General features: G+C 42.3%; 5 protein-coding genes across 12 annotated transcripts; 3 read left to right on the forward strand and 2 right to left on the reverse strand.

Moving 5' to 3' along the window:
* Positions 1–6,632: 6,632 nt before the first annotated feature.
* On the forward strand, positions 6,633–12,709 carry esd (esterase D/formylglutathione hydrolase). 2 transcript variants are annotated; one of them, XM_068572689.1, is made up of 9 exons: positions 6,633–6,737; positions 7,816–7,890; positions 8,008–8,096; positions 8,563–8,661; positions 9,150–9,274; positions 9,361–9,480; positions 10,395–10,493; positions 11,281–11,448; positions 12,300–12,709. In XM_068572689.1, exons 2-9 carry the CDS (start codon positions 7,823–7,825, stop codon positions 12,378–12,380), a joined length of 849 nt encoding a protein of 282 aa, XP_068428790.1. In that variant the 5' UTR covers positions 6,633–6,737; positions 7,816–7,822; the 3' UTR covers positions 12,381–12,709. The 2 variants fall into 2 exon arrangements, with proteins under 2 accessions (XP_068428790.1, XP_068428789.1); XM_068572688.1 differs by having other exon boundaries at positions 6,643–6,737; positions 7,762–7,890.
* Positions 12,710–15,534: 2,825 nt separating this feature from the next.
* Positions 15,535–74,985, reverse strand: lrch1 (leucine-rich repeats and calponin homology (CH) domain containing 1). Of its 7 annotated transcripts, none has more exons than XM_068572043.1 (20): positions 74,569–74,985; positions 53,822–53,966; positions 49,306–49,432; positions 48,827–48,932; positions 44,116–44,252; positions 43,337–43,467; positions 39,450–39,537; positions 38,600–38,705; positions 37,678–37,793; positions 36,434–36,504; positions 36,131–36,217; positions 35,736–35,813; positions 35,544–35,580; positions 34,752–34,868; positions 32,600–32,672; positions 31,352–31,474; positions 25,751–25,860; positions 24,927–25,064; positions 24,705–24,782; positions 15,535–17,828 (listed from the first exon to the last, which is right to left on the reverse strand). In XM_068572043.1, exons 1-20 carry the CDS (start codon positions 74,792–74,794, stop codon positions 17,715–17,717), a joined length of 2,208 nt encoding a protein of 735 aa, XP_068428144.1. In that variant the 5' UTR covers positions 74,795–74,985; the 3' UTR covers positions 15,535–17,714. The 7 variants fall into 7 exon arrangements, with proteins under 7 accessions (XP_068428144.1, XP_068428146.1, XP_068428141.1 ...); XM_068572040.1 differs by lacking the exon at positions 15,535–17,828 and adding an exon at positions 20,402–21,776 and having other exon boundaries at positions 37,678–37,790; XM_068572038.1 differs by lacking the exon at positions 15,535–17,828 and adding an exon at positions 20,402–21,776.
* A 4,452-nt stretch (positions 74,986–79,437) lies between these two features.
* rubcnl (rubicon like autophagy enhancer) lies at positions 79,438–88,922 on the forward strand. Its single transcript, XM_068573055.1, has 16 exons — positions 79,438–79,546; positions 79,853–80,264; positions 80,846–81,123; positions 81,704–81,801; positions 82,107–82,482; positions 83,390–83,435; positions 83,537–83,642; positions 83,831–83,967; positions 84,091–84,155; positions 84,773–84,812; positions 84,965–85,042; positions 85,700–85,820; positions 86,606–86,667; positions 87,703–87,856; positions 88,248–88,338; positions 88,700–88,922. The coding sequence occupies exons 1-16, from the start codon at positions 79,438–79,440 to the stop codon at positions 88,825–88,827; spliced, it is 2,301 nt and encodes a 766-aa protein (XP_068429156.1). The 3' UTR covers positions 88,828–88,922.
* A 3,102-nt stretch (positions 88,923–92,024) lies between these two features.
* LOC137783257 (trace amine-associated receptor 13c-like) lies at positions 92,025–93,337 on the forward strand. Its single transcript, XM_068573057.1, has 2 exons — positions 92,025–92,194; positions 92,548–93,337. Exons 1-2 carry the CDS (start codon positions 92,025–92,027, stop codon positions 93,335–93,337), a joined length of 960 nt encoding a protein of 319 aa, XP_068429158.1.
* Positions 93,338–139,897: 46,560 nt separating this feature from the next.
* LOC137783258 (ADP-ribosylation factor-like protein 4C) lies at positions 139,898–141,959 on the reverse strand. The gene has a single exon (XM_068573058.1). It carries the CDS (start codon positions 141,321–141,323, stop codon positions 140,745–140,747), a length of 579 nt encoding a protein of 192 aa, XP_068429159.1. The 5' UTR covers positions 141,324–141,959; the 3' UTR covers positions 139,898–140,744.
* Positions 141,960–144,179: the final 2,220 nt, after the last annotated feature.

Consider the following 144,179-nt stretch of genomic DNA (forward strand, 5'->3'; position numbering starts at 1 on the left):
ATACTGTTTTCATCTCTGCTGGAACAAAAAGAAAGAAGGAAGACGTCCATATAACAGCTGATTGGATCCATTTGCACGATATCCGTCAACCTTATTCCTTCTTTATCTATTATCTCCTCTTAATTGAAAAGTGTTCAGAGTTTAAAAAAAAAAGAGAATTAAATTAGTGAACTGCCTGATAATAGTAATGTAGAAACCTGCAGGTTTCCTAATAGATGAGACAGGTGAACATCTATCATCTGTGTCACACTCCTGAAGCCAGATAAGAGGGCAAATTACCCGGCGAATGTAAAACCCTGATGCGTCTCCCTCCGGCTCCTGCTGGTAAAGTGATAGCATGTTATTTGATTAACATGAGGGGGGGGGGGGGAGCATGTAATTAACAGCTCTGCGCTCAGAAAGGAGCGTCTATCCGTTTACCATTCGCTCCGATCCGATTAGCCGCGTGCACGCCGCATCAAAAGGCCTCGTGACTTTGATGAGTCGGCGACGTCCTTCTCCAGGACAGTAACTCACGCTGCGCGTTCTCTCGCTCCAGTTATGGGTCCATCAAAGCGTTCTCCTGGGTCCCCTTTCAGTTTGTTTTTAATCCTCTCTCACTTTGACTCGGATCAGTGGTGGAACGACGCCAGAAGCTGCCGGTTCAGGTGTGAAACACGCAAACGTGGGCTCATGCAAGTCCAGGAGTCCAGCGCTCGGCTGCTCTGCTGTCAGCAGTCTGCGCACACGACTCAGTTATTAATAACTGCCTTTTTAGTCTGGAGCGTGCCACCGGAATAATGACAATGTTAATTACTCTAATCAATTAATAAATTGACGTTTATTTAAAAAAAAAACCCAATTATGAATTGAATAATTAAAGTAACTAATTTTTAGTTACTTTTGTAAATAGTTACTTTTTTAGTTACTTTTAAAAAAAGTTACTTTTGTAATTAGTTACTTTTTGAAAAAGTTACTTTTGTAATTAGTTACTTTTGTAATTAGTTACTAACTTTTGTAATTAGTTACTTTTTGAAAGAGTTTTTGAGTTTTGAAAAAGTTACTTTTGTAATTAGTTACTTTTGTAATTAGTTACTTTTTGAAAAAGTTACTTTTGTAATTAGTTACTTTTGTAATTACTTTTGTAAATAGTTACATTTTTTAGTTACTTTTTGTAAAAGTTACTTTTGTAATTAGTTACTTTTTGAAAAAGTTACTTTTGTAATTAGTTACTTTTTGAAAAAGTTACTTTTGTAACTAGTTACTTTTTGAAAAAGTTACTTTTGTAATTAGTTACTTTTGTAATTAGTTACTTTTTGAAAAAGTTACTTTTGTAACTAGTTACTTTTTGAAAAAGTTACTTTTGTAATTAGTTACTTTTTTAATTACTTGCTTTTATATATATATATATATATATATATATATATATATACATATATATATATATATATATATATATATATATATATATATATATATATATATATATATATAATTATTGATGTACTTGGAGTATCCTGGTGAAACACACACAGGGAAGAGCACTGGAACAGAAGTCAGTCGGTGTATTCAGCAACAACACAACAGCTGAATAAAGCATCACTGACAATCTAAACACAACAGCAGTGCAGCCGATGACGTCGTTACTGTGCTGATTGTCACTTTAATGCTTAGAAACGCAGCGTATGAATAAACACATCGCTCTCTCTTCTCCAAACACTCGGTGATGAATTATTTGTGGAAGTCGTGAATCAAGTGATGTCAAACCGCTTCTCAACTTTGAGGATTTACTCTGATTTATTATCGCTGTACATCTTGAGGATTAGTGGTCAAAACTATTCATTTGCAGATGTCCCCTGCGGAACTGAATATTAATTCAAATTAAAAAAGATAACAAAGTCATTTATTTCGCAAAAATCATTTTGTATAAATGTCAGTGATGGCGTCACTATTGTACAGATTTTTGTGTGTGTTATTCTGGCCATGCAGTACATACACACAATGTATAGTAACAAAAGAAGCATACGTAGGACACACACACACGCACACACACACACACACACACACACACACACACACACACACACACACACACACATCATACTTTATCATTGATGGACTCCCGCCTCATTCGCCCCGTCCCTCATTAGCAGCTTATTGGATTCTGCTTCATTCTGATTAAACTCACAACATCATGAGATGCATTGACGACTTGACTGGCCTCGCCCAGCCATCCGTGTGTGTGTGTGCGTGTGTGTGTGTGTGTGTGTGTGTGTGTGTGCGTGTGTGTGTGAGACCACCGTTTGTTCCACTGTTGAGCCGGTCAGAATCAAACATGTTCGTGGTATATATCGGGGGAATCTTGACCTTTAACACCGTAACTGTTTCTGTTGCACTTTATCGTCGTTCAGCAGGACTATCCAGACATATAGACCCTTTATTTATCCTCGGGGGAAGAAATTCTCGGACAACACAGCGCAAAAACAAATGTCACACGAGCACCAACACATTTAAAATGTCCTTTACAGCCTTTTAAGACAATACACACAATAGGTGCGAGATGCACTCTGGGATACGTCACTAAATGTGACCGGTTATGTTGATGTGAACTACATGCATTGTCCGTTAATGACGCATCTCCATTCCAGTACGCATGTTTGCGTACTTTATTATTACAAAAACAGTACATACATCGTTTACAGACCATGTATGTACTGTTTGTAAATGTGATTATATTGAAATGCTGTGTTTCTCACACAAGTTGCATAAAAAAATCAAATATGACACTGGAATAAAGAGATCTGATGATGATATTTTGATATTGTTTATAACAGAATAACACAGTCGTGGCTAAAGAGTGGGTCTGGACCCAGAGGAGGGACGCAGGAGCTCTCTTTCGGGTCGCCAAACACATTTGAAGAATCTCTTTTGAGTCTTTTATCTCACATTTATTTCATCGTTTCACCTTTGAGCCTCACGAGGAGGAAAGTTGGTCTATTAATTCTGCCTAAATGCATTTGTTTGGTGTTTTAGGATGTGTATATGTTTTAAATAACACACACATGCGCGTATATATCTCTTCAAAATGGCTGCTTGACCTGTTCAAGATAATATAAGGTGAAACAGAAATGGTTGGAATAATAAAAATGATGAGGAACATTAATTTACTCACAGGTTTATGGATACAACCTCATATAATTTGGGTCACAATAGTTTGTATTTTCTTTTTTAATGGTTCCCCAGAAAAATTGAACAATAACAGCGTATGAATAATGTGTCTCCCGATGTCCAATTATGTTTTTTTCTCTTCAGTGTAGAAACAAAGTCGCTCCAGCTTCTGCTTTGTTAATCAGGAGATGTCCATTTATTATTAATATGCTCATTAGACACCTGTGGCCACAGTTCAGTGATGAGCCGCTGACTCCAGATGGCCTGAAGAAACCCACAGACCAACAAGTCAAAAACAAGCAAAACTACATCTTTATTCATCATAAAATCATTAACTGGAACTTTTAAAATACGCAGAAGGTCGAATTGGAAAAGTCTTCACACTGAAACATGTTTTCAGGGAGACTTCTGGATTATGTATTACTGTTAAAACATATTTAAAGTATTACAGTGACTAATAACTGGTTGTCAGCTCCTCATTGATTATTAATGCGCAAATTATCCCGAAATACTTCTCCTGGCCTTGTCTCTGTCCTCACATATAAATGATGCATAAATATTTAAACAGGACGTATGACCCTCGCAGGGATCGATCATGATGTCATATATTTGTCCAGCAAATGAATTGACTGAAAGGTCTTTTAGTGGCTCGTGAGGCATCAGGATGTCGTACATTAATGCTGATTATTTTACATAAAGATGAAGCAACAAGTGTTCTGCACGAGGAAAAATCATGTTATTATCTGCATATCAATTTTAGGACATCTGGTCATGGTCAGATTTTACTCTAATCCTGCTAAACTGAACACAAGGTTCATAAAGAATCACTTATTTCAACGTAAAGTGGAGGTCGACTGGGATGGATTTGACGAATCTGACTCTTTTTCAGTTTTTTAGCTCAGTTCAGACATAAAAATATGAAACACACATGTCATGTCATGTGTGTGTTTGTGTATGTGCATGTGTGTGTGTGTCTTTATCCAGTGCCAACGCACTGAGGCGACTCAGGTCATCAACTCCCATGAGCATCGGTGGTCGGCAGCTCCACTTGCTCGGATGAATAAATCTGCATAAACACTCACAAGAAACAGCGATGTTAAATAACTGTGAAATCTCCCTTCGAAACGGGGAAAATCCTCAAATCCCCAGAATGAACTGCAAGAAACGACGAGCCAAAAGAAAAAGAGGGATTATGTGATGTCGAACAAAGCATGATATCACAATAAATTCAAATTATTACCAGAAAAGATTTAGTTTTAGACTTTATAGTTCACATATTATTATTTTATTCAAAAAATTGTGACTTTATTATCAAATAGTTGCTAGTTAGTTGCTCGCTTCTAAGCAGCCCATTGCTCCTGAATTGCTACAGATGGCTTAAATGCAGAGAGCAAATTGCATGTATTTATGTAAAATATGACAAACGTACTAAAGTTTAAGTTTGAATTATTCCAATTTTAATCATGAAATATTAGGATTTTACTCTCAGAAATATTCTGGCTCTGTTATCAAACAACTTCAAGTCTATTTAAAAAAAATATGAAATTATATCATTTAAATATTGATGAACCATTAATGAATGCAGAGGTCATTGGTCAGCAGCTCAGCCCCACAGTGAGAGGTCAGAGGTCAGAGGTCAGGTGCAGTCCAACGATAGTAAATGCTGTTTAAAGGTGCAGTGTGTAGCATTTAGGGTGATTTATCTCTAGAAAAGGAATATAATATTGTTATGTATGTTTTATGTTACTGTAGATGAAGCAGACGCTGCCTCTAGAGGCGTCCATCTTCATGTTTGCTGCACAGGAAGTTTTAGTTTGTTGAATTCTGCAACCTCATCGCTCGATGCCGCCGACACACTGCACCTTCAAGGACACTTCAGGGTTGTTGATTTAAACCAGTACAGGAATACACACACACACACACACACACACACACACACACACACACACACACATAAGACACACATGACACATAAACAACACGTGCATACACACATATGACACACACAAACATACACACACATGGAACACACACGACCGACACACAAATATGACAGACACAAATGACACACATGCACACAAACAACACATATGACACACACATACACACACATGACACACAAACAACACACAAAAACACACCACACGCAAACATCCGAATGATACACACAAACACACATATGACACACACACGACCGACACACACACACACACACACACACACACACACACACACACACACACACACACACACACCAGTTTGAGGACAGTGGCTCCAAACTCTCAGGGCCTTCCACTGAGAGATATAAATGATGAGCAGGAAAACAGAAACGTGTGACAAATTAATTTCTAAATGGAATCGTCCCAGCACACATTGGTGCATGGCTGCAGGCGTGAGCATAATCATGTTGGGAGCAGGGGGAGTATTGAGGATGCTGAGTGAATTTAATCTGCTCTTTTTTTGGGTGGGAGGGGGCTGGTGGGGGTGGTGGATGATTTGAAACGGTCTAATTTAGGAAGCAGTCAAGACCGACAGGACACGAGTCTCGGTGAGCTGTGTTTGTGTTGATAAATAATTTAAGATCTAGGTTGTGTGTACGCGGTGAGAGGGATGAAGACTGCTGAGGAAGCTGATAATATGGGGACCAACACACAAACACACACAGATCTACAAAGACACACTTTATTTCAGGGAAATTAGGGTTTTCACAGAATATAAACATACAGGAGGACAGTCATTACATTTTTATTCACATTTTACTTGCTTTACTTCACACAAAGCAGGTTAGAAGTGGTCGCCAATGGTTAAAGCTTTTAAAAATTCAGTGGTGAAGCTTTATAGCTGTTATGTATTTTGCAGAGACTCTAATGTCTGATGGAGTTCCCCGATGGAGAATGTTTCTGGCCAGCCCGCCTTTAACAGGGAACTTACATTTGAAGGCTCCTGGATTTCCCATCTCTACGTTTCTGCATGCCGGCCATGTCTGCCCTCATCTGCTTGGCTTCTTGTCATATCGTGTCTTGTCTTCATCATACGTTCATGCTCACGCTGATTGTTTGCATATCGTGTTTTTGTTCTTCAGTGATAAATGTTCACGTCACGGTAATAGACACAACATATCTATTTATTTTTATATATCAACAAATATACAGACCGACAGACTTACACACAGACGTAGAGACATGCATATATTTTTTTAAATCTCTAAATATGATTAAAATATTGAGAAAGAACCATTTTTTCACGTACATATATATCACACAATTAGCCACACATTTACCCTATTCTAAAACAGATACATTTACGTAAATCTAATAAATAATAGTAATTTATCACACAATATAATTCATTATTATAATGTACCTAATAATCAATTGCATCTTTCTGCTGAACACTATCGCCATCTAGCGTCCGAACGTCCACATTACTTCCGAAACGTAACGTGTGGAGCGGCGGCCCCCGTGACGTCATTACGTTCAGCCAGACGTTGTTGGACTCTGTACCGTCTAGTGACGCCGCTTCTGCACCGGCTGGGAAGTTAGCTAAGCAATCTGAGCACACTTTTCAGCCTAATACTGTGGTTTAATAAGGTATGCACTGGATAAGTATGCTTCTAGTTCGAGTATTTGCTTTTCTAAAGGTTATAAAAAGCTTTAACGTCTCGCAGACACTCGTAAATGAGCGCTAACAGCACACGAGCTAACTTAAATTGCTAATCCATGCACGCCCCCTCCAGTGTGGGACAGCACGCCAAACTCCCCTTAAGATTTATGTTAACTATTTGAAAATATCTCTGCTAATGAATAAAGCACAAGAGTGGTTATGCGTTTTTAAAATGTGTTATAAAAACGTGTTTTGGTCTATTCCTGGTGTTACGGTATGGTGGTCTACGGTGGCTTAGATAGCACAAAAAGTAATTTCCCAAGATCCCAATATTCTAACAGCTATATAAACAGATCCTTAAATGTGTAAAGTAAAATCACAACGCAGTCTTGTTCAGGGGGACCTCTACTATGCACATGTACATGGCTATGAGATTTTACTGTAGAGTTTTGAAGAAAAGTGACTTCAAAGTCAGCTTCAATGACAATGATATTCATAATTTCACAATTTCCAATTTTCAAACTGCTATAAAAACAGATCGTTAAATTTGTAAAGTAATATCACAACGCAGTCTTGTTCAGACTGACACCAGCTCTGACCATGTGTATGGCCATGAGATTTTACTGTACAGTTTTGGAGAAAAGTGACTTCAAAGTCAGCACCTTGAATAAAGGTGCATTCAGAATTGCAATTGAGGCTCACTCGGCGGATGTGGACTCACTTGACTGCAGTCTGTTACTGCATGTAGCTGTAATACAGCTGCTACGTGTCCATATGCATGATGTTATACAGCAGAAAATAAGCCAGTTTACTCACACAAGTACTGTTGATTAAGTTCCCTTTTATTTAAGATGATTATTTTGAAAGTAAAATGCAGTTTTGACATTTCTCAAAGTGAGTGGTTGAAAGGGATGTGTCTTGCAGTTAAGCTGTATTGTGAAATAAGATGTAATCCACATTAAATCAGTTGAACAGCAGTAGTAAAATATTGGTATTTGTTCGTTATTCTAGGTGACAATATATGCACTGTGTCAAAAGACTATTGTCATTCGGCGTTTTCTACAGATCCAATATGGCTCACACACAAGTGTCCTCCAACAAGTGCGCTGGTGGCTTCCAGAAGGTTTTCGAACATGAAAGGTGAGATTTGTGTGCTAAACATGTACAAATTTACAATCAGACCTTGCGACACACACGCACTCCTACACTTACATATGAAGGTACTAATTCACGTGTGTCTGTGGTTCCTCCACGCAGCTCTGAGCTCAAGTGTAAGATGAAGTTCGCCGTCTTCCTGCCTCCCAAGGCCGAGACCCAAAAATGTCCCGTCATGTACTGGCTCTCTGGTGAGTGTGACGCTGACACAAAGTAACTCACTTTCAGCCGCAATCCCTCAGTTTCATGGTTAAAAAAAACAGTTTAGTAGTTTCCTAAAACAGATGGTCACTGTAGTTTTATTTAATCTGAAAAGAGGAGGCAGATTAATCCACATTTGGTGCTTTATAGTCAGTGAGTAGTTGTGGCAACATGACTGTGTTCAGAATACACTACAGTGTGTGTGTGTGTGTGTGTGTGTGTTTGTGGTCACTTGTCACCTCGTGCAACATTTGTAATCATTGATATGTTTTAATAGTTTTTTCACAACAACAGATACATTACTTGTTAGTAAATACTCTAATTGTCCTTTTTATGAGATTTATCGTCAATAGGAGATGATAGAAAATCACCACTCTGTGTATTTTAGCTCTGTGTTGACTCCAGGTCATCATCATCATCATCATCATCATCAGTTTTCATTCTGTGTTTTTGCAGGTCTCACGTGTACGGAGCAGAACTTCATCACTAAAGCAGGCAGTCAGGTCCCTGCTGCAGAGCACGGCATCATCATCGTCGCACCGGACACCAGTCCACGTATGAACACACACACACTGGCAGTAAAACAAACACACACACACACACACACACACACACACACACACACCTGCTTTCCTTTACCGGAACACAGGTGCTGTTCAATTTGACCCAAATAGGATATTTTAAAGGCCTGATTCTGCTTAAAGTATCAATATTCACCCCATTAGTGATGGAATACAGAAAGTATTCAGACCCCTAACCCTTTTTTTTACTTTGACATTTTGTTATTCTGCAGCTTTATGCTACTTTTTAAAAAAAAATGTACGCTTACCAATCTGCATTTTTACAATATATATCATATCATAATATCTTAGTCGCATTCTTCTCCCTTCTCCAAAGCGTGTGCCTACATTACCAACAATGCAACGGGACTGCTGAAAGCTCTGTGATCGTAGTAGCTCATGTAGCTCGTAGCCTTTAGCCTGCAGGTTTTCTGACTCGGATGGTTTCCTGTCGACGCGTCATTGTTTCCCATCATGCACCAGGTGGCTGCAACATCGAGGGAGAGGATGAGAACTGGGATTTCGGCACCGGAGCTGGTTTCTACGTCGACGCCACGCAGGACCCCTGGAAGACCAACTACCGCATGTACTCCTACATCACTGAGGAGGTGCGTTGGATTCGTGTCACCCGAAACGCCGACTTTTCAATTTTACACTCAGCTAATTAGTTTTTTTTCTTGATGATCTCTCTCAGCTCCCCAAATTAATCAACGCCAACTTCCCCACCGACCCAGACAAGATGTCCATCAGCGGCCACTCCATGGGCGGCCACGGGGCGCTCATCTGCGCCCTGAAGAACCCTGGGAAATACAAGGTATTGCGTAACATTCAGGGAGATGTATGCATGTGTAGAACATTGACGTCTTTATTATCATCAACACCTTTATTTCCAGTAAATGTAACAGGAAAAAATATTCAGTCAATGTTGTTATTCAGTGAATTATTTAAATGCACTTTATACACACAAACTGAACATTAATTCACTGCTACAATACACTCATTTCTAATCCTGAGGAAAACAGCTGTTTAATAAACAAAACAACAAACACAACGCACTGTTTTCTTTTGTTGAAGTCCAATGAGACCATGAGCGTTTTCTGCAGTTTGGAGCATTTTTTTAAATTTAATTTAATTTAATTTAATTTAATTGTTATTGTTACAGAACCACAGAATGAACGTTAGCTTCACATAAACCATGAACTTTAATAGTTAAAATATAACTTACCTAAAATTTCAAGCAATAAAGCAATTATTATTTCATAAGAAATATTGCAAAATAATAATGTATAATGTAAAAAAAAAAAAGTAAAAAAAATAAATAAAGCAATTAATCTAAATATTTATTTGAAAATATTACATAGCAATACAAATAAAACAAGAGAAAGACGAGTTATCTGTAAAATATATATTTTAAAAGTTATTAAAAATAAAGCAAGTATTATGATTATTTTTTGAGAAATATAACATAATATAATATTTTTTTTTTAAATGAGAGAGACTAGATGCAGTTCAGTTATTTGTGAAATGAGTAATGCAAAAAAAAAAGAGCAATGGTCTATTTTTGTCTTCTAAAAAAGTCTATTTAGAGCGATTCAAACAGCACTGTGTGTGTGTGTGTGTGTGTGTGTGTGTGTGTGTGTGTGTGTGTGTGTGTGTGTGTGTGTGTGTGTGTGTGTGTGTGTGCACGTGTTTACTTGACCACTGCGTGTCCTGGTGTGTGTCCTGCAGGCCGTGTCCGCCTTCGCTCCCATCTGTAACCCGGTGCAGTGTCCCTGGGGTCAGAAGGCCTTCTCGGGCTACCTCGGGCCCGACCGGGCCGCCTGGGAGGTGAGAGCTCTGCAGACGAATAATTAATACTTCTTATGATCATTGTTCTGTCTTATCAAGGTGAGGACCGTGCGATTCCATTCAAAACCTCACTTCGGTGAAGGACTGAAGTATTAGTATCTTCAGATTGTTCAGATTCATATGTTGTTTTATTGGATTATAATCATTGATACATTAATGTGTTAATTACATTAATGTTGCTAGAATTTACTACATAGATACTGCATACATTTCACAAAGGGATCCATAATAGTACATTAGAATTAGTTTTATTATTAATCTGAAAAGGAACCAAGGATGTTAAATAAATATAAAGTACACTGTCTCCCTCTGAAACCCAGAGTAGTGGAGTAAAAGTACAAAGTATGATACAATGGAAATACTCAAGTACAACGTTGAGGTTCTTGTACTTCTTCTCAGGTACTTTCCACCACTACTCATTGATCTCTCCATGTCAACACTAAACAAGTGATCATGGGCCAGAAAGTAAAGTTAACGACCACTAACACTCCTCAATAATAATCCCACTCATTCATATGGGATTAACGGTCCTGAAGTCGTCAGTAATGTTATTACATTAGTTTACTGTTAAATGTTTTATTTAGTCTAAATGAAAGTAGAGTAGTAGTTAACTTTGTAGAACGACATCTTTCATCAGATGCAGATCTACAACCAACCAACTCCCGAAATTAGAATTACATTTTTCTGAATTTTTTCGCATTAGTTTCATCTGTTTTGACGAATTCTCCAGCTTCCTGTTCTCAGTTCTCCTCTTTCTCTCCCGAAGGCGTACGACGCGACCGTGCTGGCGGCGTCGTACTCCGGCCCTCAGCTCGACGTCCTCATCGATCAGGGCCGCGACGACCAGTTCTTGTCGGCCAGCCAGCTGCTGCCCGACAACCTCATCGCCGTCTGCTCGGAGAAGAAAATCCCCGTCGTCTTCAGACTGCAGCCGGTCGGTTCCTTCAGTCTTCCACTCTGACGCCTCATGGGGTCATTTAAACACATCATGGGGTCATTTAAATGCCTCATGGGGTCATTTAAACACCTCATGGGGTCATTTAAATACATCATGGGGTCATTTAAATGCTTCATGGGGTCATTTGAACACCTCATGGGGTCATTTAAACGCCTCATGGGGTCATTTGAACACATCATGGGGTCATTTGAACACCTCATGGGGTCATTTGAATACATCATGGGGTCATTTGAACACACGTCAGTTGCATGCTGGGTAAAGCAGGTAATCAAGTAGGGCTGTCGCATTATTTTCCTTATTAATCAAAGTTTTAGTTTAAACGTTAAGGTGAATAATTTTGTTTAATGTAACAAATGACAAGTTTGGACAAAGTCATGTTTAAATCCTCAGTCTGGAAAATGAAGTATATTAATCATTAGAAACATATATAACTAAACATAAAATGAAAGTCTCGAAGCTTAAGAAAAACTATGAGTTGAATTGGTAATAAATAATAAATAACTAAGTATACATATCTGAACATCTAAAAGAAGACAATCTAAAAGACACACAAGGTAATGAGGCTGCAGGAGATCAATAAAACATTTATAGTAACAATGCAGATGAACTATTGATTGTGTTTTTTGGGGCGTTAAACCAAACAATATGCAATTAACCATGAAATAAAAGCAACAACTACTCACAGTATACCAGCTGCAAACCAAAAAAATAATAAATTATCCAATGACGATGTTTTTAAGTTAAATCCCAAACTTGTAGAAGTTCAGACTTGAACAATCCGTTTGGTTTGACCTTCGTGACCTTGAAGTCGTGCTTTCCTCCCGCAGGGCTACGACCACAGCTACTTCTTCATCTACTCCTTCATGAGCGACCACATCAAGCACCACGCCAAGTTCCTCAACGCCTGATCGCTCGCCGGCGGAGGCGAGCGTCCGGCCCGGCGCCTTTCAGACCCGGCGCTCACGCTGAGCTCGCCGCTCTGACCGCGAGGCGCTTTCTCTCTCCCGGCAGGATGACATCATCCGTTCTCTGGAAACCAAACTCTAAAATGAAGATGAGTCTTCGTTCCTTCTGTTTAGACAGACAGCGCTTTCCTAAAGTCTCAAACAAGGACACAAACTTTATTGTGTCATGTGGTTTTTGATAATGGAACCGGTGGAAATGACGAAAATGTTTTTTTTGCTCAGTTTCTTTTGTCATTGAACATTTTGAAGAATAAAGTCCTGTTATTCATTTAGGTGTTTTGTTCTTATTGAATATAGTCGACATGAAAATCTCCAGCTCACATCCGATTTCATGAAATATAACTACATATCTATAGAGATAGATCTATATATACATAACATTCTAAAATAATTGACACTGTAATAATTTATCAGATACAACATGACTTTAAGATTAACTGTTTTCATGCCATATATATTTATAGATATATAGATTTTTATATATTTACAGATCTAGATAAAATTGTAGCTTACATTTTCATCAAAACTGACATTTTACAACATACATATATATTAGTATGATTTTTTGTCATGATAAATAACATTTTCATGAGTTGATACTATAGTATACATTTTAAAAACATTAAATGTAATTTTATGACAAACTTAACTAATCTGTTGTGAAACTCTCCTCGCTGTATTTTCATAACATGAACCCCTAAACCATCGAGATGGTTGTTTCACTTTATTAAAATGTTTCCCTGGTTTTTCGTGGGCTGAGGTGCAGATGAATGACATGAGTGTAATATTAATATGACATCCACATACTTTGTGCATAAAGTACTGAGACTCAGCGATTGCATTATTTAGACAGTTGAGGTCTTTACTGATAGTGATGAGAAGTACAGTGCATTATATACAGTATTCACAGCAGTTAAGGCGACATTAAAGGGACATTTCATGCATTTCAATTTGAGTTGCTGTACAACAAATTACACAAAAGGTTCACAAAGAGTTACAAAAGGTTATGTTACATCAAAGTCACATAAAAAATAAATTTCCTCCCAGTCAGAAAAGTACAAAAATGTGAGTACAGGCCGTTTCTGGACAATATTTATATACAAAATAAGAGACATTAAAAACACCAACACTGCTTCAGCAGGTTTGATTCACCACCATTTACACAATTTACACCAGCGTCACATTTATGAATTCTCTGTTCTCTCATTTCAGATTAAAAAGGTGATTCAAGATTTTCCCAGTTGCCAAAACAAAGATATAAATATAGAAGTTTAAAGTGCAGATTCTGTCGGGTGGGAGGGCGGGGAAGCAGTTTTATTGCTTTTCCCCCCCCGAATGAATGTGATGACGAGTATAAAATTTGTGGATATGAAACATGATTATTATGAAGAAAATGTTCATTACGAACAAGCAAATATCAATGAATGACCCAAATCCTCCATTTTCTTTGACATTATACTCCTCATATCTTTTAGACTGTTTTCAGCAGGCGTTTTGAATTAAATGAAAATGATTTAACGCCACGTATATGGGAAAAATATTAGGACGACAGTTTGTTGCTCTACTTCTATTTCACACGTTTCAGCCACGAGGCAAAAAATTAATACTGTTATCAGACAATAAAAGCCGATATAATGTATATGAAACATTTGCATCATTACTTCACCAAGATGACCAGATAGTGTAGAAATATGTGAACATTTGTAATCATATTGTGCGTTAATCAGATGCTAAAGTTTGTATGTTCAGGTGAAATATACATATACATACATAACTGATCTTTTTTTTTTTTTTAAACATTATTTCAACATCAGGAAATCTTTGTGATAAAAAAAAAATATGTACACAGGCTGAAGTACATTTAAATAAAAAACATTTTATCACAAGAGAGTAAATGTTTGTTTTGGCAACTGTCAAATCGATCCAGTGGAAACATTTATTTTTATCATTTATTTTTGAGTTTTTTTTTACTGCTGAATCTTTGCGTGTCGCTCGAGCTTTGGATCGCGAGCTATATCACATGCACGGAAATAAAAAAAAAGAAAAAGACTCGCCTGCTGGTCCGAGAGCGCCGGGACACTGCTTGTGGGTTTGTTTTGGCATTTAGGAAGACGCGCGATCTGATCCCAGACCTGCCGAGAGCTCCTGAAGGGGCAGCACGCGAACCCAGAACGTCACGTTATCACTATGGTTTATGTCTCAATAACACATGAACGGGTCCAAACGTTTGGTTTTAGTATCATATTGATGTCCCATTCAAACAAATAGATGAACACAGCTGTATAATTGAGACCCCGAATGTATTAATAAAGGATAATGATGAAATGATTCATACGTCCATGTTGATGTTCCCACGCTGCTGCACGACAGCGGAGAACTGTTGCAACTTGTTTTGTGGTTTTGTTTCATCTTGGATTTGTTTTACAATCCAGAAAAGATTAAATAATCCTTATTCCTTTTTATTGAACCATCACATTTCACATCGCTGACGCTTTTATCCAAAGCGACGTACAATAAGTACGCAGTTTAATAATAAAAACGGTTTGAAAATATTGAGTTAATCCTTTTTTCTTGACTTAAGTCACCTTTTTTACACGCAGGACTTCTCAGTGTGGTATATTATTATTTGATGGGTAAATATTACAATTCCATCTCAATTATATTAAGATAAAAGAAGAGAACGGTGATCATTATGGTCCATTACAGAGCCAGCTCTTGTAATTTGCCAGCGGCTACAATGTCATCCGGAACAAGGAAGCATGTCATATTATATATAATATATTACTTTCCCCAATGGGAGTCAAAAGATACCAAATAAAGCAGGAGACATGCGATGCTATTGTTTGAAGTTATAGAAGTATATATCGAAGGAACATTTTAAGAAATGTATTTAAAGTTCCAGATTCAGAGTTCAGAAGAGACGACTTTTATTACCAGGTGTTTAAAAACCTCTTCTGTCTTCACGTGACATTATGATCCAGATATCTTTCAGCTGCTACGTTCATTTAAAACCAGTCTCAGCTCAACTATTTATGATTTATGAATCAACCGGCCTTCATTAGGAACAGTCAAATTGAAAGTGCCGTCTGGCACTTGATTGAATCGCAGCGGCGCTCACTGCCCCCTGGTGGTCGACTCGCATAACGCAGATTAAAGAAAGACAAAACCATCGCCCAGAGACTTCTATATGAAACATGTTCAGCTGCTGGAGAGGAGATTTAGAGAGTCGTTCCACATGACGTGCTGCCCCCCAACAACTCTCAGTGTCGAGCGTGATCTGCATAACCACACACACACACACGCAGACACACACGCAGACACACACGCAGTGGAATGAAGCATCAGTGTAGTAAACCCAAACCGACTCTGAGTCTCAGAATCTCTGATCTCAAGCAGCAGCAGCTCCGGCAAAGATGAAAAAAAATCACATGCGCGAGGAACATTAACTTCATATTTTGAGATGAAACTCTTTGTTTCTGAGTTCATTTTTAGACTTAAAGTGTTTTGCAAAAATGTCCTTAAAAACCAATCCAGACGGTCTGAGCCGGAGGAGCGTCCGCACGAGATCTCTTTCCTCACTGCTCCTGAAGTATTAAAAATCTGATACACAACTGTGATATTTATCCAGCGTCTCTGCGTCTGGAAGTCGATTAACGTCGACACAGAACGCCAGATGATCCGCACACGCGAGGAGTGTTTCCTCGTGTGTTTTCTCCCCCACAGAGGAAACTCAAGCTCGCAAATAAACATCAACCACTGACGGAGTTTCGCTGAAGGAACCCTGGAGATGCGTTCAGGGGACGCGGATTAACGCGTGTGAAAGAAATCAAAGTGAAGAAAGAGCAAATATAAAATATAGATTAGACACCTGGATGTGTGAGACTCCATCAGAGACGCTTGATAAACTCAGATTAGTGTCCCAGATTAACAGACTCGGAGTCGGTTCAGGGACTCCACAGAAAGTCAGCAGAAACTTTCTAGAAAACAGACAAAATGATACCTAAAATATATTAGAGAAAACTATTTTTTGGCATATTTCTTTTTGAAAGTGTACAACAACTCAAAACAACTTATCAGCTTCTCTTTATATTATAAATATCTTTATGTTTAAATACAAATTGTGGTTAAAAGTTGCCTCGCTCCAAGTTAAAACTAGAACATTTTGGTTTGACTCAGTCCAGGAAGACTTTCCACTCAGTGTAAAAGATCCATAATCATAAGTGATGGTTTGTAAAATCAGAGGAGCCTGCGTGATGAACCGGTTTGTAATTAAATAACACATTAAGCAAAAGAAAAAAAGTCCCTGCACCTGTTTTTGGACGACAGTTTTAGGGCCACGGACGCTCAGAAAAACATCTCGGATTTTAAAAATCAAATAAAATGTTTTCATGAAAATACTATGAGAATAAAGTCAAGTTACAAAGTAGCAAAAATCATACTTTTCATAGTTTTACAAGAACAAAGCCACATCTTGTAATACTGCTTCATTCTCAAAATATTATGACTTTGTCAAATAAAAATCTGTAAATAATTTAAATCTTCATTCAGAAAAGTCTTGAAATTAATTTCAAGAGAAAAAAAAGTCTTTGTAGTTTTACTTTTAAATAATAAAAGCCACCTGTGTTGTTCTCTCAATAATAGTTTCCAATTAATTTACAAAATCTCAATATTTAATATTTATTGAATGTTGTAGAATTATGACATCGTCTTGTAAAATTGTTTTGCTCACCAAAATATTGAAACTTAAGTTAAGTGTCTGGTCAATGTGGCCCTAATACTTTGTCATATTTTTTGGTACAACGAGTGAAAGAAAAAGAAAATAAGAGAAAATATATTCTTCTTCTTCTTCCTTTCTGTTAATAATCATAGAGTTGTGTTTATGCTCTCTGGTCGACTGTTTGTATCTCTCATGTTCATCTGAAGAAATGGAGGAGATCAGTGGTAATGTCCACACACATCTCCCCTGAACCTAACACAAAAACAACTCATGTGACGGTGAGGATCAGCTGCTGGTGCTGCTTGATTCCTCCACCCGTCTACGAGTGGCATCAAACTGACTCCGCCCAGAAGCTCCCTCTCCTGAATTAGCAAACTAATCTGTAGTTCCCTTCACGCCATTTTGCATCTTTGAATCTAACAAAATCACTCTGTTGCTGAGAAGGATGCAGAGGAGCGCTTGCAGCTTAAAGTGAGGCTTTTGATCCGGGGGGGGGGTGGGGGCGGCGTGTGTGTTTGTTTTACACGTCAGTCGGGGGAAGCTCCACCCGTCTGTGCCGCTCACGTCAGCGGGGTGCGTCTGGAGGACGGCTCGTCCACCAGAGCCTGCACCGTCATGCACAGCTTCCCCAGGCCCTTCTCCTCCAGGATGTGGTGAGGAAGACACAGCTTGTCCTGGGAGGCCGGAGGAGGAAGAGGAGGAGGAAGAGGAGGAGGTGGAGGACAGAGGAGGAGCGCAGGAGCAGATGTGGAGGCAGAAAAGAGACACAAAGGATTAGGACACGGGAAAAAGCTCCACACATTCTGGTAAAAACAATGGACCAGCGAAACCGTTCTACAGAGTTTTTGGCACATACTGGTGCATACTGCCTCCAGGAGATAGCCATAGCCCACACTCTGACTGTCTCGTGGTAACACAGAGGGAATTTTGTCACTCGTAAACTATTTAGAAAATGTTGAAATTTAAAGTTGATATGTAGGTGTTAAAAACTTATGATTGAATGAAAAGTAATTTCATTTTAGAGTCAGAAGTAAAGATAATGATGAATCTACAGCTAGCAGACAGTTAGCTTAGCATAAAGAGTGCATAACTTTGTCCCCCAGAACGTCTTAACTTCCCTCCTCAGGTTGTTATACCTCGTTTGTTCGATCTGTAACGTGTAGTTATTGTTTTACAGGCGTCGCGTGGTCGGACTTCTTCACCTCCATCTTAAACAATGACTCCGTCCAACAGACAACATCCCTAAACTGCATTTATTACCTCCGTCTTTAACAGTCAAATATCGTACATTAGTCATAAAAATAATCCTCCTCATACATGAAATCCATTCACATCATCAGCACAAAGTAAAAAAGCAAAAATGAAAGAAAGAAACAGCAGCAACGGTCATAATTAATTCACAGAATATGAAATGTAAGAACATAAAGTAACAATTCATGAGTTACTCATCTTACACTGGCTTGGGTCAAATATTCAGTGTATGACAAATATAATAATATAAGGCATCAAAGATGAAAGGCCAACTACCAGTGAAGACGTCTGCGATCGTTCAGTTTCTGTGAATTAATTGACAGCCAATCAGCTGCTCACATAGGCGGGACAAGTTGGGTTTCCTACTAAGTTGCAGCGGGCGCCAGCAAATATCCACATCCCTTAGTTTTTAATTCCTCTAAACATTACAGTGTCATAAACTAATCAAATCCCCCAAGATAAACTGCCTTTTTTTAAATTTATATATATTTATATATATATATATATATATATATATATATATATATATTTATATATATTTATATATATATATATATTTATATATATTTTTATATATATATATATATATATATATATTTTTATATATATATATATATATATATATATATATATTTTTATATATATATATATATTTTTATATATATATATATATATATATATATATATATATATATATATATATATATATATATATATATATATATAAATAAACTCTTCTAGTGTCTATAGCCCTTTACATGTTCACACAAACAGTCACGTTGCATATCAGGATACAGAAGAGTTGTAAACTCAGAAAGCAAGACAAAGATAAAGAAATATAGAAAAAAATCACATTTTTCTAAAGATTTAAAGCATCATATACTCAAATATTGTGTTAAAATAACAATTCACATTCAAATTAAGACCCCAAATAACACCTAACTGATTTTAAAGAATCATTAATGAATATAATATGGCTTCCGTTTCGCTCCTCGACTCTTTATCGTCACAAATTAGAAAATCCCAGACGCTCTACTTGTGTCGCTCTACTCGTGTCGCTCTACTTGTGTCGCTCTACTTGTGTGAATCATGTGCTCGTGAGGAACTACTGTGAAACACGATTTCAAGGCATCAACTGTTGTCGCTCAGATTCTCATTTTAAACGTCTCGTGTTCAGAGTTGATGGGGTGTTAATGGAGGCCGTGCTGCTCATCCTGCACAGAAGCAGCTGTGTGTTTGGCGGCCATGTTGGAGTGGCCTGTTGTTCAAGAGAAAATATCTTTGTAATATGTTCTTCTCCAGTAAAACAAACGTTCTTTTATTGCAAGATTTGTACAAATGCAAATGAAGGCAACTCATCTGTGTTTTCCCATCTTATGAAACCAGAGTGTGTTGATCTTTATGCATAATGTGGAGAAACTGATCTTACTTACTTGAATAAATGGTCATGTGCATGTAAACAGAGCCACTGTCACCATCATCTTTGAGGAAAAAAACTGTTTATGAGAGCATTTATGTTAGTTTAAGGAACCGCTACATGATGAACAGACAGTTGCTGCCTTTATATTATTAATGTATGTATTTAAATGTCATTGGTCAAATCTCGCCTACAGACGACTGATTGTCGAATTATTTATGATTCATTACCCCCTCCTGTTTAGGCATCGATAAAAATGAGTTAAAACAAGATAATTGGCCAAGATATGTGTGACTAACATTAGGTGTAGTGTCAGAATAATCAACAGCACTTGTGTGTGTGTGTGTGTGTGTGTGTGTGTGTGTGTGTGTGTGTGTGTGTGTGTGTGTGTTGTTGCGGCGCTGTCCGTGGTACTGACACGGAGCAGACGTCAACGGCCAACAATTAGATTTGTGGGTGACGAGAGTCATCTCTAATTCGTGTGTGTGTGTGTGTGTGTGTATGAGTGTGTGTATGTGTGTGCATATATATATATATATATATATATATATATATATATATATATATATATATGCACACACGGCTGCGACCATTTGTCCACTAGACCTCCATGATGGTGCTGACTACAGAGTTTCTTTTGTCACAAAAAAAAGAGGTGAATCCCGGCCAGATGTTTCATTGTGTGATTGTTGTTCCAGCACGGTGTTCAAATCCCTGACGGGTAAGATGAAGAGTTTTCATGGCTGCACCTAAACCTTCTCAGACCGGCACAGATCAGATCATCTCTGCTGTGCAGCGTGTCGAGGAGACATCGTGACCTGATGTCCACACATTTCCTGCCTCTGTCATGAGTTTCGGGTAAAACACAAAAAAAATGTTTGAGAGCTGATTTTAGTAAAACAAAAAACAACAACAAAGAAGCTGATGCTGCATTCAATCACATGGGATGAAAAGATTTGGTGGTTTGAAGATGTTATATCGGACATGTGGGATTACTAAGATAATTATCTCATGGGAATATTAAAATGTCAGGACACTAGTTATGCTGTTTGCTTTAGTTTTGTTGTTGGTTTTGTGTTCATAAAAAAATGTAACAACAAGCTCCAATGAGCAACTACGGTCTGATAGAGAAATGCGTGTAGCTGAGTGGTACATAAAGAATACAGCACACAATCAGCACTGTAAGAAAAATACTGTTGATTCATTTCATGGATGCATCAACCAGAGGTCTCTTCACTTGTTAACTTCAGAGCCACAGTTCTCCCAAAGTAACACAACGAAAGCCGTTCAAAACCTACAAACAACAGTATCAAAGTTGTAGTTTACAACTTAAATAAACAAATAGCTTTTGCTTTTTTGAGGAAAACCTGGCACAACTATTGAGAAAAATAAGTATTCTATTCTATCTGAGAAGAGTAACACGCCTTTTTACTACTCCCAAGTTATTTAGGGTGTAGTTCTTTGTGTATAACGCACACATGTGGACCAACAAATATCAACACTAATGAATATTTCCACGTAGTTTATGTATTCCTAGTTTATGTTGGAGCGTGATGTTTCCCATGTGACATGAATGCAGCAAAAAGAAAAAAAGGAGTAGTCGCTTGGGCAGAAAGAGGGCGGGCCCTGGCAGGTGACTGACAGGAGGCTGTTGTCACGGTTACGTTAGCTCGCTCCAACTATAGGCCACGAACAGCAGAACTAGGCAGAGGACGTGAAGCAGGCTCGAGCCAATAAGGTCCCAGATTTGCCAGGCGGGAGGCGGGGTTTGAGTGGTAACGGAAACAAATGAGGGAGTCTCTGACACCCCGAAGGAGGCGGGGCTTGGAGTTGAGATCGCCTCGTCCCGTTTCCTGTTCGGAGAGGTTGCGTCCAACGCAACCAGCGTCTGAACTGTGGCGCAAACTGGCTGCAGGCGGCACTGGATGATGTCATAGGGCGAACAGAGGGAAGACTAGCGGCCCCCATTAGGAAGATGGAGGAAAATAAATGTAGGAAGGGAGGAAAGGAAGGAGGGAAAAGGGCAAAAGGTGGGAATGAAACAAGGGTGGAGGGAAGAGAGAAAACAAGGGAGGAGGAAAAGGAAAGAGATGAAGGGGTAGGCAAAGAAAAGTTAACAAAGAGGGAATGAAGATGGAACAAAGATGGGAGGATGAATCAAGTGGAGGAGTAAGAAGTAGGAAGAGAGGAGATGAAATGTTTACAAACAAATGAAGGGTTAAGAGGAGAAAAGAGAAGAGATGAGTTAAATATTCTCCAAGGAAGAATCAAAAGACAGGTGGAGGTAAAGGAGGAAGGAGATTAGAGGTGAAGAAGAACCAGAAGTTAATGATGGAGAGAAGTAAACAATAGAGAAGGAAGCAATCGAGGAAGCAAAGAGGGAAACAAATTGAAAATAATTCGTTTGAGAGGAAGACATTAATTGAGAATGTGATGAAGAGGGAAGAGAGAAACCATTGAACCAGAAATTAAAAACAAAGAATGAGAAAGTGGGAGGAGGGGGAGGAGGAAGAGAGGGAGGAAGAGGGGGAGGAGTGGGAGGAAGAGCACGTGGTGCGATCCAGCCGGAAAGTAAAAAAGAGAAAGAAAAGGCAGGAGGTTAACACAGAGGTCAAAGGTCACAGACAAGAGTGTGAGCTGGTGGGGGTGAGGCGGGAGCAGGCAGGGGTTACCATGACGAGAAGCAGGGATGCTTACTGAGAGGACGGAGAACAGTTTGACCTCCCCTCTCGCCCAGTAAGCAGACCGTGGAGGAGGACTGGGGAAAGTGGCTGATGGGAGAGCCAGTGCAGCAGGCCAGCACAGAAGCTATAACTAGCACGTTAGCACAGAAGCTATAATTAGCATGTTAGCTCGGAGAAGCTCTCAGCAGGCTAGCTCGCGTAATCGTGGACACTGAAAGCATTCGCCAGCTTGCCAAACGTCCACACAGAGGCAGGAGAGCGTCAGCAAGCAGCAGCAGCAGAGATGGAGGTCAAAGGTCAACGAGTCAGTTCAGATCAACGGCTCAGAAAAGGAATACAAGTCCTTTCTCTCAAAAAGGGAAAAACAAGACAAAAACAGTCTGAAAACAAAGGAAATAAACAAACACGGTTTCAAAGATGAAACATAAAAAAAATACAAACAAATATAATTTGATGATCACATTTAAAGCGACAAAAGTCCCGATGAAGCGATAGAAGACTGTTGCAACACAAACTTACGTTATTATTTGTATGGCCCCCGATGGCGAGCAGTCACTATAATTTAAAAGGCTCTAACGCTATTTACTCTAAATTATATACGTTTATATTATAAATACACACTGCTGTACATACTGTCATATTCACACACCATATGCAACTTACATTGTTCATCCTGTATTTATTCCAGCACTGCTGTACTTCTGTTTACAAATATATTGTGTTGTTGCATTTATATGAAGATAGACCTTTATATTTATATGTGTATGTAGCAGCTGAATGCTTGTTTTACCTTTCAGCTTCTGTACATGTATTTTTGTTTGAACATACTTGTATGTGTTTACATACTTGGCCAATAAAGTAGATTCTGATTCTGTAAAATGGATGGCTCCTTCATGCTCACTCTGACTCGACAGGAAATACTCGTCTGCATGCTCAAACATCTCTAGTGCGGCTCTGACGGCTAAGCTGCACACCACACACACACACACACACACACACGTTTACTTGGCTCACTTTTGGGGACATTTCATAGAATTCATTTCCTGGAGACCACTGACCAAAAAAAAGAAGAAAAACATCGCTCTTTTTTATTAAACTAGGGTCCACACTTGCACAAACCATCCCCAAATAACTGGTCTTTAGTCTGAAATGTGTCCCTGAAGGTATCCTTAGCCAGAACACACACACACACACAGTAAACACACAGCAGCTGTGTTTCAAACCGATGCTGCCGCTTCGATCGGCTGCCGTCATGATGGAGGAAGCTGAAGCCACAGGCAGCGATGACAGCGATGATGATTCAGCGTTAAACGTCGACATTAACAACCGCACTTAAAAGCGATGACAACAAAATGGAGGCAGGTAGGAACATTAAACCAGTCGTGGGAGAACGCCGAGCGGTTCTCACATTGTAATTTGGGGAAAGAAACATAATTTGGGTAGTAAAAGACGTTTAGTGAATTGTTTCATTCAGAAGTTCTCAAATTAAGATTTGATTTCTTCCGCAAGCTTCTGATCAGGTGATAAAACGTTAACGTGGAATCATCCGACTTCCTCCCAGATCTGGTTTACAGTTTAGTGTCGTCATCAGCGTCCTGCAATAATCCTCAATTTCAGTTTACACCTCATTGAATAAATAAATTACAAAATAATGAAGCTGCTAACGTCAACTGAAGCCAAAACATGTTGATGACGAAGTGCAACTGTTAGATACGGGGGAGGTTTCTCTGATGAACTGGGGGTGTTTTCAGGTCGGGAGGTTGCTGGATTGAATCCCAGGAGTCACTTCAGCAGCAGTGAGGCCGCTCAGGTTGTATATAAATGATAAGTCGGTTTGCCACAACTCTCCATTGATCAAAACACTGGACAATAAACAACAACCTGGGTTCAGACCAGCGTGCAACATCCGTGACATCTACTCATTAATTATGAACTCTGCTGCAATGATTAATCCTCTACAACAGAGGCTGATAAATGCTGACACTGTGTCGCATCAGCAGGGGAAACTACACCAACTAACTTCCTGTTTCTAGCACCTTCATGCACTTGTCATGCAACGCCGACTCCAATAACGCCATGGCATGTTTTAATAGAAGATCGATCTGAAATGAGCAGCGACTTGAAAACGACCCCCAGTTCAGAGAGGCGTCCTGTAGTCGGAGCACTAACGGAGCGTAGTTATTGTATAAATGTCTTACCTCTGACAGACCGATCTTTCTGCAGGCGTCCAGGAAGTTCTCCACATTTCTCCGACACTTGGCCATGCTGAGTTTGGGCTGGAAGCACAAAGTCACACAGAAACACAATTATGCAAAAGTTTAGATCAGAAAGGACAACCGGTAGAGCTAGACTGCGCTCTCAGGCTCCAGAGGATCATGCACATTCATCTCAGGGGTCAGAGGTCAGGACTTCAGACGCACCACTGCAGGCGAGGGGACGTGGATGCTGCCGACGGAGCGCGGGCGAATGTGATTGGCCAGATGGCAGAGCACGACTCCGTCCATCAGAGACGAGCCGAGGTCCTCGGGGAGGACGACCTTCAGCCGGCTCTCGATGCTCTGAGGAGGAAAGAACTGATGTGAGCCGGTATGCGATGGGTTAAACACCTAAAAAAGGACCGATGAGTCCCTCTTAGTGATCATCAGTGGATGGTATTTATGGCTTTGCAGAAACAGGAAGTGCATTGACGCACATTAAGAAAATGTGTCACTTTGCCTCAAAGCACTTCTCCATGTGTGCATTGCATTGTGGGGCGGCGTCCATTATTAGCACAGCCAAATGTGTTTGATAGTCTGAATACTGACATTGAGTGCACTTAGTAGTAGTAGTAGTAGTAGTAGTAGTAGTAGTAGTACTAGTTGTAGTAGCAGTAGTCAGTGGTGGGAAATAACCCAGTCAATTAACATAAGTTCAATTTTAAGGTATTTGTATTTTAGTACAAATACTGTATTTCCATTGTATGCAACTTTCTACATCTACATGTGTTAAATTGAGCTCCACTGTTACCATCTGTAACATTAAAGTGATAAACACATTAATATCTCAATCATTCCGTACCAAACTATATTTATTTGATTGGTACACAGCCAATGTCTACAACTGACAGAGTGTAATCATTTTAGATATTTCTCCTTAAAATATTTGGAATTCTTTTCATAACTGATTGCACTGGTGGACAGCGCCACACAATGAAGACCCAGCTTGTAAAAGACAACAGAATTAATAAACAGCGAGCGTGTCTCACGTCTCGCAGCTGCTCCGTGAGCTCCAGCTCCTCTCGCAGCTGCTCCATCTTTCTTCTCATGGTGAACTGAGGATCAACCGACTCCAGACTCTTGTGGCTCCGCAGGAACACTGAAGCAAACACAAGAGGAAGAAGACGGGCGGCGTGAGACTCGCACGCACAGCGGCAACTAAGGACACATTTACACCTTGACGCAGCATCTCTGACGCAGACGAAACGGATCGGGCGTTTGGGACATTTCTCTGGCTTCTGAGGAGGAAAGAAGAGACTCTAAATGGAGTCTAAAACAACCGCTCTGCCATGAAATCTCCTTCATGAATATTAATATGTTCAGTTTGTGTTGAGTCGACTGTGTGATGATGTTTGAAGGATGCTATTAATCTGTACATACCAGAAAGTGTGGACACACGTGCAGTAAGTGACTTCCTGTGCATCCACATCTGCACTCGGTGACACAGAAGAAAAAAAAAAACTTCCTGCCATAAAAGATGTAGGAAGCTTACGTAAGCGCAACATTCACATGCACTCATGCAGCTCAGTGCACTTTTAGCTCGGGCTTTGTCGCAGGAGCGCTCATGTGGAGGGAGTTCATCTCCTCTGAGAGGACCGCCTGCAGAGCCACACGCCGAAAGCTCACTGACCGGCCATACATTAAAAGCTCTGCGCACAGGCATTTATCTTTTATTGTAGCAGCTGTCAAAGGATTCCTGAAACTCAGGATGAACTTTACATTTTAACAAAGTACAAACACGCAGTGCTAAAATGCTTAACTTGTATTTAAAGTAGACTTTATGAAACCTATTTGTTGAACTGCTCAGTAAAGTAAAAAGTACAAGTACCGCTGTACACCTTACTACTTAAGTACTTAAGTAAAAGGCCGTAATTATTTTACAATTCTTGGACAAAGAATGTTACATCAAATTAACTTGAGGTGCAGGCTGGTGGATGAAGGCTGCAGGGTGAATCCTTCACCTCCTCCTGTCCCATGTTCCACACATTAATCTACATTTTACAGCCACACGAAGCTAAAAACAGCTCGTATCTGTGTCGTTCCCCTGAGTGACCTCCAGGAGGAGCTACAGGCTCTTTACTCGCAGCTTCATCTGTTGTTGTGAAGACCTGAAGTCTGCAGGATGTTGATGTTTTTAACACTGCAAAAGCCTGTTCAGCTAACAATCCTCACAGCCCCGTGGCTGCGCTGAGCACATCACTAAACTACAGATGTCTTAAAGCATTAAAATTGACACTCTGGAAATGATTTACAGCCAGCTAATTGTCTAAACTCTTTAGTTTAATCTTAGGTCAAGTCATTTTACAAGCTGCTGTACTCCTCCCCGCTCTGAATGTCTCTCTCTGCCAGCACAACAGTTTGAGGCTGCAGCATCTCGTTTCTGGGTCTCCTCCTCCGACGGGTTATTTAAAGATTTCGGAGGATATTTTTAAAAACCCTGCATGAAAGCGTGCAGGCCTTTTTGATGTCTGTTTCTCAAATTATTCCTGAGGGGTCGCTAAGTGGGAACCTGCTTCTTTCACAAGATCAGTCAGCCGGTAGTGAAACTAAAAGACAGGCCCACCCTCTGGTCTGGTGTTAACGTGAGCGTCCTGCAGTCTGGTAAAGAGAAACTGCACGCGGGCAAATCATCTTTCTAGTGCTGCCAACTTGTGGTGACATGTGGTGCTCATGTTCTTTCCACACATCCAAAAGTACACAACAGTACAAGCGACCGCTCCTGCCCACACCAGGCTGCTCTTATGCCTCTGACTGGCTTCATACTACTGAGACTTGTGGGTATCGTAGTATTTAGAGCCATCCGTGAGGACAAATTCAGACAAGAAGTCAAGAAGCACAGCTGCACATTAAACTAAATGCTAACATCAGCGTCATACAGACGGACAACATGGCAGTCCCCCAAAATAGAAGCCTAAACGTCTTGATCGCCCCCCTGGTGGCTGGGTTTATATGCAGTCTGCGGCTCTTACAGTCGCTAGGTAGCTTTGCAACATTTACACTCATATATTAAATATCACAAATCAATGTATTAGAACACAAGTCAATTTGATAATGAGTATATTCATAGAGATATTAAGGTCACTTACTAGTGTGGCATAGCATTTGATTCTCAAAGTGCATCGTCTCTTGTGTTCCAGCGTGAGATACTAAATACATAAATAGTGGTAAGAGGTAAAGTATGTACTTTTCTGCTGGTGATGTTTGTTGCCAGCAAGCAAACATATCTGACTTAGTGAAGATACAGATCCAGAGAGCACATCGTTATCTACCACAGCCATTTCCAGTCTCTTTGTTACCATGGTGACTTTATAGACCGATTATACACCTGTGTGAGAAAGAGACGCGCTCTCCTGGGAGAACGCGTCTCTTTCCTGAGATTTGAGTTTCTGTGAAAAATCTGCAGTCAGAGCAAAATGCTGAGGTCTCACACAGAAAGTAGTTTTTTTATTTAAGCAAATGAGAAATATTCAAGAGAATATGCACAAATAAAGGAATATACAATGTTTAGGTTATATATATATATATATATATATATATATATATATATATATATATATATATATATATATATATATATATATATATATAACCTCAACATAAAAATGTCCCACCTCAGCCTGTTTATTCTTTTACTAAATTAAAATCAAAATGTTTTCAATATGAGATTAATATTCTCATCTCAATTTACTATTAGTAGCCTCACCTTACCTCAGTGGCCTTGGAAACACTATAGCGGGTGTTTTGTGTCTATAGCACAGAGGGGATACTTAAACACCTGATAAGATCTGTCCGGGGATTTAATCTCTTTTACAACTAAACAGTGCAGGGGAAACAAAACCTGCTATAGATTCAGACAGTTTTTTTTGTTTTTTTCTAAAACTCAATGACTTGCAACCACATTAATCAGCAGCTCATTCCACCAGCTAATGGATTAAAAATAGTTAATATTTTGGGTGAAAAATTCTATTCATGTTCCTGAAATGAAATCATGACTTCCTGTTAAAAATGGATCCCGTTTCCAGAACTGACAACCACCAGATGAACTGATAATCTACTGTTACTGCACACGCACACACACACGCACACACATACACGCACACACACAGGGTGGTGATTGGTTGTTAATGAGGTCAGCAGCAGTGATGATGCGAGTGTGTATGTCACGCTCCCTGAGGCCTAAACCCATTATAGACCGTTAGTCATAACGTTATCACACCGAAACATAACTGTTCATGTAGAAACACTTTAGAGGAAGAATTAATGTCTCCGTAAAACTCTTCTTATCATACTCTGTTCTTCTGACTGCAAACGGCGAGATCATCTGAAAGAATGATTGCTATATAAATAGCATGATGCTACTTAGCACAATCATTAGCAATCCGATGTTAGTTTGTCTGTATGCTCATGTTTAGCATCGCAATAATATTCAGCATGTGGATTATGTTATTTGTCTCAAGCTAATAAATGGTAAAATCAGGGTCAACGAAGCTGTTGTATTATGGGTTACAGCGGACACAGCAACACTAGAGTATAGTCAGATTTTATAACAATGAAAATGTAAAACAGGAGCAAAGTAAATCCACATTTTGCTCCTGATCTTCTGATTTGAAGTCAACTCTGGTGACCTTTGACAGGTATTTAGATTTATTGAACCCTTCAAAGTATTAATTAAGTATGGGAGGAATAGTTTAAAGCTATGAGTACAATACAACTGCGTGTCAGGTTATCGAGCTAGCTCCCAGCTAACTTGATCAGCTATTGTTTCGAGCTTACATGCTAATGCAAGTCATTGGTTAGCTCATCAGCTACAGTAGTTTGGAAAGACATTTTTGCTGAGTCACTTTCTGGTCTGATGTGCTACTAGACTGTTAACTCTAACAAAGCATGTAGGACATATTTTAAACTAGTTACAAGTCTACTACAATGACTCTGTCATTAGTGATGGCACAAACTACAGTGTTTGAATCAGATGTGAGCAATAAGCCCGCCTACGGGAGGTCCACCCGACATGACAATGAAACCCAGATTTCACGTGTTGTGGTTTGAAAGTAAAGTGAAGGACTTGTGAGAGATTTGTTAACGTTCAGAAGTTCTCACTGCGAGTGTGTGAACAGTTTAACAGCTAACAGGCGCTGCTAACTTCCTGCAAGATATGAGAGCCTTTTATGGGCCAACTGACTCAAATACAGCTCGCCTCGGGGAGGACACACACAAACGCACGCACGCACACACCGACACAAACACGCACGCACACACACAGCTGTGATCCATCTAAAATCTTGGACTCCAGTGGAAGTAGGATACTCCTTTAGGGACAATTATCTAACACTTAAAATATAGCAGCTAAAAATAGACACACGTACACACTATTGTCCAGACGAAACCCAGACGCTGCGCGCACACACACACACACAGACACACGCAAACACACACAGACACACTTGAAAAGACATCAAACAATTCTAATGTGGCTTCTGGTTGTCTTGATATTTTGACGTTTGTAGCTCACACAGGATGCAGCACGCAGACGGAAAAAGTAAAACTTTTTTTTTTAAAACAAATCCATTATAGAATTATTGCTGAGAAAACTAAAAATATCAAGGCAACAAACTTCAATCAAACTTTTGTTGAAGCCCTAGTAAAGCAGAGTTTGTCGCGCCAACTTATTTTCACAGTTTTTAAATTTCAGTAATGACAAATTGCAAAACGTATTCACGCCAACATGCACAAGTTGGCTTCACTTTTTCTAACAGTGTTGAATTCATATAATTTCAGATTTCACAACGGCTCATCTTGCATAAACCCTGTAGTTGCTCCTCTCCAGAATCTTTGTGCTCACACATTCTGGTGAGCTTCAAAGCCTGTGTGTGTGTGTGTGTGTGTGTGTGTGTGTGTGTGTGTGTGTGTGTGTGTGTGTGTGTGTGTGTGAGAGACCACACTTTTGTAGTAATTGACACACACTACACATGAAAGTAGCGTGTGGTAAAGCTCCTCTTTCATCAGTGCCTAGTGCTGCTACCACACACACACACACACACACACACACACACACACACACACACACACACACACAAAATCAAACTTATCGCGATGTCAGTCCTCGCCAGAAGGAGGCGCTGGTGAGTCAACATGGTAACAGACAAGAACACACAGCCAATCACTGTCAAGACTGTAAGCGTTCTATGTCTCTAAAGGAAGATTGTTGGAATATCATAGAGGAGTTAAAAGGATAAAGCCACTGAAATCATCCAACTATGAAAGAAATGTCTTCCTTCTTTCCGTTTCATCCTGTCTCCAGTCTTTATGCTAAGCTAAGCTAACTGTAAACTACCAAATCAGTCCTTCAACTGGCTGCTAAAACAGATCGTCAAAGAAAAACAGCGGTTAGACAAACACAAATCACACACACACAGAGGGTGGCTAACTTTCGACCTGACGATCTAGGACACAACGAAATTAGGGATAAAAGCTGAAGAATAAAAATCCCAAACCGCTGGTCGAGATGTTTGAAAGAGAGGCTGTCAGCCGCCACCTGAGTCTGACTCTGCAGCCACCGAGGCCGCTAGGTTTTTAAAAGAAGTGTAACCTACCGCGGCTGTGCATGCCTCCGTCATCATGGCTACGAGGGGTGTCTCTATGGCAGGACGAGGCCTGTGAGAGGAGGAAGGGGGCGAGACAGGTAGGAGGCGGCGAGCAGGGCAGCGAGGGCGGAGCTACAACCAGGAAGTGTGAGTGGTCAGAGAGACGGAGGAAGTGGGCGTGGAGCGTGTAGTGCGGGGAGGTGAGGCACCAATGGTGAATCAAGTACAGCAAGGCAAAGGTCATTCCACGAAAACACACCGCGAAAAAACACCAATACCACCAGGATACAAGTCCCGAAAAAAAGTGGTTAAGGAAAGAAAAAAAAAAAAACAGACATCAATGGGTATTTAAGCAAGTAACAGACATGCAGATTAGATCGGATGATTTTCACGAATAAAAGTCATGCAACAGATCAGTGGAAGGAGAAATGAAAGAGGCAGGAAAACAGAAAACAAACAAACAAACATGTCAATCAGAAAAAGATGGCGACGAAGGGGGAGATGATAACACGTAACACAAAAACAGCACAAAAACAAAATAAATATTAGTGGCAGTTCACATAGAGATAACTTTGACATGCTGTTAGCATTTTGTTAGCTTAATTAGCGGTTAGCAACATTTCACACACTGGTAACAGCTAGCAAACAAAGGCTGGATGGTTGCTAGCTCTAAAGAAATGAAATAAAAATAAAAAAGCATGGGACTGAAGTTTGCTACGCTTCCACAGACACAGCGGACACACACTGGTATTCCCTATACGCCTGCAACAACTCTGGGTGAGCTTGTGTTCAAACTAGCCCTGATTCATGACGGTCCCTTTCATGGTCCTGTATCATCAAGGAAACACACGTCTAAGATGCCTCGTTAAATGAGCTGGTAGGGAATCTTCTTGGTGAGAAAAATGACAGCAGTCCAGAAGGGGAGAGTAACTGAGTGCATTAACTTGAGTACTGTACTTATGTGCAATTCTAAAAAGGTACTTAAACTTGCATATTTCCATTTTCTGCTGCTTTCTCCATCTATTCCACAACATATTAGCAAGAACAGACAAATACGGTCTATTCGGAGCAGATTCCTTCCATTAAAACTCGTAGTGTCCAGGGGTTTCATCATCACCAACACAACCAACAAATGAAGTACACCTCATCAGCATGGAACTGTTTTCCACAACCACACAGTGCAAAAACCCGTGAATCCACCTGTAAGTCAGGCAGCGCAGGTATCTGCTCCGCCCTCTGAGCCCAGAGCCAACTCACCTGAACGGGGCTTCAGTCCAAACACCGGGCTGGAGAAGGCTGGAGGCCCGCCGGCGTGAGATCTGTCGTTTCGCTGCAGCAACAGAAATGGAAAGAACACGAATAAGTACTCGGTCTCATTAACAAACAATGGCAGCATAATTCATTGAACAGATGCTGGATATTCTGAGTCCTGTGCTTCGTTTTGGGAGATGTTTGCAGAGACGTACGGACTGACAAACGACTCCACAGAGTTATAAAGTACACAGAAACACATGTGATGAGTTCAGGGACCAACAGTTAACCTCCGAATTGGCTCAAAGACTGCAGCACTCTATGCCTCCCTCCTCTGTCTCTAACTGTCATTAAACTTATATAACCAGCAGACTTACTCAGTGTCAGCACTCTGTGAGATACGTGCTGATCCTTGAATTTAACAGAATTTAAGTGGATTAGATTTTTACAAAGACAGGCAGTTTAAAGTCAATATAAAAATGATTCTGTAGCCCGATTCTCGAAGGTCTCACCCCCATTTCCAACTGCTGATCTGTAACCGTTTCTTTTCTTGATCAGGGACAAACAATGCAGGTGTAAATGCACGGCTATAAGAATGATGTTGGACTGGTATGACCACATCTGGAAGTGACCAGTGATCAGCTGTCTGACTCTCTGGGCTTCATGGTTTCTAGACTTGATTTTTTATTTAAATTGTCTCTGAATATGTGTATTGTCAAGCACCTGCCTACATGGGAAGAAACTTAATTTTAATATGCCATGAGATTACGGAACGGATTTCATTCAAAATCAATATCGTCCACAGAGGATTTATGGAATGAGAGTGCAAGCGCATCGACACCATCAGGGACAAAAGCTTTAATTCAAATGCAGCTATTATCATAACATCAAAACTATTTAGTTCGGTAATCTGTCCCTCCACACCCGCCCAACACGTTTAAAAGTCACCAAACTCAAGCTTAAGAAGAATCAGCATCACCTCCCTCGACCCGTTGAATAATCCGGCAGCGCCGTTTCCCTTTTAGCATATTAAGATATAATCACAACGCTTGCAAAATCGAGATAACAAGAACGCTTATTGGCCCCAGGTGGAAATGCAAAGACCCGGGATAATGAATCCAGATACAGATCAGAGGTTTAAACCAGGTTGGGAAATGAGGGGGAGGGGCTTCAGAAGTCAGCTGACGGGAATTCGGTGTCTTGCTCGGATACATTTCAATAGAGCGGGATAGTTTCTTAAACCGTTATCCAAAAAACTAAAACACACAAGGGCCCTTTGTCCTCACTGAGGTTGTTGTGGTTAGTAGGTTCAGATCCTCCACTGTGTGTGTGTGTGTGTGTGTGTGTGTGTGTGTTGCTCATTCTGTCCTTTTCTGCCAGTCTGATACACTCTTTTACTTCAAAGCATTGTTAGACCAGTCTGGGGGAACAAAGCCGTGTTGTTCTCTTTGTTTCTAAACCTACACTGTTTTTTCAGTAAAACACTCGAGACTCAGCTTGAAGGCGGCGAGTTGTCAACATTTAGGTCGGTTTAAAGGCTCATTTGCTTTCTTCACAAACGTCCCATGAAGAGATTGACATCAATCTCATGACTGTGTTCTAACTACGCAGCTGGAGTCAGGACTACGTTAGCCTAGCTTAGCATAAAGACTGGACGCAGGGGGAAAAAGCTAGCATGTTGTCCTTCAACACATCTCATTTGGAAATAAAAAAACATTACTCTTCTGTCACCCGATTCTATCGATTAGTTGACTAATCGTTGAAGCTTAAAACTTAATAAAGTGCATAGAGCTTAAAAAAAAAAAACATGACACTGATCGATATCACATATAAGTCACAGCAGATGAACTCTTCACACACTGACATGCAGGACGGGAAGAAGAAAAAAGTCAATTCACCAGCCACCACTTCATCAAAATCGACTTCATTGTTTCTCAAGCGCACGGAGTGACTGGTGAAACGCTTGGACTCGCGTGTAGCAATGAACAAACATGTTGTCACCCCGTTCACATGTGACCTGCCGCCAGATGAGATGGGACACATGTGAACGCCCGGTGTGGTTTGTTCGCTCACAGCAGACAGACACACAGAGGGGACGGTCAGTTGACTCTGAGAGGCGGGACAGGGCCTACACCCAGCGGCCTGGTGCTACCTTTACCTGCATCGACATATGCCATTCATACTCCCGGCATGCAAGCTGGGCCTCAAACCTGGCCTTCTCTAGAATCATCTGTCTCTTCTTCTGGAACTCATAGCCACCTTCCTCCATGTGCTGCTACAGAACGCATCAAACGTTTAGGCTTTAAGTTACCTTACATAGTTCCTACATTACTTACATACTTAAAGGCTCTAATTTACACGGACAAAGACACAAAAAGACCTGCTTCATCTCTATAACGCGAGTAAACTTATCAAGGAAAACAGATAAAAGTGCAATATAGTGACTACATTAAAGACACTATGTGCTGCATTTCAAATTATACAACTTCGGCGCAGCCACTAGAAGCATAAAAAAAATTATTGTGCCTACGACAATAAATAACTTCTGTACTTATGCAAACACGATAAAGTCCTCGAAAAAATTTGCAAAAATTTATCTCAACTCACCACATTTGTTTTCTCACTGGACATAAGCTGGAGAAAACATCTGTCATATCATCAAAGACAGAACTTTAACGTCATATAAGCTCTTTAAAGAGTCTCAAGTAAATTGCCAGGGCTTTGTGATCTTTAATTCACCTCCTCGCGATTGGTTTTCTGCAAGTTGTTGCACCAGAAACTTTAATTTTTGCTGAGCTTTAAGTATCACTCTCATGGCTCAAGTCAAATATAAAAGTCACATTGCAGTAAGGTTTCAAATATCAACACGTACGCCGATGACAAACTGTTGTTTTGTGCAATGTTTCCACTGAAAGTTAAAAGGTAAGTTTTAAAATTCTTCACACTGTACCTTCGGTGTGGTGATGCCGTCATCGCTGTCCTGCCCACTGGGGGAAGAAGAGAAAGAGGAAAGAGAGAGAGAAAGCTACGGTTACATCAGTTTAACACACCTCAAACATTGAAATATGGTTAGAATGACCACACGCCTGTCGGCCAAACAGAAATGAGAACAACACAAATAATCCAACACACAAAGTCTCACTTGAGTGACTCTTCCACTGTGACCATCTCCACCGGGTAGAGCCGAACTCCAGACAGGTCGTCCTGCTCTGTGTTCACTCTGATTAACAGAAGAAACACATTGTTCAATGAATACATTTGATTTAGAAATACTGATACTTCTCTACCACCTTTGTCTACATGTTCTAAAGTAGTGTGATTTCATGGGAGGTTTTAAGGATTCTGACAGTATGTTTGAAGATGATGCCAAAGATCAAAATGTATTTAACAGATTGTAATGAAATTTGAGGCAAAGTGAGTTTTGGATGTGAATCGCAAACCGTTAAATGTGACATGAAAACATTAAAAAAAGGTTGAAAAGTGTGGAATCAAGCTCTCTGTGAAGCTGTGATTCTCCAGTGTCGTGTTGCCTCTCACCTGCTGGGGTCCTGCAGCAGCTCCACGGCCTCCTTCAGCTGATTGATCATGTCGATGTGGAGCTCTGTGCCGCCTGTGACCTTTGACCTGTGATGCAAAAGACATGCAATGTATATTACAATCACAGTAGCAATCGTTGTCCAACGTGGGAGTCACAAGTCAGACTGCCTGAATATTCTGTTTAACTTGAGTTCAATGCTGAAGCTGAATTTATTTACTGTCATTTACAATCATTTTTAAAAGCCCTCGGTCGCACAAAACCAACTTAAGGTAAGCAAAAGAAAAACAAATAGATGAACTTACATCTGTTGCGTTGGCCAGAGTGAGTCTTCCTCTATCCTCAGGGGCTCGTCAAAGTCTGCTGCTGTCCGACCCTGCACACACAAACACACACACACAGACACACACACATTAACACTAGTACCAGCTGCAGCTGTCACATGGTCCATAGACTCATTCAGCCATTGGCTAACATTTAGAGACGTTACCGTTATCCCCTGGTACACAAACTCAACAATAAGGACACTGTGACGAACTCTTCCTCTCTTTAATCAGTTCCTTCCATCCTCCAGTCTCCACTTGTTTCTTATAGTGGGATGGATGGGTTAACTGGGATAAAGCTGGACCACTAGTTGTTTTTCACTTAGTTATCAGCTCTGTTAAAACTTAGTTTGTTCTCCGACATCCTTGTTGGAGAACAAACAATTGTAGATTTAGATAACTTTATGACATGGGTTAAGAAACACAGGCAGTCAGATTCATCCAGATTATGTAAAGCATGTTATTTTGGAGGTCAAACGGAAAGAAAACGTTGCTTAAATATTGGCAAAAATACCGACTACTGCAGGAAAACTGAGTGTCCACAACTACAGTAATTACAGTGGAGCAAACAATAAAGCAGCAGGTGGGTGAACAAACTGTGAAGGAAGTTTAATGCTCACTTTTCTGGACTATATTTGTAATGATGGTACAGTTCTCCCTGATATCATGTCAATACAATAACCCACAGGGTGACAGTCTCTTTTTTAATACTTGGGAACACTGAAGCGTTTCAACAAGTCCTCCAAATTCAACGGCAACATACGTGGCGTGTCCACGGCCTCGAGAACTGCGTCCCATCTGTTTTTCTGACTGCTCTCAGCGATGGTTTAGCGACGCGGTCATAGTTACACTGGCGACCACTTCATGAGCGCAAAGTGACTGAAGCTCAACACTCGGCTGAACCGAATGATTCATCGCGGCTCTTTGTGTTGTCCACTTTGTTTTAAGTTTAGACCTTATTTGGTCGCGGCTGCGTCTCTGCAGTGACTCACCGGCTCACGGTGACGTAACCCGCTCCAGCAGGACAGGCTCTCTCACTGCTCAACAACTTTTAACTCGAAAAAAGTTAAACGGCTGACATGACGTGACAGTTTAGGGGCTCCATTTGAACAAAGTGGAGCAGCTTTATGTAACTCCGCTCCGTGACCGATGAAGCGAACCGTTCGCTGCTTCGAATGGCTCAAAACAAACAGACGGCGGAGACGCAGCGCAGCGGGAAGTCTTGCCTTGATGTAGTTGACGAAGCGAGTGCTGAGAGCAGAGTCCCTGTAGTTGAACTGGTCCTTCAGGGCTTCCGTAGGGCTCTCCTCGATCAGACGGACTGAGTCGGAGTTTGGGTCTGCTGGAATGAAGGAAACACAAGCTGTGAGTGTGCTGAACAAACGCATTGGTGTTGTAGGGGTTGGACAGTAAACACAGTAAATATATCCACTATATAGTGTTGAGAAAATGCCCTTCAACAGTAGTCAATGGCTTATTATATTTTTGGTGACAACATCTTTCTTAACATCTGAGAAATTGTAAGAGCAAACAAGCCAGACAACTCGTCTTTTCCCTCGTCTCAGTTCAGTAAAGTGACCTTCCATCAGCACTGACCTGATTGAGGCTGATTGAAGTCTATTTAAACCGTTATCTGGGGAGTGGCGGTTGTTCTCTAATAGACTTCAGCAGCCCAGATACACTCACACACGCACACGCACACACACACACACACACACACACACACACACACACAGCGAATGGCTTATGCTCGTTAAAAAAGAAAAGATCAGCAGACAGAAAATAATAAAAAAAAAGTATGATCAAAACAGGCAAAAACAATCTGTTTTTTTATTTGCCATTTGTGTTTGTTTTTTTTTTACTATAAATTAAATGGAACTGAATTGTCGGTTAAATACATTTCACAGTTTCTTATTCTGTTTTTATTCTGAGTAAACATAGATTTGTTCAGGTGTTTACAATACACACACACACACACACACACACACACACACACACAAGTCCGGAAAGGTCTCTGTGCTGCCTGGTTTCCTCTGTGTGACAGCAGAGGACACAAGAGTGTTGTTTAATCACCACCACGTCCTGTCCACTATCTGCTGTGTGTGTGTGTGTGTGTGTGTGTGTGTGTGTGTGTGTGTGTGTGTGTACCTGTCAGGGAGCTGATGTGTTCACTCGAGTCGTCTTTACTGATTCCCTCCTCCTCCGTGATGTGGCTCATCGGTATGTTGAGACTCAGACTGTCTTCATCTGACGGCTGCAACACAAATGAATGAACAACAGAAGTAATTGATTCATAGTTTTAAGATATTTTTAAAGCAAAAACACCGAACAGTTTTAATGAATGTTTGGGGTTTTGGACTGTTAGTCGGACAAAACGAGAACTTTTAAGATATCTCATTGAGCTCTGGGACATTTAAGCATTTATCAAACAGATTTCTTTATCTATTGTCAGATTTGACTAAACGATAAAACTAAAACTAAACTTTCTAGCATAACAGTTCCCGAAATAAATTAGAGAACCTGCAGATCACCTGAACGCTACACCAGTTAAAAACTGTTTATTTATCAGATTATTTCTCTGCAGCCTTTTGCAGAGAGGCAATCAATGCTTTGAGATCCTCTGGTTGTTGGAGTATTATAAACAAAATTGTGCTTTTCTGCTGTATTTCCTTCATTTTACTCGAGACAAGAAGTATATTTTAATCTGAAAGACATCCTGTTCAAAATGTTACTTTTAATGGAAGTAATATGGTTAAAAGTATATTTACGGGATGTTGTTGATATAATTAGGCAAGTTTAACCAAAACATTCAGTACAGAAGTCCAGAGAAGGATTAAAGAAAAAGAAAGAAAGATGGAGCGTTACAACGGTGACCTCTAAAATAATTAAGTGAAAAGATGATGTAATGCATATGCCAGTACACAAACCGTTATATTAAAAGCATGGAGAGAATCACACAAAATGTACAAACACACACAGTTACACACACTCTCAGTACCTCAGTAGCAGACAGTCGCTTGTCTCCGTTGTCGCTGCCGACTCCTGAGTCGCTGTCCTGCTTCTTCTGCTGCTCCATGTCCTCCACACTGCAGACGCACAACACAGGTCACACACCTGATACACAATGACACGCAAATGAGAAGTGTGTATGTGAGGGAGGAGAGGGGCGAGATGAAGAGCACGAGAGAGAGAGAGAGAGAGAGAGAGAGAGAGAGAGAGAGAGAGAGAGAGAGAGAGAGAGAGAGAGAGAGAGAGAGAGAGAGAGAGAGAGAGAGAGAGAGAGAGACTCTTTTCCTCATCCCCCCACCCTCTTTGGTTTTGTTCACACCGTTTCTGGCTTCTTGCTCAAATTGGATTTTTAGATTTTTTAAATTATTTTTTATTGCCGACTGCTTAAATGTTTCTTAGTGCGATTAAAGGAGAACATGGACAAGAAAAACAAACAAACAAAAACACTTTTCATATGCACATTTCACTCGGAACTTGACAATTATTTGTTCATGCTACTAACAGGAAATCTTTTTTTTAAATAAATGAATGAAACCTACATTAATTAATTAATTAAATAAGCCTTATGAATCCCAGTGTATAAGGTTTACATTATGCTTAATTAAACTGTGATACTTCAGGTCAAAAGGTTTACTACACTGCTTAGACAAATATACTGTTCATGTCGCTCGCATCGACTAGATACAAATGAGAAAAAGTGATATCGTTTCACTTCACGATGAATAAAAAAAGAGATACATTTTAAGACATCAAACATTTGGGAAACTTTCAGCTGCTGTGGCGGTCTCCAAGCAACTGAGCTGCAGTGTGTGCTGTAATTGCATGCGCACACACAGACACACACACACACAGACAAAATTAACCTCCTGAGAACAACATCCACACTCCTTCTCGTCTACTGGCTCATTTAAACTGATTAAATTAATTTCTGCGTGATCTTCAGTCACAGAGCCGGTTCATAATGAACACGAGGGGCCTCAACGAGGTGGTCGTACGTGACCTCTGCGACCTCTGATATAATCCGCCACGCTAGTTAAATCCACGCAACTGATTGCACGCTGGTGATCATCGTTTTAAATGCCAAATAAATCATCCGCGATGCACGCGTAAGAGCTGCAGAGAAAGGCTCTTTCTTCTTCCTGGTCGACGGTAAACAGAGTCACTGAGTTTCACCATCTTTGAATTAATGGAGTTGTAAAAATAGCATCAATCTGCTCTCGGCTTCCTCTGCAGTGAGACGAGAGAAAGAGACCAAATACATCTTCCTCAACCCTGTTAATATTGTTGTGGAAGACGTGGTCGAGCAAAACACCTACAGAAAGTCTACTGAGGTGAACGAGTGCATTTAGCAGAAAGATGGAGAATTTAGAAAAAATTACACACAAATCAAAACAGAAAATCATAGAAGAAGAAAACTAGAAATTGGAAAAATTGAAAAAGTTAAATAAATAAGAAGGAAGACAGCACTACAATAGAAAGGGCAAGTAGGAATATATATGTAAAAAAAAAGCCGAGGTGAGAGGAAAATAAAGAGAATACAACCTAAAAGCACAGAAAGACAGAATAATGGAGACTAATGGAGGGAGAGGGAGGAGGGAATCAGAGGAACAGACAGCCCAAGAAAGTAAAAGCATGAATTAAGTATATACGGTCTGTGTGTATGTGTGTGTGTGTGTGTGCGCGTGTGTGTACTGAAACCACTCTTCCTGCCCACGTGCTGGGAGTGCTCTATGTGGGCGGACATCACCGAGATCGACATCCTCTGAGAGCTCGGGCTCGGCTTCAGCTGGATGATGGAGGCTTTTCTTTTCTGTCTGTGCTCCATTTGCTTCAGCTCATCCTTTAGTTCTTCATCTCTTCTGTCATTTCTGAAGAGGCCCGTTTCCTTTTCCACGTTCGAGGCTCATTGCTTCCCTCAATCTTACAATCCTTTACAACCTCGCTCACCTCCGTCAGCCTTCTGGTCTGTGCTCGTGTTAAACGCTCCAAATGCCTAAAGAGCTCTTTACGTAGCTCATTTTATTATCCACACAATCCCAGAACCCAGTTTCCTTTTCTCACCTTTTGACAAAAAAAGTAATTTAACCGACTATTAATTGTATGTTTTGGACGTTAATACGTTATAATGAGTGTCCAAATCCCTGTTGATTATATTTAATATACATTCACATGGCATCACGCCCTGAAAGGGGCAGAAATAATCGACGCTGGAGTCTGTAAACATCTGTGACTACTGTCATCCGTCACAGAGGACAGACCTTAGTGGGTGTTTTCTTTTTGTCTAGTGAGAAAGGTGCTAGACAAACTAAAACATGTGAACTCAAGGTGCTGCTTTGCTCGTTCCTTACTTCCTTCCATCTTTTGCTTGTTCCCTTCAGCTGTTTGTTTCTTGGTGTGTTGTTCTCATTTCAGTATCTGTGTAGTAGTCGTTGGTTCATTCTCGCGCTTTTTGCTTTGTCTATTAAACTTTCTCTCTCTTTCTCTGCATTCCTCTCATCCTTCTCACACTTCTACAATTGTTCCTTTGTTGTGACATTTATGCGCCTACATTTTTCCCCCCATCTCGTACTTCGATCAGCTGGTTTCACTCCTTCGTCACTCTGTTCCTCATGCTTACATGTGTTCCTTTGTTTATGTCCACGTGCTCCGTCCTTTGTTTGTTTCATTCCTTCATTTCCTTTCTCATTTCCTCCGTAGTTTATGTCTTCCTTTATTTCTCCCTCCAGCAATCAAAAATAAATCATCATCTACCAGTGCGATGAAGGCCTAAATCTCTGAAGGCAGACATTCTGTCAGAGTGACCCAGCAGGGAGTCAGAGGACGGATCACTTTCAGCTGACTAATGGAGGATTTGGCTGCAGCTCGAGAAACTCAGGAAGCTTTGATCAGAGAGAGCAGAGACACTTAGCATCCCTCCACATCGTGTAATGTCATTAAAACCAAACTAATAAACGGCTTTGATATGAAGCAACACGCTTCTGGCAGCCGTGTGGAAGAACTGACAACGTTAACGGGCAAAGAACACAGAAGTTGCAAAAGTTTGGAACGACGAGGTTCAATTTGAGATGACGTCACCACTGGGAGACGGTGGTCACGCGACTTGGGACTTGTAGACAACTTGAAGGGACACTTGATATCTCAGGATGTAAATTCCTCTGCTTTCTTGCTGAGAGTTAGATGAGGAGATCGATACCACTGTCATATATGTCTGTTAAATATGAAGGTACGGCCAGTTAGCTTAGCTTAGCATAAATACTGGAAATAGAGGGAAACTGCTTGCCTGGTTTGTCTGAAAGTAACTAAATCCAGCTACCAGCACCTCCAATATTCACAAATTAACTTCTTATATTATATATTTATTAGTCAGACATGAAGTCACTTCACATTATCGATGCAGACAATGAACTGGACCTCAACTAGATGAACCGTGAACAATTCCATTTTATGAGGAAATGTATTTTGGGTACAGAAAAAAGAACATTTAAGCTTTTAAATAATTGTCGTGAAACAAAATCGATATTTGGTTTTGAAAGATTTGCTTCATCAACACTGTGGGAAAGCTACAGCAATCATTTGAGTGTGTTTACTCTGCAGCTGTTTTCTTTTTGACTGTGAACATTTAAAAACGGAGCTCCGGTTTCATTTGCTTGAGGGCTCAAAGAGACGGATGATGCAATTAGACTTTTTTTGTGCCAGAACTGACTTCTACAGCGTTGCCATTAACTTGTGATGGTTTAACAACGGATACCAGCGTAAAATAACAAATGAAGGTCGAGAGATTTCCCATCATGGTAACCACCGCCGCACTGACGCAGGACAGAGGGAGGAGACGGCGTCCTCCCATTGGAGGACATTTGAGTTGCCGCAGTAACTGACCTGCCGGTGGTGGGCCGTGATAGGCTGAGTCGCTCGATGACGGGCAGGTAGAGGGAGTCGGGCATCTTCTCGCTGCGACACGCCTCGATGCTCAGGTACTTGAATATGTGAACTTTTCCTTTTATACAGATCTGAAAAAGGGAAAGGAAGATTAAAGTATTTCCTCTTCTTCTACCGCCTCGACTTGTTTTCAACCCAAACTGCTGAGTCACTGAGCGCTCGCAGCGGCCTTTGTTTAACATTCCCACGGTGTCTGTTGTGAGACGATGCAGGTTGCTGCTTTCACATCGGCTCTCTATAAAACTACGATGCAGCGCATGATTGATATCTTACCAGCTGTTGCGGATTGCCTGCTAGAAAAAAAGTGTGTTTTTATGCGATTCCCATCCCAATGGGAACATGCATGGCATAGTATATATTTACAAGTATATTTCTCACATCAATATATGTATTAATGAGTGCACTTTTATCATGGTTATGTGATGCACATGTCCACATCAATTCCTTGCTTCTGAAACTAGGATACCAGATAATTATTCAAAAATGATATTATGAATAACATATCATCTGTAGTACATCTGTAGTTAGGTGCAACATGTAGTTATAATTCATGTTAATACATCAGAAGAGTTGAACAATGCAAATACTGTGAATAAATCCATCATTTGCATCATCACACGGATACATCTGTGGTGGATGTTTCTATGTAAGGTCACATGACCTGTGTGTGTTGACCTGTGTGTGTGTGTGTGTGTGTGTGTGTGTGTGTGTGTGTGTACCTGTGCAGGTGGACTTTGAAGGGGGTTGTTTTCTAACTGGAGGGACTGGAGCTGTTTCATCTTCCTGTAACACACCGGGATCGTCGACACCTTGTTACAGGAGAAGTCGAACTTCACCAGAGGAAGGCTAGCCAAATCTGCAAAAAGAACACACAATAGTTACACCTTCATACAAGTTCCTTGATTACATTTATTCAGTCAATTTAAATAAATCACAGTGTTAAATCTGGTATCACAAAGTGTGAGGAAGCTGTACATACGGTACAGATTACACACACATATACACACACATCACACACAGAGACACACAAACATACATTTCTCAATCCGCCGACATGTTTCCCATCACGCAGAACAATGCAGCTGTTGTTTTTTTCAGAGGCGGTTCGTAATTGTTAGCAGACGAAGGTCTTTGTGTGAACTTTATTTCTCATTAGACTAAATATAACTGGAAATAAACGCCTCTTTTAAGCTCGACTCGACTGGAGTCCCCGAGCTGTAATATCACAAGGCTGTTCAATGTTCAATGTGAATGCAGCCGTTGAGTTATAATCAAAATAGAAGACCGGCAGATAAACACATACAACAAGAACTGACGGCTTTACCATTTAAATATCACTCATCTTTGTCTTTTAAAAACAGAAAGTAGAAAATATCTTTGCGTGAATGGATACATGGTTGCCCTTTATGAACACACGTCAATGAGACATTAATAATGTCAAAAGGAGTATTCACAAACCTTAAAAAGATAATATTAATGCATTGTCACTCTTAATAGTGACATCATTTTCTTCTTTTTTTTTTGGGGACAATCGCATTCCGAGTCTCATAACTACAGTTCCCACAATGCTTTGCGGGACGCAAGCAGGAGGCGTAATGTTGCCAGGGTTTCAGCGAGTTAGCCGTGTGCTCCATCTTGAGCCCCCACATGCTGCGTACATTTTGGCAAATGTCAAATCAGCTATTAGCGATACGTGTTTGCACTGTAACCATGGGAGCGAGACATCCCTCGCCAGATTATGTTTATGTTATGATTATATTGATCCGATGGAAAATAAACACCATGATTATGAGCGCATGTTGTGAAGAAGGAGGCGTTCATTTTTTTTCTATGACTTTCAATCAGGTTTCAGACTTGTCTTTGTATTACGGCTTGAGAGTTTGTGTTTTTTTTTTTACACACACTGGCTCAGTTTCATTGGGTTGAACAATGAAAATAAATGTCTCGTTCAGTGTGCAGACACAACGCATGACTCAGCATGGTTTACTATCAGGCTGCTGACTCACCGAGAGGCACAGAGACCTGACCCCCGTGAACCCTCTGAGCTCGCTCTGATCTTCTCTTCAAAAAAAAGTGTTAAAAATAATCCCGGGTGGAGTGAACCACGGTGACCCGGAGAGGCCGGGCGGAGAGAGGCGGAGGCAGAAAACATGGATTTTCATACGCTGTTTCAAAAGGTTGGAATCCTCCTGCCACAAAAACCTGATGACAGTCAGATGGTTGAGATGACTTCTGAAAGGTCTCTAATGCTTTTAAGTTGTAGGAAGTTTGTATGAAGGGATTGTTTTGTAAAAGGATACAAACAGAACAGCCCTCTGAGTAACAGACCAAAAAGAACAGAAGAAATCACATGTCCTTTTTAGAAGAAACTGGACACTTAGCATCAAAATGTGTGCAGATTTAAAAACATAAATAGCAACTGTTTCAGTATCAAGTGTTTCACAATAATAATAAACAGGCTTGTTTCTTTCACAAAACTATGAATCAAACATCACAATAGAAAGAAGAAGGTTAGTGTAAGATGAGCACTGTTGGAATAGCTGAAACAAATCAGAGTTTAAACTCATCACTCATTCTTCTTTTTCTGGGGCCAAAAAGTACTTCAAATAGAAGTCATAAATGTGGTATCTACCGGTAAATCATACATACACACACACATCCAGTGTGTGTGTTTCTATAAACGTCTTTGTGTGAATTCAAGAGGACGTGACAAGATGGAAACGTTAATGCAGCGGTATTAAATATGAACGTGACATTTTTAATGACATTTTATTTCCCTTCAGTATGAATGAGATCCTCTCTTCTGATCCACTTGGACGTTGTGGGGTTTTTTGCGCATCGTAAAAAAAATTTAAAAAAGGGACGGTCACGCAGCCACGCCTCGGTGTGTGTGCTTCATTTCTCTTTTTGTTGGTCTTTCTGGCAGCGTGGCCTGGAACAATGAGTGGCAGATGGACATGAGGATGTTTTGTCTACAGTAAAGAAACACATGCTGAGGTGTGTGTGTGTGTGTGTGTGTGTGTGTGTGTGTGTGTGTGTGTGTGTGTGTGTGTGTGCGCGTGTAGAATCTGTTTCTGTTAGCTTTCACATGGAAAAAAGGATCAAACCGCTCATGACACATAAACCTTGTGCATAAACCAACACGAGCATGATGGAAACACCCACACGTTTTTGTCTAAATATGGCAAATTATGGCCAAATAAACTGAACGTGTTGCTCCCAGCACAGTTGGAGTTCACATCTGTCCCTCGCGATCAACAAAAGCAAACACAGTTGTGAGAATCGGTTGTAATTGTTCCAGCAACAGCAGGAGGAAAGAATCTGACACTTAAACGTCGTGCTACCAATAGTTGTTTCCAATTTTTCAAGATCATTAAACGAGAAAAAATGTGCTGCTTTTTTCAAACACCAATATCTTTGAAGTTTTGAAGTGGCTCTTGAAGTGGCTTTCTGATATTGTGGTGGGGAAAACTACATGATTAATTTAAAGTAATTGGCAGAGTTATTAGTTTTAGTATTCCCTTAAATGTGTAGCTGTGTTGCTTCTTTGATGTAGAACACGTTGAGGTTTCAGGCACTTTATGCATACACTCTGGTTTACTGGATGTGTATTTGCATGTGTGTGTGTGTGTGTGTGTTTAATCTTCAAACAAACGTGGAAGACGGTCAAGAGCAGACTGATTTGTGGGAAGAAGAAACCATTCAGGGAGTCGGATCCTGCAGACTGCCACGACTGCCGCCTCACTGAGGAGCCCATCAATTACGACACAGTGATCATTACAGACTCTCCCTGCCGGCGCCTCGTAATTAAAACCTCTTGGAGGCGGTAATAACGTCAACTGAGCTGCTGCGATGGAGGGAGGGCCGACACCCGGCTCCTGGAGGTAAACGTATCCCGGCTTCTATTGGATGCGAAAACAGTCTTGCTGGGAGGACAAATGTTTAAATATAGTTCAAAATGCATCAAAGACAAGGAGAAAGTGTTTTTATTTTTTAAATAAAGCACCACCACATGTCGATAGATTCAACAAAATATAAATAACACTATATTTCAGCCGCACTAGCGGCTCTTTGAGGCTGCACAGCTAAATGCTAGTTCAGTGTTTGTGTGTTATTGTATTGTATGTTTTGCAGTGGTGGAATGTAACAAAGTGCATTTGATAAAGTACAAATTCAAGGTACTTTGTACCTTTTTACTTTTCACTCAACTACATTTGTCAGACAGCTTTAGTTCCTTTACACGTGTGTTCATCCCCTGTCTGTTCAGTGAGAACCATCAATCTCCAAATGTGGGTGATTTGGAGTGTTTGTGATGCACTGAGGACCGAGTGTTGAGAACAGTCTCCTACTTCTCAAGCTAAAATAAACTACTGCAATGCGTCGGCACTAAGCTGAAAACGGCTGTTTTTGTGAGCTCATGAAAAGTTGACGGGGGAAAAACATCATATATATATATATATATATATATATATATATATATATATATATATATATATATATAGTCTAACATTTGATTGCACACAACAAATACTTCTACTAGTACATTTTCTTTCCCGCAGTGTGGTAGTAGTTATTTCACTGAAGGAGAGGCTCTGAATAGTTCTGCAAACACTTATGTACGGATGATTTTTCCATCAGGTCTGCCGATCTGATCTTCAGATTTAAGCTTGACAAAACCCCCCCAAGAGCTTGGCAGGCCGTTAAAAACTAAAAACCCTCTAAAACAGTCATGGTGGTCTTTTTCTCTGGAGTTCTCCAGAGCACCGATGAAGTCTGCACAAGCTCAACAGATATTAAATCAAAAACAACATCCCTCCCTCTGTCAGGCTGCCGTCCAGTCTGCTCGCTCCAAAGCCTCCCTTTCGCCGTGGCATCGAGCCGCTCGGCCCGGATCAAAAGCTCGACCCATCGACCCGGGAGACGAGCGCCACAGACAGGGAACGAGCATACGTCGAGACGGGGAAACACGGCGCAAACAGACTGGCCGAGTCGAGGTGCAGGAGGAGCTGATTCATCCAAAACAGGCGTCAGAAATATTTTCATTTCATGTGGAATATTTCCTCTCTTTTTTTTTATCCATGGAAACATCACCAGCATGATAATGATTCATGCAAAGTGTTCTACGTAAGGTGACAAGCAATCCAAGAGGGTGCAGAATTCCACACAGATCGTAAAGACTCTCTAAGTAAATGTGTGGTTTGTGCTAAAGAGAACGTGAACGGTGGCTTCGTCGAAATGGCTCACTGAAGGAAAGGGAAATCTTTTGCAAGCAAACTTCAGCAACCGTTTGGGTCCGAGTAAGAACCTAAGAGCCGTCTCTGCTGTCCATCGTCGTCTTAGACATTGAAAAAAAAGACAAACTGGCTAATTTGGGCTCAACGTAAGCCAGAGAAAAAGAAAGAGAAAGACGTGCTTCTGTCACACACTCACCTTCTGGCAGGACGCAGAGGAGGTTTCTGCGAACGTTTAGTTCCCGTAAAGCTTTGAGTCTGCTGATGTAGCGAGGAAGAGCCGTGATCTCATTGCAGCTGATGTCCTGCAGGAAGAGAAGAAGCAAACTCAGGAGGGAAGCTGGTAAAGCTCTTGGATGCATTTCATTTTACTACATGATGTATAATAAATCTGATATAGAACAATTATTTATTTATTGTCCGACCTTTGATTATCTTTAGCTTCAGAGAACAACATTATCAGTCACAGTAATATGTTGGTACATTATAAAGTCCTACTGACGAGCTCACTGCGGCCGTCGCCATGTTGAGAGCCGTGTGGAGTCAATACATCTGCACTAGTATTGAATTCAGCGCCGTTAATACTATCTGAATGTTTGAGGTGAAAATGTGGACCACAATTCCTTCTCCAAACACACACACATACACACACTACAGATCCAGAATGAAGAGGCTCACCAGCTCCATGAGGCCGTGCAGCTGTCCGATGGTCTCCGGCAGGCTCACCAGCTTGTTGTTGCTGGCGTTGAGGACTCTCAGAGGTAAACCACACAGGCAGGCCGGCAGAGAACCCAGCTGGTTACGACTGCAACACAAACACTCACTCCATTAATCACGACCATGGGACTTTTTTCGATGTATAGTGCACAACTTAAAAAAACCACAACACTTGTTTCTTGCACTACTGGTGCTGAACTAAACATCAAGGTATTTATATTGGCAGTGTTCACCTGGCAGTGTTTTTCTTTTCTCATAGAAACTGATAATTCAAAGTTACACCAGGAAGAAAATGACCGAGAAATCCATGAATATTTTAACACCAAATCTTTCAACGCTGCATTAAAATTAAATGAAGAGACGTGAGCAGTGAATGCATTACAAAATAAACGTGTTCTATAATACGATTTCACATTTCAACACACGAGAAGAAGTGCTGTTTGTTTTGCAACACGGAGACAACAGAAAGCCCCGTGGGGGGCGGGGGGGGCAACACTTCCCCTTAGCTCTATGTGTGTCTGTGTCTGTGTGTGCGTGTGTGTGTAAACATGCAACCAGACATCATTATGAAACAACAAGGTCTGCATTTCAGAACGCTTAAGGACATGTTATTTAGAATACAGATTTCCAACTGGTTTTAGTAGAAAAAACGAGGAACAGTTCAACGTGGACGAGCTGCAGGAAGCTGAAGCGGATGATGATGTGCACGATGTCGCTGAGCTGCAGCGACACTTCCCTTGAATGAAGTCGACCTCAGTCATATTGTATTTAAAATGAAAACATAAAAGGTTTTGCCCATTGATACCTAAACACATTTCCTCCGCTATCTCCATAGCCAGTGTGTGTATAATTTTGATTTGTTTATTTTATCTCCAAATTCTGACATCCTGAGTGCAACCTCGGTGTAGGACGAGGCGGCAAACATACAAAATATACAGGCAGAAGATGAAAAAAACATTTTTGACACAGGATAAAACTGTGAAAATGTATTTTTTTTATTTCACTGGGTCTTCAACAGATACAGCGTGGTGTGAACCCGGCACTAGACGACAACACGCCTCTCAGTCACATGACAGCTGTCGTAACCGGGAGCAAACAAACCAACGAAGCACCGAGAATGAACCCAACTTCAAATCGCCTGATTCAGACCTGATCCCGATCCCGCTGATCGGCTCAGGATGCGGCACTATTTTTAGGCTGAATTCTGACTTTGATGTCTCAAAGGAAGGTCTGATGCAAGGCAGACAGACGGTTTCTGTTTATTTTTGTGCTGCGTAACAATGACAGACACGCGGATCACTTCCAGCACGAACGCTGCAAATATGCAGGGTAGAGTAACTGGACTTGTACTTGTACTGTATTTTATTGGAGTTCATCAAATGTCTGCATCTGGTCGGTGAAACTAAAGTTCACCTTTTTTTTCTGTTGACTCATCCTCTTAGCAGCTTGCGTCGATGCAAGACACACACACTTCTGCATTGAATAAAGTTTCAACTTCAAACTGCACTTGTAAGGGGAGGGTGTGAAACAGCTTGGAACACCTCAAACCAATATGTTATCATAATAATCAGAAAGGGATTCATCACTTTGTCTCTAGGAGACTGTTTAAAAGGTCCAAGTGTGTTATCCACCCCCTTGTTAGATTCCTGTTGTATCTGCTGTTGCATCTTCTTTCATTTCATTTAAGCGTCACTAACAACTTGAAATTAAATTAGGTCGTGTCCAAAACAGCTCCTGTGAGGCAAAAGAACGTCTCTTTTATTTCCCCTCCCATTAGTGCCTAAAAAGGCACTTCGGGCTTCCTGTATGAATAAATCTCACTGAGAAAAGCAAATGGCGTCTTTAATCTCTGACCAGTATGAGAGAAACACAGCAATACATAAAACACAACACACACGGATGTGAAACCACCTCTGACTCAGCTCTAAATATAACATTCAGGAAACATAGAAGTGAGTTTGTCCAGCTGGTCACACACATTTTAGGAGGCGATGGAGACAGTAACAAGACTAAGAGTCTGCAGGCAGGCCGGCCGGCCGCTCGATGAGGCCGTACAGCTGTGCTTTGACTTTGAATTAAAACGTTGATGTGACGATGAAAAGTCAGAGGATCGTCATCACGATTCATCCCGAAGGGGACCATGAATGCGCGGACCACATTTCCTCAAAATGCATCCATTAAGTCACGAAGCTAAAGATGAAAATCATTCTGAGAAATATCATCCAAAGTTGACGCTAAATGTAAAGGAAGGTCTTGTCCTGTAATATTGCTAATATTTTCAAAACCTAAAGTCCAAATGTGATCAAGCTTTCTTACTGTACCGAGATAAGATTTCTGTCTACAGTGGTTATTATGAATATTATGTGCGCGCACACGCGCACACACACACTTCAATGGTCATGTGTTATACGCATGCTGGTTGTTTTCCAACCATAGCAGCACTTAAAAACCTAATTAAATTGATGAATCATTAAATTACGAATTTACTCAGCGATAGCAGCATGACTAGAAAGTGTGTGTGTGTGTGTGTGTGTGCGTGTGTGTGTGTTCAAGATGACTATGTTTAGTCATGCAAATGAGCGGTCCCGTCAGTGCGTCGTTGATCTATATTAGATTCATTATCAGCGGAGCAGCAGAGAGGAAAAACATCGGATTCACTAAAGATAAAAAATATGATGGTTGAAGAAAATAATCTTTTATTATCTTTATGAGATCTATACTTTTAATTTTTCATTTATTTTGGAGTTATCCAACCTCGTCAGCTTTTACACTTGCTTTTTATATTTAAATATCGATTATTTTCATGATGTTTTTGTATAGTTATAGCGCTTTCACATTTTTAATTCCGTTTAGTAAAACACGTTGTGCATTAAAAGTGCTTTTTCAACAAATTATTATTATTCCCTAAAACTCATTTGTTACTTTAATCTAGATTAATTTATTTTTTATCTTTAGACCTGCAGTTAATTATTTTCTTATCAAGTATTTTTTGGATTAGATGTCCAAAAAAATCAATTAAACCAACCAAGGAATCATTCAGTCTTGAGGGGAAAAAATCACTATCATTTCCCTTTGTGGCGCTCTCGAACATGTATTATTCATTCCAAAACCCAAAGGTATTCATAAGCTCAAACTATGTAAATATGAATTAATTTAGGATTATTCATTATTATTATTTATTTATCTGAATCATTATTTCCTGAAGGTCTTTGAATGTCAGATGAGCAGAAAATCCTCACAAGTGAGAAGATGAAACAATATAACGTTGATTCACTAATCATATAATCATTTCAAATCTAGAGGTTAGGACAAATATATGACATTATTAAAAAAAGATCAAAATCACAAGTCGAGTCTATTTTTTTATGTTGTGATTTGCAAACAGATCTGAGTCGCATATCAGGAGCAGTGAGAGGCTCACAGGGATGAAAGCGTGTAGACAAAGACAACACCTTGACCTTTACACACAACCTGACAGAGTGCAGTGTGTGTGTGTGAGAGTGAATGTCATCACCAGGCGTCTGTGTGTGTGTGGCTTGTTAAATTTAACTAATAGTTCACTGAACACCAGCTTTGTGCATTGACACAGTTTACGCACACGCACCCACACACACACCTATAGTTGAAACAGTGAAAGCGCTGCGACAGTAAGCCGACACACAATACACAGTCTGCTCACATTAAAAAGGACAATAACACCGTTTTCATTTTTGCTTCGTCACTCTGATTTGGTCCAGTGTTGTGTTCAGAGTGCCTGACAGCGGCTACACAGATGTACGTACACACACACACACACACACACACACCTAAATCAACATGGCATTTGGGCCACTACAGTAAACTTTAAGTCCTGTGAAAGCTTTGGCCAGAATTCCTGTCTGTCATTATAACACCAACTTAATTAAAAGTACTAAAATAATTTTGCTACCGCAACTTTTTTTTTCTTCTGGTTAGATAAAAGTGGACTGTGAATACGTAATTCCCCAACGCTGAGGGCCAGTGACTCACCAAGCTTGCAATATAAACCCTGCTTTATATAATAAAACATATTTTACAATGACAATATTTTGTATTATGTATATTATGTTGTATGTACGGCAGCCATGATGCAGCATTAACATGTGGGAAAGCTGAGTGTGCTCTAGCCCAAAGTAAGGATTATAATTATACAACAATTCTTTTTTCCCTTGTGTTTTACAGGCGTCTTTCTGACGACTAAAGGTCAACAGATTATGTGACAGTAAATAAAGTTTACTGGCTTTCCTGCACACGTAATCTCCAAGTGTTTGGAAAGAACTGCTTCAGAGATGCTGCAATGCTGCATCGTACCCAGAATGCAACACTCTCAAAAGTCCTCCCTTATATATTAGAGAGCAAGAGAGGGAGAGAGTGCAGCAGCCCAGCTTGAGAGGGAGAGAGTGCAGCAGCCCAGCTTCGGCTCTCACACTGAAAGACAAAAAAAAGCAAATGGGTGTACCTAAGATTTAAGGAGGTGAGCGACTGCAGGCCGATGATGCTGTCCGGGATGGTCCTGATGCAGTTGTGATACAGGCTCAATGTCTCCAAGGCGACCAGGTGGCAGACCTCCGAGGGGACGTCGGCCAGTCTGTTCTTTGAGAGGTCTGTCGAGAGAAGAGGGAAAGAAAGACTATTAAATGATCGGTTTCACAAATACAGATGAGTCAGTTTGTGTTAAACACATTTTTTAAATATCGGTGGACAAACAGGCTTTTATTTAGAATACTTTCGACACTCTGACCGTCCGATCGGCTCGCTTTGTGCCCTTCGTGTTTATTGATAAGCTTCGTCCAAAAGGTCACGCTGACAGCGAATGTTCAGAGCGCCCCCTATTGGACAACGAGGCAAACCACTGCAGACGCGTCCTGTGCTTATAGAATGGATACGTTGAATTTAAACCGGTCAATAACAGTTTATTTCATTTCTTCCACGTCTCACAAAAATTGAAATATCAAATATAAAGTTGCAGCTTCACTATAGATATCCAATTTAATAGAAATGTGTGCTCTGAATGAAACACTTCCATCCGAGGCATAAATGTCGTCAAACTCAGGGAAGTCAGTATTTGGCAGCGGAGTGTGTGTGGGGGAGCGGGAGGGGCAGGGGGGTAGAAGGGGGGGGGGGGGGGCGGCTGGAAGTCGTCCGCTCAAGGTCAGGATTGGTGACATCACATCCTGCTGTAAATCGGCAACAACAATATCAACTTGAGTTATCAGCGGCAGCCAAAAAAAGGCCAAGAAATGTCAGGCCAATTACTCCACATTGTTCTGGCGAAGCTGAACTCTTACAACAAAACACATTTTGCTTTGTTAGCAGAGCGAGAACTCCCCGAGAGTTCATTTCCTCTGCAGGCAACAATCATGGAAACGTTCTGTTGTTCTCAGTGTTTCAAACCTAATGAGGCCTCGCGAGGAAACAGCTACGTCTCACTTGAGTCTTATTTGTGTGGAGTATCCGTCAGAACTTCTGCCTTTAATAAACTGTATTGTGGAGTCACTTCCTGCGCTTGATGCAGATTATATTGTGGACAAACAACACTGAGGTTCTCTTAGAGAAACAGCCATGCTCGTGTCTTCGGGCACCTCGTTTGTCAGCGAGAAACAAACCATTTGCTGGACGGGACGTCAGAAGATTAACAACTTTTAACCGCATCAGGATTAAATGATTGAACGTTTATCGGGTGAACCGCTTCTAAAAGGTGTTGACTTTCATTCAGATTAAAACATGGATATCAGTTTGATCTCTGTGTCCAGGATAGAGTAAAGGTCCATGAAGTTGCTAGCCTAGCTTAGCACAAAGACGAGAAGCGGTGGGAAACTGTTTAGCCTAAAGCTAAATCAGGTAATTCTCCCAACAAGTTCTCCCAACAAGTTCAGAGCCCAACGTGATGGCCGATTGTGGTCGCTTTCTGTGACAAATAGTCCGAAAGATATTCATATTTACTGTGAAACCGAGACAAGAAGCAAATCAATACATTTCAAAAGCTGGAACAAGAGAATATGTGGCGTCCCAAGACTTTGACGTTCAGACAGATTGGACTTAACAAAGCAGCGGCGACTATTCTGTCGGTAAACATTACAACGTGGATGTTCAATCACTGCGCATAAACAGCACAGGCAGTGTTGCATCATGGGTCACAGAGTCAGAGGAAGTGCTATTTAAAACAACGCGGTTGAGGAACAAAGAGCTAGTCAGTGCTGCTTTCATCCTCCGAGCAAACAGCCGCGGTCTGACTCAACGACCGGCCGCAAACACACTGCCGTTACTGGCATAGGGAGTGTGTGTGTCTGTGTGTGTGGTCAGATATTCATAACCAATGTGGACATTTAACCTCTACATAACGATGCACAAAGCATTTTTTTAGCGTTCACTACAGTGACCTTAAGAGAAAAGCATGTTTCACACAAAACACACACACACACACACACACGAGGAGAGCTGCTTTGAGGACACATCAGTCTCAAAGACACACATCTGTCAGGTTGCATTTGAATGCGTCTACACATGTGAGGTGACATCAGTGATGATACAGGCCCAAGGTCATGTGACCCATGACACACATGCACACACTACTGTTACTACTACTGATCTAGACTGACTGATACAGCATGTCCAATGTGCAAATATTGTATCGTGCTTTATGCTTAATACATTAGTAAGAATCACAAAAACCACAGTGTAGCTTTTTGTGTGGTTTATCTATCAGAGTTCATGTAGATACTCACGCATCACCCCAACGGCACAAAACTCATTGTGATGCGACTGTTGCGTAAAGCTACATGCTACATGCCGGGTACAAGGCGGCCTCGACGTTGACGACGTTGACTGCGGCAGACACTTCATTAGTGAGCACGCGATGGGGAACGGAACTCAAGGTCTTGCCAACCTCCGGAGAAGAAGAAGAAGAAGAAACAACATTTTATGGTTGAGCCTTTTAGACTCATGACTAAGTGTCGCTTCATAACTTTCTTAACAACAAGCGAGTTAAGAAACTGGGTTGCACCAGATAGAACGTAACACGAATGCTTTAATAACGTTTGGACCGGTGACTAGATGCAGCAAAAGATTCATCACACAGAGTAGTAACGTTTCAAGTGTTCACAAGTATCATCTGCAAGATTTGTATAAGTAGCATTGCAAGTATCATCATGCTTAATAACATCATTGTGAAGAAGTGAGTGCATGCTGTCAACTATTTCCCACCGACAGTCTGTTTTCAATAATCTTGTCCAGTCTCTCATTCTCGTAGCAGGTTCGGCATTTTGTTTATTGAACACTGACATTATAACTCGAGATAATAAACTCTATAATTGTCCCAGATGTGATATTTTAGTGCAGCATGAAACAGAAAACATGAACACATTGTTTTCTCTTCCACTCAACAGAAATGAAAGCTGACTTCAAACTCCTTAAACAAATGTCCGCCATGTTTTACATCTCGCCCTGCTTCCTGTGGTGAAAGCCTGATTCCTTTCTGCTGCATTTTAATGCCACGTTTAAGGCTTTTGTTACGATTTTAGTCACTCTTTTAAGATTAGTTTTCAGCCCTCTGCTTACAAGCAATAACAAGACAGGAAGTGCAATTAGAAACAGCGAAATACAAAATAAAAAAATAAAGACTTCTGCATCGTTTCCACAACACTGTTTGTTAACAAGCTTTCCTCACACCTGGAGGCAACTGAGCAGATCACTGTGAGAGAAGTTCATCTTGTGTATGACGCTGTAGATATAAAATACACCCAGAGAAACAGGCGTGGGGCTTCCTGTGTTAATAACAACACTCTCCCTCTTACGGGACAGGAAGTGATCTCATCGAGGCCACGAGGCGGGTCGGCGCATTGTTGTCGATGTGCGACCTTTGACCTCTAGACGAGAGAACGTGAAGAAGAATGCCTCGGGGAGTCTTCCTCAGCCGAAACGTAAGTCATCCATCATTTCAGAAGCAAATCACGAGGAAAATGAAAAATACAATAATGAACATGAAGTTCAGTTACATGCACACAAAGTTACATTCATGCACATTATATCAGAAATTTACTAACAAAAAAAAAATCATTATTCAAGATGTCCAGTGCAATAAACATCCATGAATCCATTGAGATGTAATGAAAAAAGGTGCTTCCTATTATTGCAGAATTAGCATGAGAATCGACACGTTTTCACAAATTTTTCAGCATCAAATCCAGTGAAAAGTGTTCAACTACATGCATGGGTGAGGGTTTAGTCAATACACCGTATGCACCTTTAATTCTTCTGAGGAGCTTTCCTTTTTAGTTATCAGCTCCTATTTTAATGTGTTATTATTGTCAACTCAACACTTTCTCGACATTTACTTGTCTATATAACAAATCAATAATGTACCTTTTCCATCAGTATGACAGTCATGTCCGACTCACTGCAGGAGTTTTATAACACAAATAGTTTTCAGTCGCTTCTTATTTCCAATTGCATCCATTCAATTGATTTTAGATTGTTGTTACGATCAATGAACCTGCAACCTCCTGCACAGACGTTGACATTAAAAACCTCCCAGCAGTTCAAATGGCATCATTTAAAAAAAACATCTGGGAGGAAAATGGTTGACTTTCACCAACAGTAGCTTGGGAAAAGCTAACGGGTTGAAAAAAAATCAACATAGTTGAAGCAACTGGACATCATTTTTGTCGAGTAGGAGTTGCGAGTATGACGTCTAACCATCTTACATCATTCTTGCTTGAACAAAATGTCACATTTCTCAGACCTTTATGATTTAATTTGGCATTAAAAAACACAAAACGCAGTCCTGGGGGCTGTGACACTCTTGCCCTGAAACTTTATTTCGTCATCAACTGCTCGCCATGATGCTCTTCTTCTCACCACTGTGACACAGAATCAAACAACACGAGTTAAATCTGTCCGCTCGGATACAATTACAAACCGCTGAAGACGTTTCCATGAATCGCAAGTGTTCACTGCGTTGTATAAAGCGCTTTGTTGAAGCGCACAGAGACGACGTGCGAGCGGTGACGTGAACTTCGACCACTCGAGGTACAAACACTCAGAGCAGGAATGTGGAGGCTGAGCAGCTGAGGCGCGAGAATGTTTCCTGCCTACTCATTAACACAGAGCTCTGTCATCTCACGGCACTGCGAAACAGGACGGGGAAAGAGGAAGGGAGGAAGCGAGGAAGGAAGGGAGGGAGGAAGAAAATGATGAATGATGGAAGTTCACGTTTAAATGTCAGCTCAAGTTAAGTCCCTTCTATATTCACCAGAGAGTTGGAAACAAAAGAAACACGCACAGGGGGTCGACTCCCCGTGAACACCGTGACGTAACGAGCACAAGTTCACGCTGCTGCCGGGTGATGTGGTTATCGTTCGGGGGAGAGACGCCTCAAGATCTCGGTGGCTCAACCACTTCACCAAAGAACTTCCTGCCGTGAAAACCCGAACGAAACATGAACTGTTCACACAGTAAAGAAGAACATGTCTGCTCATTGAGATCAATGTGCGACGTCTTGCATGGAATAAAGTCTGCACTGCACGTCTTAAGTTTACCTGCTACTCATTCTGGAAGTCAGTATCATTGTTGTCTGCTTTGGAGTTTAAGTTTTTTCTTAAAGTACATTAAAAAAGGTTCATAGTGAAACTAACTTCTGGCTCTAGTTCATCCATGACAGTAAGTTGTCGCATTGTGATTGGCTGAAGATCGTCCCTATGGTTCAGATTGAAATTCCGCAGAGTCAGCTCGTCTAGTTGTGTCAGCCTGAAGATCTCTAAAATAAGTATATTTATATATACATATACACACATACACTGTGTGTGCGTTGTGGCTGCATCCTCTGGTTGTGCAAGAGAGAGTCCGCCCTGCAGTACTGTAATGACAGGCTTCATTACACACACGCACACGCACACACACACACACACACACACACACACACACACAAAAGAGCAACACTGCCATATTAAGCAGACACTCGGTCTCACCCTTAGTGCAGAACAGAAACCGTTAGAACAGATAAGATGAAGCGTGTCGTTTCGGTTAATCAGCATCATTGTCATGAAGTGATAACACACAGACACACAAACACACACATAGACACACAGGGAGTGAGGGGTTAACAGGAGAGAATGAATGATGAGAAGAAACAGAAAGTAGAGGAATAGTAAGGAAAGGAAATGAAGGCATTCAGGTACTTGAACACATAACTGTGCGTTCACATACCAGGCATATAAAAGCTCTTGAGGAAAGCAGAGCTGTTCTAACATTAAGTCTATTCTAAGGTTTTTGTGGCCATATGAGAGAAAAGCAAACCTCACAGACCAGAGGACAGATGTGGACTCCGTGTGAGCAGGGTGTGGAGTTGTGTTACTGTGTTTGTGGGTCAGTGGACGGGCTGTTCTTGGCGGTTCCCTCACCGCTTGCTGAGTGCGGAGGAAACGGGATGCTGAAGCTGCTGTCAGGGGCAAAAACCCGCCGCCTCGGACTCCAGTTTGTGCTGATGGGGAGGAAGATGACGACGATGACGGTGATGATGATCTGCTTTGTTTTTAGAAAAAGCTACTGCTGTCAGCAATCGGCTTCGATATAAAATACTGAAATAATAAAGTTACAACAACACCAAGAGTACGGAGACTGTTTCATAACCACTTTTTACTTTTACAAGGAGACGAAGCAGATCCAAATGTTACGTTGTTTTATTTCGGTGATGCCAAGAAAAGATAAGCTTTCAACCTTCAACCCTAAACTTTTATTTTCTGACTCTTTTCATTCCATATGCAACTCACTATTTATGTCCAGTATTTATTTTTTCACTGTATTTTCTCACCGTTTTTAACCGAAAATAAATTCCATCTTTCGCTATTCCTCCCAGTTTAAATGTGACATCACCTCACGTGGAACAAATGAAGGATGATACAGGATGACAACAGGAGCTGAAGTCCCCATGACGACCGCGTGAGACTTTCTGCATGGATGCAGAGTCGCATGTCTGTGCAAACATGCATGCGTGTGTGTGCGTTTCTGTATGCATCAGCGGCTGCACAAACACGTGTGGGCACGAATGTGCGTTTCATGTTTATCTTGGGGCAAAAAGAAGGGGTAAAAAATGCATATTTGCAGATCGTTCAAATGTTTCTCAACCTAAACATAGATGTACAATGTGCGTGCATGCATGTGTGTGTGTGTGTGTGGTGGTCACAGCAGATGGACGTGGGTCAAGAAATAGGTCAACTAGAAATCCTGTGGGACAACCAGCCATTCCTACACGGTCACAAAAATCATTAAAAAAACACACATGATGTGCTTTATATGGACTGTTTATGGGAGAACGCACACGCACACGCAACACACACGCACCCCAAATTGTTTTCCTGCGCTACTGGAACATTCCTCATCCACCAGAAGGAGATTTATTTGACCTCAGAAAAAAAATCTCAGGTCCACTTTGTGTTTCTACTCCAGGCAATGATTCCTAGTGAGGGACAAACTGAGCTCTGACATTATAAAATGCATCTATTTTGTGTGCGTGTGTGTGTGTGTGTGTGTGTGTGTGTTTTACTTACTCCTCCAACAGTTTTAACTCTAGAAATGTCCAGAAAAAGCTTGGAGATCTAAAAAAATAGATTATTCAGCATACTTCAAATGGTGCCGATCCGCCAAGATATAAACAAATAAAAGCAAAAAGAACTCAGCTATTGCAACACTTCCTGTTGCATTATGGGAACCAAATTTGTGTGCTGTACATTTTATTACAGAGGCTCACAATGGACAATGTGGTGCTGTGTGTGTGTGTGTGTGTGTGTGTGTGTGTGTGTGTGTGTGTGTGTGTGTGTGTGTGTGTTTGGATGCCAGCCTAACGTTAGTCTTTCAAAGTCATTTTCATGTTTAATTGCTACAATATTTTTCAAATTGGATGCAATGTGGCCAACAGGAAAACGATCTTCTCGTCAAAGTAAACAGATTTCTACAACGAATATATTTACGGTTTGACACGTCGTTTGTTCGGGGCTTTTTTCATTGGCTTTGTTGACAGTAAGAAAAATATACATAACACCGGCCCGATCCTTTCATAAGCAAATCAGAATGTGTGTAGCGGTGTCCTCCCCCTCGTCCATGTTTCCCTCGCTCCATTTGTCTGCTGAATCTTCAGGTTTTTGTTCTGCAGAACAACCGACACGAATGGACTGTTGCGTAACGGAGAGAGCGATATTTCAAGTGAATCCATCCACCCACATCCACTCACTCTGCCTCCAGCGGCATCCTGACACACACACACACGGCCACAACCAGAGGATGTTAAAACCCCCCTTGGAGACAAAACAAACGGAAAGAGAAACGATCAAAATGTGCGTTCGTTTAGTCGTCGGATAATTCACTCATTCACAGCGCGGCGAAGGGACGCTCGACCTCATTTCCTGCCGCCTTGGAAGCGAAAGTAGGACGAGAGAAGAAGAACACCCAGAAAGATCAGTCTGGTTCTTTATCATGTACACACACACACACACACACACACACACACACACACACAGCTTTGGCTAATTAAGTTGTCACAGCGATTATATGCACACAGAGCTAAAGTCACTGTGATTAAAGTGTTGCAATTTAGCATCAAGACAGACAGACAGACAGACAGACAGACAGACAGACAGACAGACAGACAGACAGACAGACAGACAGACAGTATGTAGGTTAGCAGACCTCAGTTAGCAGACAGTTTGATAGTTAAAGGCCGTTTCTGACACTCCAAGTCAATTTCTTATTTCTCTGGCTTCTTTATCTCTGAGAGAATCCCACATCTACAAACTGTCAGAAAAAAAATAATCCCCCAGTTTATATGACGTCAGCTTGTGACCTATGAAGATAAATGAAAACAACACATTTGTTGCGTATTTCTCATGGAGGCCACGACTATTTGTGTTTGTTACATTTCAGATTGTCCTCATTCTGGTGAAGACGGGACGGCTGCCACCAAACAGAAGTCGGAATTGTGCTGGATTAAACTTTTCCACCCGACAAACGTAACTTTCAAATGTCTAAAAAGCCAGACAGGAACACTTGTTGAACAACTAATCAAACACAAAGACAGGTGGACTGTGATTGGAGTCACACGAGGACACAGATTCTCCTGTTTACGTCATCAAAAACCGGTCACATTGCTAGATAAGACGTGGGACAAAGGAACGAGAACAACAACAGCCGTAAACTCTTCAGAGTGAGCTGAACTTCTTCCGAACTTTGGCTCTGACCTGGTGTTCTGGATTATTAAATCACTCTCACTCCTCATGACACAACTATTTTTCCATTTGCTCAACGTTTCTTCCGGGTTTTTTTGTTGCTTATTCTCTCCCTCGCCTGGTGTCGACGGTCCTGATTCCAGTTGTGAAGATCAAACGTGTTAAAAGCGACTGGAGCCGCAGACAGTCAATTAGAATTATTAAAGACATGCGTATGTATGATTATATTTACCTAAAGCATTCCCTTAAGATTGAAGATGAAGATCTTCATTGCCGACACGCCATCATTCTACGTTACACCAGGTTGTGTGTGTCACAAATGTCAATCAGGTTAACAGTAACAGCAGGCTAAAAGCAAAACGTGTGTGTGTGTGTGTGTGTGTGTGTGTGTGTGTGTGGTGAAGAAATGAACATTGAAAGGTGATCAGCAGTGTGTGTCCCACTGGAAAGCCACTCCGCTAATAATAGTAAATCAACTCTTTCTGCACATGTAAATTCACAACAAACTCAAAACCCTCACAGCAAGAAGTCTGCCTCAAATAGACGTTTATATGAGAAACCGCTCGACAGATCTCAACATGCAGACCTTCATCACTCACTCTACTTTCTCCTGAGAAACCAAAACATGTTTCCATTCTTTAACGTGTAACGTGTGACCTTTGTGTAGTGTTTACTACACATGACTGGATTTAAAATGTCAGGGTGCTGGTTGTATCGGCGCTTTTCTTCTTTCTTTTTTTAAAAGAACATGACGTTACTCAGAATACAACAATGAAAGCAGTTACCTCCTTGTAGCGCTGCAAAGACTCAAATCAAGCAATTATACTGATAAGTTATTTATAGCCACTAAAACACCAATAAAAGATCGAACAAAATCCTTTTTTTTCTGAAGTCCTAGTAAAATACTGTCTCTGTTATGCAGGGACCTCCTGGTTTATCAGCTGTATTCCATCTGGGGGGTGTGTGTGTGTGTGTGTGTGTCTGACCTAGTGACCAGCAGACTGTCATGGATTAGTCGTACTGTAGAGGGTTTGGGGTGATTATTGTGGGGGGCTCACACAGATAAATATTGATTTAACTCACAAAAAAAACTAAAAACACAATTTTAAGGTGAGATTATTGCAACCGAATGGACAAACAAAATCAATTAAAAGCAGACGAATGTTGTCGTTTTTTCAACAATGCTGCTGATGTAGTGAAGACAGGATGTGAACAGACAGACACACAAAGAGCAAAACAGGTTGATAGACAGAGGGAAAAAATGTCAAGTATAAAAATAGCAAGACAGTAAAAAAGAGACACAGACGATGGAGGAGGAGTTCTGGCAGCCAGAGACATTAACAGGATTGGAGAGGGGGAGTTTCCTCAAACTGGCAACCCACAAGACCCTGCTACTGGCACACGCACACCCCCCATCATCATCATCAAATACAACAACAAGACCCCCACCACTGACCCACATCTTTCTCTGCTGTCAGCATATCACTAAACCGTGTGTGTGTGTGTGTGTGTGTGTGTGTGTGTGTGTGTGTGTGTGTGTGTGTGTGTGTCCACTGGCATGGACGCGGGGGGTGGCACGCTTTCAAAACAGCAACCCGCCACACACCCCTCTGACTGTCAAACATTATTTCTGGCACTGTGTTAAAGCAATTCAGGCTAATGACATCTTTAAAATTAAAAATATTAATTCCGCAGGAGGAGTCCGGGGAGGGTTTTTAGCGCAGACACCATGCTGGTTATAATTATATATATAATATATAACACATTTTCATGACCGTAAAAATGATGTGTGTTATTCTACATGCCGTTTCCGCCTTTTTGGAGAGAGTCGACCAATCAGGCGGGATTAGGCGGGATTAAGAATGGGGGGGAATAATCTTTGTTCTCAGTTGGTTACTAAAAAGATGCTTCCTTGGAAATAAAAGCATTAGAGAAACGGGAAATAGTCATGGATGACATGGACGCAGTACAGGTTGTTAAACCCAAGATTGTTTAGAAACTTCCATTGTTGAGGAAAGACATAAAATATCAGTACGTCAAGATTTTGAATCGTGCATTGCTTTTACTGATGTCTGCTTCACTTGTTGGTACGTTACCACACACACACACTCACACACACACGCAGTTTGCATTGAACGCACAGACACAAATACGGTTCAGATGGGTGAAACATTACTAAAAATGGAAAAACTCTTCATGACAGCAACACCAGACTTCAAATATCTCATTATTGTCCATGTTAAATTGCAACGTTGCACACGCACACACACACCAAAACATCCCCAGAGTGATTTAATGTCACACCTGAGCAAGTGAGACTGCCAGACTCTGAATGTTGAGATTAAATTTGGACAGATTTTACTTAATGCCACCGCTCTCATTTGTGTGGATGTGGATTCATATTGCTTTATGTGTGTGTGTATGTGTGTGTGTTTATGAGCATATGTGAACACTTATTTATGTATGCTGGCATGTGCTTCATGGTGTATTATGATAAGCCTGAAGGAGAGGGGTATGGAAAGTGGGTGTGCTCTTCATGGTGAACCAGTTACGGATAAGTGTGTGCTTGTGTGTATGTGTGTGTGAGTGAGAGAGATGTTTGGATGCCAGTATTATGCCAGTAGGATTTAGGTGGGAGATAGGTGTGTGTATGTGTGTTGGGGGTTGAATTTGGCCTACATTTGGAGGATGAGAGACGGCTCCTGTTTATTTATTCAAAGGGATTCGGCGTCTGTCAGGACAGAGCGACTGTACAGCGGAGATTTAGAAACACTCGAGCTGCAGGACCAGACGACGTCATCCCGAGGCTTAAATGCATCACTCTACACAATGAGTATTGCATTTATTGATTTGATATTCTCTTGAAATGCAGCTGGTGCAAACACACACTCGTAATTGTTAACCAAATACTTTTGCTGCCGTTATATTGTAGCTTTTTGTTTGTTTAATGGTGTATTTTGAACTGTATTATTTGTGTTTCATACACACATAAGTATGAGATTTCCGAGGAGGGATAAAAAGACAATCCAAACCCACTACGAAACACAAATCAAAAGGGATTATGGGTAGACGGAGACGGATGCAGATTCTGTAGCGTAGAGAGCCAAAATAAGGACTTCTTACTGATGCTCATATTCACGTCTCCTTCACCGGTCTGAGGAGGTAAATAACAGCAGTGGGTCTGGACTGGTTTGTCATTACTGGGTTACCAGAACTCAACAAAGTCAGGTGGTCGGTGTGTAATTACTCAGAGTTAAGCTAAACAAACCAAACATAAAACTCTTCTTAAGTTTGGAGAACCTTGTCACACTGACAACGTGATGTTACAACAGAACCGGCTAGAAGTTCTCCAGTAAGACACATTCATAAAACATATTGCTTTTAATAAACTGAGGACAATATGATGCCCGCGATTTGGTATGAACATCTAAATAATCATTTTCTGATAGTTTACTATCGAGTCTGAATTTAACTCTGAAACGATCAACCTGACCAAAGAATAGTTAAACAAGATTACAGATGTGATCAGCTGTCACTAACGGCTGAATTGCTGGTGGAATATTTATCGCCAAATCACAGCTCCTGAGGCGGTAAACTGAGAGAGCGTCATGTGCTCCTCTACAGCGCTTGTTTTCATTCAACTACGGGGGTAAAAAAAAAAAAAACTGTTAAAACATTTACAAGTTAGAGCCGGCACAGTTGCTCTACTGTCCCGACAACAAGACGTTTGTTTGTCCCGGGCCACTGTCACGTTGTCAGGGAAGCATAAACACGCCGGATCTCAGATGAGGAACGATGATTAAAAGATGGGGAGTATGGACACGCCAACTTTTCTCAGAATCACAATATTTGTGTGGGAAAGACAAATCGTGGCAGAATTGTGTGCGGTCTATTTAAACAACATGTCGAGACAGTCAAAAGTACGGTAAAATATCATGTTTAACAAAATGTCTTGTAGGGTTGAGGTTTGTTCCTTAAATTAAAAAAGTACCAGGATGATTTGTCAATAAACAAACCTAGCTAACAGGCGTGCACCTCAGCTAAATGCTAATCTCATGCGAACATGCGCACAATGACCATTAGGGGTGGGGGAAAAATCGATACAGCATAGTATCGCGATATTTTGCGTGGCAATATTGTATCAATACACGGAAGCAAAGTATTGATCTTTTATTTAATCAATTATAAACGTTTTGTTCCTATAATAAAATCAAGTGACTTTTTCTTGACATAGTTTTCCTTTGGGAACAATTTGCGGTTGGAAAAAATGTAATAAATCTCATTATATTGCAATACTCAATGTATCGCGATAATATCGGGACTTAAGTATCGTGACGATATTGTATCGTGGGAACTCAAATTCCCACCCCTAATGACCATGCAGGTGAGAACATTTAGCATGTCACTCCCCACTTTAGCTCGGTGCAACCGCAAGTTGATATTAGTGGCACAAAACATAGCAGACAATGGGATCCCTGTGTTTAACTGCTATAGCTAATCGTCCTGTCCCGAGTATCCGAGTGTTCGTGTGCTGTAGCTGCAGGCTGACGTCACCGGGGAGAAGTCTGTTCTGTCGTCTGTGTTTGTATTTTCTGCTCCACATAGCCGCTCAGAGTGCGGAATCAGATGAGAACCACCGATGGACAAAAATAAAAGCCTCAAAAGACCAAATTTGGGCACAAACACCCACTCGCACACAAGGTATGACCTCATCGCATCACAAGTCGACACAAGTTCACATTTGAGCTGAGAGTGAACTCCGTCTGGAGTGAATGATGATTTATTTTTTTTAGGAAAAAGGAAAAGCTCGCAACCGTATGAAGCGACGTGTGACATCGTCTTCGTGCTTTCAGTGTGCACAGCGGTCCCGCGGTCACAGTCGGACTCGCAGGTGTCAGGTATCAAAAGAAAAGACCACTTCCTGCTGGGCTCAGTGACCGAGTGTCCCGCAGTAAAGTCATGACCTCCGCTGATGTACAAAAGATCCATTCTGAGGAGACACGGCAGAAAGGTGGACGACTGGAAACATGTCCATTTCTTAGGCGGGTTCACGTTCCTTATAAAAAAGTAATATATCATTATAAATATATATATTTACACGACCACCTGTGTTACATTAATGCGGCTGTTTATCAAATACCTGTAAAAACGTCTAATGTTTGGGGGCCATGAAGTGGGAACGATGCCGGCTGTTGGACATCTGCAGCTGTATGTCATAGTTTTGTGGGACTGTGGGTGTCCTTGGTCTCTCTGACAGGAAACTATCGGAGCGGTTGCCTCCTGAACACAATGAGGTGGGGAGCGGTCATTTCCTGTCTCTGTGCTGGCGAGAGCACCACCTCGCCGTGTCATTAAGGAGATCCACAACGCCACCCGTCCTCAGGTCGGCTTTTAATCGAGCGCACAGATGTGCTATCACGACTGCTGCGGCATGATATAAGAAAAGGAATTGCACAAGAATGAATGATTAAATATATAAAACATAGCTATTATATTTTAATGGCGGCTAAAAGGCAACAGATATAGAAACTATTCAAGCCCTGACTCGCTCTATTCTGATCTATGTTATATAGATCATTATGTATTACGTCGTAGGCTGTCTCTCACTAATTCAAGCTGACAGGAGTCAACCTTCATTATGTTTCCTTTGATTGTATTCTTTTATTTTCCATCTCAGACCTGTGTGCTCATTTTCTGATCCGCTGTCCTTCAATCTGCCTGTCGGGTGTCTCTGGGGCGGTTCGCTCCTCTGTGAGAAACCATTAACTGCTCCATTAACTACTTCATTAACTGCTTCATCCACTATGCATGAGGCCCGGCGCCCCTTCAGCCCTCCGTGAACTCCACCTCCATCGACGCAAAGAGGTTTCAGGTCAAAATTACGGGAAGGGTTTTGTGTTTGAGCATGTATTTATTTATTCATGAGGTCACAGGTCAGGGTTAGTTTAAGAAAATAAGCCTCTTTTTTTTTTTTTTATACCAATTGTGTCTTAAACTGTCAAATTGTGGGAATAAAAAAGCAGTTGTTTGACTCATTTAAAGAAGATACTCCGCTACAGATGATTATTTCAGTGTCCTCACAAGTACAAATAAATGCGTCCAAGTGTGTCCGAGTGTGTCTGAGTGTGTGCGCTTTGGCCCCAGCTGTCATTACGTTCAGGTGTGGCGGGAACAGAGGATGGACCCTCCTTTAACCCAACAGCCCGCCACATTCCTGGGAATCCACAGCTTCCCTTGTGTGTGTGTGTGTGTGTGTGTGTGTGCATGTGTGTGTGTAGATGAAATGGAAGGAAGAGCAGTGAGGTAGAGGAAGTGAGGGTGTTAAAACTCTGGGTGGTGAATAATGCCTGAGGCCTTCATCATGCATCCATCCCCTCACATTAAACATGCTCTATTCAAATCTTACTGCATATTTTTTAAAAGTCCCAACATCACAAAAATGAAGGGGAGTTATTTTTTGAAAAATAAAAAGTCTCTGGAGAGGGCGTGTGGTGCAGTAAAGAGCTGGAGGAGACGCCTGTTGGTCCTTCCAACTCTGTAATCCTGCACGGCAACACATCTTTGACAACTGCTGGCGAGAAAAGCATGACATCATGGTGGTCGCGGTGCCGTTTTTTTGCGTGGCCAGTTTGTAATAACTCACTAAAAATAGCCACGTACAGCAGTAGTAGTAGTAGTGAAATCTGAGCGTGCAATAATAATACTACTAATAATAATGGACTTGGGTTAAAAAAAAAGAAATTGATTGAGCATAGAATATTTTCATATCAATACACGGATCCAAATTATCAATCCTTTATCATATAAGCTGTTAATATTGTAAATAACTTTTGGTAACAAGTGCTTTTTCAGTCAACTGTGGTGCTCAGTCGTATTCTGGTGCGGCCATGGGAAAAGTCAGCAGGATTTGCAGGAAGTGAAAAAATTACAAACTGCATATTTTTGTAGGTAATAAATTGCAATATATGTTATCAAAATATCTTATTGCAGTATTTAACATATAATCAAAATGTTTAAAATCGCAATAAGATTGTATTGAACATTAAATAACGGGATAATATGGTATCGTGGGGCTTCTAGTGATTGACACAGAGATACATGGAGAGTCGCTGACAGCTGAATCAAAACGTGAAACAAATGACAGTTAACGGGTCTAATGATGGACAAGTTAATTAGGGACAAACGGTGCAGTAAATCAGACATTTCACGTATAAAAAAAAGATTGGACTAAATAAAATAGAGATAACAGTGAGGGACAGAAAACATGCTCAATGAGTGGGAGGATGAAAATACGTTTGTTTCAGAATCTGGTCTAAAATATTTAGAGCAGATCTATTTTCATCTGGATTTGTGGGACTGATGCGAGAAGAGAGCGATGTCAATCCTGCAGATGGTTATAATGTGAATCACCAACATGAATCTTATGTAATCTCTCCGCGTGGTTCAAACACACACACACACACACACACACACACACACACACAGCGTTAATACTTAACAGGCAGTCATTGGGAGTAGAGTACAGTAGAATGAGTCGGTCAGCGTGTTGCTGTTTCTCATCAGGAGGAGAAAGGAAAGTAAAAACCTCCTGTAGCTCAGAACGAAACTAAAGAATCACTCAAACACACGTGTTCATTCATCCGACGAGAGCATAGTCGATTCAGATTAATCTACAGCCATTTTAATCATCTAGTATTACATTTTTTAGCATTCCCTAATTTGTTCTCATTTTTGAGACATTAAATATATTGGATGGTTTGTTTTGACTTCTCTGGTATTGAACTGAATAAGACCAAACAATATGAATATGCCAACTTGTGAAAATTGTCATGGGCCTTAAAAGGTCACAAATACTTTGAAAATGTACAAGTTGATTTATCGTTAAAATACAAATCAGATGAATTGATATTTGTGGCAGTCTACAACGTCCATAAACTCTAGTGAAGCAGTCTGAAGACATCCCTTGGGTTTGGACATCACTCTTTTAACTACCACCACCTATAAAAAGCCCCCCCAAACTCCTCTAAGAATAACCATCAGCAATAACATGACTATAGGATCATTTAATACAAATACAAAAAATGTAAACATCAAGATAATAATCAATCTGTAAAGAAAAAAAAAACATCTTACTGTGAAATTTACAGTAGGTCAAACTAAGGTCACGCCTCAGAACTGAACCACCTGTTTAGCTTTGAAACCTCAGCAGGTTTACCCTTATCACTCCCACACTCCCACACACACACACACACACACACTCACACACTCACACACACAGTTTGGCGGTTGCAGTTGATATCACCAAATCAGCCAAGCGAGGGGGAGAGAAAGCAGACTGACCGGTTGGTTGGGTTTAGACCATCCTGTTTCTGGACTCCGGTTGTGCTCGCCACCTCTAAAAAGGTATGCAGTGCTTCCACCATCATTAATATGTGATAAAGAAATCTAATGATACAGGCAGTAAAGACTAATGATATTAATAATAATCCGTTTGTAAAATCAGTTCCTAAAGCCAAAGATAAACTAATATATTCAGTTTAATACAATGATAAAGAGAGAAAGCAACTAATCCTCACAAAGATGGAGCCAGAGAATATTTGACGCTTTGCTTGATAAAAGATTTAAAAGAAAATTTAGAGAAATCGTTAATGTATTCTGTGTAAATCAACTTGTTGCCCAGAAGTATCTGATGTGAGAAGTACTGTCCAGTACAGTAAAAGGACAGCTGGAGACAATCTGAAACAGACCATGAGACAAAACAGAGCCAACCCTAAATGTGGTCCAGCCAAACAGACACAAAAACACGGACGGTGTCAAACATTTGGGCTTCAGAGGGTCGGCCGACACGTCCGACACATGAGCTCTCTGTCTTTTCCAGCACAACCAAACCTTCAGTCACAGGAAGACGTTTAAGGGAACCAGCTCCAGTTTGTGGTCCACTGCGAGCTGGGACTTGTGTGGCTGCTGATATGAAACTAGACCTAACCGCTGTGTGTGTGTGTGTGTGTCTGCGAGTGTGCGTGTGTGTCCGTGCATGTGCCTGAATATGCTTGCATTTTCAGTACATGTGCATGCATGTGGAGCTTTGAACAAACTGCTCGTGTGTAGATTTTTGTAAAATGTGTGTGTAGATTTTTGTCAAAAATGTGTGTGTCTGTGTGTGTGTGTGTGTGTGTGTGTGTGTGTGTGTGTGTGTGTGAAAGAGAGAGAGAGAGAGAGACAGTGACTCACTCTGTTCTTTCTCATCTATATTTTCACTCAGAGGGGGTTGATCACAGCCCTCGTGTGATCATAGACCACTTCAGCACTAATAAACCAGCACACACACACAGACACACACACGCAGGGTTTCCGACCATCAGAAACACACGTCAATGATTTGATAGATTAAACATGATGCCGTCCTTAATTCATGACATGTTCACTCTCCCCAGCGCGTTGGCGTTCCTTCAGTCCGTTTGTCGAATACCAAAACTGAAACACCCGAACACAGACCCAACGCTGGTTAAAATGCACGCCGTGACTGTGTGGAGACGCAGAGGAAACCTATTAATACATGTCGCACCTGCAGTCGTGCAGGAGGAGGAGGAAGTCTCCGCGAGAGGGAGCGACAGTTGGATGTTTGCTCTCGGCTCCACGAGGAGCTGTGCGATCCAACGGGTTGGCCTTTAATAGAGGCCTCGTCTGACGTCACTGACTCGGAGCATATTGCATTTCTCTAAAACGCAGAATAACTCGCGGTGTATTTTGCTGGTGAAAAACGTATTTTATCAGATCTCTATCTCTATCTTGCTATTTGACTCATCCGCCACAGACTCGGGAAATCAAACTTTGCATCTCCAGAAAAAGACAACATCCTCCCATAACGCAAGGCATGATGGGTAAGCGAGAGGCAAACAGGAGTTTCAATTTGTCATGCTGTGAAAGTGGAAAAGCTACCGTGAGGAACTAAACTTCCAGCCAAAACCCGACAGAACTGAATAAAAGAATCCGCCAAAAACCTACCACAACTGACAAAACACTGTCACATCACAGGCCCGTGTCGGTGGCGTGAACTTTCACGCCTGTTGGGCAAGGCAGCACTGAAGTACGATGCTGGATGAAACAGAAACCCTGAGAGTGTGTGTGTGTTCTGGACAGAAGTGTTCGAAGACATCAGCTATCGGTAAGCAGAATCCAAGTCCAAGTAAACCCTGATCCAGTGTGCCTCCATACTCTCACTCTATATGTATGTGTGTGTGTGTGTGTGTGTGTGTGTGTGTGTGTGTGTGTGTGTGTGTGTGTGTGTGTGTGTGTGTGTGTGTGTTGACGAGACCCACTGTGGTTATGCAAGCCACATTTCTTTTTTTAGTGTACATAAACAAAGGTTACAGCAACACCACGTCACTGTGACTTTCCGGCCCGGCTGTCACGCGGCCGACCTCGACGTCTACGCTGCTGAGAAGAGAACAGACTTCCCACAGAAAAGTGACTATTTTTTATTTAATTGGTTATTAAGCAGTTCATTTTTACGACCCTTGCAAAAGTTCATATCTCTGTCATTGGGTGGATTTCGGTTTTTGCACCAATCTTTTTGATTATATATCTCTATTGGTTATATTTTGGTTGTTGCACTCTTTCCTCCTTATGACAGTTCACAAAGAAGTCAATTTTTGTGAAGCCTTGAAGAGCACAAACTCAACTCTGGTTACCTACATTGCATTGGCATAGCATCAGTACCTGTGTGCATGGATATATATTACTAGAACTAGCCTTTAGAGTCCGATACCGCCTCTGACATCATGTGACCGGCCTGCATCCAAGTCATTACTGATACACAGCACATCAAAGCAAATCAGTTTCCATCATAGGGATCCATGCAATGCTGCAGCACACACTAAACGCTACTTTTAGCATGTTGAGTTCACTACTACCGTCTTAATTAACAGGAAAGTCCTGTGCTATGATCAAAATACTGCAAAAAGAGATGCATCAGTACTTAAAGTTTCTAGTTTAGGGACATAAAAACCCCTCGAGCTCACGTTGTTATGGTTTCCCGTCCCATCTGCAGAGTTTAAAGCGGAGAATATACATTTTTTAAGGATACAAAAACAAACCATCCAACAGTAATGGAAGAAGTACTCAGATTGTTACTACAGTGTACTTTTACACTATTACAAAGAGGAGTCCATCCCATGTATGAAGAAAAATAAACATATTGATATATCAAAATAGTTCCATAATACATAAAGTACCAAAAGTAAAAATACTCATGATGCAAAATTACATACAAAAAAAATGCAATGTTTGCCGCTGACATGTAGTATAGCATAACATTAAAATACTGAAGTAAAGTACAAGTATTTGAGTAAATATACTCAGTTACTTTTTTCCCACTAGTAATTGTGTTAAAGATCTGCCTTAACATTAAAAAAAACATATCTGTCAAATCTATTGTTGTCAACAAAGCAGCACACTCTGCTCTCCATGCCTGTTTACAACTCTAAATGGATTAAAAAGGAAGTGGTGGGGAATTCCACTGAAGGCCCACTGAGCAGTCAGACCCTGCAGACGTTTACTGCACACTGGAAACTTGAGCTTTTTTTTTTTTTTTGGGAATGCTTGAATCACCAACATCCTGTCTGCGGGCACTGCAGGTAGCAACGAGCCAACGTCCAGCTGTGGAGCTAAAGTTGGGGATGTATATGGAGCCTCGTTTGAGTTTACACACACACACACACACACACACACACACACACACACAGCAAAAAATAACAGACGCGCGATGAGCCGCCAGGGTCGCGGGTTCGACTCCCCCGTGCGGCTCAATACATAAACACGCTCTTCTGATTTTTAACGGCCAACGGAAATTCCAGCACTGTACGTGCTCACGGTGAGTGAGGACCACGCTGCCGCACGGAGAGTCGTTACCGCCCATTACCGGTCAACCCCCCCCCCGCCCCCCCGCTCCCTTACCCTCCACCAACACCCCACCCCAGGGAGACAAGCCTACCTGCTTCCACTGTATCCGTCAGGTCGTGGTTGGCGGCTGTCCGGGGAAACTCCTTTAGTTTGCGGGCGCTGAGGTTGAGCACGCCGCTGGCCGCCGCCTCCTCCAGCGCCCGCTCCAAGCCCCGGTTGGGCGGCAGGTTAGCGCCCCCAATGTGAGACTGGATCGACGGGGAAGAACTGAGCTGGGAATGAGGAGCACGAGCCGACTCCGGTCCCAACGTCGCCATAATGCTCCCAACCTCTCCGCGGTTCTCCGGGAGGGGGCTTGTGTGCGCGTGCGCCGGTTGTATCCGAGAGCGAGCGGGGTCGCGTGCAGGGTACTAAGCTAACGGTCGGGGCAAAACGGCCGTACACCGACTTCTTCAGGCGTGCCGACTGCCGAGGCGTGCCGTGCCGCGTTTCCTCCTCGATTGTAGCCGCCGCGTCCGCCTCTCTGTCTGCGCGATGCGCGAAAGCGTCGAAGAATGGAGACGAGGTGCGACTTCCGGTCGGGATATTTCAAAATAAGATACCGCCCAGGCCAGCGCCATTCTACGATGAGAGCAAAGGCAAATCGTCTCTGAATAATAATAATAATAATAATAATAATAATAATAATAATAATAATAACAAATAATGATTGTTGGAAATACAATGTGGGGAAAAAAATGCTGCCGCCCGAGTCCATACCTCACCTACAAAACATTTTTTTATTCGTTAATAACTACATTCAAGTTTTAGAAATACGGCCTAATTTTTTATTTTATTTTACCCTTTTAAGTGCTTGACTTGATAGGACGGCTTATTTGGATTTCCATTCATTTCAGCCCCATGACTTTCTTAAGCTACATGATTTATTCTCTGCGTTTCCGTTTTCCGCTCCGCATTTCTTGGACTTGACGCAGCTCACGCACTGCGGCTGCGCACTAGTGTGTGCAGCTTGGAAACAGCAGGAGAATGAAAACAGCAGTGGAAACGCAGCTAAACAGCGACATCTGCTGCGCAGAATCAAGGCATGCTGCATTTGAGAAGAAAATATAGTTTTACGGAAGCTTTTTCCAGAGTGATGATTCATACCTGATTGATACAGTCGGTGACTGTGGTAACTGCGTTTATTTCCACCCACTTGATCCCAATTCCTGTTCCTGTTAGAGGCACATGAACGCACAAAAACGTCATGACAGCGTCAAAACAGAAATGTACAAAATCATATTAGTTAGCCATCTATCGCTTATAATGTTGGCTGTTAAAACATTTGGAAGAACTCTGTATCAGTAATTGTACATGGACACTATCTCTGGCTGCCATATATTGTATTCCTTCAACCAGGCTTGTTAAACCAAGTCATTTGCATTATTTTGCCTTGTGGGCTGAATTTGGTTCCAAATTCAATTGGTTCTTCTTTGACTCATATTGAACCCTTCCAACAAGTTTCATGAAAATCAGGCGAGTATTTTTTTTCTTCTGTAACCCTGGTGACAAATAAACTGAACAGAAAACAAAGCCTCCTAAACATTTTCAATGAGTTTACGTGCTGCAACATGTTGCACGCATTTCACTTGTTTGGGCTGAACAAAACTCTCCTGCAGCATTAGGGTTGGTCATTAGGATCCTAAATTATAATGTTTTTTAATAGCCACAATTGTGTGACCTTGGCTAGTATAATTGTTTGTATTGATTGGTCATTGAAAAATGCTGACAGTTAACAAAAAGGCATGTCTCATAAAAGTTGATACATTGAAGTAAAAAAGTGGATTTTGTGCTGACGTTAAACCCCCTATTTACTACCATCTGACCACTGCTTGTGTGTGTGTGTGTGTGTGTGTGTGTGTGTGTGTGTGTGTGTGTGTGTGTGTGTGTGTGTGTGTGTGTGTGTGTGTGTGTGTGTGTGAAAACATGATGGTGAGAGCGCTCCACTGCGGAGCGGCAGTGCTGAGTCAAGCGATTACATAACAAGCTTGCATCAGCAGATGAACAGTGTGGATCACTGATTACAGTATGTGTGCCAACTCAGGGTTCTACTTGCATAGCCATACTTGTGAGGACCTTTATTGACATAAGGTACAATTAATCCCACAGATTACAGCTAATAACCTTTGTTCTAACTGTAACCCCAAACACAATTGTATCTTTAAAACTGACCTGTGGGGACAAAACTTTCCCATAAAAATTGAATTTTTCTCAAAATGTTTGGATCAAATGTGAGTCACTGCAACCACGAGAGGCCCTTCAGCATGTCGCCATAAATGAGCACTTAACATGTTATGCAGTTTGATGTGAGATTATCTGTGGACAGACTTAGAGATCTGATGAGAGACATGCACACACAACAATCACATTATCTCCTGGCAGAAATAGAACATATCAGAGGCATTTTAAAGGGAGAAAACTTGTTTTCTAATGTAAGCTCACATACGTTCAGTGTTTTCCTCTAAGAGAGTTTGAATGTGCGCCTCTGCTAATAAAACTGACTGACACTTTGACTGAGTAAAACTTCCTCTTCCTTTTGCAGCTGGCCGCTGGCGTGACAGCCATCAGTCCACTGAGCTGAAGCGCTTTAATATTTCTGCTGATTAAACTCTTTGCGCACTTCCAATTCTGTTCATAGATTGAGGAAGATGCACCATTATAACCATATAATTATTATTAATTTAAAACGCCTGCTGGTGGTTTCTCTGTGATTTTCTATTGAGTACATGTATGCAATGCCACATTTTTTCTTTGTGTTTATTATGTTCTTTAGCAAAATGGCACTTTTCTCCACGGAAGGAAATCATCAATCAAAAGTTAAGTAACAAAATTACAAAAACAAAACATGGATTGCGGCAGAATGAATAAAGATCAAAAATATGTTCCAGATTAAAGAGAAGGCCTAAACATTGCAAGTGACTTTAACACATTATATTCTCATAAAACCTTTGGCTTGTACATGTCTGCAGAAGAAACACTGCTGCCCGCTCAGCTGTGGAAAGTACAAACCACTGTTAAATACAGGAAGTGTTGGTAACCAACCGCCTCGCTTCCTTTCAAGACTCGCATCGGTCCCTTCGGCCTCTGACAGGTCGCTGCTTCATTCTGGGAGATTACAAAATGGTGAGTAGCTCGGTTCATTTTGCGGTTCGTGAGATGCGTTGTACTTGTGTTCTGGTCAGTGTTACTTCGTCCTCTCGGCCAATGCACTTTGCTTTTGATGAGATGGGGAGCGGCGCGTTGGTACTTCACGACATAATGCCCTCACAATCAGAGTCTGCACGCACAGGAAGCTTGAAGAGAATCAGCCTCTTGAAGCGAGACCGATAACATGTTGAACTTTATTTGTTTTAAACACTGAGTAAAACTGTATATATGTGTGTAGATGTATCTATGAGGGTGTGCGCATATGTACATGTATGTGTACATGGGTGTGTATATGCAGGTATACCCCTATGTTTTTTATTCATATGATTATGTGCAGATATATCTTATATGTACATAAATTGTACACTTCTTTTCTTTATCTCTTTATAGGTTTTGTGGTAAAATATAACAACTGAAACATTACCACAGGTTTTCCATTTTGACTATAAGAAATTCAAATTCAGTGGGTTTTTTTTCTTCTTTAACGTATTACATGAAATGTTTTAAGGGATATTGTTGTTATTTATAATTGTTTAAAGAACATACAGGGCTTAATCTCTAATGGATAATAAAAGTATTAAAATAACATAAGTGAATCATCAGCTGGATAACGGTGACTCGTAACAATAACTGTGAGTTAAGGGTCCAAGTTTGGTTTAATTGATTTGTGTATTAAATGTCACGGCAATCCATCTGATAGTTGATCTGTTGATCTCTTGATTGATTTGTGACTTTGGTTGAAAAACATCTTAACTGTTTCCCACTGACCCGACTGTTTGTATTTCATGATGTGAAACCAGCTGATGTTTATGAAGCTGTGACACCGAGTGTGTACGTGCATACTGACGAGAAACAGTTATCAAACAAATGTCCGCATTACATAATGTTCATATTACATTATATTCTCATACGTAACGGTAGAAACGGGGGGGCAGATCTTTTTGAATTTGTTAAAAAAGACTTCTTCTGACAGGATATGTACCCCAATTTTAATAAGTTATGTTTTCAAGGGAGTTTTACTGTTAAGCTTTCACAAGTCAGTTGCTCCAGGGTTGAGGTAAAAAAATCAGACGTTTAGAATCAGGCATTCACATTTTGGAATTTGAGGAAGAGAAAATAATATTAATAGCAAATACCGATATTGCAGGCTCTTGTTTGAGGTAAAAAAAAACCTTAAAATATTCCTCAATCTTTACTTGCACTTACTTCCTGTGTGACGTCACATGTTCTGACAAACCTTTGGGATGTGTGTTGCTCCACACTGGCATGTTTTTGGTCAAAACTTCCACAAGCTGTTGACTCACAAAATGTAATAAAAGTCTCCTTTTTTTTCAGTGCATGATTAGTCTCCACAATCCCCGTCTTAAATAACTGCGTACTCATCTCCACAAACACATGCTGTCTGACCTCATCTATTGTAGTAGATGAGGTCATGTTCAGACTTGAGACTTTGACTTTTAAGAGCCTTTGAGTTGTTTTATGATCCTAATGAACGACCAGCAGGAACTGCAGTGAAAAGAAAGTCCTGCTCCCGTCTCCAAACAGAAAGAAAAGAAGACACTTTTGAGTCATGAACGTCATTAGTCTTCATCGGTGCTCGACTGCCTAAAGATGTAAGTGTTTGGGTAACTTTGGATTCTTTGAGTCAGTCAAATCCTCACTCACTGCCACAGCTGGGAGCTGTTTGCTCATCACGCAGGAAGCAATGTCGCACCAGGACGTGTCCACCAGAGCCGCTGTCACCGGGACACTTTGTCTCTCCTCTCCTGTGCAGATGGGAGGCTGCGAGATGCCCTCGTCGCTGCACAGATCCAGATACATCAGCTGGTGCGTCGACTCCGCGGAGTCGCAGACACCTGCAGCTGAAGCTCTGAGAGGAACAGGTGAGATCCACAGCACTCTCAAAATAGATTTCCGGAGCTTTGAAGCACTTTGAGGGCTACTTAAGACTGCGATTACGCGGGACAATGCAGGTGTTACATGGCTGCTGAGCACAGGGAACTCTGATCAAAGAGGATTCACAATAAAAGCCTTTAAGCCTTTAATTTGAATGATATGGAAGTGGTTATTAATCTGGTTCAAATGCCAGAAACACCAGCTTGAAAGAAACTCCCTCTCATCCCTGAGCAATGAATGTGCGTTTAAAATATGTATTACAAACATGTCTGTCTCCTGTTTCTCTCTACAAGTCCCTCAGGAAGAGTCTTTCCACCAAAACCATCAGCCGGCTGGTTCAGGATCAGTCCCACTTCTCCTCCTGACGCCGCCAGAAACCAGTGGAGGAGAAACAAACGCAGCATTTTCCCATCAACGCCCGGAGCCACCGTTCACAAAGAGGACACGTCACAAGGCCTTCACACATTCCCAGCGCTCCCAGTTGAACCCACAGTACAGCTCGGCCGTGCACACCATTGACAGAACCCCCGATCGTCAGGCTGATGGGGACAGTGAGGATGATGATGGCGAGGAAGGAAGACAGGGTAACAGAGAGGAGCTGGAGGACGAAAGCGTCTTCCTTCCCAGGAGCAGTCCGGTCATCTCCAGACGCCGGAGGCCCAGATCCTGGCATGGAGAGGACACCGGCACAGAGGCACCATCAAGGTGACTGAAAACATTTTTAAAAAAGTAGTACGTTCGCTATTTATTAAGTATTATTATCGCGTGAGTATTTGCACTTTCTTTTTTCCCCAAAAATATTACAATCATAGCTTCCTAATATGAATTTGATGAGCGTTTGCTTTTCATCCAATCCAAAAATCCTTTGTTTTGTGTCTCATTGCAAAAATAATGATGACATAAAGGAAACAAGGAAACCTTTTTTCATTTTTTTTTTATTTTCCGTTTCAATTCCTGTTTCCTCATAAACTGTGTGCTACCTATGAACACAGAGATCTGCATTCTCAGGACACTTCCTTGCATTTTAACAGCAGGTAGTGTCATTGAGGCGGGCGGATAGAAAGGTATTTCTGGAGAGCAGCTTCATTGTGTTTTGTGATCTTTGTGTTGTCGAATAATTACACGTAGTGTTCATTGCCCCTTGAACACTCGAGGAGTCACTTGTTGAAGTTTGACCTTGATTTGTTAACTTTTTAATGAATAAAATGTTCTCTTTTTGAATTTGTGGAAGTGTATATTATGATTTTTCAAGTTGCCATCCTGTTTCTTGTGGGGTTTTTTGACAGAGACGTGGACTCCCGGTCTCCTGCTTCTGGTTCGCTGTCTCTAGATCCTTGCGGGTGCCCAGCTGTCCCCGGCCCGGTGGATCAGGGATCCAAACCGAGCTCCTGTCCCCGCCCGGCCCCTCTTCAGAAGGACAAGAAGCCGCTCTGCGCCTCTCCCTCGTCGCATCTGAACCGACTCCTCGGCCCTTGGCTCCACCGTCCTTTCAGCGGACGGCAGGGATTGGCTGAGGAGGACAGGGGGCGGGGCCTCACCAGCGGCGACACCTCTCACTCATCAGGTAGAAGAATGGGTTTAATTATTACAGGTGTATCTACAGAGTGACGGCTGTGTGGACATGCACAGAGTCCACCTGCTATTTCCCAATGCATTCTGGTCTGATTAAGATCAGGTAGTCTGACACCAATAAACCTGCTGACGTGTGTTTGCTAACACGTTGTTGCTAACACCGCTTTGCAGATATTTGGTCATAAAACTAAAGTATTGGACAAGCTTGAGGTCAGGGGATCAAAGTTACAATTCATCCTTTCGGGACCATGAACTCGTGATAAAGATTGCAGCGCAACCCACACTATACTATCAAACATGTTAATAAAAGATCCACTAATGGTGACGCTATCGAGAAAGCTAGGGGATGAAGTCAGTATGATTCATCCTCAGGGAGTATAACTGTTTGTATAAAGTTTCAAGTTTCACGGGTTAAAAAGTACTCCATGGTTCTGCTGAGGTCTCACATGAGCCATTTGTCTGCGTACTTTCCCCCCCTCTTATGTTTTAAGGGCTCAACCTAGAGGCACTTGGTTGTCTACTTTTCGTATCATTTTCCACACTACAGAAACATAATGCATTTGCTTTTTCAGGCCTCTCCACCTCAACACAGCACAGCAAAGAGAGGCGGGGCAGCGGCATCCCAGAATTCTCTGCAGACATCTTTAAGACCAGTTGTGATCTGGAAAAGGTGCGTCACATCCAAGAGCTGTACAGTTCATTATTTAGTACTTTTGATACGTTATAAATGAAACAAATTCGAATCTGATTAAAATGAAGACCATGTATCACAGTGTCAAGTTGTGGTGAGTTCAATGTCTCAAGTTAAGAGAGCTTTTTAACACAGATTTCATCTCCTAACCTCTCTGAAAGAATGACAATTAGCTTTTTCATCCGACTCGGAATGCACAAAACACATCAGCGTGTCAATAATGATGACAACTTTGTTTACCGGTGTCTCTATGAATGACTGTGTGTGTGTGTGTGTGTGTGCAGGAGAATGCTCATTTCATCGTGGTGGACATGATGCTGGAGGTGCTGGAAGGTGTCAAATGGACCCTGAGCTCCGATCGATGGACGTCCACGACGGACACACGGCAACGCTCGCACTGCAACGCGCGGGTGTGCGTGTGCGCGCACGGAGACGCTGAGAGATGTCGAGCAAGCGGACGCACACAGGCCGGCGGTGCGAGTGATCCCCAACAAGAGACTGAGAAGATGCTGCAGAGAAACACACACTCCTCCTGCGGACACACACGGCAACACACGCGGGATGAAGAGGAGGAGGAGGAAGAGGAGGAAGCAGCGAATCACGAGGCTGGACATCCATCGAAGACTTTCTCCATCCTCTCCTCAGACAGCGGATTTGAAGGTAAAATACTCTCACTGTCCATTTAGATGTAATAACAGTGACAGGATTAAAATGTTATATGTTGTGTAGGATGAAAAAAATCTTAATTTTTAATAGTTATTTAGCATTTTTACTCTTTATTGTCTTAAATCCTTTTGACAACACGTGCATGATATGATGCCTGCTGGTGAGGCAGTGCATACTTTATTAAGTATCATTATTGTGTTGTAAATAATGTGTCACATATTTCTCTCTATATTCTGTCTTTTTTAAAATGAATCATTTAAAACCAAAACATGAAATGATGTAAATATCTAAAATGAAATAAGATACTAGTTTTAAGGGTATTTTATAATGTTACTTTACTTAACTGCAACTCAGAGGGAAATGTTGTACTTTATCCTCCACTAAATGACAACATTGGTTATTTGGGTTTTATTATTACAAAATATAATCAACCTATTATAAGTTTAGACAAGACGTGATGAACAAATTTGTCGTCAAAGTAGCAGCGCCACTCACTTTACAGACACCAGATGCAATAAACTAAACACACAAAATAAAATAATACATATATACACCATGAATACCAATAACTGCAGTAAATACACAATGAATGTGAATATTCGCAGTAAATTAAGGAAACTAAATTAAATGTAAACAGTGTGCAAAATGTGTAAAATATATATACACAAAAGAATACAACCATAACTGTGCATAAATACACACTAGTTTTACTTTTAAAGAAAGTTACCTGAACAATGTTGCTCATTGCACATTTAGGTCATGAGACAGTGTTCTTATGTATTATCAACACTTTATAACAGCTGATAACAAGTGTGATCATGTTAGTGGGACTGTAACTCCCTCCAGAAATGATCATTCTTGCGTCACATATGATTCCTGAATTTCTGCGTTTTAATTCCAGACTGCGCAGGCGACGCTACGCTGACGCCGAGAGAGTCTCTCCCAAAGTATGAACAAAAAAAACACCCCAAATGACTGTGCGTCTGTTTGAATACAGACTTCAGAGTCTGAGAGTCCTGAGTCGATCTGTGCTTTTCCCATGATGCAGTGCGGAGCGGCTGGCCCAGCAGTTGGTGCTGGAGTTCAGGAGGAGCTGGCTGCCTTCCCGTGAGCCTCGGCGTGGACGGCTAAGCCTGCGCAGCTCGCTGCAGGAGGTGGGAACGCATCACAGCGCCCGATATGCAAATGAACAGAGAAAATGACACAAAAACATGCGTTTCAACAAGCAAAGCGTTGTTGTGTGTTCCTACATCTGCTTCCAGGCTATATCCTTTGTGTCTAGTCCCACAACCAGGGGAGCCAACATGGATATTTCCTCTCTGTTCTCTCTCCTGTTTGACAGTTGCCAGGCTCTGAGGATGTGGCGGCGAGCAGCGGCAGCCTGGCAGAGGAGATCAGCCTGAGGACCAGGATGAGAGGATCCCTGAGCTGGGCCCCGCCGCGCTTCCAGATCATCTTCACCGTTCAGCCGACCAACAGGTGTAGTGACGCCCGGCCAGACCCAACCACACCGAACAGGAACACATAGAAGGAAAAAAGGGACGAAAGGGATGGACGGATGGGAGGATGTGGACATTCACGGTGCACTGTTTCCTCCTCCAGGCGCAGCGAGGTCGTGGCTCTGCAGCACTTCCTGTGTGCGGGCTGCGGCACCGAGGTGGAGCCGCGTGAGTATTCACATCACCGGCTTTCATTCAGCTTCAGAGGAGGGAAAAGGGTGAAGTTCACCGAGAAGGAAACAAGACAATGAAAATGTTTTTTTTACCATCTTTAATATGACCACTAGGGGGCACAAGATACTTTGATTTGCAATACATCAAACATCTGTTTTATGTGCTTTATTCTGCTTTTTATGTTTTTTTGGGTTCTTAATTTGACAATATTCAAAGTTAAGCTGATACAAAGCACCACTGAGTTCTCTATCTATCTATCTATCTATCTATCTATCTATCTATCTATCTATCTATCTATCTATCTATCTATCTATCTATCTATCTGTCTATTTATCTCTCTCTCTCTCTCTCTCTCTCTCTCTCTCTCTCTATATATATATATATATATATATATATATATATATATATATATATATATATATATATGTGTGTGTGTGTGTGTGTGTGTGTTGTGTGTGTGTGTGTCTCTCTCTCTCTCTCTCTCTCTCTCTCTCTCTCTCTCTCGCTCTCTCTCTCTCTCTCTCTCTCTCTCTATATATATATATATATATATATATATATATATATATATATATATGTGTGTGTGTGTGTGTGTGTCTCTCTCTCACCAGGGTACATAAAGAAACTGCGGTATTGTGAGTATCTTGGCCGGTACGTATCCGTACAACATGTAATAGTAATCACCGGAGAGGTCATGAGTGAGGTCACGATGCCGCGATAGCAAGAATAAAAAGCAACTCTCTCTCCAACAAACATGAATCCAACTGTTGTGCTCGGATCATCTCTTCCTCTGACTCCTTCAGGTATTTCTGTGACTGCTGCCACGGCGGCTCTGAAGCTGTGATTCCTGGTCGACTTCTGTCCTGCGGGGACTTTGGCAGGTCGTAAAAACACCAATAAAGCTCCTGCCACGCCTATTTAAATATGACTAATACTGTCAGCCAGAATGTCTCATACACACTGATACCATTATTGATTTTAATACAGTGAGACACATGAATACAGATGATATTGCTGAACTATATCAGTTATATCTGTGTTTTTACTTTTTATTATTTTTTACACAATGTTTTTGTTGATTTTCAGTCACATCAATGAATTTCAACAGAACAATACACAGCCAACATTTCCACCCTGTTCCCCCTCTCCTAATAATAAAATAACTAAATAATAGTTCAATTAAAACAGATGATAATGATAATAAAAATAACATGAAATACTTTTTATTAACAATAATACCGTAACATTTCCAAAAAAGAAAACACCTCGAAGCAATTACAAGTAAAAAGTTGCAGCATTACGTTAAATGTGATTAAAAAAAAGACAAATACTATACAACAGATAATAATCCAACTATTCAATATATATTCTAAAAATATAGAGCAAGTAACAATACCATCATCATGAATATTACTATCAATCCACTCAAAGCAGTACTATACATCATCCAATGAACCGAGGACAAGCTAACTAACGAGCTCAGCGGGAGAACGAACACGTCTTCATAGAAATCTGACATATTGATATTAATATTGCAGATACCCGGTGAGTGATTTCTCCAAACAGCTGCTGGAGTCAGTCCGGCTTCAGCCTCTGTTTGAGCTGACTCGCGTCGGGAAGACGCTCTACAGCCGAGTGAAGGAGCTGGACAAGTTCAGGGTGAGTTTCAAGATTATGGGAACCATAATCACGGACGTTATTATTTCACATCCCGTTCCACTCGACTCCAGCAAAGAGACGTTTGTCCTCTGAACTGGTCAAACGAGGAAACTGAACATAAACGTATGTCCTCGTCTTGTTTCTCCATCAAACATCTCACGACCCCTCAGATTTATCTGGTGACCCTTTGGAGGGCCGCGACCCCTATGTTGGGAAACCGCCAGAATAAGATGACTGTATGTTAGGAAGTTAAAAGTAACAAACTGTCACATAACGAGTCATTTCATTTCAGTGAGAGTACTTTCATTCAACATTTTGAGTACATTCAGCTTCTAATACTTCTTTACTTTTACTGAAGTATTGTATAAATGAAATGCAGTACTTGTAATGGAGTATTTTTACATTGTTTTCTTGGTACTTTTACTCAAGTACCAGAGAGACTTTTGGCAAAGAGGCAGTACAATATTCTTGTTTTCTCTTTTAAAGATTCAACAGAGATGAACTTCAACTTTATTTCTTTATTTCCTTTGCTCCTTACTTCCTTTCTTCTTTATTTCCTTTGCTCCTTCATTCCTTCTTTATTTCCTTTGTTCCGTCCTTTCTTCCGTCCTTCCTTCCTTCCTTCTTTATTTTCTTTTCTCCTTCATTCCTTCCTCCTTTATTTCCATTTCTCCTTCCTTCCTTCTTTATTTCCTTTGCTCCTTCCTTTCTTCCATCCATCCATCCATCTTTCCTTCACTCCTTCCTTCTTTCCTTCCTTCCTTCCTTCCTCCTGTCTCCTTCAGGAGCTCCAGGAACAGCTGATGGGCATCAAGAAGCTGCTGTCAGCCTGCAGATTGTCTGGAAGGTAGACAGAATATTAATAACAATATGACTGTGATGCTTGTTTATTGATTGTAAAACGAGTCGCAGACTTCAAGAAGCAACTCAAAACATTGCATTAAGTTTAATTAGGTTTTGATAAAGCCACAGTGTGTGTAGGAATTTAAAACGTTTAACTTTAGCGCCACCAAGTGTCAGTATCAAAAACAACACAGATATTTCTTTATTAGTGCGGACATTTCAGCAGCAAACAGGGTGAAGTTCACACAAGAGACAAAGTACAACATCTACATCCAGACAGACAGGATATCACTATTATTATGAGGTTCAACAAACATCCACATGATTTCAGAAGCAATTCAATAACATGAGCATTCATTATATGACTTACAGTGACTGAGATGGATGTTTATTGTGTCATGATTACTGACACATTACAAGTACACACTATGGTTTAAATGTAAAAGTGGATCCCCGTTTGGTCGATGAGCATTTATTTATTTATGGATTCATTGAGATGCGTCTGCTGGGAGGAAAAGCAACAACATTTATACATTTAATTAAAGGCCTCAGAAACCTCTGGAGCCATGTTAGACATTTGAGTCACGTTTAACGTTTGATTTCCATGTGTGCAGGTACGAAGGAAGCGGATTTCCTCCACTGTGATAAAGACAATAAGATCCAGTACGTCATAATTATGAGATAGTATCCCTCGTATAATTTAGTGTCTCATAATTCTGACTCACAGGATCTTGATTTCTCTGTCACAGTTTCGGAAACGGGCATCCATACAGGTAGAGAGGACGAAAGGTCGCACACTTTAACACATACAGATACATAGTGGAGGGAATCAAGACAAAGTACACAATAGAGGTGAAACAATATAAGAGAATAATGAACTGTGAGCTCAGCAATGGTTTATTAGGACATCAGGTCAGGCAAGGAGGTGATGTACTCAATGAGTATCCCACAAACAAGATATTTGCCGTCCAGATGAAGCAGTTTCAGCGTGTGTGTGTGTGTGTGTGTGTGTGTGTGTGTGTGTGTGTGTGTGTTTCAGGGCGATGGCCGAGTTTGATCAGCTTCCTGCTCACCTGACGCAGCAGCCGCACCTGTTCTCCATGGACGACCTCTGCAGGGTGAAGAAGGGTCAGCTGGCGGCTCAGGCCCGCGCGGTGCTGCACTCTGCCATCGACCACGTGGAGGACTGTGAGGTCAGTCTGAGGCGGGATTTGTCTCGATAGAAAATACATGTAGTGTGTTGCTAACGCAGCGCGTTGTTGTTGTTGTTGTTGCTCAGTCTTCATGATATGAGTTGCTGAACAGCTGCAGGTGTTGGACACATTTTGTATCCGGACAAAGCCAAAGCAACACAGGGCGGGCTTAAAAACAGCAATGATAACGCCCTGGTGTCCAGATTTTGGGATTAACATGACACAGGGAAGATGGGGGATAAAATACTGACTGTGTTTGTGGCTCTGGCAGCAATTTGACCATCAAAGGAGGAGAAGATGTGGTCTGTGATAGACATTCAGCAAGAGAAAGAGGTTCATACTTTTTTAAAAAACAGACTATTTTACAATTCTTCTGACCTCTTTCCCACAGTTGTGTCTGGCCCGAGGCTTTATCTGTGAGTTCTGCAGAAAAAGAGATGTCATCTTTCCTTTTCAGGTGGACATATGCCTGCAATGTCCAGGTAAGAGCTGACACGTGGTAGCTTTTGAAATAAAATAGCTAAAAAGTAAATGATATAAAATGGAGGCACTTAATATATAATGAATCTCAAGTTCACTTAAATGGTGATATATCAGTGTGCTTTTGTTTGTAGTGTCTAAATAAATTAGTTTAAATTGGAATAAAGGGCTTAGAAACAGTGACAATGGTTTAAAGTCTGACCTCCATCATGAAAACACACATTCTTGATTCCCTCTGTGGGGCAACGTGAAGCTTTGTCGGTTTAAGATGTTGTATTTTTTGGAACAAAATGACCTCATTTCCAACGTTCATGTCTGATAGCAGTATGATGAAGTGCATTCACGCTGCTTCTCCTCCTACAGTGTGCAGAGCGTGCTTCCACAAACACTGTTTTGTGGAAAAGACGTGTCCGAAATGTGCACGGATCCAATCACGGAAAAAACGCCAAGAAGGATTCCACGAAGAGACGACTCAGCACAAACCTCAATGACTCAGTTTCACAATTTTTTAAAAACTGATGCTTTTCTTTGCTCCTCCTCTCTAAGTGCATGATAATAGCTTCATGTGTATAATCAGGGAATTCAAGTGACGTCTGAATTAATCTCAAATATTTTATGTTTCCTGTGGAAAATAAATTGTCATGAGAGGGATTCTTTACCCTCGAGTACGAAACACCTCTGTGAGTGTGAGCTGTTCGTCTGTCTGGTGTTTCTCTGAGTAACCGATGAAGTAAACATCTGTAAACGTGACTTCATGGATTCAATCGCTCTAGTTTCAAGTCTCCCTCAGCACATAATTCATTTTGTAAACTCTGGTACCCTTTTAGAGTCAACTAGATTATACAATGTCCATAAAATGGGCGTTGTGTGATTGACAGGTCGCTGGTACCAGAGGCTCCACATCACTCCTCCGCCTTTCAAATATGGTGCCTTCTGTTCATTGGTTGCAAAGAAAACCACGTTGACCTCTTATACATAGTCGCAGTGCAGAGATCACACATCGGTATCAGTTCATCTATGAAACTCATTCGTGAAACCCTCACATATCTTCTCCTGCTCTCCACTCATCTTCTCCAACAGAAACCGCAATTTACGCTCCAGCAATTTCATCAACACCGTCCTTCCAGAAGTCCTCATCCACCTTCGGTTGTTTTTCCCTCCTCAGTCAGCTGCTCCAAGCCACAAAAGAAACACAAACTCAACACCCTCCTGCACAAAAGATATGGTCTTTGTAGTCTCTGCAACGGCTTTATAGATTGTGTATTATGTCATTTTTGTACGAGATTGAGTGTATGTATGTTTTTGGCCAGGTCATAATTGTAAATGAGAACTGTTTCTCAATTGACTTATTTGGTGTATTAAAGTTCAAATGAATAAAAAATTTAAAGTGTATCCTAATTGAGAAACCAAACATGAGGTCTAGCGAACAAACCACCACATCAATGGTCATGAAACTAGATTTGTTTTGTCTTCAGAAAGGTAAATGAGGTAAAGTTAATGCTGAATTCTGTGGCGATCTTACAATTGAAGAGCAAAACAATCCTCTCTGTTTGTCGGGGTGAATGTCCGTTCCCTCCGTGAGGTCCCATGAGATTGAATTGCCCCTCCGTGAGCAACATTTTGCAGCCCGTTAGTTGCTCCTAATGGAAGTGTGTCGAACCGCTCAAGACAGCAAGCCGGTTCACACCTGCATGGATTAGTCAAATGATGACATCGCAACCTCTGAGGTGTCTCTGCAATCAGAGGTGTGAAGAACAACAAGCTTCAGTATCAACACATGATGCAACCGCCGCGCGTCAACACATGATGCAATTATTAATGAACAACAATGTTGTTTTGTTTGATTGTGTCTTTTCATGAATTAGTTGTTTTTTTTATCAGTCTTTATAATAATAAAGTAAGTAAAGTATATTTATGACACGCTTTTCACAGACAAAGGTCACAAAATGTTGTACAGGAGTTATTTTTTAACGCCATTCCCTGAAGCCATGTTTGAATGATTTGTGTTACAAAAAGTTTTGAGTTAGAAAAAATAACAATGGCTTAAATGGCCGTGTGTAATGTGAGAGGGGTTTCATATGACTGCCTTTCTTTCTGGAGGTGTCCCATAAGAAATACAGTGAGGCTGCTTTCTGTTTTTGTGACCCCGTTCAACTTTTAAACACCTGAGGGGTTACGATAGTGTAACCCTAGTTCTTTACGCACATGCTTATGTGGAGCACAACTCTCACGCTTTTCACCAGTCCTGTATCAGTGAACACGGACCCTGAAAAGAAGGAAAGGTGTTCGAGAGATGGACTCGTATGAGCAGTAGATGAACGAGGAGGCCGAAACTACCCCGCTGAGGAAGAGCAGCTCAGCAGGAGATTGTCTCGTCCCGCCTGCGCCTCACAAAGCCATCCCGTCGGGTGGTTGTCGGCAAAGCAGATGTGACTTTGCCTCCCCGTCCGCCACACGGGGCGCTAGACAAAAAGCATTAAACCCTCGACATCAAGGAACTCCTTATGAAGCTCTCGTGATCAAAGGAGGGATTTGGTGTGAACGTCGCTCCGCTAACAATCGCCACCAACAAGCAAGTGGTGGGTTGCACCCACGGGGGAGATCAGTCCACACACACACACACACACACACACACACACACACAGTCTATTAGCAGAGGTCAGTGCAAGCTGCAAAATTGGGTTGAATGATAACGCCTTCAGAGAGAAACGCCACAGGCTCTCGGCTCAAAGTGACCTTTCACCGGGGTCTCGAGCACTAATGGCACTTCCCTTTGCGTGGAGGAAGCAGGCGCCGCCCGGAGGCCGTCCAAGAACTGCCTTACGAACCTCACTGCTACGACATGTTCCCGTGCTGCTCCACGGGCCGTGAAATATGTTCAGTGCAAGTTGTGTACTGCTTGTGTTTTGACCCCTCCAGGGTTCAGACATGGAGACCCAGTTTGTGTGTGGACTTGTTACTTCCTCTGAAAGTGACACCAGAACATCTCATAGCAGCAAGCCAAGGCATTTTTATACCTCATATCATCATGTCAGGCTCAACTCTTTGGCTGCACAACGCTATGGTTTCTTTCCGTGGATCCCTGTGCGATGTTTCTTAGGATTGAATGAGCGAGCGTTTTTTTCTTCTCCATGTCGTCCCGTTGACTGTCTGCTTGAATTACAGTGTTCCAGCTGTCAGTGCTGTTGCTCAATGACGTTAATAGTCCGGTCCATAGCGCTTGTCTGGAGGCAGACAACAAAACTGCAACACACAACTTCAACCGTGCAGACATGAAATTGACCTTTTGCATTCAAACCATCCTCATCGTTTTTAGGAGCAGTGGACTGTGGAGCGGCCTCAGTGTCTCACTTCGACATGCAGACAGCAGGAGCCGGGGAATCGAACCGCCAACCTTATGGCGACAGGAAGCCTAAAGGTAAAAAGATTTAGCGCGGCCTCTGATACAAACACCAAAATCAAACACATAGTTCAGCAACTAAGACGCAAAACACACGTTACAACCAGGAATATTCTGCCGGGACAATTAATTGCAAAGTGATGAAGATGATGTTTGTGATGTGCAGTCCACTGAGGAGGGGCATCGTCAGAGACCGGGAGGACGCGATGGGGAGGGGATGAGGAGGACGTGAGCGAGGTGAATCTGTTATATGAAGCAGGTCTCGGTCAGACGCAGCTCGGTCTGCAGATGGAGGCTGAGGGCGGATCGGAGCTCTGCTTTCCACAACTCCACAACGCCTCCTGCAGGAAGCCCGCCGTGGTCTGGCACAGCGCCGCGCTCCCTTTCTTTCTGATGTCCCTCTCCGCGCTCACTGTGGCTCTCAACCTGCTCGTCATCATCTCGGTCTCCCACTTCAGGCACAGTTTAAATTCTCAGCGGAAGCTGCAATTTAAGTTTCACAAAGATGGAGCGGGTTATCGCCAACAACAGTCCTTGATTTCGTTGGTCAATGTGTATTTTGAATTGCCTGACCTGTGCTTTTCCTACTGTGACAAGTGTAAGAAAGGTGTTGCTGTAGATAGAAAAGGGTGAACAGCAGTAGATTAGAAGAAAAATGATGCTGCACATTTGCATCTTACACTTGGATTCTGTCTTCCTGTTTTTGCACAATGTCGCTCCAATGGGATTTTTCTTGTTTGTGTTTTTTTGCTGTAACGATGTGAACTATTCTGTCTGGTTCATTAACAACGCTTGTCTCTTCTCCCAGCAGGCACCTGCACACACCCACCAACATCCTCATCCTCTCTCTGGCTGTCTCCGACTTAATCGTGGGCCTCCTGCTGCTGCCGGTAGAAATCATCCTCCAGATATCCTGCTGGTTCCTCGGTGACCTGGCGTGCTCTCTGTTCAACTATCTGTCCTTCATCGTCACCTCGGCCTCGGTGGGCAACATGGTGCTCATATCCATGGACCGCTACGTCTCTATCTGCGACCCTCTCCATTACGCCTGCAGGGTCACGGTGAAACGAGTCAGGCTGTGCGTGTGCACGTGTTGGCTCTGCTCCGTCTCCTACAGCGGCGTCTTCGCGAGGGACGGCCTGACTCAGCCGGGCAAATATACCTCCTGCCACGGGGAGTGCGTGGTTTTCATTGATTACGTCTCGGGGGTCGTCGACCTCGTGCTGACCTGTGTGCTTCCGGTCAGCGTCATCATAGTCCTGTACGTGAGAGTGTTCGCCGTGGCCGTGGCTCACGCTCGCGCCATGCGCTCTCAGGTGTCGGTCGGCACACACCGGCTCGCAGTGGGTTCCAAAACCATGAAATCGGAGCTGAAAGCGGCCAGGACTCTCGGCGTGGTCGTCGTTTTGTTCCTCATTTGCTTCTGCCCATATTACACCGTGTCCATTGCAGGTGACAGCCTGATCAGTAGTTCATACATGACCTTTGCGCTCTATTTGTTCTATTTCAACTCATGTCTGAACCCGTTGATCTATGCATTGTTTTACCCCTGGTTTAGGAAAGCAGTGAAACGTATTGTTACCCTGCAGCCGGCCTCCTGAGAGCCACTGAAATGATTTATATGCTTCAAAATGTTTCATTCATTCAAAATCCCTAAATGCCCTGCTCCTTGTACACTGTATCATAACAACACAATGTGATTGAAGACAATGTATTGTTCCACATATGAATAATTATGACATGTGTCCGGCACAAAAAGGAGCAGTTTTACGATTTAGTAGTCAGCTAAATGTGAATGGGGGAATCATGACGACTATGATAATTTTGAGCAAAATCATAATGTGGAGGTTTTCAGATGCATAATTCACATAAATGTCATCTAGCAGGATTACAAGATACTGAAGAACAATACTTTAACATATGTGAAGTTGTTTTAATGTTTATTGGAAAACCTGCATTATGTATACTGGTTATTGTGTTGTTTTTGGCAAGAAAATCATCATATTTAAATAATGTATAATTACCTCAACATGACATATTAGTGTAGTGTTAGAATAATTCTCACAATTCATATGTGTGCAGCTGTTCATCAATGTGACAGAAGATGGAGCTGTTGACTTGTTTTGCAGGACAGAAATGCAGTAAAGCAGCAGAGATTACCAGCTGCATCATAAAAGTTACACTTTAGATTATATTTTTCTCACATTTCAGGCAGACATAAGATATCTGTTACATTAAAATATGAATAACTACGTCTTAGCTGCTGATCGACATACACTGTATTTCCTCCTGAAATACCATCAACACATGAACTTTCCGACAAACTGCAATATTGCAGCAATGCAGAGTGTAGAAACATACAATGATCAATACTTTTATCATATTCTATCATATCATAGCAATTATATTATCATATTTATTATAGCAATACTATTATCATATTTTATCATATTAGAACAATACTATTATCACATTTATCATAGCAATACTATTATATTTTTTGTGCAATACTGTTATATCTTTTATATTTTGTGTCTTATTTATTATTTATTAATTTTTTTCCTTGAGTTTATTGTAATTGTGTAGGAGGACCGAGCTAAATAAGCTTTTCATTGTATATAATAACTCTGTTATCAGTTCTTATGACAGTAAAAACATCTTGAATCTTGAATCTGTCAACAACAGTTTCCGCCACTAGAGGTCAGTGTTTGCGCTCTGTGAACAAACGCGTCTCACACTGCAGCTCCACTCTTTGTTGACTTGAAGTTGTCTGTCAGCTGTGGGACAGGTTGTCTCCTGCTGCACAAACACACAACTTCATTCTGGGTGGATGAACAGAAGTGGAGAGCGGTTTTGATAGATTTTGCTTTCTTTTTGACAGAGACAGATACAACATGTATGCAACTGCAAAGACACACAATGCTTCTAAAAATATATATATATTTTTAGCAGTTTCTGTTTGAGTCATGACTGCTGAGTTATGCTCATATCATATATGAACAGAGTGGGATGTTAAAACAAAAAATACAAAATCAGTAGAAAGATTCGTTTCTTGTTTCCGTCCTTTGCGGTTCAGGAGTTATGAGCTCGAAGGTGAACTTTGTTATTTCAAGAAATCCCAAAGTTGCTGTGGGATCTATAAGAGTTAGAGAGATCAACTTTTAATATGATTTTGATATGGGGTTGAGGGTCAAATGTGTATATTATTATTATTATTGTTGTGAACATGACAGGGTTACATGCAACAAAGTCAAGTCACATGTAGCTTATAAAGGTATATAATGTGTGTTCATGAGTCATATTGTTTATTGTTAAAAGTTCATGGTTTTGACGTTTCAGCACGTTTAATAAAGCGTTAAGGCTTTTAAGACGCCCTCCTCCCTCACCATCAGTCAACTCACTCAGCAGCTGATGAGCTGTCATACTCATCGCTGGATGTTCCATCAAACACGACTCGAACAACAACACACACTCTGCGCCACACAACCCTGGCGAGGCCGATGAGGGTTGTGTGTAACTCGACGTGTCTGGAGCTGCTGCGCATTCCTCCGTCTGCCGGCGTGACGCCTGCTGCCAACCAGAATCCAGCTGTTCGGCCTCAGCGGGCAGAGCGGAGCGAAGACGGGTAGACGCCGTCCTCCCTCTGCAGGATACAGACGTGCTATTGCTAGCTGGAGGGAAATCTGAACGTTAAAGGCAACAAGCGGCGTCGGAGCGAAAGGGCCCTCTTGGTAGGCGGCTCCGACCTGCGCTTTTAGAACTAGGGTTACAATATCATAACCTTCATTCACACCTACACAGGCTCCGCCCCTTTACTGGACTCTTTGGTTGCATATTTAAAAGGCACAATAGCAATTTTCGCATGTATAAAATTAGCAACATTGCCTTGTTAGAGTGTTAGCAGAATAATGTGTGTACCACAAAGGCACATCATAGTCCATACATTTTCACATTCAGAACACATTGTCAGATTTATATTTTCTGCCTTATTAACGATGATAATTCATAGCCGTGTAAAGAAACATCCTTCATAACACTAGCAGTGACCATCCATTTCTCTTCAGTTTTAAACAAGCGCACCTTCTGTTGTTTTTGGAAACTGGTTCAGAAGCTATAACCAGAACCAATGGAAGAACCAACCAAATAATCTGTACAAAATCTGTCAAAAACTATCGAAATCCAGATTACGAAAAAAGCAGAACAAAAGAAATACGCATTTTAAAAAAAAGCTGACAAATCGTAACTCGAAATGATTCACACAAAAAGAGTCATTTCTGCCTCGACTCCTCCGACCGGGCTTGCTCATCGCTCCCTCGCCCACTTCTCCTCACTTCCTGTAACGACGACGAGGCCAAACATGTTTGTGAACTCGGGTTTCATTTTTAGTTTCAGGAGGAGAGCTGAGGGAGTGGAAAATGTGTCAGACTGATGGTTTGGATGAGGATCAGTGTGTTTTATTCATGCCAGTGGGTGTCTCCACACACACACACACACACAGACACGCACACTCACACTCCGACACCCCACCCTCAAATGAGAGCTGACGTCCCTCTGAGGGGAAGCCGTCTTTGACCTTGTCTCCCTCGGCAAAGACAGAGTCCATTTTGAAACCGCAGTGAGTACTTGTGATTCTGAACCGCTCCTGTTTTATTGTGATTGTCGCGTACGGCGCCGCCGCTGTTTCATATTGCGTGTGACATCTGGGGGGACACTGTCGGGGCGCGTCTCAGACGACGGAGGACAACAAGCCGACGCGTGAAGAAGAGGCGGCGATGTCGCAGCACGCCGCATGCTGTCAACCACACTGATGGATGAGTCGAAGGCCGGGGACGCGAAGAACGTGAACACGAGGAGAAGCCGCCGGCCTCCGGCTGGACTCACCTGGCTGGACTCACCTGGCTGGACTCACCTGACTGGACTCACCTGGCTGCACTCACCTGGCTGCACTCACCTGGCTGGACTCACCTGGTGGGACTCACCTGGCTGGACTCACCTGGCTGCACTCACCTGGCTGCACTCACCTGGCTGGACTCACCTGGCTGGACTCACCTGGCTGCACTCACCTGGCTGGACTCACCTGGCTGGACTCACCTGGCTGGACTCACCTGGCTGCACTCACCTGGCTGGACTCACCTGGCTGGACTCACCTGACTGGACTCACCTGGCTGGACTCACGTGGCTGCACTCACCTGGCTGGACTCACCTGGTGGGACTCACCTGGCTGGACTCACCTGACTGGACTCACCTGGCTGGACTCACCTGACTGGACTCACCTGGCTGGACTCACCTGACTGGACTCACCTGGCTGCACTCACCTGGCTGGACTCACCTGGCTGCACTCACCTGGCTGGACTCACCTGGCTGGACTCACCTGGCTGGACTCACCTGACTGGACTCACCTGGCTGGACTCACCTGACTGGACTCACCTGGCTGGACTCACCTGGCTGCACTCACCTGGCTGGACTCACCTGGCTGGACTCACCTGGCTGGACTCACCTGGCTGGACTCACCTGACTGGACTCACCTGACTGGACTCACCTGGCTGGACTCACCTGGCTGGACTCACCTGACTGGACTCACCTGGCTGGACTCACCTGACTGGACTCACCTGACTGGACTCACCTGGCTGGACTCACCTGGCTGCACTGAGCGGTCCGTTTGTTTTACATCCCATTCGTCATAACTATGCAGTGATTCTCCACTATTATTTACTTGGGTCACATAAAGTTTTGGTTGCTTTTTTTTTTTTTTTACTTTACTGATGAATATGCACGAAATGACCAACAAGGATTGTCATTTTTTTGTGTATGTGTTGATCAGTTTACAGTAGTAAGGAAGAAAATAACAGGAAAGTGAAGCGAAACAACACAAAATAAAATAAAACATAAGAGGAAATACAAGTCATGAAAGTTAAAACACAAATTAAATACAAATAATGAATTAAAGCACACCCACAAATCCACAGAGAGTTTGTGTAATGCAGTATTGTAAAACTATAGTTAAGTAGTTTGGTTAAAGTTAATCCCATAAAAGCAGGACAGACAGATTTTGAAAATTGGAAATGAATAGCTGCCACTTCTTAGTGATCTTTAGAAAGTTGTGGTGTGTGATTGGCTTGCAAAGATCTCGTGCTCAAATAAAATGAAATAACTGTGGAGATTCGTGAGGGTTCACGTGACCAACGTCTCCTCATACGTCGCATTAAATCTTACCGAAAGTGTCAATTTACGCGCGTTGAATGCATGCAATCTTTTCAGAATAAACTTCTGCCTTCACAAGAAAGAACTTAGTTAGGTTTAGGCAACTAAGCGCCTACATTAGGTTTAAGAAACAAATCATAGTTTGGCTTAAATTTACTATAGAAGTGCCTTTTATGCTGGCCATATGAAAGTTAGGTGATGTTTCACACATGAAACAGCTGCCTCCTGGCTGGAAGAGGTTTATTGGACATATCCACTCACTCAGGAGCTCTTGTGGTGATTATACTTACCCGTTAAGGGTTTGAATAGCTCAGAGAAATGATTTTGCATGATATAGCACATCATTTACTTTGATTACATTTGTAAAAGCTCAGTATCACGTTTTTTTGTGTGTGTTTTTTTGCATATCTGAGCAGCTAAAACCTGTGTTCTGCTGCAGCCGTCGGTGAGCCTGCCTCGCTTTCTTCTCTCCCTCTTGTACTCTGAAACGAGGTTAAGCTTTTGAAGCGTGAACGGTAGCCAGGACGTTCAAAGCAGCGGGGCCCTCCAATTAGGAGCGGCCCCTGCTGGTTTCCAGGAACTTCAGGATTCCTCCGTCCGTCTGGACTGAACCCGGGTCACCTCAGTCGTGAGGAGGCAGCGGGTCACAGAGCGCCTCAAAGCCTCGTTAGCTTTAAGTTCCTCAAGACGTCAGACATCGGATCTTTCTAATTCATATGTTTTTATATTAATTTGTGCCCATTTGTGACACCCTATTGTTGTAGCTTCTAAATCTACAGGTTAAAGTGTGTGCAGTTGTATTTGTATTGGTTGATGTTAGGTGTGTGCTTGTGTGTGTGTGTGTGTGTTTTCTCAGAATCGTATCAGCAATGGTGCTCTCCAGACATGCAGGTGTGTTGCAAGAGAGGACATGAGGTGTGATGTGGATAAAGTGAACAATTATACATTTGTTTTGTGTTGCAATACTGGAATTTCTTTTGGAAATAAAGCCAAAAGGAAAAGCATTGCCTCCGATTCGTCATTTCTGAAAGGTATTGCGTAATGCTGACAGTCGAGACCATCTTTTTTTTTTTTTTTTTACTGTAATGGTATCTTTATTTATGCCAAAAATAAACATACAAATAAATGAAAGCCGCTTCAAAGCAGACATAAACACACATTACGGTGGGAACCTATACCAGCCGTGTTTTTTTCTTCCCACTATTCGGATACAATCGTTTATCCTGAGTCGAGTGTTTTGGTGTGTTTCAGATGTCAAACGAACTGGCAGTTCAGTGAACTCAGAGAAAAATAACTGTAGAAAAGGGAAATACTTCCCGTCGCTCTCTAAGCATCACTTCAAGGCTTCTCCCTCTCAGGTTTTAGCCTCCTGGCCCTCGATCTGCTCGGCATGCCGTCCTGTGTGACGTTTGTTCTCAGGTGGCAGCTCGACAGCCCGTCTACTCGCCGTCAACATTTTCTGCTCTACTTCCACCTCTCTCCCACCGCGGGGCACAAACAACCCTGGCAACAAGCGGCGGTGTCGAAAGGGGACTGGACGGTTTCGTCTGTGACTCCGCGCTCAGCGGCTCATCCCATTGGCCGGCCGGCTGGTCGGCTGGTCGGGGCCACGACCGACGCGATGCGATGCCGGTCGAGCTTCCCGAAGAAAGCAGTTCCTGTTGCGCGGAGCTCGTTCCCATTGTCTCCGCAGGAGAGTCGTGCTGCGCCCGTCACGCCGATAACAGGATAACTGGGCCCAACAGAGCGTCAGATCCACTTAAACCTGTGAACGCACGCACCCCCCCTGAACTCGTGGACTCTCACACACTTCAGAGTTCAACATTGTGCGTTTTTGTTGGGCTCCGCCGTGTGCATTTTCATTTCCACACACCTTTGGGCTGCTCGCCCTTTGAACGCCCACCTTCCTCTTTGAACTTCAACAACACAGAAAGAATCCAATTAGCGTCAGCAATGGTGATGCCTCGATACGAGGCCACGCTCCAGGTTCACACTCGGGAGCTCCCGAGTCTCACGGGGGAACACAATCAGTGGGAGCAGGTCACCCCCAGACTGAGCGCACATCACGGCTGCAGCAACCGGACAGGCGATGCGACGTGACGACAGTTCGCATGCGTCTGGTCCCCCCCCCCCGCACAGTGTCTGACAGGGACTCGCACCTGCCACTGTCAGTGGCTTGTGAGTTTGTGAGAGCCTGTTTGACTCATGCGTTACACTATACTCTGCACACAATATTTATTTTATATATATATATATATATATGTATAGTTCAAAGGTTTGACCTGGTGATGGCGCTCGATGAAAAGTCAAAGGATCACAAAAGTTATCGCAATTCATCTTTAGGGGAACGTGAATGTCTGGACCATCAAATTGTTGTTGACGCATGTTACAAAAAGAACACACATTTCAACCTCGTGGTGACGACAAAGCTCCAGGACGTCACAGCGCATGACTTCCTGCAGAACCCAGCTTTCTACTTTTTGCACGAATAAAAGACTAAACATGTCAAATCAGCGAGCTGTTGGGCCGAAGCTAACTGTTTCCCCCCCGTTCCCACTCTGTATGCTAAGCTAAGCTAACAACCGGTTAGCAATCAATCACCTCACCGAGCTCTTAGCAAAGAAGCAGGTGAACATATACACTGCATGTATTGTCCTGTAGGACCACTTTGAAACGAGCAGCGATCAATCCGAAAACAGCAGAATCAGGATATTCGGTGAGTGAGACCAAGCTGCTTTCGAGACGTTCCCGCTAACTGTGACGAGGGACCTTGATGGATGCCGACGTCTCCTGCCTCCTCGACTGAACCGCCTCGGCCTCAGAGATCAGAAGCTCTTTGAAATCCCCGGAGCTGAATCCCTCTCAGGTGGAGACAATGAGTGACGCTTCACACAGCTCGCTGAATGAGAAAGACCCGCCCCTTTGAAATCTCTTCATACACACAGGTTCGCCGGGTTCACAAGTCAACATCAAAGACCGAGAAAAAGCAGCTTCCAGCCAAATGAGATTTATGGATTAACTTTGGAAGAATATTCAGAATGACATCCATCTACTAATGAGACAAAGAAATAAAGGATAAAGAAAAGAAACTACAGGATTATTTGAGATGAAAAGGGCTTGTTTGTGGTCAGCTCGGGGATTCACCGAGAGCATCGGTGATCACGCTCAGAGGGGAAATTAAATTAACAAAAGTAATACTGCTAAGTAAGTACTTTGTGGTTGGCGCTGTGTGACAGGAGGCTCTTGTTAATCTGAAATAATCTTTCACAATGATACTTCCAGGAGAGCAAAGAGGAGTAAGAAGGCTTTTGTGATCACATTGAAGGAGCTTTTTATGCAGAGAAGCTTCATATTCAGCAACCTCCGACTGAGGCTTTGCTTGTGAAAATGAATGAATGCAGGTTGCATGTTTACAAAAGGCATAAAGTGAGACTCCCACGCTGAAGTCATAACTCTAAACCTTGCGTATATAATTACGTTGGAGGCCGACTCTTCTTGTTTGTTGGTTGTTCTTAGAAGCAGCAACGAGCTCAGCCGAGTCTCATTTTCCTGCTTGTTGACATTGGCCAGTTACATAAACAAAGAAATGATCACAACCAGCCATGGAGTATGGGCGCGCGGCAGGTTTTTTCATCAGCAGCGTTAAAGCAAAACCCAGCAATCTAAGCGGTGAGCTCAGACACGTCTGACGAGGACCACACACGCGGCCTCAGATGCTCATTTAAAGTGAACTCCCTTGAAATGAAGCCTCTGAACTTGTGTGTTTCCCTCTTTAAACATGCAGAACTGAGCAGCGATGGAGGTGAAGCAGGTTGGATTCATGCAGATTTAGACACAAAAGCATTAGCAGGCGGGAGGGGGGGAAGAAGATAATCTCCCTTTAATATGCAGAAGTATCTGTACATAGAACGGATTCAAAAAGGGTTTTAAAATAATAATAATACTCTTACTGCTGTGTGGCGCAATCAAGGAATGAACAATGAAAAGAAAACGGTAAAAAAAAAGGTTTTTCCAGCCGGGATTTGATGTTCAGCGTCTCAGACTCGGGCTCAGATTGTTTCATTTATTGGTGGAAAAGTCTAAATAGGTTTTTATAAAGCGCTTGATTCAGTCCGCGCCCTAACAGCCTGTTGTTCGATGGGGGGCGAGGTCAGGTGACGTGTTGAGTGATGAGATGAGAAAATCTGGAAAAAGCCTGCGGCCCTTTGATCAGACGACCTGCACCAAAGCCTCTCATGCGGGTCAGCTGCCGAACAGATTGTCTTCGCGTCAACACGGCTTAGCCTCCCGCAGCACGCCACGTTTAACCTCCGCTAACCCCGCCGCACTCGCAGACACACAACAGTGACACAAAAAATACCAAATAGCTTCGGCTGCCATATTCTCCGCTGCACTGACAAACATCTGCGCATCAATGTTTACATTCAAGACTTGAGTTTTGTGTGCACCTGATGAGTTGAAGTGCAGTATTTGCTCTCTTTCAGCTGAATGTTTTGGTCTTTTTTTATGTTTTATTCAGCTGTTAAAAGCGTCACTGTTCTTACAAGCTCGCCTCCAACTGTGTGTGTCTGCTGTTTGCTGCTGAGCAGGTAATGTAGAGCAGCTTTTTCCTCTGAATACGACACACGCTCAAGGCAGCGCAGATAAACAATGAGCTGAAAGTCACGTTGAAGCTCCATGGCTCCTTCACGCCGTCATTTCATTTTCTTATCATGAAAATATAAATAACAGCCACTAAAATATACAACACATGCAAACATAGTTCAGTTGGTTGTCATGCTGTTATGTATTCTGTTGTATTATGTGCTTTGTGTTGTCTAGTTTGAGTTAATGTGTAACTTGTATGAACTTAAAATAAAATATTTGAAAAAAACAACTAAAAATATAAACTATTTTGTCTCACATACTGCACAACTACACAACTGTTGTCTCTCACAGCGTATACTTTTTTTTCCTCCACGTTAAAAGAGAATATTTGAGGCATTTCCAACCATAAAAAAGTGTGAGAGCTCAGCATCGCTTATTGAGCGACACCGAGGTCCAGACACGCTCTGCACGGCAACCAGCGGGCAGCTGCTGACACGGTTAATTGTGATTGGTCGAGCCGGCGGCTCTGAAACAGGTCACATTGAACGCACCTGACCTCCACTGCCAAAGGTCAAACAAAGATGGAAGGATGAATCATTATGAGATGCTCTTTAGTTTGTATTCTTCCGCCTCAGTGAATGAATACCCAGAATGCTCTGCTGCGCGGTGCAGAAACGCGACGTTAAAACACACGACGCCGCCCGTGTGCGCCACGCTTCTCTCGTTGCACTGGATCATCCACAGTTGAGGCACGGAGCAGTCATTGATGTGTTCGTGGTTGAGTGACCTTCGCAGCTGGAACAGCTGCAGCGTGTACTGAGCGATGGTGCCGGGTCACTCGGCTGACGGCGCCATGCATATGGATGTTTTTGCTGCCCGGACCAGAGCGATCCGTCACTAACATCCTCTGGAGAGCTCTGCTAATGTCACGACTGCAAACACACAACTCCAGGGGTTGTAATAAAGGAAAATAAAGGTATGTTTGATACAAACACTGGTTTAAGATTACTGTGAACAGCCACACGGTCAGAAACTTCTCTAAAAGTGACAGTTCTGTGACAGCCACATGTTATGATTTATGCATTTATTTCACTTCAACTTTTTCTCCAGTTTAAGGGTTTTTTTTTTCGGCCCTTGTTGGATGCGAAGGTCCGAGTAGATCTCATCTGCTGCACAGATTGTTTAGCCCCATGAGGTAAATGTGTGATTTTGGGCTGTAGAAATAATAATATAGTTAATCTTGGAGAATTGTATGTCTGCTTTTTTGCCATCCTACATGCTTTTATGTGTATTCAAGTCTTATTCATGTTTGGTCGTTACTTACAAGACACTTAAAAGTGATGGAAACGCTCACCTTGTAAAAGTGAAATCCTGCATCTGTGTCTAATCGCGCTGACGGGAGCCGATGAGACGACGCACCTTGTCTGGAGGACTTCCTCTGCGCTTTATGGCGCGTTAAACTTTACTGTGGGACTCTTAATTGCTGATTCCTGTTTTTCGGGAGTCACAGGAAGCGAGGAGAAGCAATGTGGTTTCACTAAATGTTGCGGCCTTTTGTGTTAAAGTTAAATGAAAGGAGCTTCGTATACACGCACACACGCTGTTTACAAAAGGATCAGCAACGTGTTCGGTAGCTAAGAATGACAAGCACGGACTTCATTGATGGACATAATACATATAAATATTCATTATAATACACATGATTGGTGTCTTTAATGTAATGCCGTACCTCCGTGAGCTCTCCAGATGGCCGAGGTCGGCAGGCGGACTCGGTCGGTAACTGGATCTTAACTGGTATGTTCGTCCGTCTGCTGCGAAGCCGACGCCGGAAAAAAACACAAAACTCCACCAGCGCTGATCCTGAAACCTGCCGAGTCTCACTGAAGAACTTTATTTACACCGTTCATGTGACTAAACAACACATCACACAAGCGGGTGCCATGTGCACACCGACACTGGCCTGCAGGTTGGTTTCCAACATGCTTTTTAAGAGAAAGAAGAGAGAAAAAGTGTGTGGAGGAGAGTAGAGCATAAATGCTGAAGGGAATGAAGCTTTAACATATTTAATTAATGATATTTGTGGCAGCAGTAATAATAGAAACAAACAAAAGGACTAAAGGTAGAAAGAAAACAACATTTGGAGGTAAATACATTTAAATATATCTGTACGCTCCAATAGTAACATTCATTCAATGTATACATATGTTTGTTCCATTTGTGTGTTTTTATGAATGTATTTCAAAGTTATTAGTTGTTTATTTATTTGTTTGTGGCATTACTGCCGGCAGCTCGAGATATTTAAGAAGTTCTTTTATGCTTTTTCAATCAAATAGTTGTTTATGTCGGCACAGTGTCAGTCCTGTGTTTCCATTAAACGGTGAGCTGGTGAGTTGTTTCCATGTTTTTCATGTTTTTCTAATTCAAAAGAGCAGTTTTCTTCGTTCAGGCTTCCAGTGAAACTGTAACTGGGACTCATATCGTCCTATAAACCCATTTCTACATATTTTATTCTCACGTTTATCAGACAGTTCACATCGTTCTAAACTAAATGAGCCGACGTCAACCAAAAGACACTTATTGTTCTCTTCTCGCGTCGACGTGACCGACATAGAAACCGTTTGCGTGTTTAAGTGTTACGTGGCGACACGAATAGCCTTTCCAGTTATAGAAAGTTAACGGGACGTAAGCGATCCCATTGACGCGCCTAACTGCCTCGTGAAAGCCGATGACATCACTTTCTTCATATTTCAGGGCCTTCCCCCATAATGCAGCACATTCCTATTGGAAATCGATCCCGCGTGGAGGTTTTCACAGCTCGTCTCTGGTCACGGGGAACAGATGGAGCCGTCAGGAGGATCAGTTTCACCGCACGTGTTCGCTTTGCTCAATACTTTAAGATCCAAAGCACAGCAAGCAAATGCCTTAATAAGACTGAAGTAATTACATCAGCACTATTGGGTTCTGATGAGTTAGCCCTAAAAGATGTAAAGCCTGTCTGAAGGGAGGCGCTAAATATATTTCGGCGTTCAAGGTTCATCCTATGGGGAGCAGGAATGCGCTTGAGACATTTCAATCAAAAACAAAATGTCAAAAATCAAAGTGTTGCCTTTGAATCTTCTCTCACGGCCACTAAAACATTTACTCTATGGCCTCATATGTTTCTGGACATTTGGTCCTGTCCTCCACATTTAGCTGACGCTTTTATCCAAAGCAACCTAGATTTCTGCTCTTCAGCACAGCAACAATTATTGGTTAAGTGTCTCGCTCAATGACACAACGACTTGCACTAGCGGAGCCGGGGCTTGAACCAACGACCCTCTGGTTGAAAGACAGGTACGCTAACCGCTGAGCAACAGTCACCACGCCTCGTTTTGGTCCCTGTCATCACGCTGCGGCGTACATTTAGGACCGCTCGTGTGCATGCGCGACACAAACACCTCACAGGGAACTTTCAAATCAACAGCAGAGCCGGTCCTGATGGGATTGGATCTGTCCCTGTGAAAGGGTTTGTTCTGTTTTCTTCTGATGTGAGGTCCTGAGGCAGAAATAACGTACAGGTTGCAAAGCCCTCCAAGGCAAATTTGGGATTTTGCGCGACACAAAATGAACTGAACGTCCCGGATCGCAGGACTCCTTCAGGATGAGTGGAGGTGGACTTTCCCTGACGTCAGTATGTCGGCCATTTTGCCCAGGGGGAATTGTTTTGTCGCTGATTGTTTGTCATGTGTCTCTTGTGTAGAAAATGGGCTCCAACTTTGTTCTGGAATCCTTGACAAACACGTGAAATACCTGCAGCCTCTTTGAAATCCTGCGCTGCTGCACTGCGAGTCAGCCGGTCCAGTGAACCGCCGATGCGCTCAGATTCATGCTCCTCTAAATAGACTCGGGGGCCTCCACATTAGGGTTTCTGCCTGGAATACAAAATGAGACTCAGCTGCTGGGATGCAGGTAAACAAATCACACACACACACACACACACACACACACACACACACACACACACACACACACACACAGCTCTCCTTCACAGTGCTGAGCAGCAATTTCTATTGGAAGTACATTTTACATTTCACATGCAAATTTGCAACATGCTTTTTATACTGTATGCACCTACACACACACACACACACACACACACACACACACGCACACACACACACGCAGACACAGGCACACACACACACATACAAACAAACACACACACACACACGCACATGAAACACACACACACACAGGCGCGCACACACACACACACACACACACACACACACACACACACATCTCCTGTTGGATTACCGGGCTGTTGGGTGACCGGACATCGTTGCCAAGCAACCACGTCTGAGGCTGCGAGTGATTCGCTCAGGAGGGACGAGCGAGAGAGAGAGAGAGAGAGAGAGAGTGAGAGAGAGAGAGAGAGAGAGAGAGAGAGAGAGGAGGGAAGTCCTCAGTCCGCCTTGGCCGGAGATCAAACACACGAGCTGATGAGTCGTGTGCCGATGTCCATGAGGCAAGTCGAGGATCTCAATATGTCAACATGTCAACATGTCAACATGTCAGCATGTCAGCGTGGCGTCAGAGCCGCAGAGGACCAGGATGCATCACTTCACACATGACCTCAGTCGAGGTGAAGGAGAAGAGCATTTTCTGCAGTTTGTTTAAAAAGTTAAAATCTCTTTGAAAGAAACATTTACCACAATCCAGTATTTTTTAATCCACCGTGCTGCTCATAAGTATGTCCTTCATATTATTGTTCCCACAAAGATTGGAAACAATAAACACATCCTTTGCTTCCATGCAGTGACGAGCTGCTGTCAAGCTGTGGAGCAGTTGAGCTACAAATTCATTCATCAAAAAGAGAGTTTAGAGAGTTGACTGAGAAGTTGAGTTGATGGTCGAGCTTGTCCGTCATAACCACTTCAACTTCTACTGATGCATGAACGAGTATCTATAGGAGAAGATATACTTTGGTTTCCAGACTTGGATTAAGTAGATTAAGTATTATTTTCATGGCATTAAGTTGGTTTCATAATATCTGCTGTTTAAGATCAATTTAAGGAGATTTGGAAGAAGAGGTCAAACTACTGCACGTTAAAAAAAAATACATCATGTAGAATCAAACAAACAGATAATTAATTTTCTCATTTCCTTTCTCGTCTATTCATCTCACAAAGTTATGAGGTATTTTAATCCTTAAATTCTAAAATCAATCAATGAATTCACATGTGGACAACACAGTGAAAACTGCCCGTTTTAATTCATTAGAGGCCGTAAATAAAGACGTTTTAGTTCCAACCAGAGATTTCTTGGACCGTTTTTCTCAAAAACAAAGCGACAAAAATGTCAAAAAAACAGTTGATTAATATTCTGTTGATCGTCTAATCTCTGAATCTGCTCGCCGCAGCCGCTGACACAGCTCTCAGATTTCATTACAGCGTCTTCAGTCTCGCTTTCTGGCCTGAATTCCTCTGCGAAGTCGCTCCCACGAGACACAACTCCGCTCTTTATTGGCACCAAAGCCTCCTGATGCCGTCAAATCAAAACAAAGCAGAGCTAATGGAAGGATGGAGAACAACAGAGGAAGCTATACAGTGAGATGGAGGCATTGTGGTGCTAATGCAGGTCAGAATCACCCGGGTTTATATAAGGAATGAAAGAGGGGACTCCTACTGTGTTCATCACCCTGCAGCCAAACCCCTCCTCCTCCTCTTCCTCCTCCTCTTCCTCCCCCGAGCTGCAGCTACCTGCCTCCGCGCTGCGAGGCCGGTGGACGTGGAGCAGAACGAGTCGATGGAAACGTGAGCACCGACAACCATCACTGAATCCACGACAATAAGAGCGCCGGACTCAGCCGAGGGAAAAGCCATCCCGTGAAGTTATCGCATTCAAATTGAGCTTTTCACTCTCAAAGCACACAAATGGAAGCGAGCAAACGTAAAAAAAAAAAAAAAAGAAGACAAAAGGCCTGAAAGTTAATCTAATGCTTAAACTAGTTGTTCCCTCGGGACCGCGGTGTCCTTTATAGTCTCAATAAAACTGAGTTGGACACAACAGGATCGATGATTCAGCTGTTAGAGCGGCGTTGCAAAGGCTTTACGGTTCATCCTCTGGGGACCATAAAAGCAATATAGTTGCTCAGATATTTGTCTGGATTGTTGCCCGACTCACCAACACAGCCGTGGCTGCAGGCCGCTGTAGTTTGCATCGGGGAGGCTGCGTTTCTCCATCTCTGTCAAGCTTCCCTGTGGGATTTGAACTTTTCTCTTAAAACTCCCTTTTTTCTTCTTCTTTTCTCTTCACACAACTTTTTCCGTCACGTTTCGCGCTCCGCTCGTCGCCTCTCCTCCTCCCCCCCCCCCCCCCCCCCCCTCGCGATGACGGCTCGGCCTGCCTTCGTGTGTGGCCGCTGGGAGCCGCAGATATAAATACTTTCACACGCACATGTGGTCGGATGACGCGTCGTACCCGACCGGCCTTCGTGACGATCGTTTGGGATATTCGGGAGCGCTTGTTGCCGACACACTGAAACATCTTTTTGTTTTGTGGAATAAGATTTCTCACTTTGTTATTGAAGAGAAAACTAATTTTGAACAGCCGACAGGGCCTCCGAAGATACTTGTTTTGATGCTTTCCAGTTTGATCAGATCAGTGGCTCCTTCTGGCTCCTTCTGGCTCCTTCTGGCTCCTTCTGGCTCCTGTAAACTCTAAAACGGTCTTTACAGTAACGACAGGGGGATGTCTGAAAATAACTGGTTTGTTCTTCGTGCCATCCGACCGCATCTGGAGATAAAAGTGTTTATAGTTTAAAGCTGCTCTGGATGTCCACACTCCAAGGCGGGAGGGGGGCGGAGTCAGCGGTCAAACTTGATCATTACTTCACGTTGGATCGCCTGTTTTTAGAACTGGCAGCGTGTGTGTGTGTGTGTGTGTGTGTGTGTGTGTGTGTGTGTGTGTGTGTGTGTGTGTGTGTGTGTGAGAGGGAAACAAGATCTGATGAAGTACACTGGGAGAAGCAGTATCAAATACACTTCTGCTGACTTTCCTTCTCTTTATTTCTCTGGTTATTGTCCCTTCATGTCTCAGTGTTATTAGCAGAAACTCTGTTATTCTCCATGTGGTGCAACACATGTGATGGTAAACTTTGCTTTTCTCAAGGACTCCGGTGTAATGTGATACGATTTGAAGGAAAAACTACAATAAAAACAAGCTGAGACTCCGCCTCTCTCCTCATACCTGAGAGGTGTTCAGGCCCGGCTGAGCCCAGCTGGTTCCTTGAGGCAGGTACACATGAGCCCGGTGTTTGCACACCTGGAGAGCCTGTTGGCTCAGAGATAAACCTGTGGAAACATGCAGGAATGCTGGGAAAGCCCAGTGTTTACACCCTCTCCGAACGACCTCACCCTGCAGGGGCATGTGTGAAAAGCTCCCACGCAGTTTCTTAATATACACTTTACTACATTATTGTTATTTATGCAACAAGAATCAACATGAGACTTATTAAAAGCTGTAATGAGTATCAGGACATCACGTTAAAACTTCTTCATTCTGTCTTATCAATATGACCTGACTGAAATAAAATGTTTTTTTGCTCCGAGCACCAAAATAAAACTCATGTCCTGGTGTCGCTGTGCTGTAACTCGCACAGATTAGTGTCATTAATCCTGTGTTTCTCCTAAATAGGTGAAATAGGAGACATAAAAGAGTATTCAAACAGTTAGCGGGGTGTTTGCGGGCTTCATTTCACATTCAAATCTTTTCTCCACAGCATCATTTTTACACGCAAAATGAAAGAAAAGACATTTCTGTTCAACAAGTTGCCACATGTCGCACGCGTTAATGTGTGTTTTCACCCCCCCCGGGCGGCTACATGGGCGAAGGAAGAAGACAAACATCAAGCGAAGGGCTTGCAGTTAGCCCAGCTCTTCATGTCTGACACAGTTCAACCAGCCAAGCGGTGGGATTTTCAGCCCCGCAGCTGCTTCGTGTCCCCGGGAGGCTGCAGGGAGTTTGGATGGAAATCAGACATCACTGCCAGTGATTCATTTCACACCAGCCCTTCCCCAAATCCTCCCCCATCTCGCTCCGTTTCTGTCTCTTTCCCTGCCGTCGACCTCCCGACCTCCGTCTTTCCATCCTCCCCTCTCTCTCTCTCTCTCGCTCTTACTGTAATCCACGGCGGTAATGGTTTCAGGTTTTAGGTTTCCATGGAGTTTGGTTACATGTCCCCTTATTCTCTTTGGCTCAGACTATATTTAGGCCTTTTGCAGATAAAATGTTCGCTGGGTTTTCAGACCAGCTCGTGGTCACGAGGAGAGACGGTGTTTACGAGCTAAACACCCAAAGAGAAAAAGATCAGGTTGAGAGAAAATTATACGGTCAGTTCACCCGAGTCACAACATAATACATCACTATATCTCTCTCTTTAGTTTAATTTGCGTGTGTTGTTTAAAGGATTCGTCTCAGATTTCTGGTTGTCTCGTCGTGGAGGAGTGAAAACTTGACTTTGTTCATTTCATATTTCACAATAACGAGGACTTGTTAATTAATTAACGTGAGACTTGACTTGAAATTGCATTTATTATCTTAAGATTTAATTTGGACTTGTTTTGTGTAACGACAAACACAACTCACACTTAATTCTAGGTAAAGATTTGACTTGTTCTTTTCTTTTTTAACTGAATAACTTGTCTTGATTAACTTGAGACTCATTGATTCACAGTATACTGACTTAATTAACTTCAGACCCGATGAGAACTTCTTACTTAACTTCTTACTTAGTGAGACTTGACTTTACTTCTCTTGAAGATGTTGCTTGGAGTGGAACGATAAATAATTGATTACCGTCATCAGCGGCTGTTTCCGGTGTGTATTTTCCAGAAACACTTCTCTGCCTGCACCTCTGGGCTCCAGGATAATTATTATCTGCCAGAGCCGTGACCCTCGCTGCGCTATACATCCATTATGCATTAATCGGTTACTCTCGGTTCATCACACCCCGTTTCACATAGACGGCCTGTGTCCCATTTGCCGCGTTGTTTGAGTCGCCGAGTGCGAAATGTTCGAATCAAAGCAGCGTCTGACATGATTATCAAACCCTCCCTTCTCCTGGATGTGCGATATGAACACAGTGTCTGGACAAGCAAGGCATCATGGGATAGCGAAGGCATCATGGGACAGCGGAGACAGTCTCAGCGGAGCAGATGTGTGATTGGTGGCGACAGGGCGGTTTGTGTGGGAGAAAATGAGGGCTGGCAGCACTAATAGTGGCTCTTTTTCATCTTGCTGCTCTGTTCAGCGCTCTGCCGAATGCTTATTACCGCTGATGTCTCCAGCGAAAAAAAAAAAAAAGGTGGAATTATGCGGTTTGCTCTCCTGCTTTTTAAATGTATCTCCCTTCAGCATGAACAAAATAACAGGTGGTTAAAAACAGAACAAAATAGCACACTGAAAGATTTGATTTAGAATGTTTTAAAAAAAGAAGTAATTGCAGCATTTAACTGACTCGGGCGCAGTTTTAATTGTATGTTGTTTTGAAGAGTTTTACAGGAACGTAAAGTTGCGTGTCATCGCCAGAACATAATGTTTAAAAGACAAAGATATGATATGATCTGTGTCCATAAATAAAGGTCCAGCAGATGGTTAGCTTAATTTAGCTAGCATCAGGTGGGTACTGCTAGCATAGCCAACCGGAGGTGGAATAAATACATCCTCTCTGATTTACAAGCTGCCGCGCGTTAGCTAATAAGCTAAAGTTGCGTATCTGTGCAAGACTCAGCTGTTTTGTTTGAAACTAGACACAACTTTCCTGCTCTTGCTATAAGAATGACCTCCTCTTCTCTTGACAAAAAGTGATGACGAAAACTGTAGCGTTAGCATTGTAATTTAATAGACGGGTAGCCGTTTGACCCGCTGGTGACATTTGAGGCATTGTCCTGCCATTAGCAGAGTGGATTCATCCTCTGGGCACCACAAATGTTTATGACATCAATAATGGAAGTTGTCGAGATATCTCCGTCTGGACCAAAGTGGAGGGACAGACAGATGTCGTCATCCTTAAAACCGCCTCGTTAGAGTGGCTAAAAACAAAATCTTCATAGAAATCTTTAGTGCACATGGTCCTCGGGGGGATAATCCGTGATGATACCATCATCTTCACCAGCAATACAAAAAAATACTCTTCCACGGGATATTGCGTAATCTAATATGGAAGGTTAAAGTTGATTAAATTCCCGCTCCACAGAAGATGAACTGATATTAATGGACCCATGGCGCTTATTTCATATTGCACCACTCTCAAAACCAACCTCATGTTTTTCGCAACGACAAAACCTTTTTTTTTTTTGATAGATACTGCAAATGCCCATTACTGATGTGCACTTTCTGCCGTGTTGGTTTGAGGCAGCACAGGCCGCCTGCGCTGTCTGATGCAAAACAACTGACACAGAACAACCAGGACAGCTGCGTCCTCCTACACTTTGTATTAACACTCAAGGGAAAGTTTTTGTAAGTGTGGCGTGGCGTCGTCGCCGCACACAAACACCGAACACTAACCAGTTATCTCTCATGACGGACCTCATCAAACTTTACAGACAGGAACTGTGGCGCTGAATGAAGACGTCTTTTTTTTCTGATTTCTGTGCGACTGTTTGATTTCTTCCCCCGTAACGAAGCCTCTCCGTCATACTTTAACGGCATTAAGAGAATCAGTAACTCCACATGTACTAGTGTATATTTGTTGTATGCATGGAGACATTACTTGTCCATCAACATATGTTCATGTATATAGATATATCTTTTAGATCTTTAAGTGAAATGAGCATAATTTTGCATTGGCGAACTTTAAGGCTCCGTGCGGCTCAACTTCAACCATCCAAAGTATTCTTGCAATTACTCTCCTTGTTATTTAGGTCCGTAATCAAATACCAGTGCGGCTCTGCTCTAGTCCTCCACATAAACATCAACCTATCTATAGGATGAGAGGAATATTTCCGGCATGCGAGGGTCTGTGAGCGTCTCCGGCCTCCTGAATATGTGCTTGTCCATCATCAACATGACCTCCCCCCCCTCTGCCAAGGCCAATCAAAACATCAGACGACAGCTGGCGGCAGCCATTCCTGGCGTGTCTGAGCAGGCTGTGTGCACCCTTGAGGAGAGCGCTGCGCCGCTCGAGCGGCGATGGGTGGGTGATTTCGGAGAGGGGGGGAGGAGGGGCGACGCGATTCTGCATCGCTCCGATCAAAAATGCGAGAGCCTGCGTTGCCGTCTGACTGTCGTCGTTTCATCATTTTCTTTTGAGACCAAGACGGTCCCTGATCCGGGTTGGGGGGTGACTCAGGACACAGAAGCAGGCCAGTCCTGGATTAGGAATTAGATTGCTGGATCTCCATCATCCTGGATTTCATGTTTGTGTGGATAAAAAGGCCCTCTGGCCATGTCAATTATGAAAGCACAATATTTTAATATCTTCCTTCTAAATAGGAGCAGCAGGTTTATTAAAGACTTATCTGATGCTGTGATATTTACTCTTGTCTTGTGATATATAGAATAATTAATAGATGTTTTAAATAAGTAAATGCATATTCATAACGTATCTTTGGAAACTATGCAAAATATTGACTTGTGAAACAGATTACATCTGGCATTAAATACCATCAGCAGTTCAACTATTGCCGCAATGTTACTGGATAATCCGGTCATGGCTACAAAATCACTTTTAATCTATGTTATTGGATGGTTTTCAATTTGTTTTTCAGCCGATTGGAGTCTTTGTCAATTGATGGCAACCAACAAAATGTAGTTTGAAAATATAATTATCACCCAATTGTGACGCAACACTGACCAGAAGAGACATTACTGACTTTTATTGCTTTCATTCAGAGGATGTGAATTTGGCCCCAGCTGTTTTTTTTTTATCTACAATAACAGCTCTTCAGTATTTTGGTGCAAAATAATGATTTAAAGAGTATGACGCGTTCAAATGACTTTGACCTAAATAATACATTTCAATGAATACAACTTAAATCCAGTCAAAGCATGGATAAAGCACGTGTACAATCTTGAGTATTACCTCTTCTCGGAGACATAAACAGATTTAATCCCCCCCCCCAAAAAAAACATCACCACAGTTTGGGCTGTAAAATATCTCGGTCCAGCCCACATTGAAGACATTGCTCGGGAGGTGGAGGAGTTTGTCTCTGTCATGTCTGAACATGTCTGAATACGTCTGAATAACGGGGAGATGATGAAATGCCTGTGACAGGTAATGCTTCACTCAGCTCACTAATATCCAAACGCATTCCTCCAGACCAGAAATAAAACCGTATTATCATCAATAAATCATGAGCAGTGCTTAAAAAAAATCTGTTCCTTTTTCCATACATTTAAAATAGGATAGCATGAGCTAAGATTCAATTATTAGAAGTATCATGAATCCACTGTTTTATACGGGGGCCCATTTTCGTCACACACAAAAAAAAATTAGGACCAAAAAAAAAAGAAAAAAAAAGTCGATTAATTTCTTCTTTTTTTTGTTCTAATTTTTAATTTTTTATTGCTCCTAATTATTATTTTACTTTTTATATTTTGGTCATAATTTTTTTTTTTGTGTCGGAAATGGGCTTCCATAGTTTTACAAGTAGAAACCACATGCCCTGCTTCCATTTCAACGGAAACCCCAAATGAAAGACTCGTTCACCAACTTCTTTGCATTTGTTTATGCTACTGAAACCCTGGTGAACCATTTCCTCTTCCTATTTAAACGGCTTCATCACTTGTCTTTGGAGCTGGAGAACTCAGATGTGCTATGAGTGGAGTCATCCAGCTGCGCCGCAGGGCAAAACCACTCACCATCGAAATAATGCTTTGCCTCTCTATCAACTTTTAGTTTTTTTGACACACTAAAAGAATCAGGACGCGGTAAAGCTACTCGTCTTCATAATTTGTCGCTAAATAAATAACAGGGACAAGTTCATTGGTTGAAATGGTGCCTCTCTGCGCTTTGCGGTGTGTTCTTCCAGTAAGTGTAAAGCAGGAAGCGATGAGCTGTAAACGTGTGGGCTGCAGGAGCGATTTCTCAAGAATACACGCAATTTCCCTTCAAGACTTAGTCATCTCCATCACGGGGCTGTGATGCGCTCCCTGGATCTGAAATAACACCTTCTCTTTCACAGATGTTTTCTCGGTATTATCAACTCTTTCACAACTGTGACGGTTCAAACCAGAAACAGCAGAGCTCAGGACAGCCGAACAGGTCCGGACGTGTGTGTGTGTGTGTGTGTGCGTGTGTGTGTGATCAAACGCACGTGTACTCAGCCCCTCTGTGACGTGGCCACAGCCTCTCGCATTGCACAAGTCTGCATCATCACTTTCCACCGGCAGCCAGCCGCACATGGTGCAACAATTAGTTTTCTGCAACGTCATCACCAACCCTCAGAATAGCTGGAAAGAGAGACACAAACAGCATGTGTGGAAGTGTGAAAGTGTGCAAATATGAGGCTAAACCAAACACTTTAGGGTGTGTAGTGAGACATATGGGGAACAGCTTCTGCAGCGCCGTGTGAGCACATGGATAAAGTTCTTATAAGAGCTAAAAACACATGACAAAGGGGTACTGGTATTACAAAATTTGGCAGAATGGTATATATCTGGCAGCTGGCCCAGAGATCCGTTGGTCACTGAGGATGAGAGAATGATTATATTCATATCATTAAGCTTTAGAGGGATATTTTATTACAATTCAAGCACTTAAAACCAGAAGTCGCCCATAATATTTCAGACCAATCCAGTGAGTTTATAACTTTATAACATTCTTCCATTGTAGATATAAACTCGCTTGAGCAACACAACCATTATGCCTAATAAGTGGCTTATAGTTTTATAATATTAGCTATATTATCATATCTCTATATGATACAGGATTGTATAGAAGTACAGAAAACAGTCAAACATCAGTTTTGCTTTCTATCATGTGATTTTGATTGTTGTAACAGATTGTAATAATGGGTCTGGACTCCTTTTAAAAAATTAAAAACACATTCGGGACACACGGGCGCAGAAGCAACAGCTTCTTAATTTTTTTCTCACACACATGCTGAAAGTCAGCCAACAAAACGTGCCAGCAGCAACCTGGAAGAGGACGCATGACCTCGACTGCAGGCGCACATCACAAATATAGAAATGTCAGAATATCCCTGTCAAACTAAAGCTCTGGTAGTTATCGGGGTAGTTATTGTCCCTGGAGACGGCGAGGTTAGAAGACAAAAAACAACATTAGCAACGGGTCACTGGGTTTTATAGGAAACCATAAAAGTTGTCAAAACTGGACTTGAAGCAGACAAACAGCTTGTTTTTAGCCAAATTCTGAATAAAAAAAATGCACGGGGAACATTTTCAATATTACCTCCTTAATTAAACGAAGACACGAGCGCTTCCTCCGATAGTTCAACAGAAAATCTCACTGCTGATTAAAGGGAGCAGCCATTTATTGTTGCTTTGGACAGGTCGAGGATTTACATCCTCCTCCTCCTCCTCCTCCTCCTCTTCTTCCTCCTCTGACCCCTCCACAACTACAGCACAAAGGGAGGGGGGCTCTCTTATCTCGGACCAGGGCTTGAATTGTAATGTTTTCCTGGGAAACCTCCACTCCAGTGGGAAAGGACAACAGATCCATTGTGTTGTTCCTCCACCACCGCCTCCTCCTCCTCCTCCTCCTCCTCCTCCTCCTCCTCCTCCTCCGACCCCACAACCAGGCCCCCCCGTCATGTCAGGCCTGCAAGGACTACAGCCATTGGTTGACCACCCTCCCTCCCCCCTGTGTTGTCTTGAGATTCCTCGGTCCCACCTGTAGTCGGCACACATGCAGCCGGCTCCACTGCGCCCGCGGTGAACGGCGTTCGGCCCACAGTGAGCCGGCCTCTGCGGTTCTTTCCTCCTCCTCTCTCTCTCTCTTTCTCGTTGTGGGAACAAAAGGCGGTTCCACCTGTCCCACTTCACACAATGGCTGAATGAGGCGACCTCCTCGGTGGGTGATGTTTGTTCAGCAGGTTTGCTGTAACTCTATAGCCGCCCCAGATTCAACCAAACCCTAAATCACTCTCGCTGGACTCGGTTAAGAGAGACTCGGATCCCGGAGGAAGATCACTGCTTGAACGCTCCGAGTAAAACTTGACCTGGAAACACAGAAGTGGTTCATGGCTTCAGCTCCAAAGAGCTCTTTACAACTCACAGCCGCAACTCAAACATAAACTAACATGTATTGCCACAACCAACTTTATTTATTTATTAAAATAACATCAGCCAGATGGAAAAATCTCAATAACTAATGCATGGATTGCCACGAAGTTGTGTACAGACATGTATGGTCTCCAGACGATTCATCTTTTCAACTTTTGTGATGTGACGTTGAGGGAAATGTTTCAGCACCGGCTCAGTAAATGCAATGGAATATGTGCTAAATGCTAATTAGCTAATTTTACCACTGTAACACACTAAACTAGGAAATGAACGTGGTTAGCATGTTAGCATCATTACTGCCTACAAACCTGCTAGCATGACTGGAAACGGTGTGGTTGAATCAAAGTAATTTAGTTAGAAACAATCCTCATTCAAGTATAATATCTCTTCCCCGGCCTACTTTGTCCTCAAGGAAGAAAAACAAACCAACACAAGTTTGTATGTTCCTCTTTGTTGCCCTCCATGGGCCCGGACTGTTCTGTTCGATAATACTGAACACAGTTTGTGTAGAGGAAGATGAAATGTGATGATTTTCATGCTGAAAAGATGATTAGATTGTTTTTCTTAAGACTGTTTGGTGAAAATCTTGTATTTACAGTTGAGGTGATTTCCATGCTTTCAAATAAATTGAAGGATTACGTGTTTCTGAGTGGATCAAGACCGGTTTTAAACCCTTAAACACCCTTTAAAGCTGCTTGGATGAGGTCAAAACAAGTCAAGTAAGTATTGTATCACACTTATGAAGCAACGAGTCAATAAAGTAAAGCCTCTTGTCATGCAATGGTTGCCTCTCTTGTATTTTATTACCATCTGCCTCCTCCATCACTTCAGGTTATATTTAGCTGATACAGATTTTGCCCATTTGGGTCACCGCTGTCTCCGACGCTGGAGTACTTTCTGGAAGGCTTTTTACTCTGAAACTGCAGGTATCATATGAAGGTTAGCGGGTCCTCTCCGCCCCAGACAGAGCGTGACAGGAACACACTTTGTGCATTACTCCGTCATGCCGCAGCAGTGAAAAAGGCTCTGGAAGTATTTCTGGCTTCATTGTAATAGATGCTAAAAATACAGCTCGCTCCACTTGATGGCACCTGTTTGAATACATGACTACCTGAGTTACTTTCTTTTACGAGCTTAATTTAGTTTGTAAAACTGCTTCAGGGTGCTTATTCAATTCAATATATGCACAGCGGGTTTTCAGGCAAAAGTGTGTGCAGGTCATTTTGTAAATGGGCCTTTTGTCGCAGGGCTACAGTGAGTGTGAATAAACTAAGTAGCAGGTGTTTCAAGGCCACATCAGCTTTCTGACCTATCACAGAAACTACCCCCCCCCCACCCTCCTGCAAATATTTGGGTTAGTTTGCTGCAAAATGTCACAGAGATCCTTTAATCCTTCCTCCGTAAAGTCTCAAACAAACAACTGATATCTGATATCCTGTTTGAGCGGAAGGTTTACTGATCATCTGATACTGAGAGTTTCACTCTGATCTGAGGATTGTGGTTCACCAAAAAACTTTCCTCTTCTGACATCACAGCCGAGAATTACAGGCACATCAGATTAAGACATAATTTACGTCCATTACCAAAGTGTGTGAAAACAGGAAGTAGTGTTGACTTTGAGCTCAAGCTCAACTTGGACTTTTTACGAAAAAGAAAGTCTTTTAGTTGCCTCATCATAACGTCTGTAGTTACTTTGTTTTTTTGACTTATTTGTGGAAGTCTCATAGTGCGATTTACTCACATTTGAGAGTCTGTCTCGCTCTTGTATAACAGAGAAACATTGTTTGTTGTTGTTTCTATAACAGACATACTGTTGCACTTTTTAATCTAACGTTAAATTAATTTAAAATCACACAAACTCTCTGTGATCTCACACCGACAGATTTGTTTTTGTGATTTCGGATTGAATAATTGATCCAATGATTTGAGAAGAGAGACCTTCGTCTGCAGTGACTGACAATATCACACACACACACACACACACACACACACACAAAGCATTTTCATTCAAACTCGTATCCCAAGTGTGTCAATAAAGAGCTTGCACACTCGCTGAAGAGGGAGCACATGTTGTTCTGCGTAATGGGAATATGAAATCCTAACGCGTGAGAGAGTGTGAGTGGAGAAGATCAGTCACAATAATCAGATCGGGGACGGATTAAAGCAACAAAAAGGCAGAAGCAGGCTTCCAAACGCGACAAGACCACATGAGTCTCCATTTTAATCTTTTACGCGCTCGTCCCTCCCTGCATTCTAGCACGAGCTCGCAGCCGGCAGAGTAACGGGGCTTTTGACAGGATACATTCAAGGCTCGGAGAAGATTCTTGTGAAATTTCTCAATGATTCATGGAGAGCAGCCCCTTCTATAATTCAAGGGTTTGAGGTTGTGAATGTGAAACGCCTGCTGTGAAACAAGAGGAGACTCATTTCTACCCTTGATGTGATTGGAAAAAAAATACATTGAAAATGGCAGCGAGCATTTAAGAAAGAAGCTCGAGAGATAAAACGGGGGCTGTGGATTTCACGTTGCGAAACCATAAATATCTACGATGCTTCACTGAGGAATTTGGGGCGGAAGATGCAGAAAAGGCTCCTGTACAACGTGTGTCATGCTTTGACCAAACAGTATAAACAGAAGGGACAGAGAATGTCAGTCTGAGACACAATAACATAATATGGAGCTTAAGCCACGCCCCCTCTTAAGCCACGCCCCCTCCGCTAACAGATATACAGTTATTCAGTCTTTAACAACTAAAAACATGCATGTACTTACTTTAGTATCACATTTAAGGAAAAATCACAACAAAAAAAACAAAAATCTTGAACTTGGGGAGATTATTACAGAGCAATGTGTCATTTCAGGTATTTGAGGCATACAACGAGACAAAATGCACCTCGGCAGTGTGCTATTAGTCATGTGTTAAAGAGCTAACGCGTAATGTCGCAAAGCTCTCTTCAGTGTGAATTGCTTCAAAGACACGTCTGAGCTCAGCGTCTAACATCCTAACACCCACGAGAGGATAGAAGTGCGGCTTAAGTCACCAGCAAGCTCACAATTGTAATGTTAGACAACTTTACAACATTAAACTCTTTCAAACCAGACAGCTAATTGTTGCAGTCATGTTTTTTTTTGGAAGGGCTTTGTTGAGGGATTTTCCCCTTAAATTACTGTCTCTCGTTCCTCTCTTGCTTTTCTCCATTGTAGCTTAAATTCAGTCGTTTTATTTATTTATTTTTAAAGTTATTGCCTGAAAGTTGTCTGAGAAACTGTTGACGTACACCTACAGCTCTTGGAGATGGAGATCGAGAGGGAGGTGGTGGTGGTGGTGGTGGTGGTGGTGGTGGGGGGTTCCCACAAGGCTCCAAAAGCCACCGATTAAGATGTAAGCTGATAACGAAAACGTTTAGATGACATCATACTTTCTCCAGGCTTTTTCAGCGCCCTCCCCGCCACATTCGAAGCCCCGGTGGTTGCCCTCACCACGACCGCCCTGCCCATGAGCCTTTATGCAGCACGTCCATGACAAAGAGTCACGGGATGTGTTGCTGTCGCGTTAATTCAGGAAACAAGTTGCTGTTTTATTTAAAGCTCTTCCACTGAGTCACATTGTGGCTCGCATCCTGAATCTAGTGTCACAAACGCGTCATTTATCAAGCAAAAATGCTAAATGTCCTGTGGTTCCAGCTCCTCAAATGTGAGGATGTTCTCTGTTATGTCCTAATAAACTGAATGTATGGATTTGGGATTGTTGGTCTGGACAATGTAAGACATTTGAATATGTTATTTTGGATATTGCTGGCATTTCTTTTCATTTTTTTCTGACATTTCACATACTAGCAATGAATACAAAGTAATATTAATAAAGATTACTATAACTATTAAGGAAAACAATACATTATTGGAGCCTCAGAGTCATAATGGCTTTCCCACATTATAATGGCGTAATTCGCCTCCAGTATTAAATACTCTACACGCATTTAGTCGTCATCAATAATGCACCGACTGAATGAGATCACACCTCTTAGCGGCCTCACCCTGGAGGATGTGGAGGGTTTTAAATTTCCTCCTCTACAGACGTGGTGATGTCACCAGCTCAGGGTCAACCGTTACCATCAAACACTGGACTGCAGAGTGTTTGTTTACTTTTCTAATGTGTATAAATGTACTAATTTACAGAACTGTAATAACAAATACTTGTCCCATTCAAGAACCACACATTGAGAAAAATACTTAGCAAGTATCGCAAAAAGAGAAGAAGGAATCTGAAGTTAAAGTCAGGTTTTTACGGTAAGCTTCAACAGAATTAAGACTCAGCGACGTGGAGATAAAAGCTTTAAAGCTAGTTGTCCGTCAAACAATGCAAAGCAGCGTTCGGGGAAAAAAAATCTGTTTGAGTAACTTAATCGTCCTGAGTGAATTGAATTACCAGCAGTTTGAAAGCGAGCGGACACTTCACACTGAACACAACAGCTGACATTCTCATTTCTTCGTCCAAAAGGCTTTTAACAGGCACATCAAATCACCATTTAAACTAATCCATATGTTCTGCTGCCCAAAGATCTGTGACCGTTTTACTGCCTGGAATATAATGCAGCTCGCGCTGCTCTCTGCACACAAAGAGAGCAGATTCAATGGAGCAGTTTCTCCTGCAATGCTTCCAGAAAGTAGTCGCAGCCACAACTCATTTGAAACGCAGATTCCTGATAACCTGGTTTCTGAAGTGATGGGAAACAAACGTTTCTATTTCTATATACTTTCTATATCTCATTTGGACTTTTGAAAGAGCAAACGAAAGCCTGGCCTCAGTCCTCAGACCACTTTAACTTGAACCGGCGCCTTAAGGACTACACACGATATTCTCTTGTGTATTCCTGAGAGAGCAAAGAGACATTTTAGCCCAAAGGGAAAGTGGCTTCGGCGCTGTTTGAAACAGCCGGATGACCAAGAAACACGAACTCACTCAGCTGGACAAAACCGAAAGGTTATAAATACACAAAAACACACAGTTACAGGGAGTCGGACTTTGGACGGTGGCGACCTTTTCATGACCTCCTTCATGCGTTTGTGCTTTAAAAGCCAGAGTTGATTTCCACAGCGAGTGGATGGGTCACTTTTTAACCTTGCTTTTATTCCCTTTTTTAAATCTCTTCTCATTAATTAGCCTGCGCAGCTTAGCTTGTGATATCGGTGTCAGGGGGTTTAGAGGCAGATCAGCTGCTCATGTTATTAAATTCCTAATGAGAGTCACAGAAGACGCTGATATGGGACAAGGACACGTCCACTAATGACTCGAACATCAAGTCCAACACATCAAAGACTCACACAGACTTTAACCAATCAAATTAAACGCCGTCATGTAAATCTGCTCTACTTTTAGCTCTACCGATGAAAGGTAACGCACGATAATTTGTGTGTAACACATGCAATCAACATAACCATGAGCCAGGAGGGCGACAAAGTCTGTGTGGATGGTTGGGTCTAAAAACTCTCACTATTTGTGTCCCCTGAGAGACCTGAAGACAACAATGACTTATTTTCCACCTAATTTACGGTGTAATTTTAACCTGAAACCACTATACGTCCTTTAAACTTAACAGAGTAGTCCAAATGTACTCGGGATGTCGATAAAAGCACACATTTGAGAAGGAAGAGAGAAATTCCCTCATGACAGTGATAAGGTCAAAAACATGAAAGATGGTTTGTTTTTTAATTTTTTTGGAAAAAGCTGGCATCTTTTCTTCTTCATGCAATTCAATTGTCAAGCATATACAAAGGATGGATTTCAATAACTTGTGTGAAAAGTCAAAGTACACGAGAGGATAATTGGAAAGTACATAAAAAGACACAAAGATTTAGATTGCAGATTTTAAAAAAACAATTGGACTTTGACCCAAGGAGATCTTACTTTTGTCACGTAACTTTTAAAAAAGCATGAATGTGTCTTTGTTTGTCTGCCTCGTGTGGACTTTCTCACACTTTATACGTCAGTTGCTGATTTGGTCGGGTTCACACTGGGGTGTCCAGACTGTCGCGGGTGCCTCTGAGCTTCGGGATTCAACCACAAAAGGACCAGTGACCGAGCGTTGTATTTGAGGAGGTGGGAGAGGGAACGGGCTGGGTGACAGCTTACAATTACGCAATATAATAACGCATGATTTCAGACGACAGGAAACAAACCAGGTAGGTTTTCAAGAAACAAAACCTCCAGTATGGACTCCACACACACTTTGCCTTCTTGCCGTCTGTCTTTGTGTGTGGTGTGAATGCCGGCGGTGGGGGGCTGTCCCTGTGGATCAGGGGGGGGGGGCAGTCATGACATTCCTATATCCCTGAAACAGCCCAACAGCCACCGGCAGCTGGACGGGAACCAGCTGACCGGTTGCTATGTGAGCGCCTTTCTTTGCTTTCATCCCAAAACAATTGATGGTGACCGACTCGGTGGCCCTTTAATCCACCTCTCCTTTCACAACTTGACCTCGCATCTTTGTTCGGGCTGTTTGAGCCAGAGCTGTCTGCTGCAGCTCGCGCTTCATATACAGAGTCCCGCTAGCTGCTCTTTACCGCCACCAGACTGGATTTTTTTTTTACTAATTAGAGAATACTGCGGCTTTAGATCCTGTGTTTGATAGATTACATCCAGAAGCAACATATTCTGTTAAATAAGAAGGCCTTTGTTGGTGCTCAAACACACTAAAAACATCTTTGGTGGTTTGGAAGTCCCACTTGAAATCTTCTCTAACATAAAATATAAATGATTTACTGATGTTGTTCTTCAAGACTTTTTGATTCAATTTGATTTACAAACCGTAAAAGGCGCTACTACCTTCGGTGGGTGTCCCCGTTAGCTCCTCGCTGTAGCCAGCTAGCGCTGCTACTCGCTCACCACTAGTTCTCGGCTAGCTCGTCGCAAGCTGTCCGCTAGCTCCCCGAAAACCACCGAAAGTAGCGGGACCAGCCCAAGCTCGCCACCTGTCTCTCTCAGTGGGGATGCGGGCAGCAGCAGCAGCAGCAGTAGCAGCGGAGAGCTAGCAGCAGCGCTAGCTTGCTATAGAGGGGACACGCACTAATAAAAGGAGCAGCTTGTAACCTGACTTTCACGGTAGTTTAGAGAACTATAAGGCAGCTTTAATTCAGTTCTGCATCGTGGAGAGGTAAACGCTTAAATTAGCACAATGCTACAAGCTATTGTGTGTATTATGTGTACAGTGTGTGCTCTTGCTGATATCCGATGGGGCTGTGTGTAGCGGGATGATGCCACAGACAAAGTTGAGCCGGGATACTTTTCTTTTCTCCTGCTGAAATTCCTCACAATTCTTTTCTTTTTTCGTTTTCCCTTGAAAAGGAGCTTTCATTCATTGACGCCACAGGGCAGGCAGGGTGCAGGAAGCAGTTGCGTTCATGCGCCTTTTAATATGGAAAAACATGCAAACCATTAATCGTGTGTGAGAGAGAGCGAGTTCCTTTCCTCCAGGGTTACAGCCCCTAAAATGATGCCGCCCCCCTCCTCTTCTCAGTCCTTTTCCTCAGGCTAACGCTCGGTTTATGATAATGGCAATACGCCAAGTGACCACACGCAGAACCAGAAAACCCACCGTGGTTATGCAGCGAGGAATTACCCCGCCCTCCCCGTGACCACCGCCCCCGCTCCCCATCCCCCACCTCTCTACCGAGAGGTGATAATGACTTCTTGATATCATCGGCGAGGTGTGAAGCTTGGAAATCACACGTTTTCAGCAGTTTAATTTTTTATTTTTTTTCTCCCTTCTTTCTCGTGCCAACTTCCTCTTTCCACATGCTGCACGTTGCGGTGGCAACGGCATAAACTGTCAGCATAAAGACAAAGACTGGAATGAGATTGGAGGAGGGGGGGGGATCCACATCGGATGGAAGCTGAGACGCCAGCCAGTGGGAGCATGAAGATATGAAGATGAAATATGGATATTTTGCTGCATTGAAACAGAGTTTTCGGATTCTTCTTGCTTAGTAAAAACTCTCCATTCGCACCTCAGCGGGGTGGAAATATATCCACCTGCTGCCCAGTGTATGAACATCTTTTCTTCCTTCATAAAATGAGTTTTCTTCATAAAAATCAGTTAATTTCAATGGAGTCACGGTGATCAGTGGAGTGTGTGTCCAGTGGGCTTTGACGGGTGGATGAACACTGTTGACCAATAGCAACACACCGTGAGAGCACACCTGTGAGGTATTTCTGAGGCAGAAGCCCACGAGTACAGAGACACATTGGGAAGTATAGCGTGACGTTGGGGTGGATGTTTTCGTTTGTATAAAGTGAGAAACCGCAGTTTGAGTCTTGAACGAATGATCTGCAAGTCAAGGTTGTTTTTGCATTTTAACCACGAAGACAGCGTTGAGCTGCATGGTGCCCGAGGGGCTTGAATATAGTACTCGTACAGCTGGCGTTCACACTGGAAATAGCAGCGCGATAAGAAAAAAAACACGAGCGTCTGCGTTGGTGTTAGTGTGAAGCTTCGTGTCATTTAATCGTATCCGACGGATGGCTGCAGCGAGTAGAACTTACTTGGCTGTGGGAGTCAAAGGATTCAGTAAAAAAATGGGAACTTTCACTTCATCTCTATCACCGATATCTTTTAAATTAATACATCTCGGAAAGACACCGTCACTGTGGACGTTTTAGGGTTTTATTTCTTAAATTTAGTAAGTGCAAAAGAAGAAAAGAACCAAACTTCGGTTTGGTTTTTCCTTCTTACTTAACAAGTCTCTCTCTTTCCCTTGTATTCCTGCCACAATGTGTGTGTGTGTTCTGATGTGTACTACACACAAAGCACCGGGTCTTGATCATGAAGTCAAACACCATTACTGAACAGCTGGACCTGCAGACAGACTGCGTGTTGTCATTCAGACTTACAGGATGAGTGAGGAGGTCTGGGCCTCGGTGTCTCATCATCATCATCATCGTTAAATGTTACTTTTAATCTCCGAAAATCAACCAGAGCTTTAACCAGAGATGTGACTGGGCAGAGCATTCATGAGTCACGTTTCGGACGAGTCATCGTCGCTATAACCAGCCGAGCCTCCACTCCAGCTTCCTGCAACGAAGCCAATATCAAGATTTTCCATCCTCAGACAAACTGACCAGACAACTCACTCGCTGTGAGACCAAACAAAGCTCGAGTTGTCTCCTCGTCTCAGCAGCTGACCCGTGGGTGTCTATCATAAACACAGCTCGTATGAAAGCTTCGCCTCCTCTTGTGAGACTCTCACAGAAATCACAGTTGGTCAATCTGGTGTCTGCTTGCGTAACTGCTTTTGAAGTTTTTGGGTCCTGAAGGGAAAAATACATAAAAGCTTTCTTGGAAATATCAGAAAAACATTTCATAAGTGCAATTTCTTCTGAAATTAGTTTTTAAAAGATGTCATTCTATATTTGTATAGTCCATCTGTCCATATTATCTAAAAAGTAATATACGTGGTCTCAGAGCCACGGCGGTCCAACCTATAGGTGTTGAATTTACCCAGGTGCATGCTGGTCCTGTACCAGCCTACTCACACACATATATATATATATATATATATATATATATATATATATATATATATATATATATATATATATATCAGCAGGATGGCCTGCTGACAACTGTATTTACACAGAAGAAGTGTGAAAGCTGAGCCTGTTAGTACATCCTCTTCACTCACAGCTTTCATTTTCTGAAATTCAATGTATACATTTCTTTATTTCTTTCCCCTTGCAGGCAAAAAGACTTGCGGCATGAAGCCTCCTTCCAGCATGAAAGAAGAACAGTCAGTCTGTACTAATAAAAGAGCCGTCGCATGTTGAAACATGTGTTTAATTTGTTCAACTCTTTGTAACCCGACATGGAATTAAACGTGGTGTTCAAGGTTTTGATTTAGTTTCATCACCAGATGAGATGTTGTTAACAAGCCTTTGTTCTGGGTTTGAAGCCTTCAAGTTGTTCAATGAAATCAAGTTCAAAACAGCCCCGTTCGTTTGACTAATAGATTCCAGCTCCGCTCGTTGCATGAAAACACGAGATGGCTGCAGATCAGATGAAACTGCAAAACCGCACCGGCTCTTCTTGCTGCGATTCATTAAGTCAATTACGAGCCGCTGACATTTCAGGGATTTCACGAGAGAGAAAGATGATCTTTTTTTTTTTTTCTTTCAGAAAAACATATGAAAAACGTTCTGGGGCTTATCAGTGCAAATCATCAATTAGTCCAAACACTCTGTAGTTAATGTTGAAACGCCCCTGCAGGGACACGGGACAGCTTGTTTACTCTTCAGGTCCTTAACGCTGAACTCACAATCTGGCGAAACATTTAACGGTTAATGTTCAGCGCTCCTTCGTCGAGACCGAAGCGGCAACGCGAGGGGCTGTTGGTGAGCAGTAAAAGTCGGGGTTGTGTTTACTCTGCCGGGTCGAGTCCCAGTGTTGTCTGACCTTTGACCTCCCTCATCAGCTAACAGACGGCAGTCTTCCAGAGAACAGCAGTGAACTCCTGCCATGTTTTTACTCCACACAGGTCAAACTTTGGCCGGTAGTCAGAGAGAGGTCTAATGACTGGTGACAAATATTGTGTCTGTTATATGTAGTTTCACAAGGAAATGTGTATAATTAATCTATTGGCTTTAGGTCAGATGGCTAAACCCGCTTAGTGCCGTTACAAATACACCAATCATTCAATCATTTATGTGGGCATCTACATTAAAGGCTTTATGGTTTTATTTTGTACTGTTGTTTGGACTTTTTCCAAACGCAAACATCTCAATGTCGCATGGAACCGAACAGCACACCGAAACGCACAAGAGTGAAACGCTCTCCATAACCTGACCAATGCCGTAATCTTCACTTTATTCAAATTCAGCAAAACACCAAACTTGCTGTCCCCGAAGTCCGCAAACAAGACGTCTAAGAGACGCCTGTCGGTTGTCAGCGATTATCGCAGGTTTACCAGAGTTTAATTTGAGCATCTGACCGCTGAGTCAATGAGAGGATTGTGACAGGAACGTCTTTGTCGAGTGATTTTCCACATGTCAGGCAGTTACAGAATGTGAAACGTCGCTGTCAGGTCCACTCACCATCACATGTCACTACAGCAAACAGAAGAGCCTCTGAAACAGGAACACGGTGCATTTAAGGGTATATTTTCAGTAACAGATGAAGAAATAGTCGAGTGGAATTACAAGAGAGGTGGGGAGGAGGGAGAAGATCCTTGTGAGAAAGACGACAGCTACATGTTGATGTGAAATTACAGTTTACTCCAACTGTGAACCCTGGTGAGAAGTCAAGAGAGTTCAAGCAAACCAGAGATCTGAACAGGAAAGCAAGCCAAAGACACTTAAACTTAAGAGCTTTAAAAAAGCGGGTGAAAACACATGTTTTTGACAGTGCTCCTAAAGTTGCATTTCACCGCCAAGAAGGGTGTTGGTTTAAGATTTGAGAGTACAACTGAGGTCTCTGAAGTTCCTAAAAGCAAAGCAATCTAAGACTTTGTCGAGGAGAGGAAGGTCATTAGCAGAACGGACCTCCTGTTGTAAACCCCACACCTGCAAAGGTAACGGATCAAAGTGTTTTAATGACTGGGGTACAGGACCAGGTGTGCCAAAAACATCCAATAAACCCATTAGACTGAGAGAGGCCCCCGTAAACACTCTGGGAGGTTGTGTGTGTGTTCATGCATGTGAGTGACCTGGTTGTTGTCGGCTGTCTCTTTATTCCTAAAACCATTTCATGTTCAAGAGGCTTCAATCCAGTGGTTCGGAAAGTTTTTGAAGTTGTAGTTCGACTCATATGACATAAACTGAACCAAGGCGTCCTCCTCGTACAACATTTTGTATTTGTGTGTTTTCTTTTATGAAACAAAAAGTTAAGTTCAGGCATCAAAACTACTTAGTCAGGATTAGGAAATGATCGTTGTTTGGGTTAAAAATAACTCCGGAAATGGCGTCACGTTAGTGCGGAAGTTACATGACAAATTAATCAACATTGATTTCATGTTTTACATTGACCTCGTGGGTGAAAGATCATTTTTTGTTTGTCTGCTATTCACAGCGAACATATATTTTCAAAGGTTTAGCTACGACTGAACGTATTGTGGAGTCGCAAACAACGATTTGATGGCATGTCAGCAGATCTGGCTAAATGAGATTTGCATTTCACTAATAGGTTGTTTGTTCTTCCTCAACGTGATCAATTGAAGCCACAGTACTACACAACATTTGTCTGATTAATCCTGGTCCAAAGCTCTGAAATTCCAAGTTAAAGTTTGAATCAATGTCTAAAACAGATACATATTCAAAATGTATTTTTTTCTATTATTATAGCAGATTTAGAGGATTATGACGCCTTAGAGGAGCTCTGAGCTCAGTGTTTTGTTTTTAGGAGAATGGAAGTCAGAGCAGCAGATTGCTCACCAGCCATCGTCATGAAACCCAATATGATTAACTGCAGTCACAGTCAGAGACGTCTCTTCTCACTCTGAACACTAAACACTACAATACAATCCTTTAGTTACACCGTTCTTTGATTTGACTGTCTGCATATAGTCATTCTCTTTGTTCTTTTTCATTCTACAGCTTTGTTTTGCAGATAATGTTCGAGGCTTTGTGAGTACACTCATTCACGAGGTGGGATGGAGCAGAAGACTACGTAAAACTTATTGTATTTTATATAAAAATCAACTTGTTTGTCGTACAAGTAGGCTGCTAGCTAGGCTGTAGGTTGCTAGCTAGGCTGTAGGTTGCTAGCTCGACAGTAGCCTGCTAGCTAAGCTGTAGGTTGCTAACTAGGCTTTAGGTTGCTTGCTAGGCTGTAGGCTGCTAGCTAGGCTGTAGGTTGCTAGCCAGGCAATAGGCTGCTCGCTAAGCTGTAGCCTGATAGCTTGGCTGTAGGCTGCTAGCTAGGCTGTAGGTTGCTAGCCAGGCAGTAGGGTGCTAGCTAAGCTGTAGGTTGCTAGCTAAGCAGTAGGCTGCTAGCGAGGCTGTCGGTTGCTAGCTAGGCAGTAGGCTGCTAGCATATAGGAGGCTAGCACCTTAGTATACGGACCACGTTAGCCGGTGAAGTTTAGCTAGCAAGCCAACTACCTGCTAAGATACTATTTAGCTTGTGATAAAGTTATTGAGCATGCAAGTTGCTTTGTAACATTGCAAAAAAGCAAGCTCTAGACAATTTACCTGCCAGATAAGCCACGGGATGTTCTGACGTAACCACTAAATATATTTTTGCTACTGCCTAAGATAAGGCACTCTTAAGCGTACACAAACGTCTCGTCATTTGAATTTCACCAGCAAACTGGGAACGCTTTAAATAAATGTTGTTCTTTCACTTAGTCTTTTACTTGGGGGTTTTGATAGAGTACTTTATTAATCCAAACTATAACTCTTGCAGTAGTGTTCGTCCTCTGAAAAACCCTGTATGACTTCTGAATTCTAGATGAAAAATTTAAACAAAACCGCCCTATGTATTCGGCTCTGAAGATGCACAGAGATGCACACAGCAGACATTCCTGGTACCTGGGACTCTAATCTGTGATGCAACAACTAGTTCGGCATACTTTGTGTAAATGAAAGCAAAAGTGAGTTAGTTCCCGGCTTAAACAACAACAAAAAAAGCACAGAACAAACACAGATAACAAAAGATAATGTAGCCGTAGGAGGATAGAAATAAGAAGAGAGACACACCGAGACGGTGAGTGGGAGGAGGCTCAGAGAGCGAACAAAAACTGGGGCAACAAAAAGTCTGCTGCATTTCCATCTGAAAGACGTTACCCCTGCATGAAGGAAGCCTTTTTGGTCCGTCTGCTGGCCAGGGAGGCTGGGAGGTCCCTCCCTGCTGCTCCACTTTGCCTTCATCTGCTCCACTCTGACTTCCAGATAACCCCGACTCTTCCTCGGCACACTCCAGCATCAAACTCCCCACCTCAAAGCCGAGGTAACTTATTCATAAACCAACACAAAAACGAATTTCCCATTCATCCTCTTCGGTCTCTGGAGGAGCAGAGGAAAGGATTAATAATGACTGAGCCAGAGACCTCGCATCAACAAACATTGGTCACATATGATAGAGTATTTTGGTGCAATTCACTAGAATGAATCATTAAAGAAAAGAGATTTTCCCCCAAATTCAAACCGAGCACGGTTCACCAGCATGTGGCACTTTGTCCATCATCAGCATCATGATACAGACGGACATGAGGCCTCTACCGGGAAAGGCTTTACATCTTAATCCAAAGTGGCATCTGCACTTCCTCCCCCTCTGCTTCAGTCTGAAGGTCGACTACAAGGAACCTTTCAGGAACTCTGAAACGTTTCCTGTATTTCAACCACAGAAACCTGCTTGCTGTTGGGGGACGTTTCCCGACGGCCCAAAAAAACATCTTTCATTCAGACTGACAAGAGCTCCCAATTAGGTCAACAAGACAGTGAGCGGTCAAGACAAACAAAATGTGCTACTTGTTCCAATACAACAACCTCCTTCTAAAATATGCATCGTTGCCAAATATGCTTTGGAGGAAAGCATCAGCATTCAACATGTTTCAATGAAATTGCCACAGAATATATACTTTAATAAATAAGGAAGTGACATTCAGTGCGTTTACATGCCGGTAATAATTCGAATCTTGCTTTAGTCGGACTATGCTCTCTCTCGGGGCAACTGCTGTTATCCGAATATACATGGCAGTGAATAAATCGAATCATTGGCCGAATGGATGTCATATCCGATACGACAGGTGGCGCTGTTTTCATTACATGTAGTGGTGATACAGCCATCTCCGCTTGACCTCTTCACTCTTCATAATGGAGAGAACCCCGCTAGCTTCGGTGGTTGTCGGGGAGCTAGCGCAGAGCAAACAGGGAACTAGCAGCAGCGCTAGCTGGCTACATCAGGGAGCTAGCAGAGACACCCACCGAAGGTACCTTCGGCTCGTAATCCGACTTTTACGTTTGTTTGTTTCTGCCGGCCGTGACAACTTATCGTCTCTTTCGACTTCCGGGTCACGACCTGGGAGGGAGGGACGGAGGAGGCGGCGGGATCTTGAGCATGCGCACAAACGCATTGTCCAGTTCCGATCCGATTCAGCGTTTACATGCAGCGTTATTCGAATTATCAATCGAATCGAATCGAGTTATCCAGGGGTGTTAATCGGATCGTAGTCGGACCGCAGTTATTCGAATAAAGGTGTTTACATGAACTGGATAATTCGATTTTAGTCGGACTAAGCCAGTTATTCGAATCCATGTAACCGCACTGATTGAGATGGAAGAGAAATAAGAGAAAACAAAGGATACAATAAATACAATAGATACAAACAATGGAAAGGACACACAATCTAAACAAGCAAGATGTTAATATATACATAATTAGTGGCTTTTCTCATGAGGGTACATAGTTTTTTTTACTTAAGTTATATTTGGTGTGCTTTGAAAACGTGCTAAAAAGGGATTTTTATTCCCTGATTTCCTCCTCGAGTTCAGTCTAAGTTGCTTCTGCTTCAGTTGAACACCTGATCGTGTTCATCCGGCTGCTCCTTGTTAGTCACCATCTTCCCTGTGTTTAGACCTCCGCCGTGGTCGGCTTGACTCTTACCTCTGGCATGTGTTGACTGGGTGTCGGTGCATTCTTGTCCGTGTACCTGATTGCTTCCAGTCTCTTGGACTAAATCACCGTTGAGCTTTTGGGTCGGGAACAAACCGTCTCCACCGGGTCAAAATACACGTATTTTCAAATAAATTAAAAGGGCTTTCACATCTAGATTTGCAACTAAATACATTTATTTTAAATATTAATTCAAAAAAGTACATTATGGTCATTAAAACGTGACCATGCATGTGTTCTTTCTTCCTGCAGATGATGGATGTCCGCTGGCAGCGGCACTGTGCTGCTGTTTGATTGTGCAGAGTGTGACAGGCCTCTTTTGTCATCCCGTGAAATGCATAATTCAGCTACATTTTACTAAGCAGGAAGCAAGAAGAAAGGATTGTCATTTCCTCAGTGCGTGTGTGTGTGTGTGTGTGTGTGCGTGTGTGTGTGTGGCACCAGAGGAAGACAAGTCCCGGTGCCAAGATGAATGGTCTGGACTTTTATCGTCCGTGGCTGGAGGAACCGGTGTGTCCCTGAAGGCCTCGTTGTCCTTATAGAGGCATGTTTCTACTCTCAGACTAAACTGCAGCAGCGGGGCGACACATTCTTCAGTCTGCAGCTGAGCACAGAGGGAATACACCAACACAGAACAATGTGTAAAAGACCTCACTGTCTTAAGTATTACAGTTAACAACCTTCAGATGGACCCAAGACTACTTATACAGTTCGCCACTGTATTTGTCAATATCTGATATATAAAATAATTCAAGAGAAAATGCAAATGTATATGTTAGTTCTTAGCGAACATTTAGCAGCTTAGCAGACGCCACGGTATTTAACAGTGTAGGTTCCTCCTTCTGTTGATGAAAAAAAAACATTTAGCATGTTTTTGCTCTTTTTTGCATTTTTACAAAGTCAATATGAGTGGGACAAAGTTGTCATTACCTGGTTTTCATTCTTGTATTTGTGTGTTTTTTGAAGTTTGGAAACAACAAAGTTTTTATAAAACTTCCTCAATTACTCAAACAAGTTCTTAGTCTTGCTTTGAGTTTTTTTTTCCTTCCTCTTTTATCAAAAAAGAGTTGATGCATTAATGTTATTGTACTGGAACAGCGTTTGCAGAACTGACATAGTAAACATTTAACCCACATCAGCTGGTTACACTGTCAGTGTCTCACCAGGTATAATATATAAATATTCATAGTGTCTTCGTCCCTGAACAGCATGAAACAGGACCAGTATTCACTGACACGAAAGTACAATTTGCCTAATTGAGTGAATTCCTGAAGGCCTCTTCTCTGTTTGCTGGTGGATTACAGTCGTTTAGAAAGCATTAGCCTTCACCGCCAACTTCTGACGAAACTACACCGCCTAGTTTATTCGCTCCAAACAAGCTGATGGTAATGCACCCGATTAGCATTCCTTTTTGTTGTGTGGATTCAAAAAGTTTACTTAAAATATGCTTGACAATTGAATGGAAACACTTGGCTAATGACGGCCCGTGGTGGCAAGCAACACTTTGCTTTCCAGCGGTTTTCTCGCTGCGTGAGCGGCCCATTTGTTTGTGTTAATCGACAGCTGGTTGCTAGCGAGCTAATTCTTCATCTGGCTGTGGCAGATAAACATCTCCAGGTGCATCACCTCCATCCTCCGCGCTAACATCGGGCTAACCAAAATAATAAAACGGCAAGATCAGCGACTTTTGTTCCCGCTGCCTTGCTCTCCCTCTGTTGGAGGAGGACGGAGGCGCTCTGGCACTGCCGCCGCTGTACATTGTCGAGAGAACAGTGACACGTACCCACACATGCGGTACATGCACTGGGGAGGAGGCAGAACAACAAGAGCATGACCTATATATGCCAGGGACAACCCGAACAATGCTCGGCTTATCAACCCTCTGAACACAGAATAACAGCTGCAGGAGCAAGAAAGAGCGGATCCACCAGGGACAGCGGCTCTCTGAGATGAATGTCCTGCTCGGTTTGTTTCTCAGCGTGTTTGGTGAAGCCAGAATGTGGAGTAACTGAGTGTGTGTACTCTGTTCAAAACCAATTTAGAGGCTTTGGTTTGTTTGTAATCCCGTGTTGGAGACGGCCTTTTACTACACACAGAAGGACAGTTGTGTTTTTTTCCTCCATGACATTTATCTGACAGCTGGAGTCACTGGTTCCTTTAGTGTATCCATCGTTTAGGTTCATCTTCTGGGCAGAATCACAAAATCTGGGCCTGATTAAATCAGGAGAAGACATCAATACCTCGAAGAGATTTCTTCTTGATCTTTCTGTAATGGCTTCATAACGTGCATGTTAAAAACACGTGACTTTACTGAGACACACTTTATAATAAGTGCACGCTATTTAGTATTAGTAAAGCATGAATAAACCATGAACTAATCATTTATAAAGCATTAATCCAACATGAATACTCATTAATAACTCATCCATAAATGCAGATATAAATGATTAGTTTAGGGCTTAACATTGGTTCTTTTCGTGTATCGATCCACCCACACCAATCATCCCGATATAAGGTGATCAATTATGGCTAATATCATCATTACTCCTCACCTTTTTTCCCTGTTTACCACTTTTTCTTTCCTTTTTTCCCCCTCTCCCTTCCATCGTTTCTTTTCTCTTCTGTTTCTTACAAAGTTCAGTCTGAAAGCATGAAAAGGTTTCACCCCAAAGCTAAATTAAAGTCTGCATTTACCACCGGTAAAGTAGCAATACATACAAATTCCAGTTACTCACCTTATATTTGGGCCAATTTGGAAATTATTATCCGTTAAGATGGATGAAGATTTTTTTTACACCAACTCAATGAAAGAACTGAGGTAGTAAAAAGGTGCTATTTCATTTAACCAGCAGTCGTTCTCATACCACGAAATTGCATCGCCGCCAAACTTAATGAAGTTTTTATAGCTTTTTTTTAATTTTGTCTCAATTTACAACATTTTAACCACCGGCTTTAAAACTGTGAGCGTCGTCTTATTTCCCGATTACTCTTATGAAAGTGTACTTTTCGGAGGCAGCGTTGAATTGAGCAAACTTTCCAGTCTAAAAAAAAAAGATTTTCCCAGTTTAATTTCCCCGAAAATTTCCTCCATCACAATATTTCCCTCCTGAGATATAAAGTCATCTGTACCGAGATAAAAGATATCCTCCCTCACGTGCTCCACTGCGGGTTAACCAGGGCGTACGAGGCTCCGACTAAAACAAAGTACACCGGTGAGGCATTATGTTTCCACAAACACAGGAGCCCGAGGGAGACAATAAAAAGACTCAAAAAAACAAAGCTGGCTGTTTGGCTTGAAAGCATTTACAGTGTCAGCTTATTATCTTTTAATTTCTGCTGCGATTGTAGCGGCACAAAGACACACTGCCTAGTAATCAGCAGTTTGTTTTGCTCCAGCGGAGAGACGGCTATGTTCCTGCTCTAAGTAGATAATTGGAGAGCTGAGGAAGACACTAACAAAGACCACAGGAGGAAGAGGAGGAGGAGGAGGAGGAGGGAGGTGGTGGATTTTCAGAAATGCAGTCTTCAACGTAAAATCCTGAGCGCTACCAGAGCCACTTTGTTTGGTTTGTGTTTTGACTCGTCTTCAATCACGCTGTTTACTCAGCGGCTCTTATCGTCGTCGGCCGCTGCGAGGAATCCAGGACCTAAAACACATGACGCAACTAATATTCAAATGGAACATGAACTCACGCGGCGTCCCGACAGAAACCGAGTCGGTTCAATGCCTCGTCAAATACGACAACGCGACGTGTCGGACAATGTTGGTGCACGGGGGCATGCAGAGGGGGGCAATGCTGTTTTTGTCAGGTGGAGCAGCGCACAGGGCTGTGTGTTGTATCAGTGCTCAATACGTTTAAAAAAAAAAAAAAGTAGGAAAGCAACCCGGTACCAAGGAGTTAACGTCTCCAGTTCAACGAAACCTGTAAAAATGAGCTAATTAGCTAATTAGCGCCAGTGTTCTTTGGTTTAATGCTACGATTCGTTGAAACGTGATACACATGCTCTGAACACAGAGGTCTGATCCGACAGCGAGCAGCTAACAGGGTTAACCTTGTGTGTGTGTGTGTGTGGGGGGGGGGTTGTAATGCTTCTACAACAATGGGGGCCGATGCTTCGCTTGTCCATGCAGTGGGACGCACACAGCCTCCATTCACATGCTGGGTATCGAATGAGGTACTCTCCTGGTATCGGTATGGTCCTTTTTTCTTTCTTTTTTTAAACTCCACCCACAGCAGTGAAGAGTTCCACTATGCGACTAAAAAGATGACAACGTGCGAGCGCTTTGAGTCCAGCGTGTCGTCTTCAGGATCCTTGTCCATGTCCCCCGCAAGCAGTCGTCCATCTGACAAGGTTAAAATGTTGCGTAGTCGGATCCAGACAACCGTCAACCAGTAATTTATGTGCATAAAAAGAGTTTTTTTTTAGTGCTGCGGGCTGCAAAAGCACACAGCTTCTGTGATGACTTGACAAAAGTCAGGCCGGGTGAAACGGTCCCTTCAACATAAACAAGGACGAGCTTCTCTGGAGGCGGCGTGTGATTGGAAGCTTTTAGAGGCCACTCGCGTCGCTGACGCCGCCGCACACACGTGGCCGTCCTCCGCTTTTCCAGCCTGGTTCAAAACTGACAAACGGAGACGCTGCTACGTTCGCCGGCATCACGTGACGGCAGACGACCCGGCATCACTTTACACTGAGATACACGAGAAGAGCAGGTTTACCGAGGAGCATCACGGGGAACAAGCGTTGTTGACTTTTGCAGGACAGAACGAGGAGAGATTTGTTAAACTGAGCATGCAGCCCATCCGCTACGTGCTGGCCTTTACTTCAAACACACACATACACACACGACACACACACACTTCCAACAATTGAACTTCAGTTAAACCCCCGCTGGCAAAACACAAACTGACACTGAAGATAAATAACGACCGAATAATAATTAACCGCAGCTGGAAAGTGAGCCGGACATTTGGCTCATTTAAGGAAACAAAGTGAGTCCATTTTTATAAATAACCACCTGAGAACAACTCGCGCTATTTCATCCTGAACTGAGCCCGATAACTTACATCTTTATGTATAACTGTGACATCTTTATGTCACACAGATGAGGCCGCATTTTTTTTGGGGGGGGTAAAAAAAAAAAAAAACACTGCTACTTCAAAGCAGCGCTGCATCCAGATAATACAGGATAGAAACTGTAAGAACATGGAGGGGTGAACAGCTGACGGCTGCAGGAACCATGTTCCTTAAATCGGTGGGATGGTTCTGCTATGCTGTTGCCATAGCAACGGGTAGTCCCGAGATGACATGTCTCTCTCTCTCTCTCTCTCTCTCTCTCTCTCCCTCTCTCTCTCTGTTCTTGTTTTTGTCGGGGAAACCTCTCGGTTCCTGTGAGCCCGCCGTCGCAAAAGAGAAGAAGAAAAAAAAAGGCCTCAAACTCACGACGTTCCTTGAGCGAGGTGGGTTCGTTTCTGTGATTAACGGGGGATTAAATATCAATTTAAAACCATGTTTTGGGAGTTTTCTTTAAGCTTTTCGCTTTATGGTGGAGGAGAAATGTCTCTCTGGTTGAAAGGACGATAAACCAGAGACACACGAAACAGGACGAGAAGCCGCGACACAGGAAGAGATCACGAACCGAAAGATGATTTCAATCTTAACAATACAATTTGTGTTTTTATGTGAAATCTTAATCTGAAAAAGTACGTACAGCTGCAACATAAATGCAGGTGATTATAAGTATAAAGTCAAACAGACTTGAAATGTTTATGTTAAGTCCCTCAAAATGTACTTTAGTACAGTATTAACATGTACTTAACTATGTCCCGCCCCCTGACTCCTCCACAGAGTAAAAACAGACTTTCACTCATGTTAACTAGTAACAGACACAATAACTCATCACTGAAGCATCGAACAAGTCGGCCCAGCGGGCACATGAAGAAGATATTTATACACGTGAGGGTACAAACTAACGCTGAAGCATGCAATCGATTCGTTTACGCTGTTCCTGTCAGTTATTTGTGGGTTTAAAAGAATAAAGGCCTCAATAATCTGGTTCCAGCTTCTTCAAATGTACACATTTCCTTATTTGGATCGTTGCTGAGACTAAATAAGAACATGGAGACCACATATTGTACTTCACACAGCCGCCGCACAAAGAAACTTGTCCATAAATGATCGAACATATACCTGTGAGTACTGGTCCCATTGGAGCACTGGTTGCTGCCGTAAACACTGTTGTGAAGCAGAAAATCCAGCACCGCAATGCAGATCCATAAATTTCACACAAACGAGCTCCCGGCTTTGCTCTAAATGTTCACTTTACGTGGAGTAGATTGGAAGAGAAATGTCTGCTTTTTAGGGCCTCTCACTAAACACCCTGAGCTTCAGACGGCTTTCCTCTCGCTTAACCTTCTGCAGGGCTCTCTGAACTCTGTGACCTTTGACCTCCCGCCCCCCTCCCTTTGATCCACACCTGCATCTGGGTAAAGAAGTCAATCGGGTCAACAGTTTCGCAGGTTTCTATCACGCCACGCCGTCTGTATTCCCCCCTCGGCTGCTGACAGTGTGACCTGTAACAACGCGAATGAAAAAACACCCCCCAAAAAAAAATGGATTTTAAATCTTTTAATATTCAAAAAATACTTCAATTTTGGCTTCTTAGTACATAAACCACCTGGATCGGCTCCTCTATTAATACAGTGTAGTTCTCTACTGTTTGTTAGGGAAATGAAAAGTGCAAAGTAGTGAACACTCTGTCCTCAGTCCACCGGCGCAGAGGAAAGGCTACTTCAATGCTCGCAAAGAAACAGTCAGCATGACATCCAGACTGGAACCACAGATGTCTGTCCTCCGAAATAAAACATAAGAAAAGAGCCGCGGGGCCCCCACGAGTGACCCCGAGCCACGTGCAAAAAAATCAAACGTGTGTGTTTCCACAGCAGACCTCCTGTGGGCAGGAAATAAAAGCTACTGTGCCATAACAGTCCTCGAGTGAGCTACAGCAGAGGAAGGAGCCTCTTCTTCAGAGTCCAACTGTGTTCACAGTCCACGACAAAGCAGCAGATAAACGGGGCCCGCCCGCGTCTCGTCCCCCGATGCTGTAGATCTGAAGAGTCATTTCAAGTTTGTCTTTTTGTTGTTGTTTTTTTTGGTTATTATGTATCCTATATATCCTGCAGCCTCCTGTGTGCAGAGGGATGCACACAGCGGGGCTTCACAGCGTCGAACAGCTTTAATCCAAACTGAGGATGTGAAGAAGAAGAAGAAGAAAGAAAGAGAAAAACACTGCAAAGTAAACGTGTTTTAGGGCAACACTGGCAGAACCCGGATTCCTTACAGTTAATTAGACTACAACAACCGTCCCACAGCATCAGCATCAGCATGCTGTTACCGCTTCTTCTTCTGTTTTAAGGATTTCCTCCTCTTCAGGATCATTTCGTACAGCTTGTCCATGCCCTCGTGGAGCCCCTCGCCTATGATGGCACACGCGGGTTGGATGTGGTAGGCGGTGGAGGGGCTGAGCTCGTGCAGGGCCAGCTGCTTCTCGATGTCCGCCACCGGGAGAGATTTGGGCAGGTCCTGCTTGTTGGCGATGACCAGCAGCGGCGTGCCCTGGTTCTCCGCGAACTTGGTGACTTTGTGCAGCTCCGTCTTGGCCTCCTCCAGCCGGTCCACGTCCACGGAGTCCACCACGTAGATGATGCCGTCGGTGCAGCGGCTGTAGGACTTCCACAGGGGCCTCAGCTTCTCCTGGCCCCCGACGTCCCAGAAGTGGCAGCTGATGCCCTTCGCGGTGCCGTTGCTCAGCTTGATCTTCTCCGTGTTGAACCCGATGGTGGGCACCGTGTTGACAAACTCGTTGAATTTCAGTCTGTACAGGACCGTGGTCTTCCCGGCGGAGTCCAAGCCCAGCATGACGATGTGCAGCGACTGGAAGGCAGAGATGTTGGAAAAGCTGTTGCCCATTTTGGCGTTTTTTTTCTGTCTTTTTCTGCAGAGCTGCCGGAGGTTGTTGTTGTTGTTGTTGTTGTTGATCAGATCGCGCTCATGTAAATCCCGTGGGGAGACTGAGGAGGTGCGCAGGCCCCGGTGCGCTCCGGATGACTGGTCGGCTCTGCTGTGGCCCTCAGCAGCAGCAGCAGCAGCAGCAGCAGCGGGGGACGCGGTGCGCCTCGGCAGGACGCAGCGCGCCGTTCATTAGTATTCTCCTCACGCACTCGCATCCATTCGGGTTCCACAGCCAAAGCGGCTCCTCCAGGACAAGCGTGGACGCGGCGTGAAGGACAACACACACACACACACACACACACACACAGACAGGCACCTTTCCCCACCCGCGAGACTCCCTCTGTGTCCTTTGATTACGTCCTCCTGCAGGATCACACACACACACACGCACCCTCTGGAAGCTGCGCACGAATAGCTTCACCTCGGCAGGCGTCCTGGCTGCGCCCTGCTCCTGAGGTGGAGCCGGCCAGCGGGTGCTGGTGCTGCTGGTGCTGCTGGTGGGGATTTAACGTCCACCGATTCGTGTCGGGATCCGCTCTCCTGACGACCGACTGCAGCTGCTGCTGTGTGCGTGTGTCTGTGTGTGTCTGTGTGTGTGTGTTGGGAGGCTGACAAAACAAGACCGCAAAACAAGAGGCGGCCCCGCTACGCTCCACCCCGCCGGGACATGTGCCAATGAGGCGGCGCGCGTCCTCACGAGCTGCGATACGGTTCCCCTCGGTGCACGCGCGCACGCGCACTGCTGATACAAACTTCACGTGCAGCGTTTTTTTTTGGGGTCGTAACACAACGTATTGTTGTGAGATCTGCGACTTGAATGAAACACACTGCGTCAGAAATAGTTCACGCTTCAGGCTCATTTATTTGAATGTGTTGTGTTTTTATTGTCTCCGTTTCATTTTCTTTTCGTCACAACATAATACAAAGAGAAACATGCACGAGTCTATTGCAACATGAAGGAGTTACACACCCTTATTTCCACGTCGTAAATACACTGGCGTGTTGTTGTGTGTTCACAGTGATAGTCTGTGGAGAAATCACGGGCAACGGCGCCCTCTTGTGGTAGAAATGCGTAAGAACACGAAGGATGCACTAAGGACAATTTCTAAAAAACCCAAAACATATCAGTAAAATACAAAATAACTTACATATCTTTCAAATTCAAACTCTTCATTCCAAGCTATATAAACTCTTATTCACACACAAACACCAAATACAAAGCTCTTCCTGCAGGACAACTGCACGCTGATGGATCTCATGCAGGACGTTGTTAGACTGTTTGCTTTTATTGTGAAAGGAGCAACGGAAGAAGAGGAAGAGGGGAAACGCTCTAGTGTTGTGTGTGACAAGAATTAAAGTGGATGTCGTTTTGTGTATACTACAGCGCACTGTGGTGTTGTTTTATTATTCATGTAAAGCATACAAGTAACAATGAGTATTGTATACAATAACTGTGAGCGCTGATAGTGCCTTTTATGATGGCTGATACTGACCTGGTACTTGTAACTAGTTACTGTTGTAACTAGTAACTTTTGTAACTAGTAACTAGTAACTTTTGTAATAAGTTACGTTTGTAACTAGTAACTTTTGTAATAAGTTACTTTTTAATTAGTTACATTTGTAATTAGTTACTTTTTTACTTAGTTACTTTTTTTAATTAGTTACTTTTGTAATAGTTACTTTTGTAATTAGTTACTTTTGTAATAGTTACTTTTTTATTTAGTTACTTTTGTTATAGTTACTATTGTAATTGGTTACTTTTTGTAAAATAACAGAAAATAAAGGTAAAAGTACTACATCAACAATCCTACTACAGTAAAAGTAAAAAGTACTTACTTTTAAATTTACTTTCAGTATCAAAAGTAAAAGTACTCATGCAATGGGTTGTCTCAATGTTCAGGGCTGAGACATTTTGATAAAGATGCAGATCTAGCTCCTGGTAATACTTATGCCTCTACAGAAGTCACTACTCGTAATAATTATAAGCAACAACATGTGTTTATTGGAAAGGTTTGTGTACTTATTGTGCTGACCCTCTGGAATACTTTTCACACTCCATCTTACAATTCTGTGGATGACAAGTTATCTACCAAGGATTATCTACAAAGCTAATACCATTCAGCCAAACCAATGAAGACGACATTTTATATTTTTAAATATTTTATTTAATCATAAAATAAAACACACACACACACACACACACACACACACACACACACACACACACACACACACACACCACAGTAGACGTAGGCGCCTCCTCTGACTGCTTCCATTCCCTGAAGCCTTTCCAGAGATGTCATTCCCGGGCCTCTACTGGAGCATAAATATAAATAAACTCCATTTACTCTGAAATATTATTGAAGATTTCTATTTTCTCACATTGTTATTGTTGGATTTTTCTCTCTAAATCTTCACGAGAGCACAGAGGAGCCATTCACCAACCAGGTGGAAACAAACTGACCCTGCTGCGACATGGCGTCTGTTCTCATGGGCCACGCAGACAACATCTCCATCAAATCATATTATTCATTTAAAATGCATGCAGGTAAATGCCTATAAAGGCAAAGCTGAGGCTAATGTTGTGTCCGGTAGTCAGAATGCAGATTGTGTTGTTCGGCCTGTCATCTGATGGACACATTTTGGATAATTCATGAGGTCATTATGTTTTTGTTGGAATAGCAGCTAGCTTGCAAAAGGGAGAGGATTTCATTGAAAGTGTCCAGAAAGAGAGAAAAAAAAGTTCTGTATTTACTGGAGGCCTGTAAAAACATCGCAATACAATTATTAAAATATTCAACAACACAAAATAGT

The sequence above is a fragment of the Clinocottus analis genome, unplaced genomic scaffold (genome assembly GCF_023055335.1).
Source record: "Clinocottus analis isolate CAN_PGR_092001 unplaced genomic scaffold, fCliAna1.0.p SCAF_12, whole genome shotgun sequence".
Classification (NCBI taxonomy): domain Eukaryota; kingdom Metazoa; phylum Chordata; class Actinopteri; order Perciformes; family Cottidae; genus Clinocottus; species Clinocottus analis.

Excerpts from the sequence above, each read along its gene's own strand:
- esd (XM_068572688.1), top strand. The coding sequence starts at position 7,772 with ATGCACTGTGTCAAAAGACTATTGTCATTCGGCGTTTTCTACAGATCC. Across the intron at positions 7,891-8,007 it reads AAGGTTTTCGAACATGAAAG|CTCTGAGCTCAAGTGTAAGA; the intron begins GTGAGATTTGTG and ends TCCTCCACGCAG. Across the intron at positions 10,494-11,280 it reads CCGACCGGGCCGCCTGGGAG|GCGTACGACGCGACCGTGCT; the intron begins GTGAGAGCTCTG and ends TCTCTCCCGAAG.
- lrch1 (XM_068572038.1), bottom strand. The coding sequence starts at position 74,794 with ATGGCGACGTTGGGACCGGAGTCGGCTCGTGCTCCTCATTCCCAGCTC. Across the intron at positions 43,468-44,115 it reads TTCAAAGTCCACCTGCACAG|ATCTGTATAAAAGGAAAAGT; the intron begins GTACACACACAC and ends TCCCTTTTTCAG. Across the intron at positions 39,538-43,336 it reads TCACGGCCCACCACCGGCAG|TGTGGAGGACATGGAGCAGC; the intron begins GTCAGTTACTGC and ends GTGCGTCTGCAG.
- rubcnl (XM_068573055.1), top strand. The coding sequence starts at position 79,438 with ATGGGAGGCTGCGAGATGCCCTCGTCGCTGCACAGATCCAGATACATC. Across the intron at positions 79,547-79,852 it reads TGAAGCTCTGAGAGGAACAG|TCCCTCAGGAAGAGTCTTTC; the intron begins GTGAGATCCACA and ends TCTCTCTACAAG. Across the intron at positions 82,483-83,389 it reads CTCAGACAGCGGATTTGAAG|ACTGCGCAGGCGACGCTACG; the intron begins GTAAAATACTCT and ends TTTTAATTCCAG.
- LOC137783257 (XM_068573057.1), top strand. The coding sequence starts at position 92,025 with ATGGAGGCTGAGGGCGGATCGGAGCTCTGCTTTCCACAACTCCACAAC. Across the intron at positions 92,195-92,547 it reads ATCTCGGTCTCCCACTTCAG|GCACCTGCACACACCCACCA; the intron begins GCACAGTTTAAA and ends TTCTCCCAGCAG.
- LOC137783258 (XM_068573058.1), bottom strand. The coding sequence starts at position 141,323 with ATGGGCAACAGCTTTTCCAACATCTCTGCCTTCCAGTCGCTGCACATC.